Here is a 139,862-nt window from a genome sequence, read left to right as displayed (position 1 = left end):
AATATAATTGTGGACAGCACCTTTTTTATGTTTGACACTCATCTGTCTGGCAAGATGTCTTAATTTGTTTTATTTATTTTTTTGGTCCACAGGTGGAGAACATCGAGGACCAGGTGCGAGAAAAGCTGCTGCTTGTCCAGAAAGGCATCTCTTCCAACTTGGACGAGAAAGAAAAGAATGAGCTGAAAAAGCGAAAACTTCTCACTGAGGTGTAAGTTGTGGATGGAATATTTTCGTGTGCCAGTGGAAGACGAAGTCTGCATGAGGGATACAGTTGGTGCTGATTGAGTTCATGTTTCAAATGTCACATATGAAAGATTTGTAATAGGATAAATGCGTTTTTGTCCACTCAAGTGCGTATCACAACTCTAAGTTGTGAGTTGAGACGAAATAGATTTGGTTGTATCCCTGTGCTCAGGACGGTGAAGTCCTACTGGATCACGAAAGGCAACTCCTTCAGCACCACCGTCACCAAACAGGAGACGGAGCTCACACCTGAGATGATTGCCACGTAAGTCGGGATTCTGTTGTGAGCAAACCTTTCGTTTTTGTCTTGTCTGCCCTCATCCCTCCATCGGTGACGGTGTGCGGGGTTTCCGACAAAGGACGCGGAGAAATGAACGCCTCTTCCAAAGATGGCGGCTTTGTCAAAAGCCACAAAGGCTGAAATGAGCTTGATGGATTTAATAGTCTGTTCATAAATCAGCGATCTAAATTAAGCGTCATATACAACAACACTACAGTAGCACGCGCAAAAGGGTTTCTCAATTCACTATTACCCTTCGCGAAAACCAAATCATGCCTGTTTTCGCATCGCAGCGGCAGTTGGAAAGAGAAGAATTTCAAACCGTACAACTTTGATGCGATGGGTGTGGCCCCGGACTGCGGCCACCTGCATCCGCTGATGAAAGTGCGAACGCAGTTCAGACAGATCTTCTTGGAGATGGGGTGAGTTCCGCATTCTGGATTTCACTTTCACATAGGCGCCTTCGCTACCGTGTGGTTTTTGCGTGAGGCAAACAATGCGTTCCCGCACACGGAGCCTCTTTTGATGGCCACTTGTTAATTGTGTGCGGACAAAAGCCTCCTTGATACGTTCATCAATTCCTCTCCCGAGTCATGGTGGAAGATTGCCCACCCCCCCTTAAAAGCATTGACACGTCATTGGGATTGAATGAGTGAGTTAAGTGAATGTGAGAGACATCTCAAACACTGGCATGTCCAACACCTTTTGTCTTCAGTTTCACCGAGATGCCAACCAACAACTTCATCGAGAGCTCTTTCTGGAACTTTGACTCCCTTTTTCAGCCGCAGCAGCACCCGGCCCGAGACCAGCACGACACCTTCTTCCTGTCCGGTGCGACCCCGTGTTTCGGTTATTCCTCCCGCAGTCAACTTTCACACTTCTTTTTGCATCAAGGCTCCTTTGTACTCCCGAACTTTCAGACCCTGCTCTCGCCCTCGAGTTACCGCAGGACTACTTGGAGAGAGTGAAGAGGGTCCACTCGGAGGGCGGCTTTGGTTCGCAAGGGTGAGATAATCGCTACGTGACGTCCGTAAGATAAGCATTTTAGTGTTCAGTATTCCAAATAAGGGTTTGCAAGACATTCCTGAGTTACAGGAACCATCTTAAATGATTGAAAACATATGCATGCCATGTGTAAATGTTTTCTGTCAAGAAAGTGAATTAAAAAAATATATAGTTGTATCCCCGCGGAGAACTCTCGCTGTGATGCCCCCCCCTCAGGTACAAATGCGACTGGAAGATTGAGGAGGCCCAGAAGAATATCCTGCGCACGCACACTACAGCAGTCAGCGCACGCATGCTGTATAAACTTGCACAACAAGTAAGTTGCACGTGCAAGGCATCGGAAAACGCTTTGAAAGTGAGCGGCCATTTTGCCGCCGGCTATCGACTGAAAATGACATCACAGCTGCTCAAGGGCTCCGGGAATGACCGATGGCTCAGCTTCAGACGTCAGGTGAGCCAGGATTGGTCGATACCAGAGCCCCCAGCAACTGTGATGTCATTTTCAGTTGACACCAAGTAGTAAAATGGCTGCCCGCTGAGCTGGCTCATAACAGCTGGATTTTGCCGCTAAACGCAATATTGATCGCAATGCTGCGTTTAGACGAGTAGGGCTGTATAGATCATATCGTAAAGGACATTTTGGGGTTGGCTCCCCCTTTGAGAACTTTTTATAAGGGTGTCTGCGCAGTTCTGCGTGACACAAATTTAGAGACCGCCTTTGCTCCAGTGCAGCCAGACTTAACCTGCTGGCATCCCATGCCATGCGTCCGACTGACCTCGCTAAAGCTCTTGGCAGCTAAACTGGAGCAACCCTTGCGCTCCGGTTAAAACACTTCCTGGAAAGCACTGCCAAGTAGAGAGTCCATAAGTAGCACCTCAGCCATGCTCTTGGGTCACATGGCCAATGTCGCGACACGTATAGCACCCGCGCGGCCAGGACTCACTGTGCCTGTTCTTCATCAGGAGAAGTTCACCCCCGTCAAATACTTCTCCATCGACCGGGTCTTCAGGAATGAGACATTAGATGCAACCCATCTGGCTGAGTTCCACCAAATCGAGGGTGTGGTGGCCGACTACGGGCTCACCCTGGGGGACCTCATGGGTGTCCTGCATCAGTTCTTCACCAAACTAGGTTTGAATGTACAGATTCATCTGACACTGAAGGACAAACGGAGCCAAAAAATGCAGAATTTTCTCACACTCTTTCATATTTATTTATTTTTTTAGGAATTACGAAGCTACGTTTCAAGCCTGCCTACAACCCCTACACAGAGCCCAGCATGGAGGTGTTCAGTTACCATGAAGGTATTCCTCCTTCCATCTCTTGACCAACTATCACCGCTGCTCCGAAAAAATGAACACGACAGCTATATTTTGAGTTGTCATAGTTTTTTTTTTTTTTTTTAATCATTTCGCTGCAAAAGACGCATGAAAGTAGGAAGAGACGGATGAGAGATCATGTTAATCCTTGGCCTGCCTGCGTTGTCAGAGCTGAAGCGCAGCGCTCACGTTCACAGTTTTATGTTGAGTAAACCAAAAGAGAGCATTGCTGCTTATTTATGTGAAGAAATGGTACTCCGGTAGATGGTTGCCATATGATGTTTCTCCGCACGTACAGGACTAAAAAAGTGGGTGGAAGTGGGGAACTCTGGTGTCTTCAGACCAGAGATGCTGCTGCCGATGGGTCTCCCCGAGGACGTGTCCGTTATTGCTTGGGGGCTGTCTCTGGAAAGGTAAACGGATCCATGAAGCATTCATTGCTGACATGTTTGTTTCTTAACTCATTCACTCCCAAAGACGTTTTTAAACGTCTTTTCAGACTTGGTCCAGAATTGGCTAGTACTGAATGAGTTAATTGTAACCTCAAGAGGGGTTGAGAATGATTGGTCCAATTGCTGATGATCATGCATCACTTTCGAGATGAGGCAACGTGTCTGGATGTCGTTCACATGTACGGGGGAGGGGGGGGGGGGAGTCTCCTCGCAATCCATATTTGGCGACTCCCCTCTTCTTCCGTGAACTCTTGCTCACTCGGCCTTCTCGTTTGTCCCGCAGACCCACCATGATTAAATACGGCATAAACAACATCAGAGAGCTGGTGGGACACAAGGTCAATCTGCAGATGGTTTACGACAGCCCCATTTGTCGACTGGACTCCTGAGTTTGGTACTGACCTCTTTTCGATTTTGGACCCACTTTGTCACTGTTGCCATAACGAAATACAATTCTATTTTCATGGCATTTTAAAATCGGGTGACAGGCTTTTGTGTACACACGAGAATGCGAAATGTTCGTCTCGGAACCGACGGCATTCCATGTTGCCAGACTCGACTCAACTGTGCAGGTTCCTTTTGAATAATAAACATTGTCCAAACTGTCAAACCCCCGACAGTTTCGAGTGACGATACGTCGAGTGACTCGTGGTGTCTTTGCGTACATGATGTTATGCTGAAGGACGAAGCAGAAGTTTGTCAAATGGTAATGGCCGATGTCACTTAGATTGCTCTTGATATGACCCAAAACATCAGACTCCTCATGAACTCCTTTTGAAGAATTGCTGGCACGTGTCTTGGCGAAGCACTTGATTCCCCCTGTCCCTGACCTGGATCAAGTTGCGAAAATTCCCCACAGACGCGCACCAAAATCTTGTAGCAAGCCTTCCCAGTGTGGAGCACATCTCTTGTTCATAATAGTTGCTGTCCCAATTCTTTTGTCCATATCGGTTTGTGCTTCGGGGAAACCTCCGAAGTGTTTTCCGTGCGGGCTCCGGGATTAAGTCTTGTTGTGTACAAGTGGACTCCCTGGAACTCCTTAAGTCTTGGCCTTAAGGTTAAATCCCCCAGCGACTTCAAATAGCATCGTAGTCAAGCGTGTACGACGGCCAACTGATCGCTTTAAAAGTTTGAATGGCCGCCTGGCTGACGTGCGGACTGGACTGACTTCTGTGGTCGGCACGATATACGTTCAAGTCTGGCCAGTAGAGTAACAAGCCTGCGATACAAACAAAGTGCAGGGACTCATAAAATACGACACCGATAATATTAACCTCAATACACTACTCACAAAGTTACAAATGGAAAATGAAGGATGTGAATTGTGAACATTGTTGCTGTGAAAACGTAAACTGGGTACGTTGAAACGAGGTTGGACTGCACAAAGACATGAAATGGCGGACAATTTGAACCGATACTGTATGCCATTTTCAACCTCTTCTCTTGGAAACTCAGGCACACAGAAATGATCTGATGATCTTCTCTAATCCTCTTTGTCCTTGTCCTCTCCTTGACTGACTCTCTGCTCATGTCCCCCCCCCCCCCAGTCCTTGCCAAACTGCCATCTTGAGCATTGCATTATTCACAGAAACCTTTGCAGATTTAAAAGACAAGCGCACGTGCTGTTTGAGCTGCCGGTGTGCATACGAGACTTTGACACATCACATGCGAATGGAAAAATCATCTTCCATAATCCATTGTTTAATGTCAGAGTCCTTTTGATGAGCCCCCCCCCCCCCCCCCCCCCCATGTAAAGTGGCTAGGCGTCTTCCCGAGGATTGCGATCATCATCCTCAATGCGCATTCTGATCTCCCTGTTCTTGGAGCGTGGGAGAGTTCTGACTTGTCGGACTGTGGAGGTGTGGGAAGAAAGAGGGCATGTAGGGAATGGTGGCCAGCAACAGCGGGCTGGTCTCGGGACTGTCGTCCAGCGGCAGAGGGATGACCACGTCGTCCTGGTCCCACACGTGGAAGGCGTTGTGGGCAAACGGGTGTGGTGGCGGGTGAGTGGCCAGGCCTTGTGAGTTGTTGTCCTGGTCCTTGTCCTCATTGCCAGGTGGGCCCAACATGCAATCTGAACATTAGAGATCACGAGTTCATATCAGTTAGAGTACAGCAAGTGTAAGAGGGCATGGCACTCGCGCTGTACGTAAAGACAAATACAGATCATTGTTTTGAGAATATTTAGGTTCTCAAGTTTTAGTCATTCATTGTCATTTCTGTTCAGTGACAAATGTGTCTTGATTTAAAAAAAAAAAAAAGTCAATGTAAGTCATCAGCAGGTGCACAGAAACAAAACTCGCAAAGTTATTAAAACGGCGAAACATTGATGTATAATTGAATATGGAAGATGTTTTTAAAAAAAAATGTCATGGCAGCCCCACCAAACAAAAATATCACAGTCATCTAGTGCAAGATGCCCTTACATAAATAGTTGAACAAAAGATACATTGGTAGCAAATAAAAAAAGACCTATTTAGTGAAACGGAAGAATTTCCTATGGCGCACTTGATGAGTGGGAGTCCGCGATATAGATTACAGTCATAACAAAGTTTAATTGATAACATTTTGCTGGAGTCGGGCGGACTCCTCATACCTCCAAAACCATCACTTCTCAGGAGACCCCCCCCCCCCCCCCCAATTAGTAGAGATTTGCGAAATTATGGTCATAGTGGTTTGAATAGGTAACATACCTGCGATATCCATGGCCAGATCCTTAATGAGATGTCCGATAATGGCATATGCCACGCCGACCACCACCAGAGCTGCCATGAGCAGGTAGAGCACCGCCTTGGGCAGGGGGATCAGTTCCTTGGTCACAGGCTTGTACTGCTTGTACAGGGGCTCCTCCAAGGAATACGGGGAGGCGTGCGCGTCGTCCGTGGAGTTCCACGTGATGAAATTATATCTGCTCATGGTTGTGGGAAGAAGATGTTTCTAGTCTGATGGCTTTGTCACTCAAACGCCGATAAAACGAGCGATGCTCCTTCCATGTGAAGTCCCCCAGAATATTTCAAGTTGCTGTTCATGAAGCGGAATCCGCGAGGACCAAAGAGCTGTCGCGATCTGATGAGACAAAAAACAAAACGCATCCTGTTGGAACGGCAGGTCCACGCATGTCCGCTGGGGAGCTGCAGGTTGACGGTCCTCAGCCAGCGGAGACGGTGAATGATCAGCTCTGTCGTGGCGTCGTCAACTCGCCCCCTGCTCAGCACGGCCTTATGTCGCCCTTAATTCCCTCAACTTAGCCACGAGCCGCTGGCTTGGGAACTATTCAGGCTTCGTCTCATGCGCGCAAAGGTTGTTCCGAGTGCTGCTTTTTGAGCAATTCCCTCCAAGAACCACTGAGCAGCATTCCTTTTTTTGGGGGGTGGGGGTGGGGGCTAAAGTACAGCTGCTCGGCACCATTTAGAAGCTTTAATTAATATAAAAAAAAGTGGGAGGAAACCGGATTACCCGGAGAAAACTCCACAGGAGGGCCTGAACTTGTGAAAACTGATGCCACGCCTCTCTACATGTGAAAATGTATGAAATAGCTTTTGCATAAAGACCCTCAAATGAGCACGTATTGAAAACACAACTGCTTGAGGTTCTTTTGTCATGTCCTCATACAACAAAATACACACAAGGCGACATTTGACAAATATGAACCACAAAATACTTTTTTATTGAAAATCGCTGCAGCAAACTTGACCTTGAGCAAACCGTACAGTCACGATCATGTCGGGAAAAGTACCAGTAAATTGCTGCCGCATCATCAATCATGTCTGGGAGAACCATTGATCACGGTTCTACTCCAGAAGTTGCTATTTGGAGAGCTCGATTACCGCGTCTCCGATCAGTAACGTAAAGCAAGTCTGATGTCGACATGAAAGCCTCCTGGTGCGGTCATTTTGTGGAAACAAAATCAGAGGAAAACAAGCGGTCACTCAAATTTCAAAAATATCTCCGTAGTCCACACAGTCATATTACAGAAGTGATGTGTGCAGTAAGCAGACTCCATTTGGCGGCAATCGGAATTGGCCTCTTATTTGTCCACAGTGAAGGACTGCAGCCCAGTGATGGCTCGGCCCAAGATCAACGCATGGATATCATGCGTACCTGAGGGTGGGGAGATGGCAGTTCAGGTCAACGGTAGTCATTCACTTATCAGCCGCCCATTAGTATCCCGCCGCCGATTGTTTCCAAACACTCTAAAATGATTCCTAAGTACAAACCTTCATATGTGTTGACGGCTTCCAGGTTCATGACGTGGCGGATGACGTGGTACTCGTCTGCGATGCCGTTTCCTCCCAGCATGTCTCTGGCCTGTCGGGCAATGTCCAGGGCTTTGCCGCAGCTGTTCCTCTTCAGCATGGAGATCATCTCGGGGGCAGCCCTGGTCGACAGACCAGCATGCTTGGTTCAGTCGTGCTCGAAAGCAACGTCGCTTTTCTTTCAAACCGACTCCGACCAATATTAAATGAGCTCCGCCGCAGCTCTATAGCCAAGCTTTTTGGCCAATGCAACCGTAATGCAGGTGGAACGAAGTGTCGCAGTTTGATGACCGTTGCGGGGATTCACTTTGAAAACGGGTGAGAGATCCAAATGTTACGCGGTGTGTGACCATTAAATGCATCCAAAAATAATTCCCAAATTAGTCCAGGGGTTCTTGAACCGGAGCCTCACAGCTTGGCAACTCTCTGCACCGCTCAACCTGTCCCCAATTGTTCTTACTTTTTCTCATCGATGAGTCTTCCCAACTGCAGACAGGACTGCAGGCCAATGGTGATCTCCGTCAACATGTCGGCCATCTTTTTCTGCATGAGCTGATTCCGTGCGAGCGGCACGCCAAACTGGATCCTGGATGAGAGAACGAGAACATAGTGATGGCGGCGGCACCTGAATTGGCAAAGACAACCAGACATGAGAAAAGACTCCTCGGACCTGTCGAGCGTGTACTGACGAGCCGCGTGGAAACAGAACTCTGCGGCCCCCAGGGACCCCCACGCAATGCCGTAACGAGCGTTGTTCAAGCAGCCAAATGGACCCTGGAAGCATTGGCGCAAATTCACGTCAAATATTCGGGTGGGTCACGACTTTACAACAAGAGGAAAACACGGGCCCCAGGTGGCGACCGTTGAGAACTCGTGTCTTAGCGAGGCGGTACAAGAAAGGGATCCCTCGACTCACCCCGAGGCCAGACGCGTTGGGAAGCAGGTTCTCCTCCGGAACCTCCACCTCATCCATGACGATCATGCCAGTGGCGGACGCTCTCAGGGAGAACTTGCCCTCGATCTTGGGAGTGGACAAGCCTTTCATGCCTCGCTCCAGGATGAAGCCGCGAATCTTCCCGTCATCGCATTTTGCCCACACCACCGCGATGTCCGCCACCGGGGAGTTGGTGATCCTGAAGATGGGAGCAGCTTAGAATGACACTCATGCACGTTGGCTTCCATCAACATATCTTGTATCCACCCTCATTAGCCACCAGGTAAAAGAATGCTGATTTTGATTTGAAGATGAACTGCAAGTGTCCTCATTCGTGTCGCTGACATAGCTAGCTATTCAGTGCCACATTCACACCTTTTTTTTTGTGTGAGGAAGGTCCAGCAACGGAGGAAAACTCAGTCAAGCACGGTGAGAAGCATGCCATCACCGCACGGAAGAGCCTCCATCGAGATTGGAATGCAAAATCGAATTGAATGCGAGGTAAATGTACATAAACACTGAGGTGAATATGTATATTTTAGACCCATTTATGTACAGGTATTACACATGAGTCTGACAGTGAGTAGGTAACGTGTGACAAATGGATAACGTCTGTTACAGCGTCATTTCATGAAACCGTAGCAGTTTCATACACGAATTCACGTGTAAATGCTGCCACCAAGTGGATATTTGATAGCATTACACTATTCAACAATGGCGGAGGTGACTTCTCGTTGTTAATTTAAGCAGGCAAAAAGATCAGACATGATACAATGATTCATACAAATGGAATTTTATGGTCAAGATATGTACAAAGCCAGTTTGGACTTTGAACTTGGCACAACCTGTCTCAGGCCTTTCTGCTTGGAGCACTCCCCGTGATTACTCGTTTCATGATTTTCAAAAGTAAACAGTCAATTCAAGACTGTTGAGTCTTTTACAAGCCGCACGCCCTGAAATTTGAGATATTGCACTATGCCACAGGCATATTTGCTCCAAAGAATCTCTCCAGTTTGATCCCCACATTGTGGTAGTACTCACCACGTCTTGGAGCCAGTGAGGGAGTAGGTGCGGCTGGACGGGTTGTACTTCGCTCTGGTCTCCATGCTGCTCGGGTCGCTGCCATGGTTTGGCTCCGTCAGGCCAAAGCAACCTAGGATCTCTCCACGAGCTCAACATGGAAACGGGCAGCATTTTTGTCAATGTCGATTCAGCGTGTAGCAGTTTTCTAACTAGCCAGATAATACATAGATGGGCTGATTCCTCGATAGCGAGAACCAGTAATTCTTCATCTCGCAGCTAATTTGTTGCTATTACTCTACTTGGTCTTACCCAGCTTGGGCAGATACTTCTGCTTCTGCTCCTCGGTGCCATACGCATTGATGGGATGCATGACCAGCGACGACTGCACGCTCATGACCGAACGGTAGCCGCTGTCCACGCTTTCGACTTCTCGGGCGATCAGACCGTAGGCCACGTAGCTTGTCCCCGCACAGCCGTAACCTTTCCATCATGGATGGGATAGGAAACAAATCATGCTGATTTAACAGATTAAAATGGAATCAAATCAGAATCGGTTCATGTCGGGCAACGTTTTCGGATTTTGAGAATGGCTGCCCAACAAAAAAGTAAAATGCTTCACTGAGCAAGTGTGCGGGTCTCTTATGTTCACATCCGCAAAAGGAGATTGCGTATTTACTCTAACCTTTGATGGTTGGACCAAGGACGCCCATCTCCCCCATCTCGGACACTATTTCTCTGTGGAACACTGAGAGAAAAATCACACACGTGGTGTATGTTTTACACTGCAAAAGATACTGTATATATCACTGTGTGTGTGCGTGTTCACAATTCTATATTTGACCAAGTCCAAAATTCCAGTTCAACGAAATACACCAGCAGATAAACGAATTATAAAACAGAGATGTCTTGGTCAAATGAAGATAACGAGTCCATCTCATGGCAATGACTATCATAGAGTTCATCACTGAGAGATAAAACACTCAAGGACTACATAGTGCATGTGTTTTACCTTCATTTCTGTTTGCTAAAATGATGCGTGGCATCAGTTTGTCTTGGCAGTAGGTTCTAAAAGAGTCTCTGATCATGACCTCCTCCTCTGTCAGCAGGCCCTCCAGGTCCAGAGCATCGCGCCAGTTGAACTGGACTTTAGCTGTCAGCATTTAAAAGGAATTCACCAATTGTTACAACATATATTTTTATCCCATCTACAAAAAAAAAAAAAAAAAAAATTCCAAAAATGTTTCCACGTACTTGCTTTGGTCTTTTCAATCTTCTCTGCATGTGAGAAAAAAAGAAATCACCCCCAAAACGTTACTGGTATGGTGGTTGAGAAAGAATGCAGATACTGGTACACAGACACATTGTTGAAGTCAAACTTTCTCTACATAATAGAGGGGGGAAAAAAACACACTTAAAAGGTTTCTTCTTATGTATGCCAGGGCCCGAATTATTTGGACAATGACAATTTAAGATCTTTCACAACAATATGACATTTACCATTTAGGGATCGGAATTATTTCAGTTTAGAGGGGCTCCAAAATAGTTGGTCGGTTGGCATAAGTCAAGGTTTATAGCCATACTTTAATACTGGGGGGCTATCGCTACCATATCATTTTGCAGATTGAGTTTTTCGTTATCGCATGGGCCTCGACTTTTTCTCTATATTGGCAGTTATTGCGCCCATGGGTGGTACCGTTATATCAGCGACATTCACATCTGACCCACGAGATCAGGGTTCTGGTGTAGGTGCCTGTGTGTTTCTCCTCTGGCCACTGTGTTTTTCTTCTAAATTCCAGAAACATGAATGTTAGGGGAGAGTGTGTAAATATGCGTGTGAAAGTGAGGGTGCATATTTGTTTGTCGGTACAGCATGTTCCCTGGTGAACAGTGTGTGCATAGTGTTTACTATCTCGACGATGACTTACCCCTCCAAACAGGTGCTGCAGTCCCTTGAGCTCGAGCGAAAGAAAGGAGGGCACATCGCTGATGTTGAGCCAAGAGGCGACACGCGTTCCTTAGTGCCATGATATAGTGATTCAAAATCTAGGAAGTTGGAATAATTAGTCTGTGATATGAAACAAGCAAAAGAACTCCAAGGTGCAGCAGACTGAAGGTGGTGGCATATGAAATGTGTGTTTACACCCCGGTTAGCTGTGTCGATCAAGGCTAAGGGTGAATAATGAATACATTGACAATTACAAGACTGGTGCAGCCAGATGCCATTATAACCATATTATTAAATAGAACGTCCAAAAGAAACACGTTGTTACCGATTTGTTTTACTGTTTATTGTATATATTAAATTGCTCCATGTACAGCACTTTGTATGCAGCGATGGCTGTTCGAAAGTGCTCTTTAAATACAATTGAATTGAAAAAGTTCGGCTAACGTACTGTACTGTGATTGTTGCAAGTAGCTAACGACGCTAGCTCCTACCTTGGTTGTCAACAAGAGAGACGCATGTTTGTATGCTTAGTTGTCTAAAAAAGCTAAGTAAAATATGCAGTGACTTCGGTTTTGGATTAATATACCTGTCTTTAGAAGAAAAACGTTTGTCCTTAATCCACTTTTCGGTGTTGGTTTTGACAGCGCGACAAGTGACGTCATCACGCATGGACGTCACATGTTGTCGAGGCTAAACTGGTTTACAAGTCTTTTTTTTTTTTTTTTCATAAAATGAGCTCGCTGCTTTGGTGTTGGGTTTAAGAATCCTCCAATAATGTGTGACTGACAAATAATAATGAACAGAAGTGTTTTTGGTGCATCCGTTATATGAGCTTTGCCACGTCAATGCCAACAGTTTATCCGGGTTGGTCTATTAGCAGGGGCGTGATACTAACAGGAAAGGAAAGTCAGTGACAGATTTAGTTTTTTTTTTTTTTTTACTCGAAGCACAGTGACCCATGACCTGAAATTTTAGGGACGCACACTGTATGTCAACAACAGATATGATTCGAAGCATTTTGGGAAAATCTGCATATTGTTGAAGGCACTCCAGTGCCTTCAACACCATCCAGCCCAACTTGCTGGGAGGCAAACTGCAGAACGCAAGAGTTGACCACCATCTCACTGCATGGATCACAGACTACCTCACAAATCGGCCGCAGTACGTGAGTCGGACAAGCTTCTCTGCAGCACTGGAGCGCCGCAGGGGACTGTTCTGGCTCCATTCCTGTTCATCCTCTACACCTCGGACTTCAGACACGCCACTCCAAACTGCCACCTTCAGAAATTCTCCGATGACTCTGCGATTGTTGGCCTCATTACAGAGGGGGACGATCGGGAGTACAGGGGAATGACGAAGGACTTTGTGGACTGGTGCCAGCAGAATCTCCTCCAGATCAACCCTAGGAAAACTAAGGAGTTGGTTGTGGATTTCTGCAGGAAACAGTCCTCACCAGCACCGATGAACATCCAGGGTATGGACATAGAGAGGGTGACCTCCTACAAGTACCTAGGTGTTCTTCTGAACAACAAACTGGACTGGTCTACAAACACGGACACCCTGATTAGGAAAGGACAGAGCCGACTCTTCCTACTCAGGAAACTGAGGTCTTTTGGGGTTCAGGGGTCGCTCCTCAAGACTTTCTATAACTCGGTGGTGGCCTCGGCCATCCATTATGGCATTGTCTGCTGGTCAGGCAGCATCTCAGCCCGGGACAGAAAGAGACTGGAGCGACTGGTCAGGAAGGCCAGTTCTGTCCTGGGCTGCTCCCTTGACACTCTGGAGGAGGTGGGCAACAGAAGGATGCTAACTAAGCTAAAAGCTATGATGGACAGTCCCTCCCACCCTCTCCAGCCCGCCCTGACAGCACTAGGTAGCTCCTTCAGCCAGAGACTGTTACACCCGCGCTGCAGGAAGGAGAGATACCGACGCTCGTTCCTACCACCTGCTGTCAGGCTGCTGAATAAAAAATAGCAACAATAATATTAATAATAATTAAAAGATGTGGAAAACAACTGTAAATAGCACTGCGATTTATCCATTTTGTATTTATATTGCACTTAATTGAACGGTGTTTGTTTGTTTTTTCTTCTTCTTTCTGCCTACATTCTTGCTGCTGGAGGCTGTAAATTTCCCCAGTGTGGGACAAATAAAGGATATCTTATCTTATCTTATCTTATCTTATATTTGCTGGTCATACAGGCACAAAAAAATAAAATTACTTGCACTTCCTCAAATTTTAGGAGTATAATGACCCCATTTCGGGGCAGTCTGGAGCGCTGCTTTCACAACAGCTGCAGCTGTAACCAAGTGCTTTATGGAACACGTGACATTTTACGTCTCAATTTACTTTACAGGGTCTATATTATAGACTAAAACAACAGTGATCCTTCAAGTGTTACATTATAGACTCTATAATGTAACACTTGAAAGATCACTGTTGTTTTTTTGAACTGTCCATCCCTTGATTTTCCACTGCTTCTTTTCTTTCATGTCAAGGGTGAGTTGCAGCCCATCCTAGCGGCCATGGAGGAAGCAATGGGATACACCCTGGACTACTCACCAGTTAGCTGCTAATCTTTTACCAACTGCTCATAATACATTACACTCACAATTTTAAATTGTATTCATTGTGGTTGTCACAAAGCTGCTGAAATAGGACAACTGCATAGCTCTTCTCCCTCTGCAAGCTGTCGTGACTCATAGTACAGACGAGTAAACCCAGGCAATGGTAGTCCTGCGTCTACATTACAAATGAATAGTTTGTATGTATAATTAATGTTGCTTGGTGCTTTATGGGTCAATAAAATGCAAGCCTTGTCACCCCTTTGAGGGTGGGGCCATTTTTGGTGTCAGATTACAGCTGATTTCTGAGCATTAAAATAAATCTTATTTCTGGTGATGCTCAACCGCCGTCTCGCCATGCTCGATTGTGATGACATCAAATAGGAATTATTAAGAACGTGAACGAGAATAAGGGGAAAAAATGACAGCCACGGAACAGTAGCTCCATCCATTTCTGCTTCTGCCACTTAACGGTACTGTTGTGAAGAGGCAAAACAACATTAGGTCCCGATTTCTGTTACTTATTGGCCGAGCACCACGCCAATCAAGCTTGCACTGTGTTGTGATTGGTCAGCATTCTTCTTGGAGAACTACCCCTGTAAACGGTAGTAGGGCAGTCAAGATTTTGGAGCGGACTTTTACCCTGTGTTCAAATGAACAGAGGTCCGTGACGATAAACCACTCCCAAGGCTGGAAATACACTCAAGTCGTCGCCTATGAGCCGTTTTGTGTGAAGAGAAACATTCAGATACCATGGAACTGGAAGAGAAAACCAAATACGGTAACTTCATTATTTTTATGCGCTGCTTAGATGTTCCGCATTTGCCAGCAGGAAAACCACTTTACATCAGCTCCTCCAAACATAGCCACCCTTCAATTGCGTTATTCTTGAAAACAAGGTAATTAAATCTACGCGTTTAATGGAATTTCATGCCATGTGTTTGATTATTACTTCTACGAGCTAGCTGGCAACGTCGGACCACTTTCACTCGTGCCATCCTGCGTTGTATAGATAAAATGATTGGTAGTAAACAACACTTCCAGGCTTGGAACTTAGCTACTACTCTTTAACAGTACATACACATCGTTCACAATCAAATGCACGAATAGAGAGTTTTAAATTGAGCTGGTGGTGTTCCATCCGTGTTGTGGGGCGCCGGCTCGGTGTCCTAAAACAATATCCTTTTGCTTGTCCAGTTGCTGCCACATTCCTCACATTGGTATGGCAGGCAACTTAGCTGACGTCCAGCTTTGGAAAGAGTGCAGCACAGTTTATTAAAAAATAGCTTCAACAATGGGAGAAGGTCCATTTTTTTCCCCTCACCGAGCTGTTCTCTGCGCCTTTGTTCCAGTTCTTGTGTTGTTCTGCTGTAATTATACCTTCCACTCCAGTGCTGTGTGGTACCACATAGCTGCACATAGAAAAAAGGAAGAGATTCATGTTGTGTCGTGTTTTTTTTTACATAATATATGCCCACAATTGTTTAATGTGTACGTTTTATTTAATGACGAAAATAAATACTCAGGGTTGTATCAAGGATTCAGATATGCGTTATTTGTGCTCACTGACACATTGGGGAGTGACATAATTGTCAACGGTGATTTGGCTGCAAATTCCTTGGAAGAGTAATTGTTTTGAGTCATCTTCTAAAGTCACATGGTACAACACGATGCATGCCCGCTTTGATGACTGATGATTACATTGACACTGTCTTTATTCCGATCATTTTCATAGTAAGCAATAACTAGGGAAACTTGTAGTTTCCAAGTCCTCAGTTTGGATATGGATTGTGTTAACAGCATTTTGGAACAATTCACTGATACGCATCATCTGGTTTGTTTCCCTCCTAGACCCCATCCGATCTAAAAATGTGTATTTGTCTACAAATTCAAAGAACAAATGAAAAACAAGGGCACCTTCATGCTTAAAGTTCACATTCTCTGGTGCCACTCGCTTGATTGGTTTCTAAACTTGGTCGACTTCTCTCAGTTTCATTTCTCACAATGAGAACATGCAGTCAATCTGTACGTAATTCACATCATGGGGGCGAAACAAAAATGTGGTTTGGTAGCTTAGCAAGCTCATCGTTTTACGCTGCGGTTGCATCATTATGGCGGCCGATTGGGGTTAGAGTGCGTCTGAGTTAGTTTGGAACGTTACAGGATTGTTTTGGTCTGCGCTTAAAGTGAAAAGATACCATACAAACCATGTCAAGTGTATTCAGCAACGGTTGCTCGCATGGCAGTAGCTGAGCTTTGTGTTTTCAAAGGGAACAGCCACTATGAAGTTCTGAACATGGAGCACTGAGATGTAGTGAAGACATTACAAAGCGAGCTCTATAAGATGTAATCATGATGCGGTCTAATAGAGATGCAAATCTGCAACTTGCCACTGAGGAAAGCTCTTCATTGGTTCCGGACTGTGGGCTTCACATGATGGAGTAATTTCAGTTGTAAAAAACACACACACACACACACACACACCACAATGTCAGGAACTGAAGCAGCCATGCGCTGCTTCACATGAGCTGTAATTAGAAGCCATATTTAGAAGAGTGCTTTGAAACATGATTCAAATTCTTCCTGACCGTTTGCTAAAAGCTTTCACGTGCAGCAGATTTGCGCTTAATTCTTTGACTCTTTGCTGAGCTTCGGTATCACCCCCTTTTTTTTTTTTTACCCACTGATCACAAACAACCAAGGATGTCTCCAGAGGTGTAGCCACCTGTTTCCATTATAACCCGCCGGGTCCTCGTCTTAACAACCCAGACAGGATCACGTGAGTTTGCTAACTGAGTTTCTTGCCATCTGGCTAAGCATGACAAATATCCGCTGTTAAGGTCAGTAATTTACATGTTCAAGTACGAGTAGTTTGGTTTGTTTTTTTTCCTGCAGGCCATATCTCTTCTTGATATGACTTTCAAAATACAGATAGACAGATTTGACTTTTCCTGGAATTTGATTGATTCGTTTTGTTTTGTTTTTTTCAGTTTACGAGACATTGACGACGAGGTAGAAATAAGACTTGAGATGTTCAGTCCATCTATCCTACACAACACTTTAATGTCTTATTCTGGTCAATGGGGCCAGACATTTTGACCCCTGGCCAGCCAGCACTGGACCCACAGATAACTAGAGAGAACAATGTGCACCCAATTATAACTGTGACAATTGCAAAAATGAGTACAGGCTAGTCTGGCAAAGCTTAATTTTAGATAGCGGGGTGTGCTTTACATTGAGAACTATAGATAGATCATGACCCGGCCCATGCATGCAGGCACGGTTGGCCCTAAGATCTGAACCACAGGATTTGTTTCTGTTTCTCATTGGTCTTGAGTCCACTCTTTATACTTCTTTACAATATGTTTAGCTTCAAAATGTGGAAATGGATTAGCTTCCCGTGGAGCGCCTTTAGCAGATTAAAACTATTATCAGAGCAGCCACTCTGCATCCCCTTAAATGTGCCATTACACATGCCGATCGAACCCTTATTTTTTTTTTCTTTTATTGTTTTTATTTGATTCAGCGGATGACTGTTGTAAGTACTATGGCGCTGCAGCGAAGGCCATTTTTGAACCGGTCCATCCATGTGCCGGTCAATTGCTCACCAAAACAAAACGAATACAGTCATGTTCCGTGATGTCATCGTCTGTTCTAAATATGCATTTGGGCATTTAGTCACACTGTGGGCTCTTTGTTCAAATCGCAAATTCATCCGCCGTCCTGACTTGACTGCTGATTACAGATATTCGACTCCACAATATCCCACAAATAAAGGCGCATATCAAAACACTGAGATTTTAAACATAGGAGCGTGTCCAAATGTTCCAAAGCAAAGTAAATGGAGTACTTTTTAGTCCATTCTCCAAAGGACGCAAACAACCAGCGGAGTCCACATTTGCCCTGGTTTTCAGAAAACATGTGTTTCTCATCACATCGCATCGGCTCAACTTGTTCTTTTTCCGTTCCCGCTTTTCTGCACCAAAGGTTTCCACCCCTTCTTTCACACGGGCACGCCTCTCTCGTGTCCCTCCCAGACTTCGCGCAGATGAGTTGACTCGCCTCCTCTGATCTCTGGAGGCCAACAACAAGAAGCCAGTGAGAGAGAGGGCGAGAGAGAGAGAGCGAGAGAGAGAGAGAGACCTCTTTTTTTTTTTGAGGTAGGAGGAGATACACAGGTGGCACACCGATTGGGAAAAGACACTTGTTGCAGGATAAACAAGGTGGGGAAAGGGAAAGGGGGCGAGAGGAAGGTGGTGCGCTGTCGACGGGCCAGGCTAACGAGGACAGGTTAGACTGGTTTCAACCCACGCGGGGCCTTACCCCGTCCTCGCCTTTCTGAAAGGAACGACACCCGTGGAAAGAAAGCGACAGATAAGCGTCCTTGGAAGGAAAGTCACAAGTGTTGTCTGCACATTTCAACATTAGCCTCGGGAAGGAATTTCAAGATGCCAGAGGAAGGCCAATATTATGGAAAACATGGTAACTACCCTTCCGGCTCACGTTTTGCCTTCTCCTCCAAGCATATTTTTCCATCTGCATGCCTTTGAAAATGAATTGTGTCGCAGTGATTCAACGTTGGAGCAGGGCTAACGACATGTCCGCTTTGCGTACGGGCTTGCCGCTGATTATCCAGGTGTGAACAGGAGGAGGGAGCCTCACCCTTTTGTTTTGCTTTCTTTCACTTGAACACTTCCATGTTGCACCACCGACGAACTGAACGCTACCATTTCAAACCGATGTAATGCTTTCAAACTGTACAGAGACCTCCGGATTGGGTCAAACCTAGGCCGCTCTGAACTTTGAAGAGCATCGTCTGAAAGCAACACTGTGACATCCTCGCACGCGCTGACAACAAGAAGCACTCGCAATGTTTCAGGAAGTGGTTTCTCTTAGGAGCCACTCCACGTAAATGCTTCTGCAGCATTCGTCCCCTTAAAAGCATCCGCAATTGAGATGCAAAGACTGCTGTCGCTTGTCTAGACGGCGTCCTATATATCAATCAAATTTTGTTTTCTGCATTTTCTGATCTCATCGCCTTGCCACAAATGCAGTTCTCTTCATGCGCTAGTTAAAACCCCGCCTCCTCTGTTAGCAAATATGAAACTGAAACTTGTCAAAAATAGTGTTCTCCTTGAACTTGGGACTTAAACTGGGTCGTGATTTTTAAATTGGATTGGCAAATTGGTGCCGTTGTTAAATCCAGTTTCTTTCATCTCGGGCAATTGGCAAAAGTAAACGGCCTTTCCTTTGTCAAGAGCACTTAGAAACAGTCACGCGTGCCTTCGGCACATCTCGTACGGATGATTGTAACGCGCTTGACTTTGGAGTCGGTTTATCCTCCATGCAGCGTCTCCAGTTGGTCCACAACGCTGCCGCTCGCCTCTTGATTGGTACTCGTAAGAGGGAGCGCATCACTCCTACTCTGGCATCTCTTCACTGGCTCATTTGAGAGTTCTTTTGAAGATCCTGTTCTTTGTTTTCCAATCTTGAAATGGCCTGGCCCCACCTTACCTCTCTGTGCTCGTGCGCACCTGCCTGGTGCGTCGAGTCTGCAGACCAGATACTATTAGAGGTAGCGAGAACTAAACGGTCTCAGAGGGGATGGAGTCTTTTCTGTTGCCGCACCCTCTCTTTGGAATGAACGTTCGGCAAGCCCCCTCGCCGTCCATCTTAAAAACGCATTTTTATTGTTTGGCTTTTGACTTGAATCTTTGTTTGACTGTTTTTATTTTTTCTACCGTCTTATTGTTATTTATTTGTTGGTTTTAGGACTTTTCTTTTTGCTCCACGTAGAGCGCTCGTCTACCGACAAGTAGGAATCGGTAGACGACTTTGCACAATCCGACTACTACTGTCAACTCCTAAAACGCAGTAGAACAAAGGATGAAGTGATCTCTCGTTGATGTCCATCTCCCATTGACCGATTGTTTCTCTGCTTTGGCTCATGCCAGTGAGTCACCAAGGAGGAATTTTCTGGGTTGCCAGGCATGTCTGCCTTTGGGGGAAACATGGGAGGAAAGCAGGAGCATACTGCTGCGCCACCCTGAATTGGTTTCCTTTTTTTTTTGTGTGTGTGTGCGTGTGAATTTGATTCCAAGGAGTAAAGTTTTTTTGGTGACATTGTTGAATAAAGTCCCCTCTGTTAAACAGGCGAGCCCCGCAAGTATGACCCCACATTCAAGGGCCCACTCCAGAAGAGGTGAGAGGGGAACGATTACGTTTTCTCACAAGTTGGATGAATCGTTGTTTTGTTTTGATCCAAAATATGCTTTTTTGTCTCCAGGGGCTGCACGGACATTGTGTGCTGCATCCTCTTCATTATTGCCATATTATGTTATATTGGAGTGGGAATACTTGGTAAGAAAAAGGCAGCCCGGCAGATTTTTGCCCACCGTGCAGTAGAATCTATAACGTGGCAATGTGTTTTCTTGATTCAGCTTGGTCGCAGGGTGACCCCAGGAAGGTGATCTATCCAACGGACAGCCGAGGCCAGTTCTGCGGGCAGGCCGGAACCCCTCTCGAGTGAGTCCCCCCCCCCCCCCCCCCCCCCCCCGCATCCAAGTTACTCAGAAAACAGGTGAGCGGTGACTAGTCCCGACCCCCGCTCCTGAGCGACTCTGGCAAAATGGCCGCCTTTGTGAGACGGCTCAAAACGGCCGCTTCATTCAGACGAGTGGCACGCAGATCGTATCGTTGCAGTCTGACAACCGCAAGCCTTCCTTTTATAGCGTCGCGTTGTCGAAATTGTTTTTGATGTAGATCCACTTGGGGGAGCGTATGATTCTGCTCAAATCAACGCACAACAAGAGTGTTGACAAATTGTTTTCATTTAGCGGTACTTGGAAACGGCTCACGGCAGCATCCCAAATTTGCGTGCATTATTTTGTTGCGCCTTTCTCAGGAAGAAGCCGCTGTTGTTCTACTTCAACATTATGAAGTGTGCCAGCCCCATGGTGCTGCTGGAGTTCCAGTGTCCGACCACACAGGTTTGTTTCTTGATTTGTTGTGCCACTCCGGAGCTTTTGTCGCGCGTCGTAAAACACGCTTGCGTTCCTTTCACAGTATACTTTTGAGCCCCCAGTATTTTCGCCTGTGGTCGAATGACGCCGCCGCTCTTCTTTCGTCCTTTTAGATGTGTGTGGAGAAGTGCCCTGAGAAGTTCATGACCTTGATCAAAGCTTACAGTAACAGAAAAGACTTTGACTACTACAAGTCCTTCTGCAAGGAAGGCGTGACTAACTCCATGGTGGGGTTTTAAGTTGTGCTCATCAACCATCTCCGTTTCATGCGCATGTTTTTTTTTTCCACCTTCCGCACCGCCTGACCACTTTGAACATCGTTACAGGCTGTCACCGAAATCCTCAAGTCAGGTCTCTGTCCTGCCATGCTGACCCCCAGCAAGCCTTGTGAGTTCACTCTGTGTGCATCTTTTGGCACATTTTGCCTTTTTTTTTCTAAAAACATTTTCCCAGTAGCATGTATCAGAAATAATGAAAGGGGATATTTCCCCCACTTTATGTATCACTTCCTCAAACTTTGCAAGTCTGGTGGCAGTATTGCCAAATGCATTACCGTGTGAAGTTGCAGGTTCTTGCTTGACTAATTCTCATGAAAATGCGTACATGATGTCATGCGGTTTTGCATAAGTATGTGACAAACTTTACCCCCCCCCCCCCCGTTCAATTTTGTTTCAGTCACCCGTAGGTGCTTCCCAGCTTTGGGTAAAAAAGGAGGAATGATAACTGTCGGAAATAGCTCTCACTTTGACGATGGAACTGGAAAGATGAGAGATGCCAAGGATCTTGTCGACGGAGTGAAGTGAGTGCTGGAGAATCGGTCATCCGCCATCATTTGCTGAAATATATACACTCAAAATATGATCTTCCGCTTTACATTATTCCAATAATCTGCGTACCCCCCCTAGGAATGCTACTGTGGTTATTGAAGCTCGCCAGGTGGTGATGAAAATCTTTGAGGATTACACGCAGTCTTGGTACTGGATCCTGATGTAAGACGCCTTTGAAAATTGCGCAAAGCGCAGATTGTTGGCTTCTTTCCCTTCCCTGCTCAACCTCGTCACTCTCTCTCCAGAGGTTTGGTTCTTGCCACGGTCCTCAGCCTGATCTTCATCGTTCTCCTGCGCTTCCTGGCAGGGATCATGGTCTGGATCATGGTAGCCTTGGTGATAATAGTGATCGGATACGGTAAGACTTTATAGACCATTCATCCCCATCCGTTGATGAATTGACTCCATACAGACGCGCGAATGTGTTGATGCAGTAACAAAATGACAGTGGTGAGAACATCAGTCACTCATTATTTCAGACTGGCCCGGTCCGCCCGTCCGGTGATGGCCAGTCTGCTTTGAGAACGTACTTACTACGTCACACGCTCCCCCCACAAAAAAAAAGACACAGACATCAAAACAATGAAATGTATTATTATTATTAATATACAGCAATGCCTCGTTTATCGCGCTTAATGGGGACCAAAACCACCCGCGATAAACGAGAATCCGTGAAGTAGTGACCAATTAACATATATTTTAAAAAAGTGCCCCACGTGGGCCTTTGCGCTTGATCAGAGCGCACTAACACACACACACACACTCAAGCCAGCGATCCCTCAGGTGTACAATAGACGTGTTTATGATTAGTCAATTAAGGTTGTTTAGACAATTAAGGATGGAGAGACCTGCTTTTGTTCTTATCAGTCTCTCTCTCTCTCCCAGCAACACACAAACACTCACCTGCGTGCACGTGCCCCAAGGGGACCTTCCACGCTTGAGCAGTGCGCACACACTAGCACGCATAGTAAACAACACTTAGACACTGATTTTTGCGGACTTAAAAAAAATAATAAATTATGAATGTTTGAAAAAATCCTGAAAATGAAAATGTCAATCAAAAATGACCACAAAGGTGCTTGCTTTACAGTGGAAAAGCTAACGGTTCTTTGAAACGCCGTATATGTATTTTAGGCATCTTCCACTGCTACATGGAGTACGCCGCCCTCAGGGGTACGCCTGGAGCTGATGTGACCCTGCAGGATCTTGGCTTTCAGACAGATTTCACAGTCTACCTTCAGATCCGACAGACCTGGCTGGCCTTCAGTAAGTTCAACATGAAGTGTGCCATACAGGTGGGGTGTGGGGACCTCTTTCATTCATCCAAGCCCTCGTCCCATTTGGTTTAGTGTACGCTCCATAAGCTCTTGCCAGCGGGCGCCTTCTATTTACACAAGACGGCCGTCGTCACGGGCCAGGTTCTTAATTATTTGGCAGCTGACTCTGCATTGTATTATGTCACACGATTGCCTAGCCAGCCGCCGCTGGCGTTTACCGTTTCAAAGGGGACCTCGGAGAGCCGAAATCCGCTGCGCGGCGGGTGGCCTCCGATCCTGCCGTTTCTCACCTCCGCTCTTCTTCTTCCTTTCAGTGATCATTCTCGCCATAGTGGAAGTGATCATCATCCTTCTACTCATCTTCCTCAGGAAAAGGATTTTAATTGCCATCGCGCTCATCAAAGAAGCCAGCAAGTACGCGATATGCCGTTTGAACTGTAGCCAGCAGAGCTTAAGTTCATCTTCATCTTGGGCTGAGAGAGTCGAAGCGATGATCGTGTCGTGTTCGCAGGGCGATTGGACATGTGATGTGTTCTCTCCTCTACCCGCTGTTCACTTTTCTGCTGCTGGCTATCGTCATCGCCTACTGGGCCACCACCGCTGTGTATCCTTTTTATTTTTTTCCCCCCTCCTCCATTGTCCTGACGCCGCAAAGAACATCATCATCTGCAACAATTATCCTCTTCGTAATGGTTGTCTTTGACTGAACTGTTCAGTTTCCTGTCTACTTCCAACGAACCGATCTACAAAGTGTTCAACGACACCGCGTGCGAACACTCAAGGAAAACCTGCGATCCAGCTGTGAGTTGTTGATTTGATTTATTTATCGTATTTAATTTTTTCCCCCGTGTGTGTGAATTTGAGAATGAAGTTTTCAAGCATCTCTTGCTTGGTTGGCTTTTTTTTTCGTCTTATCGTCGGCTCGCTTGTAAAATGTTGGAACTTCGTGTTTTACGTGGATCAATGAATCCAAATATGTTTGATTGGACGCTTGTGTGTGTGTGTGTGTGTGCGCAGAACTACACGACCACAGCCATGAAGGCGCAGTGCCCGGACTCGGAGTGCCTTTTTGCCTTCTACGGCGGCGAGACCGTTTACCACAAATACCTGATTGGCTTGCAGTTCTACAACGTCTTTCTCTTCTTTTGGTGTGCCAACTTTGTAACGGCGCTGGGGCAGATGACTTTGGCGGGGGCCTTTGCCTCTTACTACTGGGCTTTTGTCAAGCCAGACGACATGCCTTCCTTCCCCATATTTTCTTCTCTTGGCAGATCTCTCAGGTGTGTTGTGGTTTTTTTTTTTTTTTTTTCCCTTCACCATGCATCTTTTCTTCGCTTGACTTTGACCACCTGCGGCTTGCATAACCTTTGTATTGTTTTAGGTATCACACAGGAACCCTGGCGTTTGGCTCCCTCATCCTTTCAATCATTCAGATCATTCGAGTTCTGCTGGAGTACCTGGACCATAAACTTAAAGGTCGGTCGCTCACTTTTTTTGTCGACGTTTTAGTATGACGTAAACCGGAGCAGTGTACTGGGGCGCATCACATTGATTTTTGTTCGTTTCTGAGCTGGCCCCATACACTGTGCGTCTTTCCCACCAATTGGGAGTAAAATGAATTCATTTTGAGGTTTGACTCTGCCTTGTATTGTATCCAAGTGACTGCTTTGACTCGAATCATGAAAACAAGGCGATTGCATGGCACTGTCGATATGTCCTAAAGAAGAAAGACCTTAGAGGAAATACACACGTTCCACGATGTTCTTGGCACAGCTTGAGACTGGACTCTTATTTGCCTTCCAGGAGCCCACAATAAGTGTACCAGATTCCTCATGTGCTGTCTCAAGTGCTGCTTTTGGTGCTTGGAGAAATGCATCAAGTTCTTAAACAGAAACGCCTACATTATGGTGAGTTGTCTGGATTGGTCCAAATGGCTTTCTAATAAAACGTGCTTTTCTCACTTTTGGCCACTAGGTGGCGATATACGGCAGAAACTTCTGCACGTCTGCCAGAGACGCCTTCTTCCTGCTCATGAGGAATATGATAAGGTTCATCCTTTTTTTTTTTCTTCTATTTTTAAATCGAGTTCAAAGTCGTTGGCGATTCTAAAAATACTGAACTGTACTTCTTAGGGTGGCGGTGCTAGACAAAGTGACAGATTTCCTTTTGTTTTTGGGCAAACTGCTCATCGTTGGACTCGTGGGTGAGTGTTTGTCATCTGCGTTCTTCACGCTTGATTCGAATTTTTCCTGAGGCTCTGCAAATATACACGCCGATTGCATCGCTTTTAATTTGACCCCCCCCCCCCCCCCCCCCCCCCCAAATCGGAGCTCTTTGATCTTGGTGAAAGTGCCGGACGCGAGAAAAGACAACGACACACTTACGGCGGTTGGAGTGCTAAACTTGCTTGTGTCCTGCTCCAGGGGTCTTTGCCTTTTTCTTCTTCTCTGGGAGAGTGAAGGCCTTTGAGAACACCGCCCCACATCTCCACTACTACTGGGTGCCAATCCTGGTGAGTCGTCAGTTTTAGAAAAAACAAAAACAAAACACTTGATCATTACATAATCATCACATTATGAAGCAGGAGCTTTCTCACAATGTTGTCTATTATTGCTGAGTTTTTTTTTTTCTTAATAAATGACGCTTGTGTCCTTACTAGACTGCGGTGGTTGGCTCCTATCTCATTGCCCACGGATTCTTCAGTGTGTACGCTATGTGCGTGGACACACTTTTCCTCTGCTTCTGTGAGTAGAACCTCCTCACTGGTCACTTATCATGTGCTGCACGAAACACTCGGCGTCAGAAAAAAAAAGTTTTGCAACTACTGTATCTTGAACGGAAAACCAAATGATTTTGAGACGTTCAACTTGACCAGAACTTGGTCCTCGGAGCTATTGCTTTGCTTTTGGTGTGGGACTGTCCGCATGTTAAATGGGTGTCTTAAAAACAAGGCAATTAATGAAACTACCATTTCATTCTGTGGCTTACTAAGTCTTCCCCACAACAACAACAACAAAAAAAAGTATTTTTTCCGAACAAGGGATTTGTGGTGACTTTTTGCTTGCTTGCTTGCCTGCTATTTGACTTTCTCTTTTTGTCTCTTCCCCTCCTTCCCCTCAACGCACTCCCATCCTCTTTCCTCCCTGCCAATTTTAACCCCTTTCCTCTCACCTTGACTTCATAACTCAACGTCTCACCCATTCATGAACGTGGCACACATTCACACGCAAATGAAGGTGAAGACCTGGAGCGGAACGATGGTTCCACTGTGAGGCCTTATTACATGTCCGCTACTCTGCGTGAGATTCTCTGGAAGAACAAGGCGGAAGGTCCACCGTCTTCTGCTCCGCTACCGGATGAAGAACTCAGTGGAGAGAAACACTTTAAGGAGGAGGCCGCATCGTTCATAGACAGGAATTTTGACAAGGACACTTAGCTTTTACTTTGAAACGAAGGAGATGGTTGCTTTGTTTTTTTGAGCCTTATCCTTCGCAGGCATGCTCAGAAGTGGCAAGTATCCAAAACAGGGAAGTTTAATGAGCACCCAAGTCATCTTAAGACAGCTGAATACCGGTACTGTCGACACGTCTCCAAACGACATGTGTGAAATGTCTGCCGTTTTCCCGGAGTGTTAAATGCAATGGAAAAAGTTTAGGAGGGGGGGGGGGGGTTGGCTGTAATGTATTTGTGCTGCCGGCCAGTAGCCATTTGATTGACACCACATATGTGCCTACTTTTCGAATTGACTGAATGCATCTTAGAATGTAAAAATTGAGAGTTAGAAGCTCGAAAGTAATTGATCCGCGCTAACACTGAATGACCTAGAAGCTTGATTTGCCTTGTACGGGTACCGTCGGCTTGTCCGTTTTTACCTAGTTTGGACGGCAACGCCTCCGAACTTTTGACATGTTTGCCAATGTACTTGATATAATAAAGCGGAACTCATGGAAACGAGATTCGGGATTCGAAGCTCAAATGTGGTCTTTTGAAGTAGACTTAAGTGATAAAGCCCAAATCAAACAATGCTAATCACGTCAAAGTGAACTTTTTTTTTTTTTTTGATCTTCTCTCTCTCTTTAGTGGAGGATCTTGAGAGGAACGATGGCAGTCCCGAGAGGCCATACCTCATGCCCGAGAGCCTCCGCAAAGTCCTGAACAAGAAGAACAAGAATGCGCCAGCTCAGTAGAGCGGCTCCTCCCTGCTCGCGTTCATGTGGCGTGATCGCTAGCAGATCTAATAATCACAGAGCACAAAAAAGATCCTGATGCTTCTCGGAACCCTCAGGTGATGACCACATTTGTATGTTACACGATCAGTCTCAAAGAGGATTTGCGTTTAAGGAATTCAGAGACGTACAGTACATCACATATTTATTTATTATGCGGCTTTCTGGACTTTAACGTCTAAGCTTATCTTGTATATTTGCAGTGCAGTAAACATCCATATTCGTACTTTTTGGGGGCAAATAAAGCACCAGTGCATGTATATTTACATGAAGGTAAGATTTAAAGCAATTTTTTTTTTGGAAATGTATAATCGTGCATGACTTAGTTTTTGGTTTGTTGTGTGTGTTTGTTTGTTTTTTGGGGGGGGGGGGGTTGTTTTGAACTCCAAAGCCATTGTCTGACCAACGTGAGGCTGCGTGTCACATCTGATGGGCTGAAGCATATTTTGTACTGCGTTTAATGTCACTTTTTAATGACAATTTTTGTGTATGGCTCGAATTGCAAATGTTTTTTGGAAATAAAAGTAAACGCGTTTTGTATATTTCATATCTTTAGTCGTCAGTACTGTATACAAGAAAGTTTACAAGCAGCTGCCCCCACAGCACACCGGCCGCCGCCCATTGGAGACCAACTGCATTGAACAGGAAACTGTGGATACACGGGCCGTAAATATTGACAAGCACAGAAGACGGCATGCGTTCTAACCCTTAGCGATGGTGCACAGAATGATACGTGTTTCATTGTAGTCCACTCAACAGTCCTTAGGGATTTAGTTTCGGTCCTCATATCACTGCTGATATTTGTCCGACGTTCAACAAAAGTTGCTGAAAACATTGGAACCTGCTCAAAAGCAATTTCAATGAAACGCCAAAATAACGGCGGCCGTGTTTCAGAACGTCTCCGTTCTCGGCATTATACGGCACCTGCAATCGGGCTCGCAAATTCCCAGTGATGCGGAGGTGTTGCCTTTCCAACTTTGTTTGCTTTTGCTGGTTGATGACCGAGAATGCACACGGACGTTTGTTTGCCTTCCCTTTCTACGGCAGTAAATTAAAAAATGCACAGCCCGCCATAATTATTGGCATGACTGGTTAAGATGCTAAAAAGCCTTCAAATATTTTCTTATTTGCAGAAGCATAGTCTCATACTGAACATTGTCGAGGTCATCTCAGTGCCCAGAACTCAACCGTTTACGAGCGTGATGTGTGCTGCAAGATATACAACTTCGTTTGGATCGGCACTCCTACTGATAATTCGGGAGGCGCCTCACAAAAGGTTGTTTATTCAGCAATTGTGCGTCATCGCTCTCGAGTGATTAATAAAGCCTGCCGGCCAGTCGGGTTTGGCGCGCACTCCAGTCTCCATGGAGAACACCCGAGCGGCCGCAGCGGGGCCCTTGATATGCGCGACCCGGATGATGAGAAACAGCGCGTGCGTGAGAGCCGAGTGAATATGTATCCATGCCAAATATTGAAATATCAAAGGTCAATCATGAAGGCGATGAGATCTCCACTTCAAGTGCCATAAATTTCAGGGAAACGGATGCAAGTTCAGCGGTGAGCATTGGTGGACTATTGGTCATTCTGGTCAAACCATTGACGACTGTTTCCGCGTTCGCCATCCATCTGTCGTCTCAGCAAAACATCACAGAAAAAAATTTATGGATGCTATTCTAAGGGTGAAGGATGTTTACGTTCTCCTTTCAGTAGGTCATATGATGATCGATTGAAGTGCAAAATATTTTTTTTATTTCAAGGGACTCCAAACTACAAAGTGGAATGCTCCCAGAAGTCTTAACATTTTGAACTTCCGAATCTTCAGTTATCGAATTGCTGTTATTGGTCTCAAAGGTCTCGGTATTCATTTGACATTTGAATGGCATTTTCTCCTTGAACCTCATGTTTTATGTTGCGATTGTTAAACTGCAGCAAACTTTTTAGAAAGCCTTTATGGACGCCCCCCCCCCCCCCCCCCCCCCCCCGACGATGCATGATTTGACACCGAGTCATATGATTGCAAATACTGTGTAACAAGTAGCCTATCTGCCTCTTGTGTTGATAAAGAAATGTTTGTCTGCATTCCTTGACAACAGTGTAACCTCTGTGCACATCTTTCTCTGAGGGCTTTGAATTCCAGAAATCCACAAATGCAAAACGGGCATAAAACCCAGTCACAAGTCTCAAGTAAATTTCAAGTCTCAACTTTCAAGTCGTGCACATCTCTACAGAACACAACTTGTAACTTATAATCATTAATTACGGTTGTTTGCTTATGCGTGCCCTACGATTGTCTGGCAACCAGTTGAGGGCGAACTGCCCGAAGACACCTTGGGATGGGCACCTGCACGCCCCGCGACCCTCGTGAGGAGAAACGGATTAAAAAAATGGTTGGATCGGTTTATAAAACCATATTCATACCATGTACTGCTTGTAACTTATTTTTGATTTAAACCATACCAACACCCATTTCCTGCTTATCAATAACATTGACTTGAAAACCATATTTCTGACCTATTTTTAACTCAAATGTACATTATTTATTAAGAACCAACATCTGATCTCTTTTGTGTCTTATCTTTTAACAAACAAGCAAACAAAAAAATCAAATCAACGTCTGTCAAGTCATCGCGTCTCAAATCAATTCACAGGTCATCAAAACAGTGACTCGAACGCGTCCACGTCGGGATGGCTCGTGTCTCCAACTCTGACGAAATGTCGATGGTTTAACGTAGATTCACAATGAACTCTTTAGGACCGACGAAACTAAAAATTGAGCTCCGCAGTTCAGCACGTGGTGTTCATTATCTCTGAAAGATAGCGTTCAAAAACATATTGCGATATAATAGTCATGTGTTGATTTTGTTTCCTAAAAACACAGGACACAAACATGCTCTTCATTAGAAAGTTGGGCCATGTCAAGTTAGAATGCGGTGCATTTAGTTACTTGTCAGTAGTTTCCAAGATGAAATAAAATGTGCTCTGTTTGAGTTGACGCTCAAAATGGCAGGCCTGTCTTGTCTAGCTGTCGCTCATGTAACCTCTGACTTCCAAGTTGAAGCAATGATCAGTATGCGGCATCGTAAACCTGTCTGGGTGCTTCATGTCCGCTCTGAGAGAACAACGCGGAGGAGAAACATTGACAGAACTCACACAGGCTCATCTTTGAAAATGTAATCTATAACTAACGTGTTGAAATCAGGAAGCTCGGTACTTTTTTTTTCTTAATGAAATGTTCCTTTTTGATTAAGGTAGACTGAGACTGAAGGAAATGACAGTTCATGTATTGACCATCCTGTGCTGCTTCCCAACACCATACAAAAATGGACAAAATAATAGTGTGCTGGTTTACAGCGGTGGTTGGTAGTAAATGCGCTGTTTGTCTCCGAGTTGAACCAGGGTTTTTTGCAGGGCGGAGAAAGGGGGTGTGGAACAAAACGAGTACCAAACAAAATACTTCTGGTACTCATTTGAGAACCACACCAAACCTATGTGCAAACCTGTATAAAATCCACTAAACGGCATTAAAAAGGTACAGTACTTGAGTGCTGTGATTAGGGAGTAGGTGTACCCGGAAGTGAAAAAGCGGAAACGATTGGCTAGCGAGCGGGGCGCACCCCGCCTCTCCACCATTTTGGCCCCTCCCACTGTATAAAAAAGCAGCGAGTGGCACCGGTGTTACCAATCTGTGTTCCGACATTCTTCAGGACCGTCTCTGTATCTCCCTGCCGGGCACGCCAAACGCGCCCCCACTTGGCTTTTTCTTATATTCGTCCGTATAATGTAGACAACACTTTCCACTATTCACTAACGTATTTATAAGTTTAATCAAACGCGGTAATGTAAATCCGTCCGGCAATTTGTGCAAGTTTGACCGCAACAAGCATGCAGCCCTAAAAGAGGGATCGTCTCGCCAACTGGAAGTTAATTTCAAGTCCAGAGAAGATGGAAACGCGTTCTCCGTAAGAAACGAAGCGAGATGGGAAAATGGGAGCTGACAATGGTAAGATGTGTTGTTTATTGTCATGGAGTTAGCAACTATAAAACCATTCTGAGAAATAATTGGTGCTGGAGGATGAATCTGCCAATTCAAACCATACAGACAATTCAGGAAAAAAGAACACTGGGCTCAATGCGCTTATGTTCATTTGCATCTTATGTACTTCATAAGGGCAAAGGGAAAATTATTGGGGAGAAGAGCAGTGTGGGCAGTAGACTAGTTCATGGACTGAAACTGTCAGTGTCCCCCCCCCCCCGCCCCCCCTCCATTAATTTATTTGTTTACCGATGATTCTCGAGGCATTTGATGTGTTGAGATCAGGTTTGAAGATGGCGGCCACTTGTCACATTGCCAATAGGAATCAGTGAGCTTGGTGTGTTTGCTTTTGACATATTTCAAACCCAAAGGGCAAGTTTCACCCCAAAAGTACGCCCTCAGCCCACTCCCGAGTGAAGCACACTTTCCCAGTTTTCTGTGTCACCCCTTCAAACGCTCCTGGAAGCATTCTTTCGACACCCTTTTTCAGCTTCATCTTCATGGCCGTCTTGATGTCACCCACCTCTTCAAAACGGTTCCTCCGGATGACCCTCATTGACCTTCGGGGGAAAATAAAAAATCACACGGGGGCCAGGTCAGGTGACTGCAAGTGTGGCAATGTTCTTCCCAGCCAGAAACTGTGGAACGCTCGGGACGTTGTGAGCAGCCTCGAGTTGTCCCGCCACAACCCGTCAAGTGTCGCAGGATCACTTTGGAGATGTTTTGGTTGATTGTCTGTCCCACGTCGAAGGGGAAGACACAAACGTTTGGGTTGAAAATAGGTTCACTTTGGGAACTTTTTCAACACACCCCATATGCATATGCACCTTCTTTGGCCATGCAAAAGTTGCAAACTGCTTGAAGTCTGTAAATGAGCCCTTTTGGCGAGATGATGATGGCAACGCCCGGCGTGCGAGAAAGTGGCCGCAATGATTGCTTATTCAAGTCAATGTATTGCATTTCATTTCCATTTGATGTACAGTTGTGCTCGGTGATATCTGACGGTGGGTACAAATAGCGCACAATGTTTCATGTGTTTGGCAGCCAAACAACGACAATAGTTTCTACAACACACAATGGCTGCGTCTGTGCGTGAGAAAGAAAGAGAGAGAGAGAGAGAGAGAGAGCATTTCTTCTCAACTTTTTGTCAGTTTTTGCGTGGCGATTGAGCAATCCCTCGCTTTTCGCGTTTAATTGGCACCCGAAATCCCCCGCGAAAGGTGAAAACATCAGATGATGCAACTTGCCCCTAGTATGTTTCCCTGTCATATATGTGGCATTTTCTAGTTGTGGTGTCTTGTCTCAAGGGCCTTTTTTTTGTTTATTTCGGCCACATAATGAGAAGGTAAAGACATACAAGACATGGTAGTTGTTCACATGAAATTATAACCTAAGAGTGCCATCAAGTAAATAAGCGCTTTATTTTATGAATCCAAAAGAGTGGTTCCCAATTGGCGCCTCAACGTTGGCTGTTTCCGTCGTCAATCTCTATTCGGGATGAAAAATGTCAGCGTTTTTGGTCTTGCGCTTATGGCGGAGGACGTGGATCTCGTGCCGAAGAATTGCGCTTACGACTTATTGGGATTGTTCATAAAATGCTGAAAACCTTCTCTACAATCATGTCTTCTTTTTCTGATTTATACGCTTTTCTGAAAGTGCATATTTAATTTTGGCCAAAGACATTTGCACCGTATTGTATCTCGCTGACATTTCGACATTATTATGGTGTTCTTTTTCTTTGTGTTATGAAATGCCAGAAATTTGACTAATCCAGTATTTGTCCATAAACATTTGCTTCCACCTCCAAATGATTCTTGCCAATTTCAGGTTATTCCGAACTTTGGAATCAACACTTGAGCACTTGCCTTGTCACGGAAGCTGATATGAAATCGAACTGCAACGCGCCACGAACTTTAATAATCGATTATTGTGTCGTGTATTTTGTCAAAAGATAACTGAATCAGATTATTTTTTTCAAAAACTCCATCCCTTAAATGAACAAACAGGACAGGGTTTTAAAATCATAATGCAGAAAATGCACAATCATCAATTTGTTAAGATAATAATTATTTGTTAATAGAATACCAGAAAATCTATTGTGGCTTATCGTGATATAAAATGGCCGATATCATGATCGATATCGTCCAGTTCTAAAATGTTGTGTTGTCGTAGCGTTTGTGTGTCTTTGTGATATTATTATCGCTAAGATTGCAGGAATCGGTGGCAGTCAACGATATCTCACAAAAGCCCCGATCCGCAGAACCCAGTGCAGGAGTGGGGTGAAGAATCGGAGGACGGTGCCGTTTACGGGATCACGCTGCACCGCGTCCCCGTCCCCTCCTCGCCCTCCGGCTCCAATCCAGCGGGGGCGTTTGTCCAGTACCGCACCAACAAAGTGCGGCGTCTGAAGGCCGCGCGTCTGCAAATGCTCGTCAATCACCTCCTGGATGCCGACTGTCTGGAGCCGGACTACGGCAGGATCTTCCTCTCCACGTACAGAACCTTCACCAGCACGGCTAAGCTCTTAGAGCTCATCTTCCAAAGGTACAATCACTTTTTTTTTTTTTTGCCGTCCACATATGTTATGTCTCATGATACATCGATAGCCAATGACACAGAGTTGCCAGTTTTAGGCAAAATGAAGCCAACGCGATGCCTGCAAGGTGCCCACGACGCAAAGGCTCACAAAACAACAATGATTGTGTCCCGAGAGGCTGAGAGTGCGCTTGATTAGGATTCAAGTGCAGGATTAGGAAAAATCTTGGTGAAAATATAATCGCATGCAATTTGTCTTCCCTCGTGTCCTCCCGCAGAGACGGTGCAGCAGCAGAATTGGAAAACGGGGAATGCAACCCGGGGTAGGTGGATGTGTTTTGTTTTTTTCGCATATCGTTGGCATCAGGTCGGAACCTCCTTTGCCACAATTTGGCAAACGTTCTATTTTTTCACCAATCTATTCTTTTGGTCAGTCCATATATGTGCGTGTTTTTTTTTTTTTTTTTAATTTATGGGCGGCCCGGTGATGGACTGGTTAGCAGGTCCTCCTCGCAGCGCAGAGGCGCAGGGTTAGTTGGGTTCAGGGATTCCTCCAGACGCCCGCGTTATGCACGTTAGCCTTTCAGTCTTGAACGTACGTAATGCGAAGGCGCTCGCGATTTTCCCACCGCCTCCCCAGTCCTCTGTTGGCCTTCGTCCAGACATGGTTGGATGAATACAGCGAGGACTTGAGGGATCCTCCGCTGCACTCCGGGCTGCAACTTCTTTTGGATCACCTGAGGATCAGCTCCGCCGTGCACGACCGACTCCAACGTCAGCCGAACTTCTGTTCGCTGGCCGGGCAAACTGAAAAATTGCTTCGCAGGTTCCGGAATGAAGGTGCGCCTCCATCTTAGCGAGCGTGCGCGTGATGATGTTTTCGTGACGCAGATGTGCTCTTTTCTTTTCTTTTTTTTTAATGCGCCTTCTGATTCGGCAGAATCTGCGACACGTGTGAGCCAACCGCAGGAGCGACTTTCAGGTGACGAGGATTCAGGATGTGAACACTCCCAAGATCAAGGTGACATTGGGGATTTCTCAGCAAGAGCCATCGCGGAGGAACTCACCCGCGTGGACTCTGTAAGATCTTGTCAAATACGCCGAGGTTCACCATTTGCCGATTCCGGCAAAACTCAGCTTTTCTCCGAAAAGTGTGCTTTCAAAAGACCTTTGCGAAATTTGCATCGACCTTTTGAGGACTTTCAAAGCACGCTTGCCGTTTTTATGTCGTTTTCTAAAGGCAATCGTCTTTGGTTCCCAGGCTTTATTTTCCAAAGTGGCCCCTTACCAGTGTTTGGGCTGCATCTGGTCACAGAGAGACAAGAAGGAGAACATGTCCCCCACCATCAGGGCCACCGTGGCGCAGTTTAATCGCGTGACCAACCTGGTCATCGTATCCCTGCTGCGCCGCCCCGCCTCCGCTGCGACGCCACCGCAACGAGCTCGGATGGTGGAGAAGTGGATCCGCGTGGCGCTCGTGAGTGCCGCCGATGCTTCCTGCGTGTCCCGCGCCATCTCCAAAGTACGGGCGGCAGAGAGCATTTGTATTCGTCTGCAGGACTGTCAGCGTTTGAAGAACTTTTCCTCCGTCAAGGCCATTCTGTCCGCCCTTCAGTCCAATGCGGTCTACAGACTGAGAAAGACCTGGGCTGCAGTTAGCAGGTAAAGTCCATGTTCCGTTCCCCCTGAAAGGCAACAATCCGCAGGCCTTATCTTTTATGTCACGCTCTCCATCGTAATTGTCTTTTAACGAAGGCAGTGAACCGTCATCAAGGGCAACGTCAGCAAACGCGCTTGGATGTGGGTCACATTCTTACAGCGTTGCACCGCGCTCGTAAAATGCCACGGATCATAAAAGCCAACCTTCATCGCGTTTTCTCGCTGACATAACGCCCGTGTGCTCTGAACTCGAGCTCATCATGAAATGGATGAGTTTTTTTCACCGGCATGCCCCCCCCCCCCTCCCCCTCCGTTGTTTCTGCAGGGACAGCGTGGCTACGTTTGATAACCTCTGTGAAACCTTTCCTGATGAAAACGGTCTTCTGACCAACAGGGAGCTCCTGGTGGAGGTGAGACCTCAAATGAAAAACCACAAACAATTCACCCTTTCTCCCAACGTCACTAAAAAGAGCAAAATTACATCCCGTCATCTGAATTGGCATTTGCCACCCCCACACCCCTCATATCGTTTAGGCCCTTATCAGTTAATTCAGTACCAGCCAATTCTGGACCAAGTCTGAAAAGACGTTTAAAAACGTCTTTGGGAGTGAAGGAGTTAGTTATTCCATGACAGCGCTTGTTTTTTAGAAGGGTTAAAAAAAAAAAAACTGCGGCAAGTAAATAGTACGAGTAATGAGAATTCAAGCGGATCGTAGGAGAGGGCGAGAGCCGATGAATCACGTCGCAAACACTTCATATTGGCATGAATACAAAAAACTGCACATATTGAAATGTTCTTCTCAGTACGCTCAATATTGTGACACTGTCCTGCTATTGTTCAACAGGAACAACCTTTGTGACCTGCCGACATTTTTATAAAGTTAATGTTCACCTGAGTAAATCCATTGAGTTTTGGCACCTGCATTCCTTGAAAAAAAAACCAAAAAACAAATCTTGAGTGATCTGAACGGAGGCTTTCGAAAGCACCACGTCGGAGCCGAGTGCGCAACGTGCGTTCAGTACAACGGAGCCATCCGCGGGCGGTGCCGTTTGGAAAGTGCAAATCAATGACTGGCGTCACATTGAAGTCACATTTTCAGTTTGCGTTGATCGAAATATCGACTGGGCGGGAAAAAAAATTGGAGCGTTTCGGTCGTTTGTCCCTTGTCCTGCTGTCGTCTCCTTCGGGCAATCGAAGTGGCCTCAGACGTGCGGAGAACACCGAGGTCACTGTTGCGCACTCCCACTTATGCACCGCATGAAAACGTTCAACGCGGACTTCCTCCCGAGTGGAGAAAAACAATGAAACGGCCTCTCAAGGTTAATGTGTAGCAAAAGCTATTCTCTCAAGTTCGCAGCCGAGCGCTGACGCCGTCAACTGGAATTCTCGTCGGCACGTACGTTCCGAGCATCGAGTAACGGCTCGGTTTGTCCACCTCAAATTCAAGTGAACGCGGCTCCCCGCGACCTCCTAATATTTCTCCCAAAATATCCAAACGCTTTCATATGCAGACATCGAAGCCTCGGGGAGGGAGCGAGAACTACTAGCCGATTAAGAGTTTTCGAAATGTATATTAAATAATGCACTACAGGAGATGCGGTCATGCCATCTCCGATGGCAGCATGAGCTTTCAAGATGACGCATGCACAACAACAACAACAAAAAAAAAATCGCTCCGCTACGATGCTGCTCGACAAGGGAGATGATTTGACATCTGCGTGTGGTGCCTCGACCCAAAACTATCTTTGGCCCCGCCGTGCGCTAAACAAGTTTCATGTGGCCGCAGATCCGGCAGGATGATAGGCCGGTAATCATAGCCTCCGGCGGAGTGCTTTATGAGTCATCTCCATGGGCTCCGGGGTTGAAACATGAGCCGGCTCGGAGCAATAAACCTTGAATGAAAGTAGGACACGCGCGGTCGAATTAAAGCAGCGTTTGTTTCGATGCAGAATACGTCCGGTGGAGCGGTGCCTTACCTGGGCACCTACCTGAGCGTCCTCACCATGCTCGACACGGCCCTGCCGGACACCGCGGAGGTACGGTATATCCCCGACATGGTCTATTAGATCGGCCCCGTTTCCTTTATCGGGATTTATTTTGTATTGCGTGACACGCCCGTGGGAAATGATTGACGGTTATTCTCCCCAAGAGCAATTACCGTACGTCGTCTGTAGCTAGCGCGACATAACAAAAACCAAAATAAGTGGGCGGCAAAAGTCATTCCCGCACTGCCGTTTTTAGCTGGCGAGGAAAATCCTGCGAGTGAATTTTCCACTTTCACTCCAGTCGAGGAGCAAAAGTACTTTGAATCCATTTTTATTGACGTTTCTATCGATGGACGTGATCTTTAAAGGTCAACTGTGAAGTCATTTTAGAAAATCCCCCAAATGAAATATTTGGATGGCGCAAGTCATTGAAAAGAATGAATTTCGACCAAGCGATCGTTTTCCCGACGCATGTACGATACTTTGAATCGAATATTTTCAAAAGCGATAGTGAGAATTAATTCACTGATGAGCACACGTCCCCTCTTTTGCAAATCCCCCTGAGAAAACGTCACTCTTGACCTTCAGAATGCTCTATTCTCTTAAGTCAGATCCTTCCTGAACTTTAAGAACGAAGAACCGTGTGCCGTGTTCCCAGTGCTCCAAAAATCAAACTCAAGATTGATGCATTTTCTTCAGTTTTTTTGCGCCGCCTCAAATGAAGCAAGTTGTACACGTTTGTTTTACTCGTATGACGAATGTTTCGACAGGCTGGACTCATCAACTTTGAGAAGAGGAGGAGGGTGAGTTTCTTTTCTTTTCTTGTTCGATTGTTTTATCGCTGCTGTTAAATGCGATGCAAAGTTACCAACATGTTTCAGTAAAGATACCAGAGGAGTCGTTTTTTTTTTGTTTTTTTTTTCCGAATTGCGTTTCTCGAAAAGACGTCTGTTCCTGCAGGAATTTGAGGTCCTGTCACAAATCCGTCATCTGCAAGCGTCCTGTGCTCAGTTCCACCTGCCTCGTCACCCCACAATTGCTGGCTGGATGCGGGGACAGAAACTGCTCACCGACCAAGAAAGGTACAACGGAAGACATTTTGTTTTTCCTCAGCAAATTCAGCAAATCGCATCACCGATGCCATCGCTCACACGGGGAGAAGTTTGTGCGGCTGCTCGTCATGAATCTGCACGTCGTCATTTTCTGACATGTTGTGGAAAATGTTCATGGCTCCAACTGTTGAAAACACCAGCGCCCGTTCAGAGATCTTTTTTTTCTTTTACAGTCATGAACTTTCAAGACAGTTGGAGCCTCCGGCGGATGTGTGTTCGCCAACCGCTTGGAGCCACAGAACGCTCACTAAGAAACTTTCCTCGTGAGTATCACGCAAAAGTATGAGGCCCGCCGAGCCAGCACACGGGCTCGCGCACGCATTCGCGCGCTTTACGACGGCATAAAAATCTTTCCTCAGTCTCTTGACGATGGGCGATGGATCCAAAAAGCTGCCGGCAGACCAGATCAGCGTTTCATCTTCGGGTTCCAGCGGTTCTGAGTTGGAAGATCTTTCCTCTCCAAACTCGGCCTGTTCCATCAGACTGCAGGTAAAGCACACTCTTTCTCAAGACGCATTTTGAAGTGAAATGATTTTTCCTTGACTATTATTTTGACGGCACTCCTCTTGCTGTTACTTTTGTCTTTTGTTGTGAAGAAGGTCTAGACAAGTGTCTGATAACGCGTGAAACTTTGCTCAGTCCTTCCACAGTTCTAGCAGCAATGTGTCAGAGGTCTTCTCTTCATCTTCCTCCTCCTCCTCCTCCTCTTCATCGTCCTCTCCGTGCTCCTCGACGGCCTCGTCTCCGGACTGCCAAACTCCCTCGGGCTCGTCTTCGGACTCCCTCTGCTCCTCGGCGGCTTCCCGCGTCACGACTCGGCCCTTGGCGGCCCCCCAGCACAAACGCTCCGTGTCCATGACCTCTCTGCCCGTCTACAACCGCCAAAGCGCCGATTCCTGCATCGTGAGGGTCAGCGTGGACCTGGGACACAACAATGGCAACATGTACAAAAGTGTCTTGGTGAGTTTTCGTATGCTTCACATCCCACAATTATTCACGGAGCGTTCCCCCACGAGTGAAAGTGAATATGCTTATGTCAAATCCCGAATATGTGGGATGGGGGGGGGGGGGGGTTCCTGTATTTGCTCCAAAATGTAATGCGTGGTTGACATTTCACGTCCACAAGAGGAGTCAGGACAGTCTTCCGTTGAACTCTTTGTTGTGTGTGTTTCCATAGTTGACCAGCCAGGACAAAACTGCACATGTGATTCAGCGGGTTTTAGACAAACATCACCTGGATCACTTGAACTGGCAGGATTTCACTCTGGCACAGGTCATCTCGCAGGAGAGAGGTCAGAACACCGAAATACTACTTAAGAGTCAACTGAAAAGTGTTCTTCATAGTAATGTTCTGTTCTCTGCGCCTCCGCTATCCCCAAAACGACAATCGGATTTAATGTTTCATTTGTGAAATGTGAGTTCAGCGGCAAAAGCCACCTGTTTTTTAGCTGTCTCGGGGGGGCGGCCGTTTTGCTTCATTTTGTTGACTGAAAATGACCGCACAGTTGCTACGGTAACGGCCAATTACGGCTCACCTGGTTTCTGAAGCTGAACCGCGATTGGCCGTTGCATGGAACGTATCATTGTCACCAACATTTTTGGATCGACTTCCCCTTTAAGACGCTCTAAACAATATAGTGCAATAAGTGCAGAGGTTGTGGGTTCGATCCCGGCTACAGCGTTCCTGTGTTGAGTTTCCATGTTCTCCCCGGGCCTGCGTGGGTTTTCTCCGGGTACTCCGGTTTCCTCCCACCTTCCAAAAACATGCACGGCAGGCTGTTCGAACACTCCAAATTGTCCCTAGGTGTGAGCTCGGATGGTTGTTTGTCTCCGCGTGCCCTGCGATTGGCTGGCAACCGCTTCAGGGTGTCCCCCACCTACGATGGGCTCCGGCACCCCCCCCCCCCCCCCCCCCCCCCCCGCGACCCTGTCAGGATAAAGCGGATCATCAAATGAATGGATGGATAGTCTTTACATTCGTGTCATCCGAGCCGCTTCATATTATGGAGGTGCTTCCGACAATTGGGCTATCCCAATACAATTGTCCTTTTATTGGAAGTGTTGCGACTGCGCCGTTGGTACCATATGAAGCGTCTGGTGCTTGTCATCGCCACATTTTGGTCCTTTTGATCAGTAACTCGTCACGACGTATTCTTCGTCTGTCTCCAGAGTTGCTCATCCCGGACAAAGCCAACGTCTTCTACGCCATGTCCACCACGGCAAACTTTGATTTTGTCCTGCGTCGCCTCCAAAAAGGCCACAAGAAACCACTGAGAGCCACGTCAAGTCTTGGACGCTACACAAAATAGGACCACAAAAGCGACTTGGGGGAACTCTTAATAGTTGCAAAAGAGAAACGTTTCTTGATCCTCTTTTGCTGGTAACAAAGACGAGAACATGTGAAGAAGCTCCGACGGTAGCAAAGATGGGGGGGGGGAAGCACTTTATGAATAATTCTCACTGCAGTGGGGACTCGGGTTTCAAATACCCGATGTGCTGTGTGGGGTTCAGATGTCTGAAGAAATGCGTGAAGTTTTGTGATCCTCTCGAGGCGAGTCGCGCTCATGTCACCGCACCTGAGCCAGCTGGCAAGTGGGTGGCGGTGTACTGTACTGACCCGGCAGCACCATGTTCCCTGGCCAGTTTCACTGCACCTGCTGTTGCAAAGACATTCGGCACATTCGGATGACAGCCCCCCCTGACCGGAAGGTTGGCATTCCCCAGCCTGGTAACCGTGACAGCAAGAGAGACTTTGGAGAGGAACTTTTTTTTTTCTGTGTTTAGTCTCTTTCATTGGTTGGTGTTTTAATCTCACTGTTGTTCACATCAATCCCATTCTGATTGCTTTTGTTTGTTTGTTTTGGATTCATGTTGTCCGCGTACTTTCACTGGTAGCCAATTTAAAACCCTACACCGAACACGGATGCCTAATATTAAATGTTACTGTTTTCTAATGATGTTGAGATGATTTAAAGTCTTTCACAAATTGTTTAAAAAATATTTAATGTAAGCGGTTCAGTCATGTGGGCCCTGAATGAAGCTGCTGCTCAAATATGTTGCCTAATGCCGGAAGACAACTTGTACATGTTCTCATTTCAATAACTTTGGTTGACGCTGACAGTAAACACCCAGTGAGATGGGTCGCAATGCTCACTTGCAAGTGTGACATAACAGAAGTGGTACAAAGAACACTATTTGATACAGTTTGAATTCAAAAACATTTTTCCTAATAAAAGACCATGTCAACTCTGTGAAACAAGAAAAAATGTTTTTAAAAAAAACCCTGCAATCTCTCTGCTGTGTAATTTAACCTATCTTGTAGTTAACTCTCGAACATCCACCCGAAATGTCCTTTGGTCAGTTATGAAAGTTCTTAAAACGGGTTTGATGCTTTCGTCATGTGCTCTTATCAGTTCGTTAAACTGCTAATTAAAGGATTAATCTGAATGTCAAAAAGTTGCTTCTTTCTCTTTTGCCATGAAGAACAAACACCCCCCAACTGCTACAAGTACATTTGGTTTGCACACACAAACAAATTGGATCAAACACAAATCTCCGCGGCTGCGAACAAAACCACAGTTATCATTTGTATCATTGTTAGATTGTGCAAGCGTAGCGAATGGACGAAATGGTTAGGTGTAACCTGTGGGACACTAGGACCCAGGATCCCCCACAGGGAGCAGACAGGTGCCAGCCTACTTTACCAAATCCCGCGTGATTTCCTCAAACTAACGTTTGTTCTTGCCAGGTATGCAGCCGGCTCAAGTCAAAGGAGTTCTGGTCGTCCCGATTGAAATGCGCGAGAAATGGTTGTTGTCCCAATTGCAAATTGATCATCTGTAGCCAAGAGATCAAATAATTTGAATAAAGCAGACCTCTGTAATAGCCTGTAGCAGCAGAGAACCCCCTGAACGTGTTGACTATTGATGAGGTGAGAATGTTCAATGCATTTAAAATGGTGTTTTATTTCCGAGTGGCTGTACGAGGATTTAGGCTGAACCATTCCCTTATTTTGCAGCCGCGCCATTACACAGCCACTGTTGTTTCTCTCCTACAAACTTTGTGTCAAAATAGGCATGCATAGGCTCCCTTGTAACTCTGCCAGAGTTACGGTTACTAGTGCCATCAAAAAATTCAAGTGACATCCAGTTTTGGGGCTCTCGGTTACGTTTTAAAAGCCCTTTATAGATATACCAACCTATTAAGGTTTCGTATGGATGCAAAATACTGAATAACGACAAGTGGAAAGTACTGCAATAAAAGACTCCAGGTAAATTCCTGTTGCGCTTTAAGAAAAACGGCCACTAGGTGGTGATAAAAGGTTGCATTGCGGCCACTAGGTGGTGATAAAAGGTTGCATTTGACCCACTTGCAAACTAGTGTGAAGCGGCTGTACTGCTATCGAGTCGCCGCCTGGAGGCGGAATGCATCTTGGTTGCAGTCACCGCTCCAGCTCGGGCGCCTTTGTGATGTGGAAACGCAATTCAACGTTAGCTGATGCGTCCACACGTTGAGGAAGGCATCACTTTAGCCATGCACCCAAATACGAAGTCGCTTTTGTTTGGATGGACTCTAATGTATATGGCAAGCCTTCGCTGGTTGTGCTCTCTCGTAGGACAATTTAGCACGAAACTAGGAGGACGGTCTTTTCATGTAACCATTTTCCACTGCAAGTGCCACCTACGGCCTAAAAACACGCAATGAAACCCCATTAGTTAACTACTGTGCTAAATAGGCATGTGTCATCCACTGTCGTGCAACCTACCCGTAGGACCAAATGTCTTCTAGTAGTTTTGCCTGACTGGTGATATGTTGGGTTTTTTCCCCGTCTGGTATGCCAGTTGGGCTACCGCATGTCATACAGGGGTGAAAGGTCAAAGTAGAGAAAAAGAAATACTTCAGATACAAGTGGTGTGGTAGCTGAGTCATTAGCTTGTCTGCCTTCCAGATCTCAGTTCATTTAAGTGTTCCAATCTGGGCTTCCTGTGTGGAGTTTGCTTGTGTGGGTTTTCTCTGGGCAAAAACCATGCTGCTTGGGTTATTTGTTAATTCTGAAAAACTGATTAAAAAATACTTTGAAAAACAACAGCAACAAAAAATATGACAAAAGTGAACGCAATAACCTTCCGTCCCATAGTATGTGCTGGTATTGCTTTTTTTTTTTTTTTTTTCCTTTCTACTCAGCAGCAGGACAGAGTTTTCCACATGTGGGTGTTATTTGATTGGGGTTCCCAGGTCAGCATTTCCTGCGGAGAAACAGAACACTGCACTCATGTATTATGTATGCGTGTGAGGTTCAGCCATTTGTGCAAACCGGCGGTTGCATCCGCGACGCCCTCTTTACCTTCGGTGTAGCGTGCCCCATGGACAAAACTTGACAGGTCTTACCTGGATTTGTCAAGGAAATCCCTCACGCAGGTCTCTGATGATTGATGAGACATGGCGTTTGGCTGTCGGTAAAATCAATGCTCAACTCACCTCTGCCGACCTGAAAATGTCATCAAAAGTCAGGGACCTGTGAGTTTACGTTGTGTGCATTCTCAAAACAAATTCCCACCTGGTCCTTGGTACCTTATTAACTCAATAGGATAGTCTTTGTATAAGATCGTACCCGAGTTCCGCCTTGGACTTTTGTTTGCATGTAAGTGGATGTCATGCAGGGGCAAGACGGCGCCCGAGTCGGGAGATGGCCGCCCCACAGTTCTTCGTTGCGGGCTAGCTGTTTGCTGCGTCACCCTTGTCCTCGTAACGACGCCACCTGCAACGTGTTGGGCAACGCTATTGTCACATCTCTTTCCACTCTTGTAAAACTGAAGACATGCAGCTGCCCTCCGCTTCACCTCTTCAGCTCTTTTTACCGTCGACGGCCAGATGAGTTCCCGTGTGTTTATGTTGGCGTCGTGCGTTTCTTTGCTGATTTAATGCTTTGTTTTGAATCCCGGCTATGCGTTTCCCCGGCTGCAGAATGTGCCTTGAAACCAGGTCAGCGCTCCGTTTGCATGTGCACACAATTGATAAACGCAACCTTCTTCCCCATTCCTAGAAGAGGAAGCTGAAGGTCACGCCGCTGTTCAAACACATGCACGTGTACGCCTCGCACACAATGAAAAATTAAACAGGACTTGAATTTGAAACGCGTTTCCCTCAGCAGACACGCACGCACACCTCACGCTTGTGTAGAAACATGGATGGTTGCACCCGTGCGATTAGGAACCTACAACTGGGTATTGGCATGAAGGGGTGAAAGTGAGTCCCCACCTTAATGATGAAATCGGACATTTGTGTGCACGTTCAAACTGATGCGCGTGTGCCTGCATACGTTAAAAAAAAAAATTTAAGCGTTAAGCACTGAACTTGTCAACTTATTTTAGACAAGTAGGCAGGATTGTACATATTATCTTTAAGGTTGAATTTATACTCTGTGTGTGTGTGTGTGTGGCAAGTGAAAGAGTGAGCCCCCCCCCAGCGTGAGTCATAGCGTTACGTGAACGGCCTGTGTCACTCACACGCTCGGCCTCAGCACATGGCTCTTCGACAACACACTCCCAGCCTTCACGTGCTGCGCTTCCCCCTTCCTCTGGCAAGCGCCCCCCCCCCCCCCCCCCCGTCTTTTACGCAGAACCCACCTTGGCTCTGCCTCCTGCTGCGCAAACAATGTTACTGATAATATATTCCAGTGCTTCCTCATAGCATTTCTCTCTTTTTTTTTTTTCCCTTGTTTCCAGTCAACATTCAACAATGCTATTGATTTTTATTCCACGCAGGTTCACTTTGTTCCTTTCACTCGTCACTGCGGCCGCCTCGGTTTTTTTGAACTCTTTTTTTAGATGTTAAAGTTTTGCCCGAGCTCAACCCGATTATTTTATGGTTGAGCTGAAGATTTCAAAAATTAAAAAGATGACCGATTAGTAACTGATTGAAAGCAGGAAATGGAAAGCCACAAGTTCCTTCGAGGAGAGCTTCTTCGAAAAGTTTACGGCTGAGAAACTGGAAGGAGGTCACATAAAATTTGGAGAATTACTGACAGGCTCACACGACCTCGTTAGTAGTTTTCCAATAATTAAACGGGCCCTATCCCCTCAAATGGCTCATTTTCAACACGTTTCAATGAAGAGTCAACCATTCGAGTATCTCCTTGTTCACGACTGAGGGTGAAGTTGACTTTTCTTCCTTTTTTTTTTTTTTGGTCATGAGCGAGTGGTGAGAGACTAGTTTTTCCCAGGTCAAGTCACCTCTCATCATGGGCGTGCATCCAGTGCGTGGGTGTTTATCTGCCTTAGCCTTGTTTTCGTCAGACTTTCTGGACAGAAACACGGCACGCACTCTGGGCATAAATCCAATACAGTATAGACTTAAAAACTTGGCACACTTTGTTTGTCTTTTGCTGCTTAAAGGAGAACTATGATTTTTTTTAAAAAAATAATATAAAAGTTGTCCCAATAGATATTCTCCACCATTCTTTGGCTAACATTCACAAGGGATTAAAAAAAACAATTACTGCAAATTTAACACTAACTTTGGTTGAAATCACTCCATTTTAAGATGGTGGCTCTGTCCCATGCAAATGGGCCTGACACATTGCTAAACATAAAGATCGAACCCCTCATGGTGACAACGTAATCGATACATTCTAAGGATGTGCCGGTTGTCAGAAACTTAACTGTGTTCCCTCATGCTATCCATCTTTGCTAACCCTGTACGTGTGCTTGCCTTTTGGGTTTGACGCGACGGCGCTTCCTTGTGGAAAATGGAGGATTTTTGCCAAGCCGAGACAGTCCAATCACGGTTCAGCAGAACGGCGTGCAGAAGGTATTATGACGCGTACACTGATGCATCGGTCCACGAACTGCCGTCTTAAGCACCTCGGAGAGGACTGACTTCATTGTGGAATTTCACATTTAATGGGCGAGCAATTCATGAAAAAGTCAATTTAACACAACATGGCCCCTTAAAAAGAGAATCGGAATCATCTTTATTGGCTTATTAAACGAGTACAAAAAGGCTCATTGTAAAATTCACCTTCAATGAGGTGAAATTTCCATATAGCCGTGGTGACGAACGTGCATTTGTTCATAAGGTACGCTGGTTAAGTTTCTTCCCAATAAAAAGATAACATAGGGTCAGCCCCCCCCCCCCCACACCCCCCATCTGTCCAACGACACTAAAGATCACTTTATCTCTACTCAATTCAACTGTATTTTATCGAGCACTTTTAAACAGCCATCGCTGCATACCAAGTGCTGTACATGGAGCGACTAACGTCATCAACAACAACAGTAAAGCAACAAATCGTTAACAAAGACGGTAGAAAGCACCGAACAGCAAAACCAAGAACAAATCCGAGTCATGCTGAAGAATACACGTGAGCTTTGAGGCGGGTTTTAAACTTCACGGTCTTGACCTCTTCAATTGAAAATCAGATCGAACATGGAAATGCTTGTTGTCGTGGCACCGATGATTCAGCTCGGTGATTCTGTGTCACCGCGGCAAGGCCGATTCATCACAACGCTCCAAATCCACCGGGAACTTATGATGAGCCATTAACAACGCGGGAGCTTTTAGTTACATGCTGTTAACGCGGCAAACGCGAACAACGGGCGGGATTGTAAACGCTCCATTTCCAGTGTTGCGCGGCCCCCGGCGCAGCGCGTTTGCCTGAACGCTCGTCCGCGACGCCGCGCTTTATGTAACCGTCGGTTTGGGGCCGAGGGAAGGTGTTACAGTAACACGTTGTGCTCTGACTGCATGTGAGCAACAACTCACATGGGGCCTGCAGCTCCCCCTCCTTCCTCTTCCCCCCCCCCCCCCCCCTTCAGGTGTTTGGATTAGAGGAGGAAGGACTGAGTGGCGAGCGGGAGGAGGGGCCGTGTGTGTGTGGGGGGGGGGAGGGGGGGCATTACTGAGAAATCCTTTTTCCGTCTGCTCCAGTTTCATATTTTGTGTGCCACTTAGAGGGTTGTTTTGGATGCGCGCACAAATATGCTTTCAACTCCAGTGCATCAAGGACAGCTAGCTGAAAGCTTATTGGGATGGGATCTGTTCCTGTCATGAGCACAGAAACTGCAACATGTGAGGGACCCACATGACAAATATGGGCCCAGTACAGTCATGGCCGTATTTTCCTCCATCTTGTGGCCCCAACAAAGTGCCAGGCATTGTAATAGAAGCCCCGTTGCAAAGCGTTTGCCATCACAACTTCAGTTGCCGTTGACACCGTCAGACATTTGCCATTGAAGCAGTGAGCATTCCAGACTGGGAAACGATACCAAAGCCTCACACGTCGTCGTCGTCGTCGTCGTTGTTGTGATTTATACGCGTGTAGTGCTTTATCGAGCAAAGTGGAGAGATTGCAATAGGACACCGTTTATGCGGCCATTGCTGCGGGAGGCCACTTTTATTGTCATTCGACTTGTTCTCCAACGACCTGCGGAAACAACGGCAAGTCCGCCTTTTGTATAGCGGCTGTTTGCGATACAATCTCAACATGGGTGTGGTCTTACTGGCCCACTATAGACGCACCTCGTCACGTCCACGTGCATGGCGGATTCCCCGCGAGGGGGCCGTGACATATCACCAAGAGGCAAATCATCTCTCGTCACTTCATTCGTCCAAAATTTCTCATTGATAACTTACAAAGAAATCTTTGTTGATCTGTCTATGAGAGCGAGGCACAGTGACGGGCAAAACAATGAAATGCTCTTCCAGTAGACAGCAGAAGGGACAATAAACCGGAGTATCCACCCGTTGCCATTCATAAAACGCAATATACTACCTCGGCTTTTGTGTTCACTTTAACAGCCCCGCGCGTGCATCTATTTGTGAGCAAATAGAAGGTCTGGCTCGCGGAGTGCTTTGTGAATGACAATTTACGGGCCTAAACGGACCAGAACCAAAGTCCGTAGGCTGCTCCGCTTACAGTCACTTGAACCGGGCCTGTTCGAAACAGATGGATGGGCCTGTTGACACTAATCCATAGTATGAGGTAATGGAGTTAGCCTGTGTTTGTGCACTGCTTTGCTGCCACTCCTGACTTACTGACTGACCTACTTAACCAGCGACTCACGTGGCACAAAAGCACGCGCGCGCGCGCACGCACACGCGCGGTCCGTGTTTCTTTCCCAGAAGCTTCGGGGATCATAACAGTGTGTGTGTGTGTGTGCGCGCGTGGTGCTATGCTGACTTAACCACCTTCTCGGAACAGGATGCAAATGAGATTTAACTGCTATGTGTTGATTTAAAATTGGCGCAGGGTTAAACAAGTGTTGGTTTGTGAAACCTGACCAAAAAAAAAAAAAAAAAATTATAATAATAAAAATGAAAAATCAACCGACATTCTTACCAATTATGGCTCAGCTGTTTTCTGAAGCTGAGCGATGATTGGTCGTCACGCGAGCCTGTGAGCAACTACGATGTCATTTTCAGTCGACGGCAGGTGGCAAAATGGCCGCCCGCTGAGACGGACAAAAACGGTTGGATTTAACTTCTTCACTTAAAAATCCTAATGCTGGGTTTCGACGCGTGGGCTGCGTGGAACTTCTTTTTGTGTTGACTTCCCCCTTTCATCATTTCAATAGACAAGGAAGCTGGTGACTCAAGCATCCTATTTTTGTCCAAATAAAATAAAAGAACAAGTACTCTTGAATATCAGGGTCATTTGTATCCGGTTAGGTCCAAAAGTAGTGAGTTGGAGTTTTGTGACTTTGCCTCGACACACTGGCAACAAATCAGCCTTTGCCAGAAATGTTCTCAACAGTTTATTGGCTCCCGAACTTGCGTGGCGGGTTTATTTTATCGAGAAAAGAAAAGAATGTCTTCACATCTTTGGACACTGACTGTTGGTGAGAATTCCCCTGGTGCTGTGATGATCGGCGCAACCTTTTGTTTTACGGTCTGCGTCTTTCTTATCCTTTCACGGGTTCAATCAAAAGGTGCCGGTGCAACAGATCACGCAAGTTTGATGACGTCAACTGCCGTGTAGGCCCAAAACTGCTTATAAATAGAAACGGCATCTCACGTTCGCCATCAAAACTCCACACCCCCAAAACTAAAAAAACAACAACAGCAACAACTCAGTATTGACTAAAATACCTCTCAAACGAAAAGCTTTCACTCAAACAAGAATCCCTCACATCCAAAAACCTTACCTGAAAAACCTTTCACATACACCAAAAAAAAAAAGTCACAAAATAACCTTCACACATGACAACTATTCAGTCATGCATTCATCTGCGGTGAAAAAAATAAAAAAATCGCAAAAACCACAACATCGCCGAAATCACTGGTTAGAAAGTGCGTTTGGGCCAACATGTGACACAGGCCCAAGTGCCCTCCCTCCACGATGGAAGGCTATATACACTGTAGTCATCCACCCGCCCACAGTCGCGCACTCAGCTGCTGCCAGCGGCCCCCCCCCCACACCCCCAATCCCCCAACCCCCTTCCTATCAGCCTTTACATTCCAGTCTGGGGAGAAAATAAAACTCACGCCATCATTGATTCCTCCCTGTGTTTCTGCTCATTTCATGTCTCTTAGATTGCAGACCACGCCCAAATCCCCCCCTTTTTTGTTAACGCCTCCTTAAAAGGCCCCCTTGTTTCTGTAACGACGCTACGCTAACACCGGTGAAAACACAACCTGTTGATTGAAAACGGCTGCGGCGGCGAGGCCTCGCTGCAGCGACATGACATTCCTGCTGTCGGCTGTTGGAATCAAAGCCGCGCGGGACACGTGACCGCAGTCGAGTCTGCTCTTTTGTCATCCAGCTGGCTCTGTATATGGTCAGGATTCTTGGAGCTCACAGCAGATTTCCTCTCAAGTACATCAGCGTGGAGAAAAAAAGAAAATGGAAGGGGAGGGAGGTATTCCAGGGGACGTAGCCCCGTTAGGGGGGGGGGCCATATTTGAACATTTGGCCTCCATGGCTACAGCCTTGTTTGGCCTCAATGAGGAACGCCCATCACCACCACCCCCCCCCCCCCTCCCTGTCACCCCACAAACAGCTGTTTGATCGAGGGTGGGTTCACTCCGGGCTGTGGTGGGGGGGGGGGGGGGGGTTAAAAGTGACTGTGGACAACTGAAATCAAAAATCTGGGGCCTTGCTGAAGAAATTGGGAGGAGCTGACCTACATTTTGCCCGCTACTTCCAGCGCGCTTGATTTGGTGCCACGTGACAGCTCACAGACTATCGCAATGTGAAATGTTCCGACCGGCGTCGATTGTCCCGACGAGTCACCCCCGTTAATTTGCAGGCCTGACAACTAAACGACTGTCACAGCCTGAAATGTCAGGCATCCTGACCGTTCAGCTGTAAAGAAAATTTGTCACCAAGTGCCTGACAAACTCCAAAATCGCTCTTCGGATATCCCGGAGCAACAAATCAATCGGAGAAATCCACCCAAAAAAAAAAAAAAGAAATGTCGCCAACCAAACATGTTTCAAACGGTGACTGTGGCGAGGGACAGATTTGCGAAAAAAAATATCCTCCTCGACAAAACCAGTTGCGCTTCGCTCCAAGTAACTTTGTGCCCAACTCTTCAGTCTTTGGGTGCGTTACAAGGAGCCGGATGGCAAAATTCACATGAAATACTTCGAAGGCTCCCTCGACTTATTGTTAACCTCGTTCATAGAATTCCACGGTGACGCGCAAATGACTGTGAATGCCGCTCCTAAATACATTGGCATTCGCTCCGCGCCGGTGGGTATCGCCGCATTCCTCGCACGGTGATTTTCAAACCGACACGTGTCAGACGTGCAGATGGGCGCTCGCTCATCGCGACACAAGCGTTGCTCTTTGATACGTTTGGCATTCTTAACACCTTATTGACAGCCCGCCCACACACTGTATGCACCAATAACACGTATGACTGCCACTTTCCGCAAGGTCGCTGCGGCTGGAGCGCTTCCAAAGTCAACAGTAAGAGCCACGTGAGCAAATGGCATTTCCCCAGAGCTCGGGGGAAATCAAGTCCTTTTCCACGGAATGGCGCGTCTTTCCCTCGAAAAGGTGACGAGGCTCGAGCGATTGAGGCCTTTTTTTCCATCGCGCCGTGAGCCAAATGAACGACCGCTTTCAAAACATCTTTGCGAGATGTCTTTTGCGACACGTGACCGCTGACCTCATTTTCAGCCGCGGATGAGGAATTGAAAACAAAAAACACTGGCAAGTGAGGCTAATTGGCCGTGAGTTCGCCCCCCCCCCCCCCTCCTCCCATGTGCGTGTGCGCGATCGCAGACACACTCATACATGCGCGAACGCACGCACGCGCACGTTACACTTTCCGAGGCCCCGATTGGAATCAAAACAAACATTCCGCCCTCACCCAGCCCTGATCTCAGGCTAACACAAGCAGCGATGTTACTCAACTTCAACTTCAGGGCAGCGCAGCGGCCATGCGATTGTGTAATGTCTTCAACATGCTGTCCAACCTACACAACGAGTCTTTCCCCTCTCCACTGGAAGTATTCACTCCAGTAGATGTTGCCAAGTTGAACAAATCACACCGTTAAAAAAAAAAGCAACATTTAGCACGAACACTGTGTTGTGTTGTATGGCATGACCCCCGCCCCCTGCCCAAAAAAACCCCTTAAAATGACATTTGACATGTGCCATGAAGTTAGTTTAAAAAAAAGGTGAATGTGGGCAGAGTGAGATGGAAGGGTGGACTGTCGAACTTTTCTCTATATTGGAAGATACAAATAAACCATTTCTGATGAAAAGAATAACACCGATTATCTTCAAAACACTGTCGTGAATAGAGAGAATTCAGTTTTAAAATCATTTCTTCCACTGATTTATGAAGACGTCTCATTCATGATCCTCAAGCAAGTGAAAAATGGTCACCTGACGACAGTTTGTTCTTTTTCTTTGATTGTGAAAGATTGGGCTGCTGCCGGGTGCAGAGCCGGTTCTACTCCGTGAGCTAGAGGGCTGTTGGCCACCCCAGAAACTTCACCTATTTGCCTCATGACGTGAAGGAGACAAAACAAACACGGTCTGATTGCTTTCTTGACTGGCTTTAGCGCATTTCAAAAAGTCGACGAATTGTAAAGTGCGGGGCATTTTTCTGCAGGCGGCCCTCAAACGAAAAACATCTGGACACCCCCGATTTACAGTATGGGTCCTGTGATTGGAGACTGGAAAAACCCCAAACATTGATTTCTTACTATGATTATTGCCGTTCTTATTGACAACCGACCAGGCCAGCGTGTTGATCGGCTTTTGCCTGAAACGAGCTCGGATGGACTCCATTAACGGACTCCATCACCGAGGAGGATAAAGTGAGAGAATACAGTTGAATATGGATGCATAGGTGGATGATTTATTGACGTTATCTGCTCGTTCTTGACTCCGAGTGAAGCCCTCCCAAAATACCAGAGAGACAATGCATGCATTGTGGCCTTCCCAGGACTCCTTCCCTAGCTTGTGTCCTGACATGTCCTCCTTAGAAGTGTGTCACATGGTGGTGCCATCCATTCTGTGGTGAGATTACGGAAGCCTTTGACTGTCCCAGTTGGAGCGGCGCTCCGGAGGCAATTGAAACACCACAAGATTAGTGGCATTTTTTTTTTTGTCAAGCTGTACCGCTCACCCCGTCTTTCGTCGCTTTGCAAACGCAACCTGTGAGTTGCGCCATTGTTGGGGAACGGGAGGGCGGGGGGTGCAGGTGTTTGTGCGAGTCAGTGTTGGGACGGAGCTGCACGCTTAGCAAATTGATGTGGTTTTCTTTTTTCTTTTTTTCCTCCCCTGAAGGCTGCAGTTAGCCAATGGTCTTGTGGCCTAAGAGGAAGGAAGCCCACGGGGGTTGAAAGACACAGTCGTCTCTTTGTTTGCACTCCATGTTTCCCACTGGCTCTTTGTGCCCTCTGGGCCTCCGCCATTAGTCATTCAAATACTCTTGACTGTCTGCTACTGCTGATTCATGCATGTCTTTGGCTGCTTCTTCTCATCTTTCGAGGGGAAAAAAAAACATTGTGTGTGTGTGTGTGTGTGTGTGTCCCCTGTTTTAATTGTGGAGGGCAGAGTAGAGTGTGTCTTGCCGACTATCGGAAACGAACACCGATCCACTTGTTAGCTGATGCTAATCTGTGATAACAATGCAACTGTGCTTACCTTCCTCACAAACACGTTTTCTCAAATATAATTTCAGATACCGAAGACCACACTATTAACTCATTCACTCCCAAAGACGTTTTTAAACGTCTTTTCAGACTTGGTCCAGAATTGTCTGGTACTGAATGAGTTAATTACGACACGAGCAATTAGAAGGTCTTTTTTTTTTTCCTAATATGTTAGCACACTTTTGTTGTGGGTGGGTGAGTGGGGGGGGTAGGATTTCATAAGACACGCAGGCTCCTCTTACATCACTTTCAAAAGAAGCTCGAGGCTGCAGGTCAACGAGGGCTCCTGCGCTCTCACGTGTCCATGTGAGAGCGTGTGCATGCCTGACCCGAGAGAGGCCGAGTGAGTGGGTGTGAAGTTGGTAGCAACACGGGGCGTGTTACGGTGGGGGGGGGGGGGGGGGGGGGCAATGGTTATATGTGGGCCACAGCGCTCCCTGTTCCGGTGCTCTTCACGCTGCTGGCTGCCTCAGACCAGTTTGCGTGTGACTGAACCTCCCGCAGCACGAGTCCATGTGCCGCCCTCCTCCCTGTGCGCCGAGGCTTACAAAAGTGTTCACATTTCCAAACGGCTCATTCGACAAACTGTAAAGACCTGCGTGTTGTCTAAAGTTAAATTCAAACCTAAATCGCTCTCTTGTCATATCGTGGAAAGCTCTGAAGCATTTTCTCTCGGCCGCAGAGAGGTGGGTGGGTGGGGGGGGGGGGGGGGTAGTGGGGGGCAGGTAACGTGAGATTCACGTTTTCTGCTCCGTTGACCAGGAGCATCTCTGCCGCAGGACGTCAACGAGAATGACGAGGGGAATGGGGCCCAACCTGCGTCCTCGAGCATTTGTCCAGCGCGCTCTCTCACGAACTCGTCCTCACCTCTGTTCTCCCTTTGCGCACACACTGACCTACTTTCCTCCTGACCTGTTTGTGTAAGCTCCTGTGCGGTTCATCTCGAGTCGGGAAAGCGGAGGATGCGGCAAAATCTCGCTCCACGCCGAAAATGTCACCGGGATCAGATCAGTTTTTTTTTTTTTTTTACATGGCCGTGCATACGTTTGCGTGCGCGCCTGCGCTTTGTCGAATGTGACCGGAAGCACCGTGAAGGGCACTCATGCGTCAGCCTCCAAAAGGTGCTTTGTTTGCAGGCTTACATGGAGGTAGTGGGCACCCCCCCCCCACCTTTCTGGATTCTGCTCTCTCTTCCTTCTTCCCTCAGCAGCCCCTCCCTTTGCCCTTTTTTTTGTTGCCATCATCCTGACTTTGTTTTGGCGCATGAAAAAGTGAGAAAATTTTGAGGGGGGGGTGTGAAAAAAACTCCAGCTACTTGGGTTTTTCTTCTTTCATTCTATTCATGTCAACGATGGATGAACGCATCTACTCTTGAATATAAATAATCTCCTATTCTTCAAGATGATACATTCAATCTTGTATGTGAGTGATCATAAGAAGAAATATCTTTATTTTTAAGTTGGGGCGGGGGTGTTTCTGCATTTGGACGTTGGCAGCCCGGAGCCAAGAGGTTCACTCGGGCGCTGCCCATCTTTGTGCACATCCCACCGGCATGACTCGCCCTCTTCAGTTGTTTTGCTTGTCACCTGCTCCGCTCCAAGTGACGACTGCTCAAAATGTTTGGGGAAGACCTGTTCAAGTCATTCGGGGGCAGCGCTGATTGGAAAGAGGAAAAGGGGTGATCATGATAACAGAAAACGCAAAGTGCCGCTCAGTACCAACACAAGCCTTTTTATTTCTCTGCACAACGGTCACCACGATTATATTTGTCATTCATCATCTGGTGAAGGATGGCTTTACAGCTGTCGTTTTGGAGATTTTCCAGAGATGATAGAAATGTTTGCGAATGGAACAAAATAAAAATAACGTTAAGACATTCGATTGGTTTAACCTTCTTCTTCTTCTTATTTTTTTTTTAATATTTCTTTTTCCATCTTGAAATGCTCCCATCTCCATTCGTGTTGTTCCGTCCATGTTTCATGTCAAAAGGAAGAGACGGTAATGACCAGCAACTGCCACCTATCTCAAAATACCACCACGTGTGCCCGTTTCCTTTTGTCTACTCGTCTTTTTCATCAAACCGTCAGCAAAACCACAAACGTTACCGATTAATACACACTGAAAAAGAGGGCGGGCGGGGAATTGGTATGAGTCGAAAACATGTCATCGGGGTCGAGAGGGAAAAACGCCACAGTACGGGGAACAGAACAACACCGTGACGGGGGGGAGGGAGAAAAAAAAAAGATACAAAACCGATGAAATAAACATGGCAGCGTTGTTCAAGGGTGAGGGAACTTTACATTTATACACAAGTGTCAAAAAGCCAAACATGGTACATATACTTCCGTTTAACTTGGAACCCAGCGCAGGCTACACGCATACTCACTTGAGCGCTAGCGCTACATTGAGAACTGGATATTGGAGGCGGATGGCTCACGGAAATTGTGTTCATCGAAATTTTGATGAGGCAAACCGTTCTTTGGCCAAGTTGGAACCCCGATGTTCATCGTTGCTCATTACAGCTGCTTTCGTGACAATGAGAGCGCAGTTAGCGCGTTTGTACAACTCGGCACATCGTCGACTCGAACCCCGCGCATCAAATGCCGACATCGCAGTCCAAAGTCGTGACCGCGGTGGGTCTCGGTTCCTCCCTATCTGTACAACTTATGTCTATGTTCACGTGGGCTTTTTTATACAGTGTCGGGCAAGCGGAGAGGAGGGAAATAAATACATTGGGCCAGTGACGACAGATACGGTTGCTAACGCTCTAATCCATTAGCCTGCAGTTAGTGAGATCCACCACATGTAGGAAAAATAATACAATTCCAAGCGTCTTCATGACGCACTCGCCCCATTAAACAAAACGTTCTCCATTCAGTGCTGCTGGTTCTCCAAACCGGACAGCCCTTTTTTTTTTCTTTTTTTCGGTGTAAACGGGTCATTACAATGTGATTATGCGAAAGCTTAACAATCAAGAGAGAGGCGTTTATCATTGTACGGTCGTTTCATTCGGATTCCTTGAAGGACGCTCATTTCAAAATCCTTTGTCATGGCAGGCATGCCGCATTTTGTATTCAATTTATGGTAAAATAGAGATTTAGAATAGATACATATATTCATATATCACAGTCATATACAAAATAAGTGCTGAGAAAATAAAGGTGATGCTGATCTTTTGTGAACTCGGGGAGAGAATAGAGATCATCGAGGTAGGGTCCGGGAAGAGGCATGGAACTCAAATTTTGTATCCGAGGGGCTGACGGTTTCTTTGGTCAAGGGAACGTCCCCGAGAGGATGCTCGTCTTGCGTTTGAATGAAGGCAGAAAAACAGCCCGACGCGCTCGTCTGCAGTCGGCTATGCGGCCAATTTATGGAGACCGATTGTTTTACATTCTCTTCTTTTTTTTTTGCATTCAAATGTGCCGTTTGTGAAATGAATGTGCAGCTGAAGAGAAAAACGCAGAGTTCCATTCCCCCTCTCATCTCATTTTTGTTTAAAAAAAAAAAAAAAAGTGCTTCTGTTGGTATGGAGAGAATGTACGAAATGACACATCTGTACAACATATACAAGTATGATACAGTCCTACATGTCACAAAGTCACAAAGTCCTTTTTTGGTGACTTTGAGGTTAGGGGGTGTAAAATAGGCGCCGAGGGGAATCGGAAGGGGTGATCGGAGGCGAAGAAGGCATTATGGCAGGAGAGTGACAGAGGAGAAAGAAAATGATGGATGCTTTGCCGTGACCAAACGCAAAGTCAACTAATCTCGTCTCTTATTCCGTCGTCCGCCCGTCTCCTTTTTGCCCTGATGTTTCCTCGCGCCGTCCCCTCCTTCCAATGCCGATTTCACGGCCTCGGACGGGTTCTCTCTCTGAATGCTCTGTTGCGGTGAGAGGGATAAGTACGGGTGCTGGGGGAGCGGGGGCGGCGTGGCCGAGGGGGGTGTTGTCGGGGACTCTTGGCCCGAGCAACGGCCTCCGGAGCTAATGGCCCGATGTTTGAGCCGGAGTTTGTGGGGCAACGCCGTGGCCTTCACCTCCCCGCGGGGGTCCCGGCTCTGCCATGAGGGTTGAGGCGAGGCGGGCTCGTGGACGCCGTTGAGAAGTCGGCCGCGATAGTTGTCGGAGCAGGACGAGGACGGGGACTCGTCCTCGTCCGTGGACGCCTCCTTGTCGGAGCTTCGCGGATCTCCGTCGCTGGATGACGTGTCTTTGCCGGAGGAGCTTGATCGGCCTTGGTAATAAGCGTCGTTGGGGAACTCGCCCTCAAAGCTCAGAACGGGCGGCTCCTCGTCTTGGCCGCTGAGGTACGAAGGAGGAGGCTGGTGGCCGTACAGCTGGCATTGGATGACTTCCTCCGCGTGTTCGTGGATAAACTCTCTGGGCAAACGAGACCCCTGCCGGGGAGACGGGCAAGTCGCGTACCCTCGTCCTTGTCCGTCTTCGTCGCGGCTGCCCGAGAGCTCGTACAGGGGGGAGTCTGGCGTTTTCCTCCCGGGCTGTTTCGCCACCCCAGCGAGAGGCTCGGCGCAGGTCTCCGCGAAGGGCCGCGGCTGTCGGCCGGCGCACGGCCGGCTGCCGCTTTGGCTTTGCTTGTGCCCGTCGCTATCTTGGCTCCGTGTCAAGCTGTCGACGGGACAAAAGAGAATGACGCTCCTCTGGGCGGCCGGTGGCTGAGGGGCAACCTGGCCGCCGACGGTGGAAACGGGCTCCTGGCGGGGTGATTGCCGGTGACGATGCTGCCGCTGATAGGCCGCCTCCGTCTCCTGCGAATTCTGCTGGAGCTGATGGTGAGCGGGGACAGAGGCCAGACCTCGATGGATGTTAAACATCATCCGGGTGGCGGTGGTGCCGTCGGCGATGTCCATCTCCAGCCCGTCGCCTTCTTGCTTGATCTCAAAGGGAACGGGCTCCGGGCTGTCTCTGGACGAGCCGTCCGACATGTCGGACAGGGAACCCCGGGGCGAGTACTTGGCCATCTGCCTGTGGCCCTCGCCGAGGCCGCACTGCTCGGTTTCGGAGGAATCGGAGTTCATCATCACCTGCGAGCCGCTGGAGTAGCCGCTGGAGTAGTACTGAGAGGATGACGACGAAGAGGAGCCTCCGTTTCCTGCGCCGTTGCTTCCCTCAATCTGTTGGCTCTTTTCGATGTAAGAGGCGGTGCTTATCAGGCCAAAGCGCAGCTTCAACTGGAGCAGCTCCGTCTTGAGCCTCACATTTTCGTCGTTCAGTGCGATGACCCGGTTCTCCAAAACCATGTCATTCAGACGCCGCTTCTCACGCGAGCGCTTGGCCGCCTCGTTGTTCTTGCGCCGTTTCTCCCAATAGGAGGCGTCTTTCTTCTCATCGGAAATGAATTCGCGTTTTCGCCTGCAGCTCATGTTGGGTTTGGGTTTGAGGATCCGGCCTATGCGAGGCGGCGTCCCTTGGAGAGACGGCATGGACTCCTCATAGCCGGCGAAGGTCTCCAGGCGGGTGATGCTACCTCCTGAGTTTTTGAGGACTGAAGTCAGATTTTCCATTCTTGTCTGGTAGGAGCCAGTTTGAACGGGAGACTGAACAAAAACAACGGGTCGCAGATAAAGATGATGTCGCTCGCCCCTTTCAAAGCTCCTCGAAGATCTCGATCGGTCTAGTTACAGGAAGTGCAGCTCAGACCGGAGGCAGATCAAATGTCCAAATGAGCCAAAAAGAGCAGCTCACAGCCTCATTGATCGACTTGTTGCCGCAGGTACTCGAGCTCCAATTCCTGACTGAGACGCTGAAGCTGGAATTGAATCAAAGAAAATATGTTATTTAGTTCCAAGTGGATCGTTTTTTCTTTTGTTTTCCACAATATGGCACATTGAGTCAATCAGGAAACGTTGTACCTACCCGCAGATCTGCACGCAAACGGCAGCAAGTCCGTCAGCCAGTCGACTTCGGCGTGCCGCTCTCTTGGCGACTCTCGCTCGTTTTCCCGCCTTCTCTGTTCTCTCCCTCTCTCGTCGCCGTCAAGATTAAAAGCTGAAGAGATCAAAACAAACCGCAACAAAAGACATGATCATTTTGCGCAACTCCCGACAGATTTGCATCCAAGAGCGAAAATGACATCGTCTTCAATCCCTCGTCCCGTTTTTCTGTCGCGTGCGTGCAGTGACAAAAGGCATGTTAGCTTTTGCATGTCGGGTCCCATGGCAACCAACGAGAGGAGGTCTGACGATACCGTCTGACCTCTGTGCTCCGCTATTGATCTGCAATGTCTGCAAGCCAATGACCCTTAACCCTTAGCCGATGATGTAATGTGGTCACTGGGTTCACCGCAAGGCTTAGGGTCCCGTTTTTATCTCGTCACCCACGTGAGCTTTTTGGGATCTGCACAAGTCGAGCCGGCGGCAAACCACTGCATCAGAGGCTGGAAGTTCAAATTAAAGGTATAAGTGGGTCAAAAGTCGTTCGGGGGTCTTTGTGGATGAGGCAGGAGCAGCCCCGCTAGCCTTTTCCAGTGAGAATTCCCCCATGTGTAAACACTTTTGAAAACAGCCCCCCCCCCCCCCCCCCCATACCACCCCCTGTGCATTCAGCCTCAGAGGAATGTGGCAGCATTCTTCACCAAAACAACTCCATGCCAAATCAGTGATGCAGGGAGAGCAGATAAGGCAGACAAAGGCAACCGGCCAGTGCAGGTCAAGGAAAAAAGAGGCCGAGACCGGGGCATGAGATTTTGAGGCCTAAGTGTGTGTGTGTGTGTGTGTGTGTGTTTGGGGGGAAGTGAGCTCGGAATTATTGATACATATAGGCCAAGGATCCCTTTGAAAGAAAGAATGAGGGTCAGAGGCAGGACTGACAAAGCTTGATCACGTTTGCTACAACATGAAGGCGCTCTGTGTTTTCATGACGTCTGCATCAGAGATGAAACACAAAAGACCAAGCTGCCAGTCTGTGGAGGGGAAATCAGTTCGCTTCGTTCATGACCACTTCCAGTCCCAACGATTAACTTTTGCACATGTTGACTTAAGTCGACGGGAAGGAGTATTCGTGTAACACCTGATCAAGTTTAAGGGCCGCCGTAGGTATTAATCCACATCTGCTCTTCTCTGTGACATTGTATTCGTATTAGACCGTCTTAAAAGCAATTGCATGATACGAACTAAATGTATCTCTTACATTGTGATTTTCCCCAAATAAACCGACCCCATGATGTAACGCTACAAGTATACAACGCACTGAAATGTTAACCTCATCCGCTGTGCATATTTTCCGCCGTTTCAAAGAATCATTGTTCAACTTCAAAGCCAGACGAGGACAAAACCGGTTATGTGCTCGCACGGCTTGCTGGCAGCGGTGAGACCGATTGGGAAAAGACGCACGTTTCGCAGTGTGCCCCACTGACCCAGAAAGTCCATTTGCCTCCACTGTACAGAATCTAGGTCACCAGAACTGCAGCGAGATGTAACCCCTGAGAGAGCAGCCAGAGATCAGAAGAAAGACAAAACGGGATGGGAGACTTGAGAAAAAAATAAAAATAGAGAGAGAGAGAATGTGTAAAATTGCAGCACGGTGGAGAGGAGGAAGCAAGTGTGTGCAGACAAAGAAATGAATCAAAGCAAGACAAGTGCAACAAAGGATGAGATGGCCGCTTGATAGCAGGAGTGACTGCAACAACGTAGATATTGCATTGACGCAAGGAACGTGTCACCCTTGACAAAAAGTGGGGGTGGGGGGGGGGGAGTGGTGTCACATCCGATGTCAAAGCCCCCAACAATCAACATCGGGTGACGTGATCAAAAGCAGATGATTCGTCAGCATTGCCCCTCCCCCCCCATCTCCCTTCTTAGGTGAGCCAAGTTGGTGAGCGTCTTTTACTCGTCTGAGTTGCAGCTCACCCTCCTCCTTTGCTTTTCTCTCACTCGCCCTTTTTTTTTTTTTTTTTTTGAACAGACAAATGAATGCAGCTATTTAACTTGCATGAGTAACTGGGATTTATGACTCAACTGTACAAAGAGAGATTAGGTTCCAGCAGGCAAACCTGATCTGCTGATCTAAGTACTGTACGATGGCCGTGACCTAGATCACTCCTTCCAATTTCTCATACACGTCACGTGTCGTGCCGGCTCTCTCTGGCACTTGTGGAATGATAAAAGCATCCAAGTTGCGCTCGTTCAACGCAAACCACCGAGCCCCAAACTGCAAGACTCTAAATGTGGCACCGCTCGCTGGAAACAGTGGATTGAGTTCAACCCCCGGCACGTGTTGCCGCGGAGCATTTCAGGAAATAGGAGCCGGCCAAAAATAAGAGGCACATGGCTCAAAAGAAGGGGAATGATGAAACGGTCCCCCCTCGTCCTGGGGGGGGGGGGGGGTGGGGGGTTCGCTATATGGCACGTGACGTGAAGTTGTGGGGGTGATGCCACGGGTGGGGTCGGTGTGAATTCCAAATCTGGGTGCAGACTTTGTCCACTTCAAAAAAAAAAAAAAAAAAACATGGAGGGATTGAGGGCGGGGGCTCAAGAAAGCCTGCCAGCAAGGTGGAGTCCTATCGAAACTGGATCCTTGTTCCAAGAACACGCAGCCGTATCAGCCCTCTCTCACTGGAAAAGGGAAAAAAAAGCTGAGTGACTCAGTCCATGTGTTTGGCCAGTCACATGTGCTCCCTTGGCCTACTAAACGCTGTAATTCGCCTGCGCTTGCAGCAACAACCGCAACGCAATAACAAAGCACCACACTCATCATGTGCCCGCAAACCCAGACAATCAACTTGCCTCATACTTTTTGAAGTGGCCTCTACTGATAATGTGGATAACTAAACAACGTTCCAACTGGGCTTCAGTGTCGTTACGGTCGACTTTTAGTCAAAGTTTGGACTTTAATTTTTTTCATGTGCTCATGAGGCTTTTTTATGAGCAAATGTCCATTTCTGTTGTTATGACTGGTGAGTATTGTATGCTGTGGTTCTGACAGCGGTGCGCTACCAGGCCTTTGGTTTTGTGCCTCACCTCACCGCCGCCACCTCCCACAGGAGTGATGTGACCTACATTTATAGCCGCTGTACGCCGCCCGACCGGCGGTGTCCTCGTCACACAATACGGACGCACACGGCACAGACCGACGGTTTCCCCCCGATTGCGTAATAACCCCATTTCTAGAAATTGGTTTGGATCGATTACTTCACTTGCATTTCTGTACTTCGATGTGCGGATTTCGATGTGCCGACATTGCTTCCACCCTGAAATAAAATTTACATTCACCGCACATTATATTACACACGATGTATGACGGCTCTACGTTGGAAGATGATTTCAGCATGCCGTTACGAAAAAGCCGCAAGGGCAAGTGGGGTAACCACAAGCACGTGCTATGCAGTTTCCTCCAAAACAAAAAAAAAGCTTGTAATAGCTTTGCCCACTGTTTTCAATCCGTTTGACTCCATCTTGAATCTTAAAACGGAATGAAACGGTTTAGTTTTTGTTTGCCCATCATTAGTGGTCGTGGTTGTACTTCGACCGGCGTGCCTTCTTTGTTGTACTGTCTTCAAATCACATTCATGCATATTTAGCTGGATCCCGAGTTCGGCTACAATGCATCCAAAATAAACAATCGCTACGCATATAAACGCTGCAATGTGATCACTGACCCTCGTCTGACCCACATTTGATCCAGATGTTCTCCACCTCACCTTGCAGCAGTTGCAGTCACCCAAGCCGGTTAACACCACCAGTCTTCTATCTGTCTATTTCATGAAGGGGGCGAAGGGGGGGGGGGGCTCCCATTTTAATGAGGAATATCACGATCCTGACGTCAACGCGAGGCACTCGCGCCTCGATCGCGTCTGACTTCGCCTCTTCTCGGTTTGTGTTTGCGGCTTCTTGGGCGGGGACTGAAGGGTTAAGCCGGAGGACCGCACAGCCGCGTTAACCTTTCCAAAGAAGCGGCTACACGTGACACGCAGAAGTGTGTCCGCCGAGCCCAGCGCTCCGCTCGTCTGCACGGACTAGCCTACTAACCCACAACTAGTCCAAATAGGTCACCGCTCAAATTTCGGCAACATCGAACACATCTTGAAGGAGAGGAAGAGTGAAGAGGGGAATGATAATCACGATCATGCTAATAATAATCGCGGCCATTGTAATAATTGCGATAATAACAGCGACAATAATAATAATAATAATAATGTATTCATGTTATCCCCAGAATAGTCGTGTAATTATATGCACGCTACCGAACCACGTGTGTTGTGGATGCGAGTGTAGAGACGAAACAGAGCTGATCAAGGATCCAAATGATGAATGACACACTCATTGTAAAATAATGCCCCAAATAGAAGCGGTGCCCCCCCGCCCCAAAAAAAACAAAAGTCGAGGTCTTTTCTCTCACGCGCAGACCCTCACATCGTTGACAACGAGAATTGCTCCCAAGGTCCCTTTTAATGTGACGAACCAGTCGTTGAGATGGAGAAATGACCGAAAATCACCAACAAACTCACTCAGTGGCTTGCGTGAGAGAATCCACAGCGGGCACCGATCGGCGTGGTGTCTGATGTCGTCTCATCCTCCAAAACACTCCGCCAATTTAGCCAAACTCCAGCAGCTTCTCCGTTCAGTGCGCGTTCTCAAGGAGGCGCGCGAGCACAGTGGATCTCGATCTCAGTGGCTTGCTCGTGTCATGTTTGCTCCAATTCCTCCCTCTCCCAATTTCCCCTTCTCTCTCGGCGTCCAAATGTATGTTAGTAGGTCAGTTGTTGCATAACAGGACGCTTTGGGTGCCTAGTCACGTTTTTTGTTGCTCTCCGAATTCTGCCCCCTCCCCTCTACCCCGCCCCTTCGAATCCCATTGCAGGAGGGAACCGGAGGGGCGGGGCCGGGATGATGAAGGGGGCGTGGCTCCAGACGTCAAACGCTGTCGGTCCAGACTGACTGAGGATGTAAAATTGGGCCGCGAATCAGAAAAGGCGGAGTGATTGCGGCAACGGAGGGCAACGCGCGCGCATACACAGCCGCAAAAGTGTTTGTTTTGAACAACCGTTCCAAACATGACTTCAGGTGACTCCACAAGAACCAGCTGCGAAAAACCCCTCCGTCATTATTTGCCTTTTTGTTTTCTTTTGTCCAATCACAGTTCAGCCGGTCTGAATCGATATTGGCGGCTGATGTAACTTAAAGCATATTGGCAATGGGACTGGATCTTGACCCAATCAGCTCCCTGGCCCTCGGTATTTTCTCTGTCCTCTAAAGGGGCTGAGAGGTCAGCGCAAAACCTGCCGCAGCCGACTCTGACAACAGGCCAAATACAATTTCAGCAATCTGCACAGATTCGGGGACTTGATTTACATTTAATTATCATGACAGAAATATGGATTCAACAACTCCACATTGGCATGCTTTTATGTCGTGTTTTTGTCTCATCCGGTTGCGTTTGGCAGAGGTGAATAGAACGTTGACATCTCAAAGCCTAGACCGACCGTTCCAGGGTTCATCAGAGCAGGCCTACGTTTCGCGTTTTTCTCCGGTGTTCATCTTGCCCCGCGTAGCGTCGAAAAACCCAGCTGCTATTGAAGCTCGTGTCGTGATTCAGCTTGATTGCAAGCGGCAATGCGCATGCTGGCAGACTCGGCGTGTGGAAACGATGAGAGTGAAACTGCTTCGCCGTGGTGCAACAAGTCGACTTTGTGTCACTGAGGAGCCGGAACTGTCGGGCGGCCCAAATAGTTGAGCGGCTATCAAACGTGACCGGCGCAGCATATTGGGTTGAGAACAAAGTGCTTTGTTAACGCAGACCATATTTGAATTGCACAATGCGAAGGCTGCAGTTTGCATGCCGGTGTGTGCGCGCGTCTTCCCGCCAGGTGTGAATGCTGTGATGAGAGTGGAGGTTATACAGTACTGTCACCCACGCCCCAAAAGACCTTCCTTTTAAGGAGATCAGGATGTTGTCGCAGGTGACGAGTTTTTCTCAAAGTAGCGTTACAGCCGTCATAACTTCAGTGGTATTTTTTTTTTAAATTTTTTTTTTTGCAGCCTGGGATGGTTTGTTGTCTTCCACCGCGGAAGGCAACAGTTCTTCTGACGAAACAATGGCAGGAAACTGTCAGTTAAGACTCCACACATTTTATACCCTTCTCGCCCATTGCACTCCCCATGATTGCCGCCCAAAACGTTCATCCAATAGCTACTTGCCGATGGCGCGGTCATTTAAAAAGAAAAAACATCCGCCCACCGACAGCGTCTTTTTTTTTTTTCAATGGAGCTTCGTCTTCCTCACCGTGCTGATTTTTTTTTTCTTCATGTTTTCCTTTTTGCGAGGCATTGGACCATTTCACATATTATGCATAAAAACATCCTTCTTTAGTCATTTTCACGGAATGGGGCTCACCTGGGCAGCCTCATCTAGTTTTGAAAATTGGCAAATTCAAATCTCGACTGTGGTCTTCCTTTAGTGGAGTTTCATCTGCTCGCATGGGCTTTCTACCGGCACCCTTTGCTTCCTCTCGTATTCCCAACCCAACTCGAGTATTGATCTCTACTTCAATTCTAGCTGCATCATACTTCGGCTCTACCTTTCGTTTAATCCGATGACCGTAAAAACTAGCTTGAGGTATTGTTTGTCCACGCAAGATATTCTATGCGCGAGTTTTGCAAATTAGAAACGGGTACGCATGCGCAAGGGTGAGCCTCACTAAATGTGACATTCAACCAGTATCATCCGCACGTTTGATTTAGAGACTTAAGCGTATTTAAATTTGGATTTCAAAAAGGGACGATCTGGAATGTCACTCTTTGTTTTCCCTCCGCGGATGAAGGAGACAAATAGCACCGAAGGAGCCCAAGCATTGGCCGCGTGTGCACATGGATGCCCCTCCCCCATAAAAACACACATTCTCTGTCTCAACATCCTTCCTTTCTTTTTTTTTTTTCCACCCCATCCTTATCCCCACCCGAGCAGCTCCCCCCCCCCTCCCCAGTTCTGTCTGCAAGCGTTCCCATGGCAACTGTCGCATTGCCTGCCTAGCAACAGGCTTTATCCTTTGACTGAAAAAAAAAAAGGGTGGTGGTGGTGGTGGGGGCAACAGATTGGGGGAAAGAGGGGGTTGTGAGAATTACGTAGATGGGAGTAGTAACATAATGCAGCGGCTTCATTAAATCGCATTCCTTTCTCCTTCCTGCTCCACACCTGCAGCATCTGTCGCGTATCGGCGGCCTCCTTACCTTTCCGTTCCACCGCAAGATTATGCATTTTATTTTAAAAATAGAACTCTCAAACGTGTGAGAAAATCGTTGTTACACCCATGTTGAGCAGGTCATGTTCTTTGAGGGCGTACCACACTTCACCCCCAAAGTCAGCTAGGGACGGCCTTCAGCTCCAGGTCAGCAACCGACCCTGAGGGAGGATAAACTCGACATAACGTGGATGAATTTACCTGGTTTGGCTTACACAAATATTGGGGTGGATTAAGTGGAACAAGAACAAAAGGATCGTGCCTTATTTGCATGATGAAAACGAATTTGACTCGACAGTGACCCTCAATGCTGCTGTCTTTGCCGCCCCCTGGCGGACAACAAAACGAAAATGTAAGGAACCCAACCAATTGACTCTGTGAGTGAGACGAGAAACGGGTGTTTTCAGAGTCGCAAACGAATATTAATATTCATACTAGATCCCAGAGATGGTCAGTTTTGTGTTGGACTTTGTGATTTGCATTTCATATTTTCGCACTGGGTGATATTTGGATGGACTCGATTGACTGAGACGTGAACATGAACCGTCATACGATCGTCGTGACTTTATCAAATGTTTATTTGAGTTGAAATAAAAATATACAGACAACATTTCAACTTGAATAGAGAAGTTGACAAACAACAGACGGTAACAGTGTTCGACTGCTTTGCTTGAGAATAAACACGTAGTGCGTCGATAAACGTCAGTTAACACACCGAAGGAAACTCGAGTCTCGTGTTTGTCTGAGTTTACCTCGATCTTGCGTGTACCTGCTATCTGCTATCGGTTTCCAGTGATTGAGCTGACTTGTCTCAACAGCGCAAAGCTTTTGCAATCTTATGAGGTCGCGACGACAAACTCTTGCTTGCCGAAAATGTTGAGACGGTGCCGTGTTATCTGCAGTCTTGAGTTGTCACAGTGCATCGGAGAATCCAAATGAAAGTACAGTGAACTTCCGCACATCTCGTGGGTCAGCATTTGTGAATTTTTTTTTTTTTTTGGGTAGGGGGTTTGGGGGCACTGCCCTCTGTTATTTTCTTCAAAAAAAAAAAACCGTACCTATTCAAGTCATTAAAGTATTACTTTGCAGCCTTCTTGTGGCAATTTTTTGCTATTCCCCAAATGACCGCGAATAGCGGGAGAGCATTCATTGTCCATCTGACGCAGAAAAAGAAGCTCCATGTCCGGGGTGTGCAACCTAAACAGCAGACTACAGGAGGGATAGAGCTCGGCAGTTATGACAAACTAATGCAGTCTTTGAACAACAAAAAAAAAAAAACCCAAAAATTGTTCGAGGTTTCAGTTCAAAGAGTCAACGGTGATCTTTCAGAAAGATTTCCTGAAGGAGGAGGGCTTCCTAGTTGACGTTGGCCATGAGCTGCTCGGTGAAAAGTTTCTTCAGCTGAGCCACTTCCTCGCTCAAAGAGCTGAGCTGAGACTTCAGGTAGTTGTTCTCGCGCTGAGACTTGACCTCTGCGTGTCCTTGAGCAGGAGGCTGCAGGCTGAAGTTTGGGGGCGAGGGGACATACTGGGGCGACTGTCTTCCCCTCCTGCCTCCGTCGCCCTGCAGAGGAAGCCAGGGGCCCGGGTGCCCCTCTCCTATTTGGCCCCTCATCAGTTCCGGGCCATCGGGGCTCTCTCGCGGGACCTCTGCCGCGGGAGGTGCCGGGCTGCGTCGAGTGCTGTTGGGATCGCCCGTCGCATCGCTGGCCTCACTGTTCCCGGGTGTTTTGAAACGCAGTTTATGGGGGAGGTTCTTCATAGCCTCGGCGTGGTCCACCCTATGGTGGGGGGCATCGGCAGAGGACGGGTAGGGGTCCGAGGTCGTCTCCTCCGCTCTGCGCGGGGAGGATTTCTCATGGTCACTGAGCCGGTCTTCGAAGTCGACCGGGCTTCCGACACCGGACCCTCCTGGAGTGGAAAACCCGGAATCTTCGGACAGGTTGCCACCGTCTCCGCAGCCCCGCCCGCTCGGCCGGATGTCGCCGTGCGCCGATGAGGAGTTGAGGAGATAATAGTGGGGAGTCGCACTCGGAGGGGTGTGCGGAGGAGCCGCGGAGAGGGGCAGGATGGGCGCGTCGGAAGGGTCTTTGACCAAACCGAATCGGAACTTGAGAGCCAACAGCTCGGCCCTGAGGCGAGCGTTCTCCTCCAGCAGGGCCAGCACGCGACTCTCCAAGACCATGTCGTTCACGCGGCGCTTTTCCCGCGAGCGCTTGGCCGCCTCGTTGTTCTTTTTCCTCTTGTCCCAGTAGCCTTCGTCCTTCTTCTCCAGCGGGATGAACTCCCGCTTGCGCCGGATGCTGGACGAGGGACTTTCTTTGCGCTTGACGGTGGCGGTGCGCCCCAGCAGGGAGCGAGCCAACAGGTTGCCGGAGGTCAGGACGGACATGCGATCGTCTGGGTAGGACCGAATGACTCCTTCTCCTTCTCCCGAGGATTTCAGTGGCTGGAGGTTCGCTCCATCCCGCTGCATCCTCATCTCCCGGGATACCTCCTCAAACATTGCGTTGATGTCAAAGAGCAGCAACAGTGCAACCTAGTGGCGATAGAGACACAACGGAGGGATTTGAACGCTTACGCAACAGCCATTACAACACGATATTATGTAACTCTATTACACTACTCCCACGGAAAGTGGAGCAAGGCGTACCGTAATATGTGATCGATATGTGCTCATGCCTGATGTTACCCGACACTAAGCCGGCGTTGTGGCGTAACAGTTCTTTTTTTTTTTTTTTTTTTTAATGTTAAATTAGCCTGCATGACTTTGACCTACATTTTCATTTCGCTTAACCCGTCAACAGAAAGCGCTCGCTCTCCTCCGTCCTTAAAAATAGACTGAAATTCCGGTCATCCGCCAAAAGGACGACCGACCCACTTGTGACGGGAACACGCCGATCGCCCGCCGGGGTCAGTCCAGACGCGAACAGACCGCAGCCGTTCAGCTCACGCCAAAGCAGACCCCCCCCCCTCCCGTCACATCCTTCTCACCTAAAGTCAGACCACGCCAGCGCATTTGGCACTTCTCTGACTCGGATACATTTGGAAACTATTAGTGCGTCCACAAAATCGAAGAATCGATTAAAAACTAAAATAACAACATGCATTGCTGACTTAAACAACACCAATAATAATAATAATAATCATGGAAATAGTTGTACCTGCGATGGGAATTCGGTGCTCTCCGGCCCCTACGCGCTCGATGCAGATGCTGTCGGCTCGGTTATGTGACTTAATATGATCGGCCGTACGGGTCGTTCTTGACTCTGCCCCACTTGGAAGAGCGCTGCGGCTTATTTGTAGCACGGACTTCAGCTCGGGACGGTCTCTCCTCGCATGAACCAACCGGGCCCCGTTGAGGTACAAATTGGACGCTCTGGGACCGCCTTCCAACCAAACGACCTCTCTCGTAAGCCCCCCCCCCCCCGCGTCCACCGCCTGTGCTCCCGACTGTCGCCGCAAATAGCAGATGCCGCCGTCATCTGACCTCATCGACTCCTCCCACCGCCGGATAAACGCGTCATCGTGAAGCAATGTTACGCCACTGCAACGCTCGGTCGAGAATCTGAAATGTCTCTCTCGAAAGCATGAATGAGCTGTGCACAATTATCGGTAGCGGGAAAGAGTTGCTCTAGCAGAATTGAAAAAAAAAAAAGAGATATTTTTTCATGTCTTAAAGAAAAATATCCATCCCATGACACCCCAGCATGATCTGATCTGATCAATGACCGTGGGCATGCTGGAGCCTATACGTGTGTGTGGGGGCGTGGGGGTTTTGACGAGGGGGTAACCTGAACTGGTTGCCAGCCAAGCACGGAGCGCACGTAGGCAAACAAGCATCCCTGCTCTGTGCATGTTTTTGGTTTTGCGGGAGGAAAGCCGAGTACCAGATGGCGGCGGCACTGGCGCTTGCCTATGGCAGGTAGCCTTTGCTGACTGTATGTTGTCAGAGATGGAGTCGGAGCACTGCAGGTGTTTGTTTCATGTCTTCGAAAATGATTTTTTTTTTCTTCATAATGTACATACACGTTTTTTGCAGTTGACATGTTTCAGACTGTATGACGTTCTGTGTGTTAAGCGTCGCAGTTGTCCCTCCAGGTATGTTGTAACGAGGCTCGACTGTAACGCTCTTCAAATGAAACGTTATTTTGCCCATGCTGACGCTTAGTGTAGACACCCCCCGCCCCCACACACACACAACACGTATGGTAAAGGTGGGCAGGTAAACGACGCTACTCAAGCAACTCGAAACACTTCTCAGGATGCACTTCTGCATCACTGCAAATTACAATCACGATTTAAAAAAAAAAAGAAGAAAAAAACACCACAAAATAAAACGTTGTGTGTTAAGTTGAAACCTCTACGGCAGCGTCATTTTTCATCATGACTGCCAATTTTGATTTGAAACGCCAACTTGACTCGTTGCTGGCCGCTAGGCAGCAAGCGACAATTAGTAAGCGAAGTATTGTGACTCGGTGTCAAACGGCTCAACGGACCTGTTTTGTTGCGAAAGGATGATGTATGCGCTTTGAACGACAAGGCACTCCCCTGACGGTCTCATGTCACATAAGTCAACCGCCTGAGCAAGCAAACATGTTTACGTTTGTCGTGAGGCAAACTTTGGGCCCCATTCCCGTCATTGTTTGGCCAGCTTGATATCTTCATATCGGCTTTTCAGTCACACGACAGGACCTAAGGATTTGTTAATCCGAAAAAAGAAAAAAAAATCTGTTTGCCATCTCTTTTGTATGTCCTATTAGTGGGATATTTTGAAATAATAACATGCAGTTCCAGAACAACCATTGCAGGGCTCAGTAGCAATTTCTACATTGAAAGAACACAGCAGGGCTTTCTGAAGAACCGAAATCTTCAGGGTCACAGTGACTGTTGGCTTTACACAACAGGAAGTCGATTACATCACAGGTCTGCTTGCCTTACGAAAGAAATGTAACACTCGGAGTTCTACTTTTGAAGGCGGCCTTGCATCAGGCTTTTTTTTTTTTTAAATGGTTGCGAGTCTTTCGCATGCCATTCTCTTAGGTGTGTCAACATTGTGGACACAAGACCAGAAAAAAAAAGTACATTCTGTAGTTATGGACTAATTCAACAAGACTTCATCACATTTACATAATGCTTCATCGACATGAGCCTGCAATGTTTTTCTAATGCGTAACGAGGCAAGTCTGTCGTGAACTCAAGCCAATGAACCCGCTAAGAGAAGAAACTGAAGTCAGTCAAGAAGTTCGGCGAGTTTCAGTTGAAATTCTTGACATTCAAGTTCCCGAATGGAACGGCCGACTTGTTTCTTCGACCCGAAATAAACCCGCAGAATCCGAGAAACACGTCAGCCAAAGAATTTACAAGAGGGCTGCGAGGTGACTTGCTTCGAGCTGTAAACTAAACTCGCGCTTTAAACAAACAAAAGCAAAAGAGGAAGCAGCGAGGCTTACATCAGCTGATGAACGGGCTGGCAAATAGCGAAGGGGCGAGCTTCATCTTGCTGCGACACAAAGGACCAATGATGGGATATATTTTCACCAGAGATGAATTTCACAACTCGCTTAAAGCAGCAATAGGCGAACCGTGCAGTGATGCAGTCTCACCTTGAGACTTTTAAAACGTTTAAGTCTGACAAAATGCACAAAGTACAGCGACGTCCCCATTTTGATTAAAAAAACAAACAAAAAAACGACCATGTATAGTAAAGCGTTTCTAGACAAAAAAAGCGAACATGTATAGTAAGGCGTTTTTACATGGGAAAAAAACTACGGTAATTGAAATCAGGATTACTGCGGTGTTACTGTCACACCGATTGTACTGAGCGGCTTCGGCGAAAATGAGCTTCTCTTGTTGCCATGTCACCACCGCGTCACAGTGAATACCAAGTGTGGTTCGAGGGTTAGCATCGTATTTGTCATGTTTACGTCATGCTTAGTACGCATTTACTTGGGTGTTTGATTTCACGCTTGATGTTCTCCAATATACATGACGCGGGGTATTTTCTCGTCTATACAGAGCGTATCTTTATTCAGAGGAGTCTCACCTCAGCAGCACTGGGCAACAAAGGGGTGTTACACAAGCCATAAGCAAGACGGGGAGATGGCAAGCGCCCGCAAATTCTCGTTACGAAAACAACCCGCCGGGTGCCAACAGATTTCCAGTTTGGAGATGCTTGCGAAAGTTGACCGAGAAGGCCAGGTTACATCGCGTCCCCCCCGTAGGAGCCGATTTCCACCCCGAAATAGACCGGGAGCAAAGTCGTTGCAAAAGGGCAACAGGGTGGCTGACATAGTTAGCCCATCGCAGAAAGGAGGGCAGAATCTACGCTAGCATTTGTTCATTTGTGCACCTTTTCTCATTTTGCCCTCACACCCGGACGACCCGTGCTCACGTCTTCATGGTGAAGCTTGTAAAATCTGCCGCAGGGGCACAACGCGCTGCGACAACAGAGCAGCGGCAAAGTAGACCGAGGCTTGGCCTACTTTTTGCGGCCCGAATAAGGTTACCTAATGTGATAATACCCAGTGGCATTCACGAGCTGAAGGCCAATTGTCTGTTATGTCAGGCTCTGACAAAACAGAGTGACAAAAGCAAACTCGAGAAACAGTGCGCAAGTTCACATCTAACTGTGACACCAGCATACCTCGCTCATTCGTCACCATCTCTCTCTCTATCTCTGTACATATCGATACATCTGGATCCACACATAAAATTTATTGATTTTTTTGCTGCTATCTTCTTTATCAATGACCGTCGATTGTGTTTCTTTTTTTCTTGCTGAAAGATGTGGAAGACAACTGCTTCCTGAATTCTTCTCCTGCCGGTGGGACATGCTGGGAACCCCTCACCAGGGAGACGTCCAGGAAGCACCCGAACCAGATGTAAGGCGTTTTTGGTCGAAAAAACCCCGACCATGTATAGTAAGGCGTTTTTCGCCGAAAAAAAAATCTACGCTAGCATGTGTTCATTTGTGCACCTTTTCTCATTTTGCCCTCACACCCGGACGACCCGTGCTCACGTCTTCATGGTGAAGCTTGTAAAATCTGCCGCAGGGGCACAATGTGCTGCGACAACAGAGCAACAGCAAAGTAGACCGAGGCTTGGCCTACTTTTTGCGGCCCGAATAAGGTTACCTAATGTGATAATACCCAGTGGCATTCACGAGCTGCAGCCAATTGTCTGTTATGTCAGGCTCTGAAGAGTGACAAAAGCAAACTCGAGAAACAGTGCGCAAGTTCACATCTAACTGTGACACCAGCATACCTCGCTCATTCGCCACCATCTCTCTCTCTATCTCTGTACATATCGATACATCTGGATCCACACATAAAATGTATTGATTTTTTTGCTGCTATCTTCTTTATCAATGACCGTCGATTGTGTTTCTTTTTTTCTTGCTGAAAGATGTGGAAGACAACTGCTTCCTGAATTCTTCTCGTGCCGGTGGGACATGCTGGGAACCCCTCACCAGGGAGACGTCCAGGAAGCACCCGAACCAGATGCCCAAGCCACCTCATCTGGCTCTTCTCGGCGTGGAGGAGCAGCGGCTCGACTCCGAGTTCCTCCCGGATGAACGAGCTTCCCAACCGATCCTCAAAGCCTCCCGGCGGTCGGTGTCCATGAACGAGCTTTTGCTTCGACGTCCACCCAAGCTGCGTTCTTGCTCACCCGTCAGCTGCCTCCGGAGTCACCCAGACCAAGATGGCTCGGCCAGGATGCGACTCCTTCATCATCTTGACGGCACATATGCAGATTTAGAAAGCTTTATTTGAAGACGATTAAGGGAAAATCTATAAATAGAAAGAACCATATTTTGCGGTCACGATATTGTTTGTTTGTTTGTTTGTTTGTTTATTGAACATAAAACATATATACAGTAATAATTTGACAGAAAATAAGGTAGATTAAAAAAAGTAAAAAGAAAGAAATCAATCTTCATTCAACACAGTTATTATGTTCAAGGGAGTAGGAAGAAGTAAAAAACTTATCTAGTCCTACCCCGTTATGTGATTGTATCTAATAAATCATTTTTATATCAATCAGAAAAGTAAGAAGAAAGAAGTCTCCATTAAGGCTCATACTTTACCCTTAACCGTGATATTTTTACAACTTTTGGTTTGTATCGGGATTATATACTTCCACACCCTGACACTCTTGTGTCAATTTTCTCTTAAATTCATAATGGATATTTATATACCTTTCTCTATTTATCAACTTAGTTCTGATTTATCATTATATTTAATGTTTTGAATTTATCATTTTAACTCTGATTGATGTAGGTTGTTTGTACTATTTTTTTGAATTTGTTTTTTAACTCAGCAAGCGATTTACTCATTTTCAGGTCCGTTTCGAGATTATTCCACAGATTAACACCTTTGATAGATACACTTCTTTGCTTGATGTTTGTTCTTGTTTTGAGTTTTTTGAATAAGTTGGTACCTCTTAAATCATAGCTGCTTTCTCGAATTTCGAAAAACTTCTGAATGTTTTGGCAGAGCAGGTTATTGTGTGCTTTGTACATTAATTGGGCGATTTTAAAGTCAACCAGGTCATAAAATTTCATCGTATTTAATTTGATAAATAGTGGATTTGTGGGTTCCGTATATTTTGATCTATTAATAATTCGAATTGCTTTTTTTTGTAGGTTGAGAATAGGGAGTGTGTTTGTTTTGCAGGCATTTCCCCATATTTCCACACAGTAGGTCATATATGGTAATAATAATGAAGTGTACAATGTGTACAATGATCTCTTATTTAGCACTTCCTTGGTTTTGTAGAGGATCCCTACGGTTTTGGCTATTTTTCTTTTTACGTTATCGATATGTGGCTTCCAACATAGTTTTGAGTCTATTACTAATCCGAGAAACTTGGTTTCATACGCTCTTTCTATCTCAATTGAGTTTACCATAATTTTAGCTTGGTGTTTGATTGGTCTTGTGCCAAAAACAATTAACTTCGATTTTTTCAGGTTAAGTGACAATTTATTTCTGTCGAACCAGTTTTTTAATTTGTTTAATTCGTTTTCTACGGTTGTCAGGAGCTGTTTCAGATTTATTCCAGAACAGTAGAAAGTTGTATCATCAGCAAATAGGACACATTTAAATTGTTTTGAGACCTTGCAGATATCATTTATATATAAGATGAATAGTTTTGGACCAAGCACTGACCCCTGAGGAACTCCGTGAGTGATTTTTAGTTGATTAGTTTTTTTATTGTTGAGTTGCACGTACTGATATCTGTTTTCTAAATAACTTTTTATCCATTTATAAGCTACACCTCTAATGCCATATCTTTCTAGTTTTTTCAATAATATACTGTGATCTATTGTGTCAAAAGCTTTTTTTAGATCTAGGAAAACCCCAACAGTAAATTCTTTGTTGTCTATATTAGTGGCTATTGCTTCCACAAACTCCATAACTGCCATTGAGGTGGTCCGTTTTTCCCTGAAGCCATATTGATTCTCACTTAACAGCGCATGCTTTTGTATAAAGCTATCAAGTCTGCGAGAAAATAGTTTTTCTAATATTTTTGAAAATTGTGGTAGTAGTGATATTGGTCTATAATTTGTAAACCGATGTCTTTCTCCACTTTTATAGATTGGAATAACTTTAGCAATTTTCATTTTTGATGGAAAGATACCAGCTTTGAATGACAGGTTGCATATGTGCGTGAAAGGTCGCACTACATATTCTATAATCTGCTTTATTATTGTCATGTCAATATTAAAGCAATCAGTTGACTTTTTATTTTTAAAAGTTTTTATAATATTTGATACTTCTTCTTGTTTTACAGCAGTAAGGAACATCGTGGAGGAGTTTTTTTCTACATATCTATCTATTTCAAACAAGTTTGTTGGATCAGGAATTTGTTTTGCTAGGTTACTGCCGATGTTGACAAAATACTCATTAAATTCAGTTGCTATTTCTGCAGTTTTTTCCAAAATAGTATTGGTCTTGTGCCAAAAACAATTAACTTCGATTTTTTCAGGTTAAGTGACAATTTATTTCTGTCGAACCAGTTTTTTAATTTGTTTAATTCGTTTTCTACGGTTGTCAGGAGCTGTTTCAGATTTATTCCAGAACAGTAGAAAGTTGTATCATCAGCAAATAGGACACATTTAAATTGTTTTGAGACCTTGCAGATATCATTTATATATAAGATGAATAGTTTTGGACCAAGCACTGACCCCTGAGGAACTCCGTGAGTGATTTTTAGTTGATTAGTTTTTTTATTGTTGAGTTGCACGTACTGATATCTGTTTTCTAAATAACTTTTTATCCATTTATAAGCTACACCTCTAATGCCATATCTTTCTAGTTTTTTCAATAATATACTGTGATCTATTGTGTCAAAAGCTTTTTTTAGATCTAGGAAAACCCCAACAGTAAATTCTTTGTTGTCTATATTAGTGGCTATTGCTTCCACAAACTCCATAACTGCCATTGAGGTGGTCCGTTTTTCCCTGAAGCCATATTGATTCTCACTTAACAGCGCATGCTTTTGTATAAAGCTATCAAGTCTGCGAGAAAATAGTTTTTCTAATATTTTTGAAAATTGTGGTAGTAGTGATATTGGTCTATAATTTGTAAACCGATGTCTTTCTCCACTTTTATAGATTGGAATAACTTTAGCAATTTTCATTTTTGATGGAAAGATACCAGCTTTGAATGACAGGTTGCATATGTGCGTGAAAGGTCGCACTACATATTCTATAATCTGCTTTATTATTGTCATGTCAATATTAAAGCAATCAGTTGACTTTTTATTTTTAAAAGTTTTTATAATATTTGATACTTCTTCTTGTTTTACAGCAGTAAGGAACATCGTGGAGGAGTTTTTTTCTACATATCTATCTATTTCAAACAAGTTTGTTGGATCAGGAATTTGTTTTGCTAGGTTACTGCCGATGTTGACAAAATACTCATTAAATTCAGTTGCTATTTCTGCAGTTTTTTCCAAAATAGTATTGGTCTTGTGCCAAAAACAATTAACTTCGATTTTTTCAGGTTAAGTGACAATTTATTTCTGTCGAACCAGTTTTTTAATTTGTTTAATTCGTTTTCTACGGTTGTCAGGAGCTGTTTCAGATTTATTCCAGAACAGTAGAAAGTTGTATCATCAGCAAATAGGACACATTTAAATTGTTTTGAGACCTTGCAGATATCATTTATATATAAGATGAATAGTTTTGGACCAAGCACTGACCCCTGAGGAACTCCGTGAGTGATTTTTAGTTGATTAGTTTTTTTATTGTTGAGTTGCACGTACTGATATCTGTTTTCTAAATAACTTTTTATCCATTTATAAGCTACACCTCTAATGCCATATCTTTCTAGTTTTTTCAATAATATACTGTGATCTATTGTGTCAAAAGCTTTTTTTAGATCTAGGAAAACCCCAACAGTAAATTCTTTGTTGTCTATATTAGTGGCTATTGCTTCCACAAACTCCATAACTGCCATTGAGGTGGTCCGTTTTTCCCTGAAGCCATATTGATTCTCACTTAACAGCGCATGCTTTTGTATAAAGCTATCAAGTCTGCGAGAAAATAGTTTTTCTAATATTTTTGAAAATTGTGGTAGTAGTGATATTGGTCTATAATTTGTAAACCGATGTCTTTCTCCACTTTTATAGATTGGAATAACTTTAGCAATTTTCATTTTTGATGGAAAGATACCAGCTTTGAATGACAGGTTGCATATGTGCGTGAAAGGTCGCACTACATATTCTATAATCTGCTTTATTATTGTCATGTCAATATTAAAGCAATCAGTTGACTTTTTATTTTGACTTTTTATACGATATGTTTTGAAGTGAAAGAAAAAATAAATACGAATGCTTTTACACCAAAACGCATTTATATAACGGCATGGAGTCAAGCCCCCATCATGCACTGGACTGATGTTTTGGTGGAGCTATAAATAAGCCATGAGTCATTTTGCTCGACTTGGGGTTCGGTTTCATAACAAGGGGAGTGTGAGTGCTGCATGCGCTTTTTTCCCCCCCGCAAATTTCTGGTGGTTTGTCAGGTCAACTACAAACGTGCTTCCTCTGTCCAGCCTGCTTATCACATCACACTTTCTGTCTTAGTGCACCGAAAATCAGAGGTAGACCGTTTGGAAAGGAAGAAAGCACATCCAAGACAGATGGCGAGAGCCTCCGAACCTGCTTTCCTCCCAACGATTCTATTCTTAGCCTTTGAAATACGTCACACCGTTGCCAACGCAACCCCGTTTGATGGTTTGGGGAGGGGAGATGGGTTGGGTCATGAAATGCACACAGGACTCAAATAAAAGAAAAGAAAGTGAATGCAGGACAAACGAGAGATTTTTTTTCTCGAACCACTTAAAGAATCACCATCAGTATTCTTAGAACTGTCAAAGTAAACCATCCATCGGCCCAGGATGCAGCTGGCCTCTCGCCCCAAATCAGCCGGCATAGGCTCCAGCAGGCCAGCGCCCCCGGTGAGAGCGAAGTGCTTCGGATGATGGATTGATCGACGGATGAAAATGTGCAAGCTGCTGCTGTGACAGAACACTGTAAATGGTTGGCTCAAAAGACGTCTTTAATTTGGGGACAAAGGGCTCATTCAGACGAGCGCAAAACCATCCCCGGTTATGTAAAATGTTTTGCAGTTGCATAAGCTGTTCCGAATCACATATCGTGCACCGTGTACTTTTGTTTTCAGTCCAGCATACCGCTGGCAGTTTTCTGCGCACTCACCCGAATTCTTTTTTGTTCCATTTTGTTTGATTCAATTTGGGTGGCCCGGTGGTCCAGTGGTTAACGTGTCGACCTCACAGTGCAGAGGTTGTGGGTTTGATCCCGGCTCTGGCCTCCCTCTGTGGAGTTTGCATGTTCTCCCTGCGTGGGTTCTCTCCGGGAATAAAACGTGTGAAAATCTGTCTTGGGCTCTTTTTTTAAAATTTTTTTTAATATCCTAAAAACGAAGGTTTGGAATATACTTTATATATCCACTGTAGCCCAATTAAACAATAAAAACATGAAAATAATTCTCAAATGTCAAGAAAAGAGACAACAATGTCCAAAACCCATGTCAGTGAGCGTCACCCATTGGTTTATGTATTGCGCTGACTTGTCAGAGCATCAATGTTGCACTCTTGCAATCTGATCTCACGGAGTGAGACAACAGCAGGAACAATCCAGAGGGGAGAGAGAATCGGAGGGTTTGTTTAGTACAAAGAACAATCGACAGGGCCATTTGAGGTCTGTGCACCGTGTCTGTGTTCCAACGACCCACTGTTCACTTATTCATTACTTTTCAGTGACTTAAGATAGTTGGCATTGAGAACATGCCGTATCATTCGGTGAAGTAAGGACTTTTTACATTCTTCACAAGGACTTTTTTCACCAAGTGCAATGACCATTCACGTTGTCCTCATTTGATGGAACTTGGACTTTCCAATATTTTGTCCATAGCCGTGTGTCCCGTACAAACTTAGGAGAGTGCGATTATTAAATGTGTAAAGAATAAAGTATTCACATGTCCTTGATAGTGTCTGCTGTGTTGGGTCTGTCTGAGTGAAAATGACCATGGATGGTAAGCCGTTTTTAGCCCAAAAAAAACGACAATGTATAGTAAGCCGTTTTTTGCCGAAAATAATGACCATGTATAGTAAGGCGTTTTTCCTGAAAAAAAAAAAAAACGACCATGTATAGTAAGCTGTTTCTTGCCGAAAAAACCCGACCATTTATAGTAAGCCGTTTTTTGCCGAAAAAAACGACCATGTATCGTAAGGCGTTTTTATCCGAAAAAAACGACCATGTATAGCAAGGCGTTTTTAGACGAAAAAAACGACAATGTATAGTAAACCGTTTTTGGCCCAAAAAACCCGACCATGTATAGTAAGGCGTTTTTAGCCGAAAAAAAAGACCATGTATTGTAAGCCGTTTTTTGCCGAAAAAAAAACGACCATGTATAGTAAGGCGTTTTTTGCCCCAGAAAAACGACCATGTATAGTAAGGCGTTTTTCCTGAAAAAACAACAACCATGTATAGTAAGCCGTTTTTTGCCGAAGAAAAACCAACATGTAAAAAAGGCGTTTTTAAGCCGAAAAAAACGACATAGTATAGTAAGGCGTTTTTAGCCCGAAAAAAACGACATAGTATGGTAAGGCGTTTTTAAGCCGAAAAAAAAAACGACATAGTATAGTAAGGCGTTTTTAAGCCGAAAAAAAAAGACATAGTATAGTAGGCCGTTTTTAGGCCAAAAAAACCCACATAGTATAGTAAGGCGTTTTTAAGCCGAAAAAAACGACATAGTATAGTAAGGCGTTTTTAAGCTGAAAAAAACGACATAGTATAGTAAGGCGTTTTTAAGCCGAAAAAAACGACATAGTATAGTAAGGCGTTTTTAGCCCGAAAAAAACGACATAGTATAGTAAGGCGTTTTTAGCCCGAAAAAAACGACATAGTATAGTAAGGCGTTTTTAGCCCGAAAAAAACCACATAGTATAGTAAGGCGTTTTTAAGCCGAAAAAAACGACAGTATAGTAAGGCGTTTTTAAGCCGAAAAAAACCTACATAGTATAGTAAGGCGTTTTTAGGCCGAAAAAACCCCACATAGTATAGTAAGGCGTTTTTAAGCCGAAAAAAATGACATAGTATAGTAAGGCGTTTTTAGACCAAAAAAAAACGACATAGTATAGTAAGGCGTTTTTAAGCCGAAAAAAACGACATAGTATAGTAAGGTGTTTTTAAGCCGAAAAAAACGACATAGTATAGTAAGGCGTTTTTAGCCCGAAAAAAACGACATAGTATAGTAAGGCGTTTTTAAGCCGAAAAAAACGACATAGTATAGTAAGGCGTTTTTAGCCCGAAGAAAACGACATAGTATAGTAAGGCGTTTTTAAGCCGAAAAAAACGACATAGTATAGTAAGGCGTTTTTAAGCCGAAAAAAACGACATAGTATAGTAAGGCGTTTTTAAGCCGAAAAAAATGACATAGTATAGTAAGGCGTTTTTAGCCCGAAAAAAACGAAATTGTTTAGTAAGGCGTTTTTAAGCCGAAAAAAACGACATAGTATAGTAAGGCGTTTTTAGGCCGAAAAAAACGACAGTATAGTAAGGCGTTTTTAGCCCGAAAAAAACGACATAGTATAGTAAGGCGTTTTTAAGCCCGAAAAAAACGACATAGTATAGTAAGGCGTTTTTAGCCCGAAAAAAACGACATAGTATAGTAAGGCGTTTTTAAGCCGAAAAAAACGACATAGTATAGTAAGGCGTTTTTAAGCCGAAAAAAACGACATAGTATAGGCGTTTTTAGGCCGAAAACCCCCCGACATAGTATAGTAAGGCGTTTTTAAGCCGAAAAAAACGACATAGTATAGTAAGGCGTTTTTAAGCCGAAAAAAATGACATAGTATAGTAAGGCGTTTTTAGCCCGAAAAAAACGAAATTGTTTAGTAAGGCGTTTTTAAGCCGAAAAAAACGACATAGTATAGTAAGGCGTTTTTAGGCCGAAAAAAACGACAGTATAGTAAGGCGTTTTTAGCCCGAAAAAAACGACATAGTATAGTAAGGCGTTTTTAAGCCGAAAAAAACGACATAGTATAGTAAGGCCTTTTTAGGCCGAAAAAAACGACATAGTATAGTAAGGCGTTTTTAAGCCGAAAAAAACGACATAGTATAGTAAGGCGTTTTTAAGCCGAAAAAAACGACATAGTATAGTAAGGCGTTTTTAGCCCGAAAAAAACGACATAGTATAGTAAGGCGTTTTTAGCCCGAAAAAAACGACATAGTATAGTAAGGCGTTTTTAGCCCGAGAAAAACGACATAGTATAGTAAGGTGTTTTTAGCCCGAAAAAAACGACATAGTATAGTAAGGCGTTTTTAGGCGTTTTCCATGGTCGTTTTTTTTTGGCAAAAAACAGTTTACGATACATTGCCGTTTTTTTCGTCTTAAAACACCTTACTATACATGGTGGGGGTTTTTTCGGCTAAAAACGCTTTACTATACATGGTCGTTTTTTTGGGGGGAAAAAACGCCTTACTATACATGGTTGTTTTTTTTCGGCAAAAAACGGCTTACTATACATGGACGTTTTTTCGGCAAAAAAACGCCTTACTATACATGGTCGTTTTTTTTGGAAAAAAACACCTTACTATACATGGTCGTTTTTTTTCGGCTAAAAACGCCTTATTATACATGGTTGTTTTTTTCAGCTAAAAATGCCTTACTATATTACATGGTCGTTTTTTTTCGGCTAAAAACGCCTTACTATACATGGTCGTTTTTTTTCAGCTAAAAACGCCTTACTATACATGGTCGTTTTATTCGGCAAAAAACGCCTTACTACACATGGTCGTTTTTTTTTCGGCAAAAAACGGCTTACTATACATGGTCCTTTTTTTCGGCTAAAAACGCCTTACTATATATACATGGTCCTTTTTTTTGGGCTAAAAACGCCTTACTATACATGGTCGTTTTTTTCGGCAAAAACGACTTACTATACATTGTCGTTTTTTTCATCTAAAAACGCCTTACTATACATGGTCGTTTTTTTCGGCTCAAAACGGCTTACAATACATGGTCGTTTTTTTCGGCTAAAAACGCCTTACTATATATGGTCGTTTTTTTTGGGCAAAAAACGCCTTACTATACATGGTCGTTTTTTTCGACTAAAAACGCCTTACTATACATGGTCGTTTTTTCTGCTCGTTTTTTCGGCTAAAAACGCCTTACTATACATGGTCGTTTTTTTCGGCTAAAAACACCTTACTATACAGGGTCGTTTTTTTTTGGGCTAAAAACGCCTTACTATACATGGTCGTTTTTTTCGGCAAAAAACGGCTTACTATACATTGTCGTTTTTTTCATCTAAAACTGCCTTACTATCTATGGTCGTTTTTTTCGGCCCAAAATGCCTTACTATACATGGTCGTTTTTTTCGGCTAAAAACTCCTTACTATACATGGTCGGTTTTTTCGGCTAAAAACATCTTACTATACATGGTCGTTTTTTTCGGCAAAAAACGCCTTACTATACATGGTCGTTTTTTTCGGAAAAAAATGGCTTACTATAAATGTTCGGGGGGTTTTCGGCAAAAAACGGCTTACTATACGGTTCCGGCCCGCGGGCCGTATGTTTGACACCACCGGATTAGGGGATTAGGGTTGGGGTTCAGGGGTTAGGGTTTAGCTGTTAACTTTAGGGTTTAGGGATTAAGGTTAGGAGTTAAGGTAGGGTTAGAGGTTAGGGTGGGGTTAGTGGTTTGGGTTAATGGGTTCGGTGCCAGGGTTTGAGGGTTAGGGTTTAGGGTTGAGGTAGGGGTTCGGGTGTTGGAGTAGGGGTTAGGGTTATGGGGTTAGAGGGTTAGAGTTGAGGTTAGGGTTGGGTTAAGGGTTTAGAGTTTAGGGTTGGGGTCTGGGTTAGAGGGTTAGGGTGTTGGGGTCGGGGTTCGGGTTATGGGGATAAGGTTAGGGTTGGGTTAGGTTTGGGGTTAGGGGTTAGAGTTATGGTTTCGGGTTAAATGTTAGGGTTTGTGCTAGGGGTTAGATTTTGGGTAGAATTTCAGGTTAGGGTTTAGGTTTTGGATTAGGTGTTAGGTTAGGGTTTAAATTAGGGTTAGGGGTTATGGTTAAGGGTTAGGCTTCGGTTCAGGTTTCGGGTTACCAGTTAGGTTATGGTTAGGGTTTACGGGTTCGGATTTAGGGTTAGGTTCCGGGGTAGTTGTTTGTTTAGGTTTAGGGTTAAGTGTTAGGGGTTAGGAGTTAGGGTTCGGTTCAGGTGTTTGCATTTGGGTTTAGGTTTAGGGTTACGTTGCAAATATGTGCACGTTTTCCCATGCCTGCGTCGGTTTTCTCCTGGTACGATCAGCTCATCAGCAAGCTCTGTCGAATTCTGAAATGATCATGATCCATTGAACCCGGTGTGTTGGAGTAGGCAGAGCTCAAACAGGTGATTTAGAAGAAGAGGATATTCAAAAAAGAAGGCGTCAAGCCACACTGACACAGAGAACCACAGACCACAAAGAGCCTGAACAAAAAAACATCCATGTCGATTTTCTCATGCTCTTGTTTTGTTCCTTTTTCCTTCAAGAACACTTGATGAATCATCAGAATCCGGCTTGGCTCAGTGTGGCAACTTTTGAGGAAGGTACCACCCACACTCTTGCACAGACTGTTCCAGATGTTCTTTCAAGCAGTGCGCATGATGACCTGTTCTTATTTCATGATGTAAGTGACTCATCATTAGATCATTTACAAAGGTTACATAACAGTACTGTATGTTCCCGCCTCTGCTTCCGGTATGTGACTGCACATTGCGTAAGTTATCTTCATCATCAGTATGCGGTAACAATAAAATATTTGGGTGCCTGGATGTGCCTGCGTCAGTCAGTGGTTCCTCTGAACTCCCATTCTGCCCACCCCCGACACACACGCTCCCAATTACAACTTTAACATTTTCATGGACATCCACTAAGATATCCAGATGTCTATGTGTTGTCGGTTGACTTCCACAGCTCTCGACCGCAGTCTTCATAATCACGTCCAACACTTTGGCTTCTGCGAGGAATCGAGGTCATACTGCCCCCTCTTGGTGAATAATTGAAATGCCTCAAATCCATCCGTACACAGTATTGTAGTTTGCAAAATTATTTCCAGTGGAGACGTGCACAGGACTCAGCTTTTATTTCTGGTGCAAAGCAGCCGTAGGCTATAGTAGTTATGATTGTTTTAACTCCAAACTACCAAACACAAAAGCATAACTCATATCAAATTGTGAGTTCAAACAGAAGAGTAAAATAATTCAATTTTGTCAATAGCACGCTGGGTGGGTTTGCTTCATTGAGCAGGTGTAGAACAGTAATCTACTAATAGTACTGCTAATTATTATTTCAGCTTTTGAGTCATGTTGCTCTTTGATCTGTTTGGACTGTAGGAGCGGTCGGTCCTTTTGTGCCGCCGGCTGCCCGCCGCGCATCTGACCCAACTCCCAGCGTGGCCACAGAGGAGACGGCCGACTTCCTGCTCAGTGCACGCTGGGCCCCTGTGGCGATGAGTCAAGTGGCGGAGACTACTTTCCTGTTTTGTCACAACCCAAAACTGAAAAGCGACATCAGAGTCACTCGCATTCCAGGCGGCATTGCGGAAACAAATTGTCTGAGCTAATCCTTCAAATCTGCCGTGAGTGCCGACCCCCGCGGGACAACAAACTAATCCAGAGCGTCACGTTAACGCTAACTTTGCATTAGCGTCCGTTTTATCTGCTAGGTGCAAACACAAAACAACGTTCGTGACCTTTGGCCCCGTAGCCAATTTCATTATGTGCAGTGACAAAAGCTTTCATTGTTTTTCTATTCTCTCAGGTTTGCCTGTCCGACAAATTGTCCGTAGAGGATGGGGAAGACGTTTCCAATATTGGCCTTCTGATCACAAGTATCCTGCCGTGCGGGGATGGCCGGCGGGAGCGGCTTCGTGAGAAAGGAACAAGCTGCCGACCTTTCTGGATGGTGCGAGGCGGGCGACCAATACTCAGACTCGCGCTTTGACCGATCGCAATCGCAAAATGGATGCGGAGTTGGAGTCGTGTTTATCTGTAAACTTTACAAGTGGGTACAATCAAGGAACCTGAAATAAAAAATAGGTGCCGTTACAGACATATTTTCAGTCCACACTAATGTTGTTTGTCTTTGTTTTTGCCGCTCTTCCTTCCACCTCTTTCCTTTGGTGACAGAGCTGAGTGAGGCGTTTGCAGCCGTGCGGCGCATGGTGACTTGGCTGCCTTTCTCCTCTAGGGGGAGGAAGTGCCCTTGGCTTTTTTTTTTTTTTTTGTAAGTGTGCCGAATGAAGCTGCCCGCACACATTGACTGTAGGCTAGCAACGTTATGACGCTAGGAGTCAAATGCAGGGAACAGATGGGCAGAAGAGTCCAATGCGTGTCCGTCGAGTTCATGGGGCCTCAATGATGCGTTCCACTTGGTAGGTAAGAAAATACATCGAAATATGTAGGATGAAATGAGATCACGTCTTACATGACAGAGCAACAATGACAGGTCTTGCGCTTGGAAGGGCCTTTTCGCTCTTCAACAGCGGGGCAGGATGCTTCCCGATTAGCATGATCTTCCTGGACTTGAGGTGTTTGATCTTTTCCCTTCTGGGGAACGCCCTGATCCATTTCACTTTCACTCTCTTCTCGATTTGCGACGCGGGGTTCTTCTCCGTCATCCGCCATCATCACTCTTTCCGCAATGAGCATGTCTGGGTTTTCTTGGGCGGTCGTAGAATCAGCGTAGCCCAGGAACACAAGTGTGATTGGGCTTTGCTCCAAAACGCGATCCTCCATGGTGACCTCTTTTCCCGCCGTGTCTCGAACCACCGTGGCGTTTGCATGCTCCTCTCCTCGCACACTCAAACGACTGACCTCTCTTGTCATTTTATCTTCCGAGTTGGGCCTTCCGGGGTTTTCTAACCGCATCCGGTTCTCTATGGCCGCAGACCGATTGACAGGTGCCTGGATTTGTTTGAACGCATGGGCCGTCTTGGGATCTGCTTCGTTTAGCGTGACCGTGACCTCATCGAGCATCACTTGCATCCCGACGCCATCCACGGCACTCAAGATCTGTCCGAGCTCTTCAGTTGAGGGATCGCCGCCCGACCCGCCCACCGCATGGATGCTTTTCCCGCCGTCGTCAAAGACGGCGGAGGCCGGGGGACGACCGTCCGGCGTGGACGTGGGCGCTACGGACTTAACAACCGAGGCTCCTGTCTTTGGGTCCCTCTCCACTTGCACTGTGAGCATTCCCAAAACTGTCAAGTAAAAGAGGAGGACAATAGAAAGTCACTGAAGATGTGAAAATGAAAAAAAAAAAAAACAAGTTGCCTCGCTGCCACCAAGAAGTCCCCCAGTGAAGTTTCTCGCCGAAATGCAAAAACACTCGCTTCAGTGCAACAATGCAAGTGGTGATATTCAGCGGTGACGGTCGTTAATGTTGTCCGTTTTACTTTTTAAATGACCAGTATTCAATTGATATTTTTGTATGCTCTTCCAATGAAATGTGATTTCAGTTGGGAAGTTTCAGAGTGAATCACAACGGGAAAAAGACATTTTCCAAAAGTAAGCAAGTCGCGTGTAGGTTTCCCGCCAGAGATAACAGCCCACCCCCGAGTCTCACCTGAGCGCCCATCCTTCCCACTTTCTTGAACTTGTCTTTGTGCCATTGCCAGCCTCTTTCTTCACTGAAACCAAGAAGACATTCTTGATCATGACGTAGTCGCGTTACAAGTGTCAATAAATCACAAACAGACATTAAGAGTGTTGCCCTACTTTATTGCGGTTCATCCTTCACGCGTCATGCTACCTTACATGTCGAGAGAGAGAGAGTTTTAAAAATCAACAAACCCATACATCTTCCGCCACCATCTCAGCTATGCGCACATCCGTTGGATTCGCGCAACATGCCGGCAAGTAAATATAACTTGCCAATGGGACTGAACAGGGGTCTTCAATGGGGTTTCAAAAGCTCCGCCCAGGACACTTGAGTCAGGCGTTGACTAACAGGCAGGCGGGCTTGGTGAGAGTCTTTCAGAAATGACGCGTGGAGGCATGTGGGTGGTGGGGAAGCTCCAAGTTTTCAAGTTTAACTGGAGCCAAGTGGAGATGAGGAAGAAAAAATCAAATAAAATCCAGGGAAACTATGGCGCGCTGACAATTCAGCGGGAAATGATCCGACAGCAGCCGCATTCTCGTCAGCGACGTGAACCACAACGATCGCACTGCAAATGGCCATTATCATAACACCGTATCAATATGGACAGTCATGTGATCGTCCGCTTTAAGACGCTTTTTGCATTCCAGCTCTATCACAGATATTCAAGACGCAGATTTGTTATGGATTATAATAGTATACAAACAATAAATCAAATCAATTGCCCTTTGTTGCCATCCTGTTACACATCACGTATCCGCAAAACATCTGTGGAACGCGCTGAGTCACCCGGAGAGATCTGTTTGTTACAATTCCAACGGTCACAAGTTAGTTTTGAGATACCCAGCACATGTCAAAGTCATGAAATGACATTTTTTTGTTGAAAAAAAAACATCAGCCGGCAAATACAAGTTCTCGCACCAATACTTTAACACCTTAGTTCAATCTATGACATACGCTAAGATTTAGTTGACGTTTGAACAAAGTATTTCAAGCAACTGTCGGGACTGTCGTGCCAAGCCATTAGTACTTACCGCTCAGCATACAAATCCTGTCAGTGGCCGCTTCAGAAAACTGCATTAAAAAATGTTTAAAAAAATTCGAGAGCTCACATCTCGACTGTCGTAGTGACGGCGCTAGCTTTACACCCAGCGTCAAGTCTTACTACGGGAACACCCCTTGACACCCGACAAGAGACGGCGTCTTTTGCATGTGAAAGCAGAAGAGGCTCGGGGGATATTTTTACAAGGCGTTAAAGTGAGCCGATACGGCCGGCACAGCGCAGGGATGCCGACGGAAATAGTTGAATGACACGGCGCGTGGTACGCATGCCGACGCCATCTGCACCGATGTAAGCTGTAAACATTCTGCGGCCTTCGCGTTTTTCGTCCCGAGTGCGTCAGAAGCGTTTGGACTTTTATCACGGAGAGTTTTGACAGAAAGAAGTCAAGAAGAGCCCAAGCACACCCCGGAAACCTTTCGCAGAGCGCCGATTATTGAGCGGAATACCAACTTGGTCTTGGCACATTCACCTCAGGCAGCGCAGATCAGACGAGTCCAGTCGATGCAAGTGACATCCCCAAATGTTTGTACGCTCCGCCCGAGTTGAAATTTGAACACACTGAAGGCAACTGTCAAAGGGCTGAAAAGAAGGCAAGAGAGCTGGAAGGTGAAGCCAAGGTTTACTTGAGCGTTGGTGCTCTTGAGCCAACAAACGTTGCACAGTATTTATAAAATCTATCGATTAAAACCCAACTGCCTCTCGAGTCAAAATGGCCCGCGCACATGCAATCGACAGACGTACACGCAGGTTTTATACCTTTGGGATATTAGCTGGTGCACTTTTGTGAGGATAGAGCTTTTGACATGGATAAAAAATTTTTTTTGATGTGTTTTCATTATTTTTAACTAAGTACCAAAGTGATAGTGAATGAATTTCTTCTCTTCCAAGTTGGAAGTTTTTTTGTTTTTTTTGCTGCAGCAAGGAGGAGGAGTAAGAAATATTCCGTTTTCCAAAGAAATTGGTCACGTCATACCCACTCTGACTCCCTAATCAGGGATTTAAGCGGTTGCCAAAACACTCGATGCCGTCTCTCGGCAAATGCGCAGGCCGGTGATCCATACGCAGCGCATTGCTCACATTGCATAACTCGCACCCTTGAACCTTCTTCGTGCTGGCATCCAGGCAATAAAATGTCAGCCCACTTTAGCGGCACCTGTTTTCACGGGAGTGGCCCGGCCGGCCTTTGTCAGATGTTTTCAGGCCAATAGCTTGTGTATTGCCACTTATGAACGCGAAACTGTCAAGGTGACTTCTACATAATTACAACGTAAAAAAATAAATGCAGGAACAAATTGCACAAACTTCAAAACAAAATGTTGTCGTTGTAGATAGAAATGTCTCTTGAACTTCCCCGAGTATTCCTTGGACCGAGGTGAGCGACGTCAGCCGTGCCAGACAACAAGTATCACATCTGTCCAAAATCTTAAAAAGTTTTTAAAAAGCCTGCCGACAGCCGTACGTCCCTGAGACAAAAAAACAAAAACAAAAAAAAAATCACGTCTCTTCTTTTCCATTTGTAGAAGAATGAACAGCATTAATGGCAATAAAAAATGGACATGTAGGATGACGGCAAAAGTCCTTGTGATCAAGACACAGCGCTGGGATTTTTTCTTTTTTCCCCTGTTTGAATATGATGAATATAGACTTATTAAGAAGGTCACTGACAACCCAGGAGGGAACTGCTATCTTGTCATGGCAGCCACTGCGCCCGCCACACACACACACACACACACACACACAAATCCGTGCACATACTTCTATGCTACCCCGGAGTGAATGCGATTATGATACTGTATGCCGCCCGGAGCTTAATGAGATGAGAAATGGTGTTTTCTTGATGTTTGGTTGGCACTGATGTCGCAGTTTCACAGAGGCACAAGCTCATTCCCATAACGCGCGAGGCCTGTAGAAGCGGGCTCAAGTGAAGGATGTTAGAAAGACGATCATCGACGTGCGACTCAGAGACACGTTTCTTCTAGCTAAATGGTCTGATGTCGAAAAGAGCGCCGCGTTACAAACTAGGCAAGAAGAAGACTTCAAGAGTAAGGTTTGAATGAAAGAATCCAAATGGAATGAAATGAATGAATTGAATTGAACCACATTGCATTTTGGCGACACACCTCCATTCCGAGAAGATCTTAAGCAATTGAGCTCAGCGCACCCGTCTTATCACGTTTACGTAGCTACGAGGAATGTGAACGCTAGAGTTTGGATTCCTTTCAGGCCCCTTCTACATGTCAGTCCGTTTTATTGCAGTGCAGTTGCCATCCTGCAGCACACAGATTGCGAGGCGCAGCGCGTGCGCTCCCGTGTCTGTGTCGAGGCCTGAATGTGGGCCCATGTCAGTGCAACTTCGTCATTGAGTCAAATCAGCATCAAAGCTTCGGCACACAAAGCTGCTGCAGATGGCTGCGACGCGCTTCCTCGCCTCGTTTGTCACAGCAGCTCTGTCAAACACTCGTTAATTAGAAGGAAGCGTTTGCGACGACTCGCAAACGGTTTTTAACTCTTTCCATCTCCTCTTAACCCGAAGTCGCACACTGGGGCGTGCAACATGGACACCGGACTTTCCCTCTCGAATGCTCTTCGAAAGAGATGGGCTTCAAACCAGTCTCAAAATAGAATGCATTCTCTTATTGATGGCCGTCATCTTTTGACAATTTCAGCATTTCTGTCAGATGGTATGACTCCTCGCTCACATATGGCCACAGTTCAGTTCCCGGAAACTTTTCGCAGGGTGGGCAACCGATTGCATATTCAACGTTTGAACGAGCGGACAATTGCTCCCATACTGTAGCCATACGGTGGGGATCGGAACAATATTTGCCAAGAGGCTTTTCTGCTGAAGTGGTATTCGAGTTTTTACTGCTACTTGTATCGGCAAAAAAAAAAAAACCCACTTCAGATTCATTTGTGGATAAGAACCCATGAAAGATTCAATGTGAATCCCCGTCTCCCGCTTTCCCCTTTTCATCATTCGCCCCCACTTCCGGATGGCCCACCTAATGAGGCGCCCCCGCTTCAGCATGTGGGTGCATTACAGTCAATCTCAGCAGCCCATGGCACCAAAAGCGCAACGCTTGGATCATTGTGTGCTCCATTTTTGAAGGCTGTCTGTTTGTCTGCATCGGGTGCGCAGCCTCTCAAAAAGCAAAAGGGATCAGATCGATCTGCTAAATATGAAGCCACAATCGGCCTGAAGTAAGATAGCAATATCGTAAAATGATTAGCATCATTTACCGGCTGCATTTAATTTGTATGTATCGGTACTTGCCGTCGTAACAAAAGTTCCATTGACATTTATTATTATTACCAAGGTTCCGACCCGTCACGGATGTAAAAAAAAAAAACGGTCCACAGCTCATCTAGGCAGCAGCGTGCGATTCAACTTAAATCGGAGATGGTCTCTTCGACTGCTTTGTCAGTGACAGAGGGGAAGGTATCCGCAAGACTGCAACTACGTTGTGAAATCTGTTCAATGTTTACTTCCCCCGTGAGTGGTGAGCAAGGCCGAATAATCCGAGAGCCAGAGGTCTGCGCGGCAGTCCATAAGTAGTCCGCCGTTGACAACGCATGGCGGGTGCCGCGCTGGAGGGAACGCCCTCCACTCCAGCCGGAACTGAAACAAAAGCCTAAAAGAACCATGACAAGAGCCGTTACTGCACTGGGAAAAATTGCCCTCCCATGTTCCACGCCAAAATTGAACACATTCAGCTTCTCTTTGTAAATCTCGTCACCCTAAAGCGTGTACTTGCGCCATTTCCGTTCCGCCCTCCGGCCCGCACTTTTCTATGCCTCGATTGACTCATCATTATTCCTTGGCATATTCTGCCTATTTTTAACCATTTTAATTTGTCCACAACGTTTTGAACACACAGAAGATGAGTTCCGCAGAAATGCGGGAGGGGGGGGGGGGGGTCACAAACAAAATGCTTGATGATCGATGAGAATTGCTGCTCTGCACTCATGTCGCCTGCTTCAGGGCCCCATCTGGTGCGTTCACAATAACATGCATCATTTCCCTCCGCCAGAAGGCTTTTTTATGCGGGCCGAAGCGAGCGAGGAGCATCTTCGCTGGATCCCGTGCAAATGGGGAGGTGAGATTAGCAAACTGTGGCTCAGGAAAGGAAAGGAAAAAAAAAAAACATGAGATGGAATTCATTTTCCAATGACTGTAAAAGGGAGGCGCACCTGCTAACGCCGCCGAAGCTTCTTTCCCAGTTTTGACGATCTCGCCCACATCGCCCACATCGTCTTGGGGCCGTTTCCTCATTGCGTGCAGACATAAAAGCTGCGCGTAAGACGGTGTCCATCGAGATGTCTTTTCAGTTTCAACCTGCAAAACTGTCATCGGGCACCTATTTGCGTTGCAGGCGCGAGTCTGGCGCAAGCTTGCTTCACAACAAGGCGCCTTGTTGCGTTCCCTTCCTCAGCTTTACGTGCATGTCGGTGCGATGCGAGTGCGTGTTTCACATTGCAGACGTGCGCTGATGTGGCCTCTTGGGATTGGTCATGCATGACATGTTGCGATGCCTGCGCCGCACTCTCACCTAAAGAAATGTTTTGTTTTGTTTGTTTGTTTGTTTTTTTTTACCCGTCGATATGTTTTGGGAGCTCATGCTCCCGCGTTTAAATCATTTAGCCGTCCAAAACGGTGACGGCCCGAGTGTACGTTTGGCATTGCCACGGTTGTCGCAACTGCAGCTTTATCACGGTGAGCCAAATCTTGCATGAGTGCCCATCTAATGTTGCACCGACACCAAATCGATGATGTGAATAATTTAAATGAGACGTGTTCAGTGGCAGCGCGCGGCAACCGTAAAGGAAGGCAGCCATCTGAATCAAGTTTGCGGGGAATGCTTTGATTTGTGCACTAAAGTGACCGTTCGTGGATGCGTGGTTGTGCACGGATGAGCACATTTCTTCATATATGCATTGAATATAAGTTAGGCTTTGTGTGTGTGTGTGTACTGTATACCGCTGTATTCAAAACCTCAATCATATATCCAAGATACATATTCCCGTTCACATCACAGCCACTGCCGTGCCATAAGAGTGAGGCTAGGATGTCTTAAATCTATACAATTAATCTGGTTTACATTGTTTATTTGATGAAGTTCATTTAGGCACGCCATTGTGCTAAATGGCGGCCCTGCCACAAATTAGCATCTCAACGTTTGGGATGGTCAACATGTTGCCATCTAAATGCCAAGTGCCCTTCACGTTCTTCATCCCGTCGGTGTTCGGTGCGCTTTCCTACTTCACTGCGTTTCATCAAATATAATCTCGCTTGGCGAGTGGCTACGACAGTCTCTGAGGTCATTTAATATTGATGACAGTAAGGCAGGAGCTACCGGCAGAGAAGAGAGCAGACGCACTTGAGGCGAACCTCCCGATTCGTTTAGCGCACCCGAGGGTGTCGCAGAGGAGACGTCGGGCCGGACTGCAGCTCACGCGGCCGCGAACGACTGCGGAAAGACCATCTCGGAAAGCTTTGATCGGAAAGACCACCTCTTTCCGATCAAAGCTTCCCCACAAACCGAATGCGACCCGCCTCGCTTGGGATGGGCCCCAACTTTCACGAAGGGTGCAGGTGATAGATGGATGTCGCAGTTGCGTCCGCACATACGGTGTAGGAATGTCATCGTAATCTTGTGCTACGCGTTATTGATTCGAACCATTCTTGCCGGATTCGGCCATCGACACAAAAGGTCAAACATTTTGTACCTCAAGACATTGAAATGATCAAATGCAAAGAAAAACGAACACAATGAATATCCATCCGTGCAATTTCCAATCCGCTTTTTCCTCAGGAGGGTGGCGGGCGGGCGCGCCGGAGCCTATCCCGGCTGTCTTCGGGCAGTCGACGGGGGACAACCCGAACCGGTCGCCAGCCAATCGCAGGGCACACAGAGACAAACAACCATTCGCGCTCACCCTCACACCTAGTTGGACGTGCGAACCAGTCGCCCACCGCGCAACACAGCCACGTAAAAACAAAAGACTCTTTTTTTTTTTTTTTTTGGGAAGCTCCCCACCTCCTCCCTCGTCTGCTGCATCCCTGCTACTTGGCATTCATGTTTGGGGGGGGGGGGGCAGGTTGGCGTCCTCTTGGTTTCTCACGACATCCGCTAAAGGCGGGGGAAAGAAAGTCAGCGCGATGGGAGGAGGACAGAAAAGGCAAGAGTGAGGAAGCCTGCAGGGTGGAGGGCTGGACAGCGGAAGACGAGGGGGAGTCGAGAGGCAACGCAAGCCCTGAATGCAAATGAGCTGACACATACAACGCATTCCCTCCCTCTCGCTCGCTGTTTCGCGCACATGATTCTGCACTCTTTCTCCCGCACAGACATGCGTTCCATCTCTCTCCGTCTCCATGTGCCCCGTCGCTGCGTCAGACCGAGTAGCGCACGGGGGGGTCATTTCAACCCCTTAAGTCATTAGCCATCGCCGGTGGTTGGGAGGACAAGCTTCCTGAAAAAAAAAAAAAAAAGGGGATGGCGAGCGGACGGACTGCGTGAGTCTTGCCGGCGCGCGGTTTCGGAGGCTTGCGTGCGCCTCCTCCTCTTCGTCTCGCTGTCTGAGGAGCGGCGGCTGAGGCAGACCGCTCGGCCGGAGATTCGTCACAGCGCTTTGACATCATCGACATCCGATCAGACGTGGTCGGCGCATAAGAACCTGGCAACCGTCAGCCGAGCAACCGGCTACCCGAGGTGAGTAGGGAAAGAGGCGGGAGGAAGGGGGTGGGTGGGGGGGGGGGGGCGGCGAGGAGGGGATGGATGGCAGGATTCCCTCGTTCGTGAGAGGGAGATCTTAAGAGCCGCGATGGCTCCGGCGCCGGAGAGGCCGAATCCGCACGTGCTTTTGCAAAGCCCGATTTTGCATCTCCGACACTTCAAGTGAGCGAGTGGAGGGTTTGTTTGTGGCGGGGGCTCACCGTGGGTGCGTACGGTGTGATTGGGAGGAGCGTCTGGGTGCTCTCCAGCATTTTGCGCTGGTCCTCCCCAAACAATGTCCACTTGCACAGCGCAGCGGTTCTCCTCTTCGGGTCCGACACGTTTTTCTTTGAGGAGGATCAAGGTCACGTTCGAGGATTTGCTCATGTGCGCGCGCGCGTGTACGTCCGCGGACGGGCAACGACATTTGGAGCGCTCGCGCGGTCCGAGATCCAGTAGAATTTGCGGGATCGCGTATCGTTCGACTCAACGGGGAACCGAAATATTCGAAACGTCACGCGATGCAGTTCCAAACCGCGAAAAAGGACATGCACAGTAACGATAACCAACACCAAGCAAAAGCTTTTGCAGCTGAGCCCTCTGTGGCAAACTGCACTGAATCAGAAGAATGACCGACCGAGTGACCCTTCCCGCCGCATCACCGCGCCCCCTTTTGATGCTCACAATGACACGTGAAATGCACGGCGAGGTCGAAGTGGCGTGAAAAGCCGCGACGCCGTGCCAACTGCACGCATGCGTCAGGGCAGCAGACCGAGCCGCGCGCCGCACCGGGCCGAAGAGAGAAGCCGTATGGTTGGCCAGGGTCGTAGGATTTCCTCCGAATGTCCTTCGAATGTATATCAATACAGATCGATCGTATCAAAGGCAAGAATGAACAAGACATTCACGGCCATGATGAGTGAAGGTAAAACCACAATCGACCGTACAGGACGGTGGAGTTTAGGATACATTTGTGCAAATATGCAGCACATTCTTTTGGACCACACACATTTGGTAAAAGATCCAAGTAGGGTAACTTTACAGGCAAAACAAACTTGAGAATGGTTGAAAAGAAAATCCGAGCACACGATGTGTAGGACAGCCCAGTCGTCCACCAGCTGGGAATATCCAAAGCTATAATTATTCCAATTAGATCATTCCCCGGCCTCCTTTTTTTTTTTTTTTTCGATGATCAAAGCTTCTCCTACTCATCTCTGGCCGCCAAAGCAGTTTTTCCCAAAACACAATTGCTGCCACCAACACATGCATGCATTGTGGCCCAAATTGCACAAAAGTGTCGCCTCCCACGGCAAGAAGAGGAAGAGACATGTAACTTTCCATTCAGCAACACAAAAGAGTTGAATAAAAAATATAATAATACCAAAAAAAGTTTTAAAAAATTGCTCTTCCATTCCGATTCTCTTGTTTCTCTCTTGGAGATGAACTTGTCATTGCAAGCGAGTGAAGTGGATGGAAGTGATTCCTCCCCCCGAACGTATTTTGTTGAGCTTCTGGGTGCTCACCCGATATGTACGCACGTACGCACCGATTCCAAATGATCTCTCTCAAAGCAGTCTTGCTTTGCACGTGGCATTGTTCTGAGGACCGCTAAAAGCTTGACGTCATGCCTTATTCATCCCTCAGGCCTTTTTATTTCCCCACTCGTGGAGGGATAGCGTTCAAAAGAAGAATGTTCTCATGCACGTCACCACTCGCCTCTGCTTGAGATTTACTTGACGTCGACACATATATTTAAGAGCCAGCTACATATTTTTTTTTTTAAAAGACATTACAGCGAGACAGCATTAAAGACATTAGTGTACTTCATTGTCCCGAATTTGTCCTGATTCTATTTTGGTGTGTCTCCAGCAGGTGGCAGAGGAGGGCCTTCCCTCCAGCTTGCACACCCGCTGCCAATCATGACCGTATTTTCATGACCATACGGTGCGCCGTATTAAAAGGCGTAGTGTCAGTTACGGGTGCTATTTCTGTATTTAGCACGTACACGAGACACATTGTATTATCGGACGCTGCGGATGTTGTGCCAGCATTGCTTTGTTGTATTTTGTGAACCCGTGCACGCAGAGAGGCGATCTCCCGCATTTCTTTCCGCTTAAATCTCACACGTCGTAGCCCGGCTTTTTGTTGCCGGACTAACTTTGCGTTCTTTCCTTGCAGAGCAGGAGCTCGAGAGCCGAGACGAGGCAGGCCGAAACAAAGACGCGGGCGGCATGGCGGTGGAGAAGAAGCCGGGTGTGAAGAGCAGCAGCTCCATTGTCCCCTGTTTCCTCTTTGTCGAGGTAAATAAGTCATGAACGTACGCGGCGGGATGCCTTGATTTATTCAAAACACGGAATTGCCGGCGTTCATTTTGATCACATCTCGATGCAATTTTCTCTGAGCTTGCCTGTTACCCGGAGGCCCCTCTGAAATTGCACGTGCCGTCACTTGAGAAAAAGACTTTTCTTTTTTTCTCGATCTCCAACCTCAGCGTTACGTCCATCTCTGAAGATGGACTTTGATGAGCGAACGTGCTCTCTGACAATTCCACTCGTGTCTCACGTCAGCCTCGTCGCAGCGCCAGAATTTGTTGAAGTGTTCTTAAGCGGCTGCAGTTGTATTTATTTCACTCCGGGTCAGCCGTGACAAGAGAGGTACTTGCCGTTCAGTGACGCACGAGCATCGACAGAGGAAGCACCCGGTGGCCGATTCCATTTCCGACAAGACGGGCGGTTGTCCCGGGAAGCTATTTGTCAAACTAGCTGCTAACAGGAGCGTCAACATTGACGCTGCTTGGTATTTATTTTTTTTTAAATGGTAGCATCCCAATAGAACTTCAGTTAAAGTGTCTGTTAAAAAATATATATACTGTATATACAAACAAGACAGAAACATGACACTCCCAACATGGGTCTAGCAAGGGGCTAAATATAGCAGCAGTCACTCCAGCACTCGACACGTATTCAATGGCGTTGGGACATCGATTTTTTTCGGGAGAGAATAGCTGCATGGTAACGTCAATGAATAATGCTCACTTGTTACCCAGAAAATGACATGCCGCACTTTGCGCCGTCGCATGAGGTTGAGCGGAGGGATTTCAACTTGCCTCGACCCGATTAATGCATTTGCGAGCACGTTCGAAGGTATTTTCAATACCTTTGAACTTATCTGGCAGTCTAAAATGTTTTCACTCTGCATTAGCAGTGCCATGCTCCCCCCCCCCCCCACACCTAATCAGCAGTTACCATGGAAACAGATCAGATGGACTCATTCCCTATCTGTGTTCCTTCTCTTTGGGAATCCTTTCATTCGCTGTGCCCTAATCACAAGTCACAACCTTTCCCATCAGCGCTACCCACTCAGCCATCTTGTTCTGCTCGTCGCCTCCATTTTGCTTGTGTCCTCTTCCATTTTTCTCCCTGATGCTTTGCTTATCTTCAGCGTGTCATCCGGGGAGATTTGGAAGACTCGGGAAAACGGACAGCGGGGGGTAAAGTAAACATGAATGCGTCCGAGGGCTAAATCACCAATTCTTTCGTATCCTAAAATAAAACATTTTCATTTTTTTTTTTTGAATGGACATATCTCTTGGGCAATAGTGATTGGGAGAGTCCAAAGGGAGGGGCCCAAAGAAACAAATGAAGCAAGGGCCAAACCAGGCTTTTGCCCAAATAAATACAAGAAGAACGTAGGCATGCCGACATTGATATTTATTTACACCGAGACTGTGGCGACAGCGGGTCGTTGAGAGGAGGGAGACGCCTACAACAGGCCGGGCAGGGGATCACGAGGACCGGGTTTGGGCCCCGCTGGCCTATACTCATACAGCATGTTCAAATCTATCCGTTCGGTTCATTTCGGAATGAAAATGGTGACTCTCCAATTAAGCTGCCATGCATGTTTTTGAGACTATGGGAGGAAAGGGAAGTATCTGGAGAAAACACACCTGAGCAAAGGGAGACCTCACGTGGGAGGACCTGAGCCTCGCGACTGTGATTCAGACGTGCTATCGCCTACACCACGCCGCGCTGCTAATTGAATTATCACACAAAATATCGGAACAAAGGTTGAAAAAACTCATTCAAACTATCGAGTGTCGGGGGGAAACAACAACAACAATTAGCCCCTGCCCCAAAAAACTAAATAAATCAAATAAGCCTGCCTGTCTAACAAGACGGATATTGAGGCGTATTTTGTTTTTGTTTTTTCTACATTTTTTTGTGTGTGAAAAGATGTGAGTGCAGCTCCACCACTAGATGACACTGCTGCCACACACAATAAACGGACACGGGGATCTCTTAACTTCCTGTTGATCTGGATGATGTCGCTATTTATTTTTCAATGGAAATACATTGAACACTAATGAAAGAAGAAAAAAACATGATAGTCACTTGACATTTTGATTTATTGACGAACTGGTGTGTACTATATTCATCTTATGGGGCTCTGTTAATCAACACGATGTTATCCACCCAACCAACTGTTGTTTATCCTCAGTCGGGTCGCGAGCGTAGCCCGCTTCAATTTCTTTCATTTTACTCTTTACGGGCCCCTTTCGTACGCCGGTCCTGACACGCAAGCTTTCGAGGTTACAACCGGTGCCCAATCAACTCTCGTGGCATAAGAATACGCCGTCACAAGACGGGTGCCTCAGTTGGCGTCGGTTTTTCTGCTCTGGGATGTTAGCGACAGATGAGAGCATATTCCGACTTGCGTACAAAATCCGACAAAAGACTGGAAATCTGCCGCAAAGCACTCCCGGCCTGTTCCCGAGCTTGAGGCTTAGAAACGCAGAAATGTCTGATATGGATGGCACTCCTTAACATCGTGTCGGAAACCCGTGCGATTTTGCCCGCGGAATGGAGTCATCACTCCGTTTGGCCGGTCCGCTGTCAGCGGGGAGCCTTTCATATACTTGAAGTGACAAATCAGCCTTAAGTGCGGGCCAATGAGCTGGTCCGGCGCCTGCAGAGAAGCTCTCATTAGTGCTGACCGCCTGTCAAGATTTTATTCACGCGATGTCACCCACTTCTCTGCGATAGGAATCTTCCTTTCGGAAGATTTGTTGTGACATCACTCTGGTTTTCATGGAGGAGTGCCAATGGTTTGGGAATATCAAAGTGGGGGCATGATGTGTGGGTCGCTTTGGTGGATGTACTGGCAATATTCTGGTGAGTGGGGGCGGGGGGGTTTTCTTCTTCTTTTTTTTTTTTTTTTTTTGTCAGAGTGTGGAATACAGACATGGGCTCACCGGCACGATGAAATAATCAAATCTGTCTGTGGGATGTAGCGCAGCCGAAAGCTAGAATACGATTCTGACACACTTTCGATTCGTTCCGAAAATTTTCTGAAATTATTTTTCGCCTGCGTGCTTGCTGCGATTGTTCAGTTCTGGACCATTTTTAAGGAAGCCAATTGAACATACAGTAAACCAAAAGTGGTGATGCGTGAATGGTCATTGGTCCGCAAGTGCCCTCTGATGAACCTGGACAGGACAAAAATGAAAGCAACATACAGTTGAGCTCCATTTCACAGATTTAAAGAAGAAGTGGACTGGATGACGTTGTTGGATTTCGTCTTGTTCCATCAGGCGTCACCTCGGTCATCGCATTTGTTTGGCACGGGTTTTATGCGTGTCGGACGAGCAGCGTCTGGGTACCGGCGCACCGGCGTTGTTGTATCTACCAAAGAACGGTTTTGCGAGGCGCAGTCCTGGGAAATGGCCGTCTCGTCAACCCATTTGGCAGATTCCTGACGAATTTGACGTTTTCTAGTGCCCTGGCCACTAGTGGTAGGATGACGCAATAGTACGAGGCAGCATGTGCGACCCAGAGAGGTTCGTGGTGCAGTTCGTACGAGCCCTGAGCCCAATCACTCTGTTGCATCTGCTCTCTCACTCTTCGGTTCCTTGTTGAGGCAGCCTCTTTGCTTTGATTTGCCTCCGATTTTTCTACCCTAAAGAGCGGGGGAGGGTGAGGGGGCGGTGGGGGGGGGCGCCCGTCTAGCATGGCATCTCCTATCACTTTCATGGTTCTATCTTTTTTGATGCGTGCGCACTCTCTGGCTCTCTTTCTTCTCAGCCTCTGATCTGGATCCAAACATTTCACATTTCACTTTGGCTGGGATATTTTGCAAACGGGAGCCTGGACTGGCCTTTTTCAGCTTCCTCTCCTCCTCCCGCTCTCCTCTTGTCCTCTCCTTTCCTAACAGAGTGATCATGTTCTATTTCCAGCTGGTGATCATGGCCGGGACGGTGCTCCTGGCTTACTACTTTGAGTTCACAGACACCTTCCCCGTGCACATCCAAGGGTTCTTCTGCAATGACAAAACCTTCTCCAAGCCCTACCCTGGACCGGACCACACCAGCAAGATTCCCCCGGTCCTCATCTACTCGCTTGTCACTGCCATTCCCACCTTCACGGTAAGAGGATGAGGAGTGTGTGAGAAAAGCAATATTGGCAAATGTGTGTGTGCTTCTGTTAAGAAAAGATGAGAGTGAAGAAAAGCGCATTGATGGACAGCGAGGCTGTCAAAGTTACTGCCGTGCATTGTACAGGGAGACGTTTTGGGGGGGGGGGGGTTCTCTCTATTTGGAGTTGAGGCTGTATTGTGTTGATGAATTATTTCTGGTTTTGGCTGCACTATCGATATCGTAGAGTGAGCAGATTGGTGAACTGCATGGAGGTGACACCCTCCCCCTCAACCCTGACAAGCAGGTGTGTGTGTGTGTGTGTGTGTGTGCGCGCTCGTGTGCACGCATGCGCACACATCAATGGGAAGTGGCTGGCATGTTGTTGGAGAAAGGAGGCTGACTCAGGAACACACCACAAGAGAATTAAAAAAAAAAAAGAGAGAGCTGAAGTCATTACATAGTTATCATGGCTTGCAGCAAGAAGCAAAAAACAACAACAACAAAAAAACAAAAACTCTCCTGCTGGGCACCGAAAAAGAAGGCAATCCACACAAAGCAAAGCAATTTTGTGGGACCGCGTGTGCGCTGTGTTTCGAGGAGAGTAAGTGCTTGCAAAGTGCTCGGTGAGCATGGATTTTCAAATGTGCATCAGAGAGAACCGAAAAATATTCAAAGCTTATCCGGCAAGGAAACACTTCTGGAACGCTGTTCAAACTGGACGGTGCAGCCTTACATCAGCCAGTACAACCTTCCGATTTGCAGCCAATCCAAGAGCAAAAAAGTGATTCTTTGTTTCTACGATTCGTCTGAATGATCAAAGTTTATTTATTTATTTATTTATTTTTGGGGTGAAATGGGTTACAGTTTCCAAATGAATGACACCGTAATCGTAGTGCCCTAATATAATTCCAATGAAATATTCCTGTTTCTTTTCAAAATGGACCAATTGGTTGGCACGTCGGCCTCACAGTGCAGAGGTGCAGGGTTCGGTTCCCGCTCCGGCCTTCCTGTGTGGAGTTTGCATTCCCCCCCCCCCCCCCCCCAGTGGCTGTTCTCCGGTTCGATCCCACATTCCAGTTCTCAGCCGTATAAAAAATGGACGAACGGACGGAGCTTCAAATGTCCATATGTTCCACCACCCGAAAAAAAAAACACAGAGCGCCCTGATGGTGGAGCCGTGGCGCACCATCATCCCAGATCAAAGACACAGATGGCAGGGTGGGCTGCGCTGTGGGACAAGCCAGCACCAATTGTTGCGACTGCCTCAGGTCGAGGTTTTCTCTGCTCCGCCTCGGCGGCGACGCTGCTCACTCCGTGAATGCAAAGTCAACGTGGAGTAGGTTCAAAAAGGGGACGGGGACGGGTACAAAACGAAGGGCTTTTTGTTTTTACTACACGGGGTGTCTTTTGAAAGTCAGTCGGCCAACATGAGGAAAAGAAACGAAAGGCATGAGTCGCACTACATGTTTCGTATCAGGCCCGCCACCCACGACTTTATAGCGACGCCCGAGGCAACGCACTTCAGAGGGTTTGTCCAAAAGTGAGAGCAGAGTACCTTGATTAGCATCGATATTCCGGCGCGCACGGTGCCGCACGAACCGAGCGTCCCCGTGGACGCTGTGCCGTCTTGAAATGCTTCCTTCAGCGCGTGACGTTGCCCTTAATAGCTCCGACTGGATGAGCATTTTCCTCCGGCTCCGGACCGCAGTGTTTCAGTCTTGGCGATCAACGTTCTTACACTGACGATTGGAAACGTTCAAAGAAATAGCCGACGTCTTCATGCCCAAGCGGTGCATGTGAGCAAGATGAGAATTCAATGCAAGGAAGAGTAAATTTTTGTCGGATGGGAATTTACGGAATGGCCGTCTCGACAATATTGGAACATTTATTGATCATTTATTCGGCATTGTGAATATCACGTCAAGAAAATCATGCACTTTCTTGTTTTGTTTTCACTCGCGTCAAAAAGTAGTGACACGCAACAATTTCCAACCAGATTATAATCGTTTTGTGTTTTGTTTTTTTGTGTCTCCAGATTCTTGTCGGAGAACTGTGCGCTTTCTTCACCAAGGCAGAAGGAAGCCGGGAGAGGACCATTGTCACTGCGGACTGCTGCTATTTCAACCCCCTCCTGAGACGCATCATCCGCTTCTTAGGTGGGCGCTCTTTTGTATTCCGCTTGCCTCGCCGCATTTCCCGAATTCAGAATGCCGTCGTGTCAAAACAAATGAGCGCGGACGGACCAAACAGACGCGAAAGGCGTTGGCCGTTGATATTTTCAAAGGTTGCCGGCGATGTCGACCGAACAAGTACAAGTTGTTGAAGTTCTAAGCCGCACGCAGAAATGAGCAGTTCACGCTTTACCTTCAGAGGCGAAAGCTTCATTTACAAATTCACACCCAAGCTGATAATCCTGGCTGCTATTTTGAGAGGTACGATTTATCACCTGTTTTATCGAAGAGCTCTCGCTTGATTTGTTTTGCCCTCTCGTCTGCTCGCTATATTTTTGTTGGTGAACAGAGTCAACGGCAACAACAAACAAATTTGAGTTATTCAAGCGGGGTTACGCCGTGTAGCTTTTCATTTCAATTCAAGTATCCACAACTCCTCAAAACGAGAGCCAAGTCTGAGAGTTACGCAAACCTTTTGACTGCACGTTTGGTTGTTTCAGTTTTCGGTCATGGAAGCAAACTGGCAAACTGCGTCTACGGGTCACAAAGTGATATGTCGACAGAAAAGATCCGATTCAGACGGACGACGGGCGGGCGGTGCGAAACCAGCATTCAACAGCTCCCGTGCTTATTTCTGCCATCCATCCCAATTCATCTGAACCCAGGGGTCTATGCCTTCGGTCTACTGACGACAAGCATCTTCGCCAATGCCGGGCAGGTGGTGACAGGAAACCAGACTCCTCACTTCCTCTCGGCCTGCAGACCAAACTACACGGCGCTCGGCTGCCAATCCAACACGCAATACATCACCGAGCGCCGGGCCTGCACGGGCAGCCGTCTCGTCGTCCTGTCCGCACGGAAATCCTTCCCCTGCAAGGACGCGGCGCTCAGCGTCTACTCCGCAGTGTACACCGTGGTAGGTTGACGCGTGCTCACGGTGGCCTTTGGATAACGAGCTGTAAGAGCCAGGCCTTCAATCTCACCTCCACGTGACCCTTTTGGTCCGATGCCGTGAAGCAACTTCGGATTTCACTTCAACCTTTCGCTAAAGGGGTGGGGGGGTGAATGGGGGGGGGGGGGTGAATCCGGCCCGATTTTCTCATGTGCCTTTCTTTAGATGTATGTGACGCTGGTGTTCAAGACCAAAGGGACGCGCCTGACAAAGCCCACTGTCAGCTTCACCTTGCTGTGCCTGGCCATGATTGTCGGCGTGATCAGGGTGGCTGAATATCGCAACCACTGGGCCGATGTCCTGGCGGGATTCTTCACTGGCGGAGCCATCGCTGTCTTTCTGGTAAGATAAGAAAACCTCGATTTGTCTCGCAATGGAGAAATTCGCAATTGAGAAGAAGAAGAAAAAAAAAATCAAGTCCAGTACAGCTTGGTGATAAGATGATCATCTGAATCAGGTGCGTTGGAAACATGCAGGAAAGTGGCCCTCAAGGCCCACAGTCTGACAGCTGTGGTGCAACACCTCAAACGGTTTGGGAAAACAGCTCAGAAATCCCCAAGAGGGTTAATATTTGAGATGTGAGACCAACTCATTCAGTGTCAGCCCAATTCTGGACCAAGTCTGAAAAGACGTTTAAAAACGTCTTTGGGAGTGAATGAGTTCATGCTGCCTGATGATTGACATGAGACCGTACAGGTCTCAAACCCTCCATGGACTTTCATAGTGTTGTTCAAGTGTCTCTCTCTCTCTCTCTCTCTCTCTCACTCTTCCTGCAGGTGACTTGTGTGATTAACAACTTCCAGCAGATGCAGCTCGGGCCTTCTGCACAAGTGGCCCAGTGTCCCGAGTCCACGTCGGCTATGCCCATGGTGACGCTGCCCTGTGTGGAGAGTCCACTAGAAAAGTTAAGTGGCCTTCAGGTAAGAGCCCGGGCAACGTAGACCGAAGACCGTCTGTGAGACCCCCCCCCCCCCCCCGCCACTTCCAAACAACCCAATACACATGCATGCGTGAAGTCCCCAACTGCACTCAACAACAACAACAACAAAAACCCAAGAGGCAAATCCTTGAACTCTGCGCATGTGCACGTTGTGCAGTCGGCCGATGAGAAAGAGAACAGCTGGGATTTGTTCTACTGGCGTGAAATGTGCTGCGGTTCCATTTCAGCAAGAGAATGGAACAAATTCCCTTGTGTGTTTTATATTTCCTCTCACTCTCGAATGGTCGAGATGCAGACAGGAAGAAAGTCACGGAGGAGTTTGCTGCCATTCAGCAGTTTGCCCGACAGCCCCGGTGGTGTAATTCAGCACTGTGCCCAAATGAAAAGTGCTCGGTTGCGCAAGCCTGCTTTCCAATGCTGCGATTTGCAAAGCGGGTTCACCCCCCGGCTATATTTACATGGGAATACTATATCTTCTGAAGGCATTTGCAATTGCGGAATTTCACTTCTTCACACATTGGCCAACGTCGGAGAGAGTCAGAGGTGACAAGAATCAGCCCCTTGCAAGCTCCCCGTCGGTCGGACGCTCTCCCGAAGACATTTAAACAACATTTTCTGTGTTCCGGCACGGGACATGGCCCATGGCCTTCAGAAGGACTTCCCAGCGACGTCAATATAGCCGGCGTGCTCGGGAAATGCTCGGCGTCCTTTGCGGTCTGTCACCTGTACCTGATTGCCGATTTTCCTCTGTCTCCCACCTTGCCTCTTTCCTCTCAATCTGCTCCCTTCACTTCCGTCCCTCCCCTCCCCACCAGCATCCGGCACTTTGCTCTTCCCCCCCACTCTACAACACCTACGTTCAACCATTCTAAGCAACGTGGACGTCCCTTTGGACCTTTGTCTCACTCTCCCCTTCTTCTGTTGCCATCTTTCCGTTTTGTAGCCACACGCCAAAATGACCACGAGCCACCCAGTCATCCCCCCCCCCCCCGCATCCATGAGCATCTCTCTTGATGATCCTTCTCTCGGCTTTTCCTCTCTCCTCCGTCCGCCCCGCCCCGCCCTCTCCTCTTTCTCACTCCTCTCTTTCCCCTGCAGACTCCGCGGGGATCTCCGTTCACCGAGATCACATGACCATCAGCCCTATCGGTTCCCCGCCAAAGCCGATGTCCTCACACCGTCTCGCTTCATTTCCAGCCAAGTCTAGACCGGGCCGACCGGCGCTCTCCTCGCTGCGCCGCGCATTCAGCCGGGCGGTGCGCCGCGCTGCACCGCTCCTATTCCACGCAGGTCTAGACCGCTGGCGCAGACTTCGCAAGTCGGCACGCACGCTTCCCGTCGCTCCCCATCCACCCAAATTCCCCCGGGAACCGATAGGCAAGACTTTTTCAAAGACGTGAACTTGGCTGGAACCCCCCAGCGAAGGACCGGAACATTCACTTTTCTTTTTCAATAATCTTTTTCGCCGCGTTTCTACTTTTTGATATAAAGTCACGCAAAGCTCGCAAAGTCACGCGATGAAAGTCGCAATGTTGTTCCCAGACTTCCACTTCTATTTGTTGTCTTTGTGTTTTGCAGCAGTTTTGATGGCGGGTGGCCGCTTGCTGCCTCTTGCAGGTCAGTCTCAGACGTCACTTTCGGGAAAGGAGACTTCTGGTTGTCTGTGTGGCGTTTGCAAGTCATCTTGAGAACACACGTGGCAGTTTCTTTCTCATGTCAAGGATGTGTCATGAGTTTTGATGACATCCAAAGAATATATCGATTCAACCGAAATGACGCCCCCCCCCCAAAAAAAAATAGTCTGCCCAGTCCGCAAGTACAATTTATAATTCATCTCCATCAGGAGTCTTATTGCTTGATATTATTTCCTTTCCTCAGTGTACGAGATGTGAAATAACTTCATGTGCCTTGTGAACTCGCTGTCTGTCAGCCAAGCCAGGTAGCGGAGGAGGTGACATAACGGATTGGAAATTCCTTGCCAGCGCTCGACTCCTCGTTTAGATGATTTACCTCTGATCAAACAAAGCACGATTTTGCATTGGAGATCAAATATAAGATGGCAGAGGTCAAGTTCAAGTTCCAAATGATGCTTGTAACCTCACCATTTTTAACTCGGCTCTTCAAACATTCAGGATTTTTTTTTTTTTTAGTAGTAGTCTAAGGCAAACACCATATATTGGAAAACGATCAGCTCTTGTCACGCCACGTTCTACTTCCAGAGGTTATTTACATACTGTATATCATCCGACTGTACATTTACGTTCATTTAATGTTTCGTGCATTTATCTTGGGCGCACACTCACGGTTTGTACTGATGATTAATGAATTGATTTTATGAGCACGAGTCTGGCAAATGGTGGTGGTTGTTTTCGCCGCGACGTGCGCTCGTGATGAGAACTTTGCTGACTTTGATTGGCAGGCTTCCTTCCTCCCATCCGCGTTTTCGTTCACTCTCCGCTTTGCTTCTTTCCCTCCAAATCCTTTCACAATCCATCCGCAGCCCTCCTCGATTCTTGTTTCACGATCATTTTACTTGTCTAATGTTTCCCTCTGCTGGAGAATACGCACATGAACCCGCGCGCACGCGCTTAAATCTGGACGTTGGTTTCCTCGTGCTGTTTATAACGCCCGCCAATTTAATCCACTTTTTACACTGAAAGCTGTATAATATTGTACATAGTTTCTTTCTTTCTTTTTTTTTTTTTGTATTGAGAGTCATATATTTAGTCAAAGCTCACTTCCTCTCTTGACTGGGGAAAATCTTATATTGATTGGGTTCATTGTGACGTGTGTGACCATGGGAGTGTCTCGCTACTTCTTGCCTGGAAAAGTGTGATGACATTTCGCTCTCGAATGAACTGTTCACTGGACCAAAGTAAGACAAGGGTTGAGAACAAACAAACAAAAAAAAAAACAATTGAAATACACCCTCAAAAAGCCAAATATGATCATTGGATAGGAATTTAAAAGGGAGCCCACAGGTCAGAAAGCTTCGACTGATACAAAACGTGATCGGGAGTATTGATTGAGGCTAAAGCTAAAGCCTTGGAAGTAGAAACCTTGTGTACCGTGCTCGAAATGGTTTGCTGTACACGTCAACTGCAATTGAAAAGTTTTTCTTGAGAGTTAACGACTTTGATGGCACCAGCTATTGCAATACGTCATCCCAATGAAGATGTGAATTACACCCCCTCCCCACCCAAAAAATAGTTGCCGCACAGGAGTAATATCTTATTTCAAATACAAATGGCCCCTGATGATTATTCTTTTAGCATTTTCAGCGCACGATTAAAATTTGTGCATTGTGGGTCAACTTTCGCCGTCTCTGAGCGTGGCTTTCCAAATGTGTCGACGCAAAAAGAAAGGCCCAAGAGGAAAAAATAATAAAAATAACACCTGTAGGCTCCATATTTTCCCCGGGTTCAACCATCAGCATGGCAGTTGACTTTCCAGTCAAGTCTTTCATCTGTTTTAGCGAAGAATAAACACACTGCAGTTGACTGAATGAAAGCGACTAAGAAGCACCCAGTGGCCCTCTCAGATCTGCAACGCTGAGGGGAAACATTTTTTTTTTTCGTTTTTCAAGTCTTGCTGCAGCCAATTGTCCGTTTTGTAAGAATTGTGCGATGAGAACAATAAATGGATCTTGCAGTGAGAGAAACTGCATCGGCTCTTTTGTATGCGTCTCAAAGGACGGGTTTTGAATTCAAGGGGCCGACAGTTCACACGGAGTCAGTCGATTTGGCAGAAAATGGAAACCCATCAACATGATGCGAGGTGGGCTGTGAACATTTCTTCTGCAAATGGATGTCTTCGTCTTTGAGAGAGAATATGTCACAACGACTTCACATGTACAGTCCATTCAAATGACAAAAAAAAAAAAAGAAATTCGATGCTAGAAATTCAACAGCGCTATATGATGACAATCCAACAAACTGCATTTGCAGGTTGCATCCAAAAGATGGCACTGTACGTCATCGGTATTGCTGGTTGCTGCTTGGCCCTTGACGCCGGTGAGCATTTTTTTTGTTTTATGAATAGACAAGAAATATTTTTGCACTTGTTGGGTGTGCTTTATGCGGCCCATCTTCTAAACGACAGTTTTTAGAAGCAACGACTCGTGCATCACATCTGTATATCTGCCTATCATTCAGTCCACAGAGTCAAGAATGCACAGCGTGAGCTCGTTTCTCGATAAATTGAAGCAATACAGTGAAAACGGAATTGGGAGAGAAAAGCTCGTAAGAGGTGCTGCTGGCTTTAATTGCAGCCTGCTCAGTTTTCCACACTTGGCAGAGATGCACCTGCAACTCCTGAAAACCTCATGCTTCCCTGAGTTTAGAAGACCAGCAAGTGCCCCATCCAGAGGGATTCAAAGGATGATGCCGTTTTCTTGGAACGGAGTATGCCACCTGCGGCGTCTTTGTGTTTAGATGTGTGTGTGTGTGTGTGCGCGCGCGTGCGATTTAAACGATTTATTTTTTTTCCTACCTCATTAGTGTGGGCAGCCTCTGTTACTTTGCAAGGAATGTTAATTGTGTGAAGGTCTCTGCTGCATTGCAATTACAAGTCTCCACTGGTAAACGGAGACCATTTTCTTTTCTACTTTAGTTGCAGGTAAATATGATCCGCCCCAAGTGATGCTTCAATTCCGCCGCAATGTGGAGTGATTTGCAGACAGCTTGAGTGCACATATCTGCCTGATATGCGAGCGTAACTGCAGATTTCCCAAAATATTTTGCATCACTTTAGTATTTATTTCCATCCATCCATTTTGTGATCCGCTTGACCTCGCGAGGGTCGCGGGGCGTGCTGGAGCCTCTCCCAGCTGTCTTCGGGCATGGTGGCAGAGCATAAAAGGCAGTGTAACGTAACTGTGTGGCAATAAAGCGGAACTAATTATTTGCCCTCCAGAATCACATTCATCAAAGTCTTCCCCGAGATGTGGCGGCGGCCATTGAAGAGCGGCCGGATGGTGGCCGCGCCATCATGTAGCACGCCGTCTCGCCTGCCTTTTGCCCAAAGTAAGCCGAGGATAGTTGTAGAAGCAAGTCACCCTAATCAGGATACGTTTTCAAGATAATAGATGTATTTTTTTTTTATATACTGTACATACATACTACAGAGCCCCTAAAGTGACATGGAGAAAAATAAATAATCAAATAAATTAATTAATTAATGTGTTTCTCGTTCAAATGAGACCCGTCATTCCCCGCTAGCGCTAGCCTTATTCACCTGTGTGAGCTAGCTTCCCGTCTATTTTCAATCTGCATCCAGTGCAGTGAGACAATGGCAGCAGAAGAGGACTTAAACTCTTTCCTCAAAAACAAGGACTATAGTACAGTCGGTATAATCTATACCAAATAGTGTCATCGACCAACGAAAAGAAAATAAGATGAGGATAGTAGCTTCTTGTCCTAGCGAGAACGTTTCTCGTCCTAACTACCGAACGTTCACAGGAAGCTAGCTCGTGCAGGTAAATAAGCTAGCGCGAGCAGCGAAAGACATTTCTCGTTGAGATGAGAACGTTTCTCAACCTAACGATAAACATATTTCCTTTTATTGAAATTTTCACCTTAGGGGTTCTGTAGCATACAGTGACTGAGAAAAGCATAGAAATGACAATTGTTTTCAAATATCAGTAAGTAATAATGACCGTTTTTGTTCCAAGGCTGCTATTACAGGTGGGAACTATATGAAAGAGTTTGCATTCTTAAATCATATTTTAAATTAAGAATTACGTGGGTATTTTTGTGTGGAAGAACTGCATACAGCACTATAGTTAGTGCTATAACACAAACTGAAAAGTGCCCTGGCTGGCCCACCGCTATAATGGCGATCTGCAGTTGCCATGGCAATTGAAAATGAAGCTTTTCGTTCGGTACAGTCACTGACTACTGTTGTCCTTCCCTCATTCTAGGGCATTGATTCTCGATATTTTAAATCTTCTATTTTACAATCACATACAAGGCATCTAAACCTTTGGCTGTTTTCAAGAGTACACCGAGACGTCAAAAGTTAATTAAAAACAACAACAACAACTGAAGGACACAAGCAGCTGCCAATATCACAAGATGTCATCGTGCTTTGTCATAAACATTGCGCAGGCTAAAACAGTCTGTACTTTTTCACAGGTAGGCTACACTGCCTTTCTTTTACTACTGCGGGATTTATACACAGACCGCAAAATGAAAACTTGGAAGCCCGTAGCGCACCATTTGGAGGAAATATGTCCTTTAACCACAGCAAAACGGCACACGCGGAACATGGCCTCGAGCTTGATGGGTCTAGATTCAGATATGAAACAGGGCTGCAGCCAGAGAAAAAAAATGTTAGCATTTCCCCAAACAAGCCCACAAGTCAAATTCAAATTGATTAGTTAAATGCAGTTGTTGTGCTCTGGATAATAGCTTCGTATAAAGGCAGTTGGTCTCTGGGTAACACGTGGGAGCTTCTTTTTTTTTTTAATCTCGATTAAGACTGCACTCTAGTAATCCAAATCTATGCATGACACAATAGAATTATTTTCTTTGGATAACCATCAGTCAGGAGCATATTTTAAATTGCCAGCGCCTAGTGCAAGTTGAGGATTTGCGCCCAAGTACCAGAGGACCCGTCGCAATCCTTGTGTTTCCACCAGTCTGTTATTCAAGCACTTTTGAGTCACTCTACTTTCTTGAAATCCGAGTCAAGATATGAAAATATTCACACAGCGACTGCTTCCCGCTGCATGGCAACCGCGTGGGACGCTTAACGTCACAAAAGCGCCGTGGATCTTCACCTATGATGTCAACTTGAATCTTGATCTACTTCTGTCAACTTGAACCGCTGCAAACATCGATCGAACGATCCGTCGCCCCAATATTTGGAATTTTAGGATCGTTTAAAAAAAAGAAATCGGCTCATCGCAACGGTTGTGGACACGCAATAGATGTCAAGTGAGTGGAGGACTCCCGCTCACAAACTTAAAATCCCCCTGCTCTTGTTGTCTTCGTTCTGAGAGATGCAGGGGCCTCTGTTTTCAAAGCAGGTGCTGCTGGTTTGGGCCATCAGTTTCCCCCTGACAGTTTGGAGGCGAGGAGCAGTCGGCTGAGGCGTTCTGCTGAGGAAGTAGCACATGTCATCATTGTGCTTAAGTGGCGGAGAGACATGCTGGATGAGTCACGATGGGACAGACAGAGACGTAGAAGGCAGAGAGGCGTGTTGGAGTGCGCGCGCGCGCGCGTGCGTGTATTCTCACTTTCTCCACACAGCTTTACCTTCTTTTGTCCATTCCTTCGGCGAACAAACAAACGAATGCAGGCTCGTTTACGTGGATGCAGATCGCATGCACACAGATTGCAGCGCAATGCTCATTTAGTTAGATTATAATTGTCCGGGCAGAACTAAGGACTGACACAAAGAAATTACACGTAACCGCGAGTTATTGATTTTGTGTTGGGCGCAGAGGGTGTGAAATAAATTGAAAGTATTACTGCAGCATAGAGCCAAGTGTGCTGTGTCGACAAGAACATAATGTGGACCGCTTAAATGGTCCCTCTAACATGGCTGGCAATTACACTTGCCCATTCGAAAGCAGGGAGATTCAATCAGGCAAAGTTGAGGCTCATAGCATTGTTGGTGGGGGGCTGGGGGCTGGGGGGGGGGGGGGGGTTAATTAGTATATTCGGCTGTAACCAACCGCAAAAGAAGTTGAAGGGGTGAGGGATAACGTTTGTTTGGATATTTTGGCCCAGTGACGTGTCCAGCGATAACGTTGTCATTAACTATTGATCACACAGGCGGGCATGGCCCTCATTCAAGCCCCCGCGCCGTCTCCTCCGGCATACGTGCTGCAACCACTCCACCTTTCTTTGCTCGACTCAAGCACCCAGGAAAAATCTGTCACCCTCCCCTCTTCGTAGCGTCGCGCCAGCCTTCCCCCCCCCCCCCCCCCCCCACACCCCCATCCCCCATCAAGTATCTTCACGCCTGCGTTCTACTCTTTCGGCCCCTGCTCCCTCCTCTCAGCATCCCCATTCACGTGTCCCTCATCTCTGTCTCCATCCTCTCACTTGAATACAAGCGCAAGGTACTGAGCATCCAGCCATCCCCGTCTCCAACAACAGCAGCAGCAGCAAGCCTCTCTGACATACGCAGCCCTTCACTCCTTGCATTATCTTTCCCGGAAATTGCATTTCCAGCACAGCCTGGGCCCCATTATGAAGAGGGAGCGACATGCTGTAACCTTTTTAAAAAGCCATTAGTGATGCACCTGCCCCACCCCTTCCCTCCTTCTCAGCACCCATCCCCGAGACAACCGCTCAACCAAACCTCAGCCTTTCTACGTAAATCCCCAAGCCCCCTTGTTTTACCCTTCCTGACCCCTCCCCATCCTCGTGGCAGCTGTAACGTTATTAGGCCGATACTACAGCCATTATTCAGCCGGCTCGCCTCTCCCCAGCTGAACACGGAGCGGACGCTGAGGGAGCAGCACAGGGCAACGGCTAAAGCGATAAGTGTACAAAGGGTCAGGTGTAACGCTTACGAGGATGGATTGGATGGAAGGGTGCGTGGGTAGATACGTAGATAGGTACGTCCCGGGTGGACAAGATTTATTTATGTGAGGCGGATGGATGGATGGATGGAGGGATGGATGGATACGTAGATAGGTAGGTCTCTGGTGGACAAGATTTGATGTGAGGCTGATGGTTGGATGGCTGCTTGGCTGGCTGCATGGCTGGATGGAGGCTTGTGGCTGGCTGGATCAATTAACTATTGAAACAATGGGTTGGGTGATTCGATTGCTGAGCAAGCTGCATGAATGGATTACAGGGACGATTGGATCGGTGGCTTGTGTTTGGGCAGGCTCATGTCCAGAGTACGCGTGTGCATGCGACTGTGCGGCGAAGGATGGTTGGATGGACGGCTCGGCCTCCGCTATTGAACCCGCATATACATACCAACAGAAAAATTGTGACCCCTTGGCTTCTTACCAGCAAACGTAATGATGTCGGCAATCGATTCATGGTTTAGAGACCTTGTTTGATTTACAATTGCCCAAATCCGTGCAATTTCAGCCGTACCGAACCAAGAAATGAATCATGATTCATTTCGGTTCAGGCATTTTCTACAGAGTCAATTTGAAACCATGTCCTGTTCGTGTCAGGGGAAGGATTTAAAATCTTTAAAAAAAAATCAAATCAGTCGATTAATCGACAAAAGAACTGACCGATTAATCGATTATTAAAGTAATCATGAGTTGCAGCGCTGGTGTGTTTGTCAGAGGTCTGTACAGCAGCCGCAAACTGCAGTGTTACTTTCGAATATTGTGACTCAAATAAAAGTAAAGTCAATAAAACTACTCTGTTTTTTTTTTTCTAGAGCATGAACCTCTGCAACAAAAATGACCACCCCCACCGCCTCAAGAGAAACTGTAACTACAATGTGGCCCGTGATAAAAATGAGTTTGACAGGCCTCAAAAGGACATGCTCGCTTCCAGATTTTTGGTGAAAGAAAATCAGGGGATGGAACCACGAGTGAAGGTGTGGGAGTGCAATTGATAAAAGGTAAACAATGGAGCAGCACAATAGCTCCATTCCCCATGCCTGTTGCCTCTCCCGGCCGTCCTCGAGGAACACAAACGACGGCTGAAACATCAGGGCCGCTCGCGGTCGATACTCAGCATACCGAGCGGCAGAAACTCAATACACACTTGGCCAGTCAAAGAAGCACGCTCGTGCCGTGTTGTCGTTTTAGACCACACCGGCTGCATTATCGTCCAATTAAAATGCGGAAGAGGGGGAGGCCAGCAAAGAGAGAGAAAGCGCAGTGTCGGCGAGCACAGGGAGAAAGAAAATGAATGGGTCGGGACGAGCCACGAACAGAGCGCGCACACGGACACAAAATCCAAATGCATGGGCAGGTTCCAGGAAGTGGCTAGTGAGAGATATAAAAACAGAGGACGAGGCGGGGAAGGAAAAAAAAAAAAAGTTCACCTCTTTTACTTCCCCAGTAAAGTACACGGCAAAGCCCGCGAGTCCGAATTCAGCAGCTGCAGCTTAACTGTAGCGAACAAGCCTCCTCTCCTACGGTACAGCGCATGCGTGGCTCAGCCCCGCTGACTGACTGTCGACGTGAAGGAAGTGCTGCAATTTGCAGAGTCATCGCACGAAAACCCAGAGGACACCAATCCATAAAAAAAACCCGCTACACTCCCTCGTCATTCATTATTTGAACACATACTGTGTGTGTGTGTGTGTGTATATATATATATATATATCCACATATATATACACACACACACCCGCCTTGGTCAAGGCATGTCATCTCCACCCTCTTTGTTTTGCTTGCTTTGTCTCCAGACACTGAAACTTAATCCCCCAACAGACACCCTGCCAATCGATAGCATGACATCATCAGGAAAAGACCTCATCAGCGGGTCGAGGGTAGAGTGCTAACCTGAAGAAAAAAATTTAAATAAATCGCAGAGTTGTAAGTATCCACCGACAGCCATCTACACAGACGCGGGAAGGCAAAGGTGCTGGCGGGCATTTGCAAATTGAAAGTACATTTGCGAGGGCCTTTGTCAGTCCGGCCCTTTTCTCGCCTTTGGACGCCCCCCGCAAGAATGACGAGAGAACCGGACCCGGGCATCCCTTCTCACGTGACGCGTCGCTTATCAAACCGCCGCCTACCTGCTGCTGCTGCTGCTACCCTTGTAAATCTGATTGATGACAAGCTCGGGACCTCTTCTACTCGAGCGTGAACATATGGACACACACTGAGCTAATAGACGGTGAGAACATTCCGCTTGAGTGAGCTGGCCGGCATGATAGATTTAAGTACAATGAGTTGCATCCGTCACAATTTAACCTAGCTCTCAGAACACATGAAAAACAAGTCGATCACTTTCATAATTGCGTGTGATCAAGCATATCAAGGGAACAATGTAAAAGCATGAATGTCACTCTCTGCCCATGAATGTGACAACCTTTTCTAATCCCGCTTGGTTGACTGACACGACGAGCGATGGCCTGGCGGCGCTGGCGTCAGTCTGATTCAACCTGGAGCACAATGTACAGTACACGCGCTTTCAGGTTGGTGTCGCTTGACCGACGCGGTCGCTTACAATCGCAACTTGGACAGCAGACATTTCCACCGAGCAGTACAGTTTGTTTGACTTCTTTATTTGAGTTGTCTTTTTTTTTTTTTTTTTTTTTACTGTCAATTGCCAAAAGCTATGAAGCGCACAAGTATAGATCTGCCAATCCATCCATTTCCCCAGCTGTCTGCAGGCAGTTGGCTGGGGACACCCTGAACCGCTTGCCAGCCGATCGCAGGGCACCCAAAGACGAACAACCATCCGCTCTCACACTCACACCGAGGGACAATTTGGAGTGTTCAACCTCACTATACAGTATTCAGTCATTTTTCTGACCCCATTTGTGGCTTTTTTTTCTTTATTAAACACGGCTGGAAAACAACTGCAGCGACTTTTTGGGTGGTATTATTGGATACTTTGGGATACTGTGTGATGATATTCTTCGTCCCTCTTTGTCCAGATTGCAAATGAATCCTTTTGTGCAAAGCCACCACTGGGTAATTCAACCATATGTCCCAATTAAGACGTCGGGCCTTATTTACAAAGGTTGTGTGAAAACAGATGCAAACTTGATTACTCGCGCAAACAAATGAGCTAGCCGATGGACAAACGGGCCTCGCCCAGGATTACATCTTCCAAATCTGCCGCACATCTTATTTTGCGCATTCTGCGAGGAGTAGACCGGTTTTAGTATGCGCAATGTGAGTCGGCTAACCTGACATGAATTGCGATGGATGATTTTGTGTCATTATGTACGTGGCTGAACATTCCGCACTTTGCGTAGCCACGATGGTGGCTATTCTGGCATGGAGAGACGGCGAAAAATGGAGAGGGTATTTTCCACTCGTGCGAACGCGCAAAACCCTCTAAATATGGCGGCCTCCAACACTTTGACAGCCGTAAGAGTGAGTGAGCACACGTGATGCCAGTAACACGTTATGTCCATTTTTTTTTCTTGTAACACGTTACGGTTGTTAGGGTCCAAATCACTCTGGGGCTGGGCTTTTGTAAATTTATGAAGATATTTTCTAAAACAATAGTGATTATAAACATATCCCTGCGACCAATAATCAGCTCCTCCTCATCAATTTGGGTGAAGGCTACATACGTACACTGCTATTTCATCTCAAATAAAATCGAAGTTTGTTCTTTCCAAAATCAAAAAAGTAGGTCACAAGGTTACTTCCGACACACGTCATCAGAAAGGTCATTTTTCGAAGGGAATGTGGCAACACTGGTGAGCGAACCGTTCGAGCGTCCTCTTTTTGAATTCTTCGTCCAACAAAACGCCATTGCTTTAGATCACGCGCAGGATGCCCACCGACAGCACGCTTTAAAAGATGCAACGGAGTCGATGCAAGAGTGTGAAAAGGAAATCCACTGCCTACCTTTAGTCGAGACGGGGCACGCACTTTGGCAGCGTGTTCCTGTCGTACGTCCGTGTACGGTTTAAAATGCATTTCCTGGCGCTCCGGATTCCCATTCCTTGCCGGTGCCATCAGTGAATTGAATATGAAACAACATTTTGAATGACAATAATAATAATAACAGAAAAAGATCGCAACGGCTCTGATCGCAAACTGCAACTGCAGACTGATGAGCTAACAACTTCCGGTGACGCAATCACGCGTCATCGTCGGTTAAAAGTGATTTTTTGTTGTTGTTTTTTTTTTTTGGTGTGAATGTTAAACCGGTAGGATTCCTCGGGTGCAATGTGCACTAACACAAAAAACTATCATCTTACTAAAATCATTGGCCAATTCCCACGACAGCCCTCGCAATCGACTTGCGACCAGTCGCGGGCTACCTGTCGATGGCGATCGATGTCTTGGGCACCCCTGGTTTAAGGGAACTGAAATTGTGTATTTCTAAGGCCTTACCCCTCTCTCTATTTGTTCATTATCTCGCAATAATTGGATGAGAACGAAAAATCCTGGGCTGGAACATCAAATTATACTTCATGACTGAATTCAATCATCATCCTTCATCCCAACGTCTCGCAAATATACATTTGTCAACGTATGTTGCCTTCATTGGATGCGATGGTAAACAAGGTCCCCGGAAAGGCCCGCAATGAGCCGCCGGCATCAATCACGCTCCTTTGAGGGGACGAGGCCATCCAACTCTGCACACATGGGCCCTCGGCTCTCGGGAGTGAGCTCCCTCGTCATCTGAAGGGAGGCAGCAGCTGTGGTGCGGACTTCTGCAATTTTCTCAAGTGTTTGCCGAGGATCAATTGTGTCGAAGGCGCCCATAAGGAATGCCTGTTTGTTGTGCCCCCTCTGAAGTGGTTGGCTGCTGGTGGTCCATTCTTTCAATCTCCTCCTTTGTGCACCGGACAAGAGGAAGTCACGATAGCAGCAGGACACGTGAAGTGGCATATGAACAGCAAGTTCACTTCCGGACTTGATTTTTGGCCAATTGTTCTTTCTTTTTTTTTTTTGTTTTTGTTTTTTCTCCCTACACGGTTTGTTTCATTGCAGCCGTAAGCCGATGTGAGTTTAGTTCGCTTACTCTGATGTCAAAGAACACCGCAAGTTCAAAAATGTCAATATGACACAAATGATATGAAATCCAAATGATATCTTCGTGTGAAATCGTTCAACAACGGAGATTTGAAATGGCATGTTTCCCTATTCAAGACAAAAGCCATTTGCCTTCACAATTGAGGCGGCGAGCCTTTTAAAACCGAAGCTCGTTTGCGGGAATAATTGCTCAATCTTCGTCTGACTTTTAGCCGCCAAAATGACAGACGCGTCAATCCGCAGACCGCTTCAACATCACGCTGAGAGGAAAACGCATCGGGGTGCCACTCAGACGCCGTCGGCACCACGGCCCATCTCAGGCATTCATCCGTTCATACACCCTCTCCCCCCCCCCCCCCGATTTAAAGCACTTTGAAACTATAAATTAAACAATTATGCACGCATCCAAGGTATTGAAGGGCATGCAAAATATCGACTGCGGCGCGCAATTTTGTTCTAATGTGGTTCTGTCACCCAGGAAATGTGTTCATCGCTTCGGCCTGTTATTCAAAGCCCATTTTCACTTGTTGGAAACTGACATGCCACTCAAATGTATCCTAGTCAACAACGTTCGAGACATCCCTTAAAAGCGCACACCCGCACGCACGCACTTCTGCTCTCAAATCGGGTTGATATCGTTTGATTTTCAACTCTAATCTGAGGTCTCATTTGGAGGAGTTTGCGGGTAGAATCTACACGCAGGGCAAATTGTTTCATTGCTCCTGCTTTTCCTTCTGCACTTCAATTGTCTCTCGAATCAAACGTTTTCTGGTGGTTTCGCTCCGTCTCGACGGCAACAGCGGATGTGCGATTCTTCTTGGTTCGAAACAAACAAACGGCCACGTGCTGCGCTTTTAGTCGGGCCTCACTTTCAATGAGCTGTCGGCGGAATGCAAAAGGAAGTGCTAAAAAAAAAAACGAATCAATCGTCAATCAAATCAAAAGGAATAGTTAATTTGTGCCGTGCAAGTCAGTATTTTGCGGCTGAATGCAAACTGAAAGATAATCAACCTGAAGCATTTCCCCCCCCCCCCCACACACCCCCCAATAAACTACAATCACACTCTCGATGAGTGATTGGCCGCGATACATGCATCGCGTGGGGGTTTGCGCTTGTGTTATTTATTAGCTTTGGGAGGGAGGAAAAAAACACCTCACGCAGGCCAAGAGCAATATTTAAAATGCAATTAAGAATGCATTTGCTTCTGTCCTGTTCTGTTCCGTTTCACTGGGCCTCCTTTGGACAGCGATGCGTTAGCATTCATGTGCTGTAAGCATATTGTATCACTTCCACTTGCCCTTGTCTCGGCGTTCCCGATATCACACGAAAAAACGTCAAGCAGAACAAGCCGGCGGAAAAAAAATAAATAAAGGGAAAAAAGCCAACTGCTGAGCAGCGCATTAATCTTATTGCCCAACATCCCATTTCAAATGACCTCAAATAGAATTGTTAGCGGCGCTTACGACAACAAGCGTAGCCTCAAATTACTTTCTCTTCAGAGCATATCGACTGTATATTTATAATGGCTTCATCACGACGAGACAACTTCATAATTCATTCAAGACGCCGCCGACAGTCGCAAGGTGAACCCGGCTTGAAACCAGTCAAAAATTGACAGCGAAACAGGAAAGAATTCTCCGTCTGACTTCAAGCGGCTATTTGGCATACAAATGCTTCACGTATGCTTGCATTCGACGTGTAAATAATTTCAATCGGCCTAAGCGCAGACAGAAGCAACTCTTTTTGGACTTTTTCGTGTCTATGTGGGATTTGCATTCGCACGTCACAGCGCGCACATCGCATTTGTGAAACAGGGAAGGACTCATCAGCATTCCGGCATCTACTGAAGGGAAAAGGTGCACCTCCGGAAGAATACGCAATATTGCCGTATGTATGTACAGTAAGTGGGAACTGCTTCTTCAATCCCATATGCTCGTCCCTTTTATCCGGCACCAGTTGGAGCATCTGCCCATTTCTTCTTTATTTTTGGGACGGAGGATGAGATGTTTTTTGTTTTTGTTTTTTTTTCAAAAAAAGGATGGATTAAGCACAGACAGAAGTGGGTTTTCGCCCATCCCTCGAATCGTCCCGAACCGAATTAAGTATGTTGTGTTGGGAGGCAAACTAACAAAGCCAGAGTGTCGCCAAACACTTTCTTTTCTTAACAGGCTATTTCATCTCAACGGTATTTTGACAGCAACACAGCCACCCAGTGTCCAGTCAGAGAACATAACAAAGTGCCTACGGACACCCATTTGACTCACGATCAATCCAGCCCGTTAAGAAAGCTGGCTGCCTCGGACGTCTCTCTCGGGAGCCGTCCGCCATGCTGATGGCGAGGATTTCTAAAAGTCACGTTTTTATTCTTATGATTTTATTCTGTTTTTGCGTTGTGAAATACTCATGTTGAGTTGCTTATCATCATCGACATAAATTTTGGTGACCATCAATCGCAGTTTTGGCAACGTTTTGATTTCTACGGGTTTGGACTGTCACGTTGCGCCACTGTACGGTACGTGTGAAAGGCCATCGGACGGAAGCGCTTTTAAAGGTTGCCGGGCTGCGCAAGCAATTATTAAATGCACTGTGCAACGTTAGATATGTCATAATCTGAGCCCCCGGTCAGGATAACGTCGTCTCTCGATTTGAGCCTCTTACACACACACACACACAACCCGCTGCAAGACCAGATGAGACCGAGTCGTCGAAGTGATGGGCAAACAGCAGGTTGCATCACACTGCGTCTCCAGCTCAAGGCCACAGACTCACAATGGCTCCTTCTGCATGAAAGTCCGCCATTCAGAGGGGGGCGATCCAAGGCGACGGCCCTCTCTTTCGTTCCAACTCACGCAAACTTTGCACCGCGAGTGCAACACGCCCACGCGCATAAATGTGTTTCTTTGGCTTGATTTGAAGTTCCGATGGCCACGCCTCTCCAGCCCCCGATCCTCTCCTCGCCCACCCTCCGCCTCCATAGCAGGTGGCACCACTGGCAGTGGGGCAGAGAGAGGGCTTTGATTCCAAAGCCTGAGGGCTCAGTGCATATTCAAGCGGCGGGGGGGTGGGGGTGGGGGGGTGTCTTTTTTGTTTGTGTTACTGCAAGCCCAGAGTCAGACTGGCATGCAAAGAATACAAATCAGACCTTTGACAGGAGCGGTTAACCTGCCGCTAAATATAGTCCGGGTCTGAAAAAGATGGAGGAGGGGCGCAACATGGAGGGAGAACATACAAGAGGAAGCAACGTGGGGAGTGAACAAAGAGACCAGGGAGGGCAGGAAAAGAGCGGGAATGAAACATGTAAATGAAATGAGACTCCATTTTATCTGCCTCACTATTACACATCTCTCTTTTTTTTTTCACACTAAAGGGTGGGCATATATAGCTGTGAGGTAAATACAAATGCCTAATACAGTGAAGTATGCTAAGGCGTTGTGATGTATGGGATGGGGGTGGAGGGTGGGGAGGGCCAAACAGAACCCGAGAGTGGGGAGAACGGTGAGGAAAAATGAACGATAGGGAGCGTCTGTTTAATAAAGCAGTAGAGAGAGAGAGAGAGAGAGAGAAGGAATGAGAAATACGCTCCGGCGACTGAGATCTGAGCAGACTGCCAAAGAGGGTGAACCAAACGTCCAGCCTGATATTTTTTATTTTTTATTAATTTTTTTTTTTTTTTTTAACCCCCGTCTTGGATCCGCCACCAATACTATTAAAACATCCATGTGTGTTTTATGCTGGAGCATGGAGAGCGTTACAGAGCCTTCCCAACCTAATCACTTCATCGTTCCCTTGGGCACACCGGTAGATTTGGACATTTCATCTAAGGCGCACACTCCATAAATCCGCATCCGGCCTGAGTTTTCACAACAAGGGGGTGTCGGCGGGACAGCAGGTCAACTAGCGACATCAATAGTGTGATCCCGGCAGCGTGACGCAGCTTGACGCTGCCGATGAATTCACCAAGATGAGGAATGGGACACGTCACGTTGACTGTAAACATCAAACGGCTTCCAATCCTCATTTGATTTGGAATTGTCAATCTTTCTACAACAGTGCATTTGTTCATTTTATTATTGCACATCATCAAATCAAAGCTCTTAAAAATTCCCTGCTGATCAGTCATATCAGTCACCGGAGCGCAGCTACACTCAAACCTCACTTGCAGGTGGAATTACCAAGATTGCAAAAAAAAAGAGAGCGCTATTCCCCGTTGTCTGATGTGCTACGCTGTACCGTTCCGAACTTCCCTTAGACTAGCCGCAACAGATACAGAACGTTTCACCGAGCCAAACAAAAGCCCTTGAATGGTTTCTTTTCAAATCCACTTGTTCCTCATCTCGCTGGCTAAAAAGACGCACCCACAATTTGTGCGGCGGCTTCCATCGAGGCAGGCTTCGCGGGGCTCAATCACCTTCGGCCATTTCAAAAATGGTTACCCGTCAGCCGTGTCCACGGCCGAGTGGCCTAATGACACCGTGCCCCTGATCGGAGAGTCGGTGATGTCAGACTTGTAGACGGGCAAGAAATTTCAACAAAGAGAGCAGCACTATGAAGGTGATGGGAGACGTTTACTTGCAGACATTACTGTGAATGATGAATATTCCGTAAACACTGCACATAAAACCAGTGTGGCGTTAATGTATTGAAAATATGGCTCGTGTGTGTGTGCGTGTGTATATGTGTGTGTGAGTGTTTTTGATTTGGAGTAAATCCAGGCACCTTGACGGCCCAGTAAAATCCTGTATCCAGAATTCCGTTTGACATATAATAAAAGCATGATGAATGGCGGCGCAGCCTGACCGTATGCCCACTTTGCTATATGGAACGATTACGCAAGAAGGAGCAAGCCCACTTGCACTTCCCCATCCAATGGAGTAGAGAATCTGTAGTTCCGCCGGGGAGGCTGAGCTGCGTAATCTATGGTGGATAAGCCACGGTTTGGAGAGATTTGGGGAGCGGCGATCCGACTGGAACTGCCAGTCCTCTGCTGAAATTCAACGCCTGGAAATCCTGGGGGATTGAATTAGGTGGAAACGGAGCCAGCCAGTCAGCGAGAAGGAGCTGGCCGGCCCAAACAATCCTCACGCGAGACCACAGATGTGCTCTTGAACGGGCTGGCTCCGAGATGTCTTCTACCTGGGAATCACACACGGTCTGTCCATCAGCTCCTTACAGTATGCGCTGCGCCTAATTAAGCAGGGTTTCATTTCCAAGCAAAAAAAGGCCTGCGCGCAATCGCTCTTGCGGGGAGGGGGAGGCCGGAATTAATAACGGGGAAATGTCGATCAGTCATTACGGCCAGAATTGAAATGCGCGACCATCTGTAATTCTGAAAAGTTAATTAGCCCAATGTGCAACGCGGTCATGTTCAGGGCAAATGGCTCCAAAGTAGAGCTCTCCAGGCAGCCTGCCACGGCCTAATGAGCGTCTCCCGGTGTGCACTTTTAGCGTTTGAACACTTTGGTGAAGGTTACATTTGAATAATTTCCATGCCTTGGTTAGACTGTATTGTTTGATGTGCTTATTTTGCCATCATAGAATTAAGACATTAGGACAACAGCGGGGTGGATTTTGGCTCCACTATATCGACTAACTTAAACCCTCAAAAAAAAAAAAACAAAAAAAAAAAGTCCCCCTGCTACCAAGGTACAAGGAAAAAAAAAAGATCACTTCCCCTCACGAGGGTCGCCTATCCCAGCCGACCAACAAACATTCGCGCTCACAATCGCACGTAGGAACAATATGGAGTGGCGAATCAAGCTGCCGTACACGTTTTTGGAAATGTGGGAGGAAACCGGAGTATGCGGACAAAACCCAAGTAGGCACGAGAAGAACATGCAAACTCCACACAGGAAGGCCGAAGCCGGAATCGAACCCCGGACCTCTGCACTGTGAGGCCGACGCGCTCGACGCTCGACAACCATGCCGCCTCATTCATAATGCTTTGCTTGAATTGATTAACTGCGCTTTCAGTTTAGTCAATGAGCCTCCATTGAGTCATATTTACCCTCAATGAACTCATGCGTACGCTAAATTTAGTCATCCGTACCCTCATTTTGTAAATGATACTTTCGGTTTAGTTACTTTCAGTTGAGTAGTCTGTACTTTCACTTTGGTCATCGGCGTCTCTTCCGTTTCCAAATCTGTTCCTGCAGTTGAGTAATTTCGCCCGTTTATAGTCATACTCTAAATTTACTCTTGTACCCGCCGCTTACTTTGAGAACCACGGGCGGCGTATATGGTGGAGATAAAGCGCCATATAAGTGCACTCCATTCAATCTGCCCCCCTCACTTTAGTCATCTGTACCTTCACTTGTCACGTTTGCGAGGTGGTGGTGGACCCCAAAGAGCAGGCAGGAGGGAGGAGCAGGTTGTACTTGATGAATTGTATTAAAACAGAAAAATAAATCCAAAATGAATCCAAAGTAACAAACAAAACCATGGCAGAAGCTAAAAATTCAATAACAGAAACACGAGCGAAACAAACCTGACAAACATGACAGTAGCCAAGAGCAAACAGCAACAATGACCCGACACTGAGTGTTCGGGCAGGAGTCCTTTTATACAACTAATAATTACATAATGACCAACAGGTGTGCAACTACAGTGCCACCTGTTGGTCCCAAACCAAATCACGACGTCACTTTAGTCATCTTTCCCCTGAGTTTCCTAACTGCACCCTCAGTTTGTTTCCAAATCTGTTCCCTCATTTTAGGAATTCGTCGCGCCTTTCGTTCAGTAATCTGTACCCTCAGTTGAGCACATAGCCTGATTTCATGTTCAACCAAAACCAAAATAAAAAGCCCACACTGACAGAGAAGCATGGCGGTGGTAGCATCACGCACAGGTGCCCCCAGCATGTTTGGGGGCTCCCACGACGTCGACCCCGGACTACCTCCCCTGTCCCTCCTTGTGCTCAGGACACACATGTTCCACCACCCTTCGGCTGAGATTCACTCATCTACCTCGAAACGGCTGATTAGCCACCGTTTTTCATGGTGTACAATGGATGCGGCATTTCGCGTGATTGGCACAACAGGCCCCAAAGACGTACGAGAAGCACGGCCAACCAACATATTCATTCGGTTTTGTATGTGTCGCTTGCACCCTGAGGGGCTAAATGTGTCCATCTGACAATGTCTAAGTTATACAGAGACAATTATAGAGACACGTAAATACGCGGCATACATCACACATTATTAGCCCGTGTAGTTATTAGACGTACACCCAATAAATCCCCCCCCCACCCCACCCCCACATGTCACCACATGCGAGCATACATCATGGTGATTTGTGAGCCTGAATCTCTTCCTACACTCCTGATTCCAATGGGGGGAGAGAGAGAGAGAGAGAGGTAGAGAGAGAGAGAGAGAGAGAGAGAGAGAGAGAGAGAGAGAGAGAGAGAGACATCTTCCAGTATCTCCACGGTGGACAAACGGCGCCTCTCGGATTTCCCCCCCCCCCTTCCTTTTTACCTTCATTTTCCTCCTGCAGGGGTGAGCGTGTGTGCGTGTGTGTGCGCGCGCGCGCGCGCGCGTGCGCGAGTGTTTGGATGAATGGGTGATGGAGAGAGGAGAGAAAAAGAGCGACTTCGAGAGGGGGCGTCTCCCCTTCGGTGTGATTTCCACATCTTGCTAAAATCCACTATGTGGTCGACTTCAGGAAAAGCGGACAGTCTTCCAACAATGGAGTGAGTATATGGAGCGCCTTCACTTGCATCCAACATGCCGTCCTTTTTTGTGGGCGCGACTTCAACGCTGCGCGATAGAAGGAATGCAGAAGCGCAAGTCACGCATAAATGCGCGCGGCCAATGCGTTCATCGAGCACCGCATCGACTGCTGTCAAGCCACCGCAGGTGCCTCACTTCACATTATTTGCCCACCAGAAATTGTGGCCCGTCGCTTGTTTCGTTCGTGTGTGGGTGTGCGTGTGCGCGCGTGTGTGTGTGCGCGCGTGTGTGCGCGCGTGTGTGGGTGTGTGTGTGTGTGTCTTTCTCATCGTTAGTGAGGGAAAATGAGAGTTGGGCTCTTGTTGCTCATATTTGCAGGGAACACTTGTTTCTCTTGTCAGACTTCAGTTCGGTAGCTCTCCGTGGTCTTTTCGAATGTTCTTTCAAATACATAGGTGATTGTAAATATATATAAATAAGCAATTCAACTAAATTGATTTTAAACTCTCAAGTTCGTCAGCTTTGTTTGTCGCTCCTCTTGATGTCTTGATGAAGACTAATACACGAATGATGGCAGGTTGATATAGTGCTGGCTCACAAGGTATTCATCGCTCAACCACTTTTATGTTGCACAGCAATCTTGCTTAGGCTTTTTTTTTTCTTCGTGTATTTGTGGCCGAAGCACACGAGCACGTGAACTTCTCAAGGCAAGAGCCGCTCTGACACAAGCTGAGACGTCCTCCTCAATTGATTGCTTTCAACTCACTTGAATGAAATATTTCAGCTTTCGGCCATCGACGACAAAAACAACAGCAGCCCTGCCAGTGCGGTCTAATTCACCATTCATGATCATTTCTGCATCAAACAATCCTTCTTATGTGATCAATTTGGATTGAAGCTCTTTTTAGGAGCGTTCTTTACAACATGTGCTTGTCGGGCCATTTGGCACTGTGCTCGCGTATGAGTGTGTGCGCCAAGAGAAAGAACATCGATTTCAGTGTGTGTGTGTGTGTGTGTGTGAGGTGTGTGTGTGTGTGAGGTGTGTCCCTCCGCCCGCCCGCCTCAGTGTACGCTCGTGCTCAGCCCCCAGGCACAGTGGCAAGCATGAACTCTCTGAACTCAATCCTTGTCGATTAAATTCCTATTGATCAAGCAGCAAAGAGAGACATGAAGTTCCATCTCCTGGCTTTCAAGCGCGCTTTGAGTGAGCGTCGTCTTTCAGCCTTCCCCCCCCCCCCCCCCCCACCTTTTGAGCCGGAGAAATAGAAGAAGAAATGAAGAGGAGTGAAGCTTGGTTGGCAATGCATTAATGGAGAAGATGGAAAAGTAGTTGTGTGTCAACAGTTGGTGACCGTGCACGTTGCGGTTTGTTGCACGTGTGCGAGTGTCGACCTGCGCACGTGTTTACCGGAACATATTCATTGTATGTTTTTGCGCTTGAATGAAATCGATTGTTAGCGACTCCTGCGTGTGTGCGTGTGCGCCTTGGCCCGGATGAGTGAGGGGGATTTTCATTTCGGAAGGTAGTGAAGCAAGCGCATAGCTCTCCATTGGGAGCTGTCCTTGGTTCTGATCTGGTCCTCCTCCTCCTGACCCCTCCAGCAGACACAAGACCCGCCCTGTTGATTGACATTCACATGTTCTCATTTAGGCTCACGAGTGCCTCGGTGTGCACATGTAGACGAGGCCTTGAGTGTATACACTTGGTGGAGGGTGAGCTTTTTTTTTGTTGTATTTATTGTAGTGCTGATGGTGTGTCGGGGGAATCCTCAGAGGGGCTTGAGCAGAGGGGATGCTAGCTAAGAAAGCAAGGAGTGAAAGGAGGAAAAACAAAACAGCTGTGCGGTAATTGGGCTCCCCTTAGTATTGCAAGGCATACATTGACATCTGTTTGATAATTGGCTACCCTGGCTCCTCAGCGTGTGTCATGCTAAATGCCGGTTTGGTGGAAAACAGGGGGAAAAGGAATAAATGGGGAGGGGGGGGGTGCAGTTGAAGGGACAAGTGGGAATACATGCGTGCGAGTTAGCGTGCAAATGCACGTTTGTGGTGTCCGACTGGGGGAAGGGAAGCGGTGATTTGTTGGTATTGTGAAAGCGCCACAGGTCTCCCGTGCACACATTTACTGCCATTGTCTCTTTCATGAAAGAAGACCCGACTGATGCATTGCCCCCGAGCGGAGGTGCGTTCAGTTCACAGCCTGCATTTAGCTCGACAGATGAAAAAATATATATATAAGTGCTAAGTGTCAAGTGATTGTTTACAGCCTCTCCTGCTCTCCCCCCCCCTCCACCCCACCCCCTCCCTGGGGTTTTCTAGCGTGGTGATTTGAGCCACAGAGGCAGAAGTGATATTAGCCGCTTCCGCAATTTGTTCGGAGCTTTAGAGGGGAGAGGCCGTCAGATTGCATAGATAAATATGTTGAATAATTGATGCGACGCATAGCGGGGGGGGGGGGGGGGGGGCGTTTGGGAGCGCACAGACGATTGCCGGCGATGCCGATGCAGCCTTGCAGTCGCGCTGTCGGCAAGTCTTTGAATGCGTTCCACTCTCGCGGGGGTCGCCACGTGAGAACTTCGGTGCTCCCCAACGCTTCACGGTGCGGGTTTATCAAGCAACGGGTTTAAAAGGGGGTGGGGGGGGGGCTTTGGGGACCTGAATTTTTACATCATCCCTCAAGCGAGCGCAGGCGAGGAACAACTTGTATGAATTATGGTTTTGAAACTCTTGCCGACGTGCAGGTTTTAAGCCGCTGCTTAAAGAGACTAAGGCCTCGTAATACCCACCTGGTCTGTAATCCTAAAGCAGATCTGCATAAGAGTGTCAAATCTTAGTGTGATGGATTCATTCAGGGATTGCTCTTAGGTGACGGAGACCAGCTGCGGACACGAGCAGCGGGACGTTTAAGAGCAGGGATGTGCGACGAGGCAGGGGGTGCTTGCCTGTCCTCACCCCATCTCATGCGAGAGCTTAACGGCAACGGCGGTAGAAGCAGAAGGATTGCCGAGACACAGGGGGGTTGGGGGGGCGGGGTGGTCTCAGGCCGGATCCACAAGGTGGCTCTCCGGCTCCCTTCTGAAGAAGAAGGCCAACATTTTCAAACCCTTGCCCGCTGTCGTTTACGACCTTTTTCATCACTTTCACCACTTTCGCCGCTTGGAGAAAGGCTGCCGTTTGACACGAAGAGGTGTTTAGAATAATAGTCGGAATGACTCCTTTCATGTAGTCTCTTTCAGTGCGGGGGAATGTGCCGCAGTGTTCTCCAGCGTTTGATTCCGGGGCCTTGAAGATGCGAGGGCAGAAGGATGTGAAGACTGCTTATCTCTCCCTGACACAGCCAATCATGTGGTAGAACGGCAGTCTGAACCCAGCTGATACAGAGCCGCTTCCTCTTTTTCTCCCTGCCTCTCCCAGACACAGAACCACATACAACTCCATCTTGTTCCATCAATTTCTTCCCTTTCATCTCTTTTGAAATTGCGCACCCTTTTTTTTTTCTTTTCATTTTCATTTGGCTCGGTGACATTTCTGACTTTTCTCATTGCTTTTTGCATCCCTACTCTGCGCGGATGCTTGCTGCCATGCTGCTTTCTCTTGTGGGTATTTTTTTTCCCTTTCTCACACGCGGATATGAAATCACACATGCACGCTCCACAAAACTTGCAGTCGTCTTTCCTCTCTTTTATTTCATCTTTTTTTTTTTTTGCTCTGTTGCTTTCTGACTTGCTCTCATATGTTCAGCATGGGGGGCCCCCGAGCTCAGAGCACTGCGGGGGCAGCCCCCCCAACTGCCTCAGATGTATGCGTGCAACTGTGGTGCTTACTGATAAACTCAGAAACAGGGATGGAGATGCTCACATCCCTCATTTTTTTTACAGGCGCTCAGTCAGGGTTCTATGGCCTACAAAAAAATAAAACACACACGCTTGTGCACGACGGCAAAATGACGACTCGTGTTGGCAGTCAATAATTTCATTTTTTATCTACTTTGTCGTCTGGCTTGCGTAGAGCTGAGAGAAAAAAAGTAGAGGAAGTATTACCAAAACGAAACACAAGCTGTGCCTCCAATGTTTGTTTGTACTTTGCAAGATCAAGACTTGCAATAAGTATTGACTTCCCGTCGAAGCATGCGACAAGGAGAGGGGAATCATTATTTTCACTTGGGGTTAGCCAAATATATTTTTTAAATTCTAATGAATGAATGTAAACTCATTCAGTATCGGCCCATTCTGGACCAAGTCTGAAAAGACGTTTAAAAACGTCTCTGGGAGTGAATGAGTTTTAATGACAAAAAGACTTCTCAATACAACAGGCAATTCTTCCACAAATAGAATGTGTTGCTGCTTATCTTTTATGGTGTTATATTTTGTGTGTGTGTGTGTGTGTATGTAATATATATATATATACACATATATACATATATATATATATATATATACATATATATATATATATTTATTTATTTATTCTTTACCAAAGACCTTTTTTTTTGTGTGTCTCGCCCTTTCCTGCAGGACCTGGTCAGTTTTCGCAGCTTATGAGATCCCCACCCTTCCCTCCAGCTCTCTCCTGCTTTATGGCGTCAGACTCAGAAGTGAGGGGGGGGGGGGGCAGTGGGAGAGGGCGCAAAAGGGCGGAGAAAAGGTGGAGGGGAGAGAGGTGGTTGGACCATTTGCTCCCGTCTCGACCACGGGTATTCTTGGGTTGATAATACAGATGTCGATGTTATTGCTTGAGAATACGCGTAGCTGAGCGGAAGCCATTGTCATCGGCCCCAAGTATTCCTTCGACGGTCCCCTCCAGTGGTCTTGATGCGAGAGACATCAGTCTGGCACTTCTAAAGTCCTGCTAGTGGTCCCCCAGGCTGGCCTCGCTCCTCCACCCGGCATCCTCCCGGCCTCCGCAGGAAGTAAGAACCTTCCGAGCGTGCATCACACACCTTTTCAGCTTGGCTTGTTCATCCGCTTGACAGGTGCCCTTATCAGAGTGCATGGTGAAGAGGGGAATCCAATAAGTGCACATGGTGGGGGGGGGCATGCGAGGCGGCATTGAGGAATTGGTGCAGGGCGGCGATGGCAGGGAGTCCGGGCCCCTGATGGCAGCGAGACACGACCACGCTCGACAGGACAGCAGGTCCAACAGTTGCACTTGCTGCTGTGTTTAAGGTCACGGTCAAAGAGCAAATGCAATATCCAGACAGGCCGGCCGGCGGGCAGGTGGGGGCACAAGCAGAACACATTTCCAAAGTCGGCCATAAATCTTCGTCTGCTTGAAGATGCTCGGCAAGGAGGAGCGCGACAAGGGGATGAGACTAATCGGACAAACTGACAAATGAGACCAAAGCCTGCTGGGATCACATCATAGTTGCCTGCCAAATCCATTTTGCAGATGCGCACATGAAACTCTAATATTACCTACTATTTGTCATGACTGACTGACTCAACTTGGCTGCTATCTGCTCGACTACCTTGACTTGTCGGGCGCCGGCTCATATTAGTGTTATTGTAATGGGGTGTAATAGGATTATTCCAATCCCTCGATTTCACAGTGGGCCAATGTGATAGTGGGGGCACATCCATGTCAAAAGGCCCTTTGACAGCAGCTGCGTCTGAGTGCTAAACCCTGAAAAATCCCAGCCAAGAGGATTCTCCACACCGATCCCCAGAGACCCCGCTCACACCCGTGCCGCTGTCTCCAGCAGCGCGTGTGGCGCGCGCGTGTGGCGCGCGCGTTAGCGCGCCCGTGTGCCTGCAATATGACTACCTCCCCCGTGCAACTGCGCAGCAATTAAAGATCTAATTGATTTCCCCGCATACACTGATCACATGCCTCACCGGTTTGATTTTTTTTTTTTTGTTTGGCAAATTGGATGCTGACCATTGTACTGCGTATATCGTTTGCATGTCTCCGCTGATTGTTTCATTACAGTTGCCGCACGGTTTTGACACGGTTTCTCATGAAGAATCAAGTGAAGCGCCTGCACTATTTCCGCAGTCGTGCACCGCAGAATCCCGCCGGCTGCCAACAGGCAGGCCAACTCTTCATCATCCACCTCCCGTTCATCACTGTTTGCTTGGCATGGGGTGGACAAATGAGCATTGCGAATATTATTCCTTACGCTTCCAGAGCAAACGAGAACGTAAACAAAACCTGGCCGCAAATTGCGCAGGCCTTCTATGCGAGAAGAGGCTGAAAGCGACCTGCAGTCAGAGCGGTCCTCACCCACTCTAATGGCCCTTGCGCTAAAGCAAATGGAGACAATAGAGTATGAATAAATAAGTTGGTCTCGGTGTTAGCAATAATTTCCACCACGATGGGTCACTCCATTACAATTACCTTGAAATGTTTATCCAAGCAAACAAAAGACTGGGAGTGCCAGGATTTGATGGAAGGGTGGCAGGAAAGAGAAAAGAAACCGCTGGTAGAGGTTGACAGAAATCGGTGAGAGGGGTGTGGGGAGCTGGGGGGGGGGGGGGGGGGGCACAGTGCAATAAGTGCCCTCTCATTAGGGCTTGTCTTTATCACTGTGCAGCTCCTCTGAGACGAGGCAGATGAGAGGAGGGAACAGAAGGCCAGAAGAGGAGAGCCGACTCCAGATTAGGATCCTTATTGCTATGATAATGACTGTTTGTCATCCGGCGCTCACGTTTCACACCTGTGGTACATGCAGATGAGGTGCTTCGTTCACGTCGGCGCTGCGTTTGTGTGGTCCGTCCGTATGCAGATGTGAGCGTGGCTCCAAAAGGAAGAAAAAGATCAAGTTCATGGACATGTGCAAAAAGAGAAGCTTGAGAAGAAGGGAGAGAAGAGAGGAGCCGTGTGTGTGTGTGTGTGTGTGTGTGCCTGTGCCTGGCATTCACCCTTGGAGTGCATACGCATTTAGAATGAACAAATAGATAAAGATAGAATTAAATAAATATGTAACAATCACATGCATTGCTCTCGGTGCCTGGCAACCAGATCCCTCCGTTGCCTTGGAAACAGTTGCTACAGAATGTGAGGTGATTGGCAACCGTGACAACGAGGAGGGAATAACATTTGACCCCTCTTGCTGAATGGGGGGTGGGGGGGTGGGGGGACGAGTCGGTGAGGGTGGCTGTGGGGGGGGGGGCGTGGAAGAGGAGGTGGTGCATGAAGTGCGGGGTGGAAGGCGGTGGGGGGGAGGAAGATGGTATCACAAGAAGCATGTTTCGAAATTCATCCTCTGAAGCTGCTTCGCTCTCACTTCCTTAACACGCTGCCCCCCCCCACCCCGTGCCCCTGGCTGCCCAGCATACACACACACACACACACACTCACGCATGCACATTGATTTTACACTCATTATACTCTGATACACACAAGCGCATATTGATGCTCTAACATAGCAGCACTAATCCCATCATAACACACACACACACACACACACACACACAAACGCACTGTCTTCAACACTTTTTAGAGTAAATCACATCGCTCACATACAGTATGTGACGTGTTTTGTATCCTCTCATTTCTCGAGATGACCGTGGCTATCTCGGCTTTTCCTGTGCCAACGTCAACATTTTGGTTGGAGCGAGTGTCATCCACTCGCCACTTTTGTGAGCGAGACGCTGTTTTCACTCCTGAAAAGGAAGCCTGAAGTGACGGGGTCAAGAGGAGAGTCACTGTCTTCCCTTGCAATCATTCCCGCGCTTATTATTTCCCATCCGATTGCACTTTAACATCCTCTCCGCGCCTCTCTTCACTCTTCTCCTCTCCCTGCCCAGCTAAGATAATAAGGGTGTGATTAATGGTCTGCTAATTGCTGTAATCTCTGTTAATTAGAAGTGAGATTCTTCAGTGGTGGAGTGCTTAGGGGAAAGATGCATGTTGCACCGATCTGAAGGTCCACAACTGCACTGAAAGAGGCCCGCACTACAGAAGGGGTGGAGGAGGCGGAGGCAGCCAGCTACGCAGACATTCTTGGGGGCAACTGCTCCAACGAAAGCACCCCCATCGACAAAATTATTCATGTAATTAAGAAAAGATAATGGTGTGTGTGTGTGTGTGTGTGAGAGAGAGAGAGAGAGAGAGAAAACCGAATAACAAATGCACATTGCCTATCGTGAGGTATTTGATCAAATATATTTTATGAATAATTTATGACTTATTTTAAATTCTCCTCTTCACATTGAGTTGCCACATTTTGGGAGGGCAATCCATTTTCTCAGATTGTTCATATTTGACCCATAAACACTGGCTGGCTCTGAATTTGGTGTGCATTTATCGATGTGCGTTAATCTGAGAGGTGTGAAGAGCAAAGCCCCAGCCCTGAGGAGAAGCATGTACCCAAAGTCTAACACACACACACACACACACAATCTTTGCAGATGTGGCTTTGTGGACGCCCAAGTCACAGAGTTCTCACCTCGGCCCGTGAGGTGGACTGTAGGTAAACTGGAGTGACAGCTTGGTGTCTGCACAAGGCTGTCGAGACGCGCGAAGGGCGCGGCGGCTGCATCGCTGTCCAGATGCGGCGAGGGTCGTCAAAGGCCCACTGACACAGGCTCCGGATGCGGCAGAAGGAGTCATAACACAGAAGGCGCAGAGCCGCTCAGATGTCCAGGAAAAGGTGGAGGACCGCCAACTCTTCTGTCTCTTGGTGAAACTATATGTGGGAATCTGCTCGTAGGTGCCCTTTGTCTGCATCGTTTGGCCATGAGTTGCTTTTCTCTGTAGTTTGTAGTTTGTCAGTAGTTGCTTGTGTGGGTGAAGAATTAGATGCGCATGGCACAGCACAAATTTAAGGCACCCTGCTCCCCCCCCCCCCATTCCCTCTCTTTCTGACAACTCCCCGCCCCACTCTCTTACACACAAACACACACTGGCAGAAACTGCTGCCTTCTTCACACTACTTGAGATTCAACCCTACATTACGTTATAACAAATTACATTCCGATCTGGCGCTGCTGAAATAGCTTCTGTCCACTGAGACTTTTAAGTTTTAACATTGTTTGCTCACTTTCCTCTCCTTATTCCGGTCAACGCTGCAATGCTTTTCCTCAATGTACAAATAAGATATCCTTTATTTGTCCCACACTGGGGAAATTTACAATAGAATAGAAGAGCCATTTGTGGAAAGAGAAATCAAAGCGACTCCTCCTCAAGTTGTCACGTAGCAAGGTGGTGGTGGACCCCAAAAAGCAGGCAGGAGGGAGGAGCAGGGTGCATTTGAAGAATTGTATTGATAAAACACAGAGAAAACTAAATCCGAAAACAAACAGTCCAAAGTAGCAAACAAAAATAACAAGTGAAGCTAAAACAGAACCGTGACCGAAACAAACCCGACGGCAGTAAAGGAACAGCAAACAAACGAACATGACAGTAGCAAACAGCAACAATGACCCGACGCCGAGTGTTCGGGCAGGAGTGGTTTGATACAACTAATCATTACCTAATGACCAACAGGTGTGCAGCTGCAGGGGGAGCCCTACAGGGCCACCTGTTGGTCCCAAACCAAATCATGACACAAGCCAAATGGAAGTCATGTTACTAGTAGGGAATGTCAAGTCTGCCATCTTGTGTCCATTAGCAGACGACAAAACTATCAAAGCTTTTAAACGACTTCCACTTTTTGGAACGTTCAAACTCAATTGACTTTGTTTTATGCATTGTCTTCTCAGATGTGTAAAATAATTGATTCATCAATGAATTGAAGGCAAAATAATTCTCTTGATAGCGTGAAATTGTCTGCCGAATTATGGTAGTGATTGAGACGAAATGAGAGTGCACTCTTCGGCCAGCGGAGGCGATGTAGTCCATGTTAAAAGGTTAAAAGTAGTTTATGTACTGTATACTGTAATTGCTTCAAATGTTTTCGATTTGATTTTGTATTCTTTATAATCCCCTTTTTGGAAATAAATTAACGTTGAAATGAATCAACTCAAGATAAAACCGATGACTTAATCAATTTCCAATCTTTAAATCAGCGGTGTCAAACTCAGTTCCTGGAGTGATCAGATCATCAGCAAGCTCTGCGCAAGCCTGACATTGAACCAGTTCATTTGAATCAGGTGTGTTGCAACAGGGAGACTTGGAAAACATACAAGACAGCGATGACCACACCCACTGCCTCTATATATTTTGAAAATATAACATATATTGACTTGGAGAGGCCAAGTTAAAGTGATGCTTTGTTTTGATTCGTCCTATATTTTGGTGGGGTCCGCAACCTGCTTTCATTCAGACATGCGTGCATGGGTGAAGCCTTGAAGTCATTCAATCTCATCGAATGCAAGTAATGTACATTGTACAGTAATGGAGCGCCCCCTTGTGGGAGTATATGACACCTTCCGATGGGTACACACGACCAAAATGGCCCATTTGAGCACTTTCTATTTGTTTTTAATCCATCCATCTGTCCATCCATTTTCTAATCTGGAGCCTAGCGGTGCAAATCTTCGCAATGTGGGTGGAAACCGGAGTACCCGGAGAAAACCCACACAGGCACTGAGAGGACATGTAAACTCCACACAGGAAGGCCAGGAGCCGGAATCGAAAACCGCACCTCCGCGCTGTCAGGCCGGCACGGTAAGCAGTCGCCCACCGTGCCGTCCTCTTTGTTTTGAAGGCATCGTTCATGTTTCCATTAATAATGAAATATAATTACAGCCAGAAGTAATTGTTTCATGATTGTTTCCTCACAATCATTCGCTCACGAGGTCGTTGACTTTTGGGCCTTCTTATGCACAAGGATGGCGTCGATGAAGCCGCGAGCTGCCCTCTCTGTGCCCTCTTCACGTTTGCAGTTGCTGCTCCGCTTTACAACTCGATGCGCCAGAAGACAAAAACTACTCGCATCCTTGCTCCTGTCATACTAATTGCTGTTTGTTTTTCCCAGAGTCTCCTTATTTAACTCTGCCATTCCCTGACTGACATCCGAGCTACGCTAATTAGCAACGGGTGTTTTGTAAAGCGGTGAGGATTGTCATTGTTAGAACAGCGATCGCATTCATTCCGTCCCACACACTCATGCACTGATTCAGATTCTGATTTAATAATCGATGCAATCTGTTAGTTGCAGTGTGGATTGAACTAAACCCATTCAAAGACAGTAGCTTATAAACGACAGATGAGGGTGTTAAAACGCCACATACGAGTGACATCCACAAAACAAAGGAGCCGTGAAACGCCGATTCGACTGAGAAAATCCACCTCTTCGAAGCAGTACAACCAGATGAACAAGTCTTAAGCTGTTGCGACAAAATGACTTTGACCTCAACAAAGGCGATCCTACTCACACAGTACTTTCAATTCTGTGGGCTTCATTGAAGAGTAAGATTTAAAAAGTCACACACTTCAGATTGGACTTGGTAGGATTTGTGATTTTTTGTTTGTTTTTGAAATCCAGGTTGTCGTATCAGAGTCATCGGACAGAATAAAGTACGATGGAGAAAAGAGAAAACGGCTGAGCAGCCAAAATGCATGATGACATCACGCATGAAACACGGTGGAGGCGGTGCTCGTCTCACGAACGAGCTCACGTACGATCGCGACCCAATAGAGCATGCTTGTCAGGTACCGAAGGCAGCTTGTGTATGTGAAAGCATCTCCAGAGGAGAACATTTCATGCTGTCTACAAACGTCAACACTCACAGAATACAAAGGATTTCAAATGATGTCTATCGTTTCCATTTTTCATCCAGCCATCCGTTTCCACTAATCCTGTTCTCCCAACTGACTGCAAAAGGCAAACTCCACGCTGGACGGGCTACCAGAAACAACCGACCTTCACACACACGTTCACACGGTCACTAGAGAGGTTTTTACAATTACAACTTATGACGTTAGTATAGTTTCTGCGCTTCCCATGCCTCCGCGTCAGGTCTCGACGAAGGTAGGCAACGGTTTCCTTCTCACAAACTCACAAACTCTTGTATTTCCTTTCATTTTCAGTTTTGTACATTTTAGGGGCCGTTATGGCTGTCGCTCATCGAGGCATGCGTGTGTGTGTGTGTGTGTGTGCACGTGCGGTAACGGTCCTCTGTGAGTCTTGTGATATGATCACAATGCTTACATTTCTGCCGTCTTTATCGACAGCCGTTTGCATGACTCAATAAAAAAATGATGCTGCGGTTAGAAGGAGACAGGGAGTTATTCTGCGTCACATTTTACAGTGACACAAATATTTC

At 46.7% G+C, this 139,862-nt stretch overlaps 9 protein-coding genes and 1 long non-coding RNA gene across 21 annotated transcripts in view; 5 read left to right on the top strand and 5 right to left on the bottom strand.

Annotated features, from left to right (window-relative positions):
• The window catches only part of farsa (phenylalanyl-tRNA synthetase subunit alpha), a 5,670-nt gene extending 1,732 nt beyond the window's left edge, over window positions 1-3,938 (top strand). Inside the window, exons 4-13 of the mRNA XM_086132067.1 lie at window positions 93-211; window positions 419-511; window positions 820-948; window positions 1,242-1,357; window positions 1,447-1,531; window positions 1,748-1,847; window positions 2,495-2,663; window positions 2,759-2,836; window positions 3,150-3,264; window positions 3,587-3,938. Coding sequence (XP_085988193.1) covers window positions 93-211; window positions 419-511; window positions 820-948; window positions 1,242-1,357; window positions 1,447-1,531; window positions 1,748-1,847; window positions 2,495-2,663; window positions 2,759-2,836; window positions 3,150-3,264; window positions 3,587-3,692 — 1,110 coding nt within the window. The 3' untranslated portion in view covers window positions 3,693-3,938. The remainder of the gene's footprint in view (window positions 1-92; window positions 212-418; window positions 512-819; window positions 949-1,241; window positions 1,358-1,446; window positions 1,532-1,747; window positions 1,848-2,494; window positions 2,664-2,758; window positions 2,837-3,149; window positions 3,265-3,586) is intronic.
• A 1,101-nt stretch (window positions 3,939-5,039) lies between these two features.
• On the bottom strand, window positions 5,040-6,494 carry LOC147192330 (uncharacterized). Its single transcript, XM_086132070.1, has 2 exons — window positions 5,997-6,494; window positions 5,040-5,377 (listed from the first exon to the last, which is right to left on the bottom strand). The coding sequence occupies exons 1-2, from the start codon at window positions 6,217-6,219 to the stop codon at window positions 5,097-5,099; spliced, it is 504 nt and encodes a 167-aa protein (XP_085988196.1). The 5' UTR covers window positions 6,220-6,494; the 3' UTR covers window positions 5,040-5,096.
• A 444-nt stretch (window positions 6,495-6,938) lies between these two features.
• LOC147192329 (glutaryl-CoA dehydrogenase, mitochondrial-like) lies at window positions 6,939-12,193 on the bottom strand. Of its 2 annotated transcripts, none has more exons than XM_086132068.1 (12): window positions 12,048-12,193; window positions 11,442-11,559; window positions 10,768-10,791; window positions 10,526-10,666; window positions 10,199-10,261; window positions 9,826-9,996; window positions 9,535-9,664; window positions 8,476-8,692; window positions 8,230-8,333; window positions 8,020-8,145; window positions 7,521-7,681; window positions 6,939-7,404 (listed from the first exon to the last, which is right to left on the bottom strand). In XM_086132068.1, the coding sequence occupies exons 2-12, from the start codon at window positions 11,539-11,541 to the stop codon at window positions 7,331-7,333; spliced, it is 1,311 nt and encodes a 436-aa protein (XP_085988194.1). In that variant the 5' UTR covers window positions 11,542-11,559; window positions 12,048-12,193; the 3' UTR covers window positions 6,939-7,330. The 2 variants fall into 2 exon arrangements, with proteins under 2 accessions (XP_085988194.1, XP_085988195.1); XM_086132069.1 differs by having other exon boundaries at window positions 11,953-12,098.
• A 2,440-nt stretch (window positions 12,194-14,633) lies between these two features.
• On the top strand, window positions 14,634-27,925 carry LOC147192328 (choline transporter-like protein 2). Of its 4 annotated transcripts, none has more exons than XM_086132064.1 (22): window positions 14,634-14,807; window positions 20,180-20,228; window positions 20,313-20,386; window positions 20,467-20,551; window positions 20,931-21,015; window positions 21,162-21,275; window positions 21,375-21,435; window positions 21,724-21,847; window positions 21,954-22,037; window positions 22,121-22,233; window positions 23,010-23,141; window positions 23,467-23,566; window positions 23,664-23,756; window positions 23,869-23,953; window positions 24,170-24,432; window positions 24,534-24,628; window positions 24,956-25,059; window positions 25,127-25,200; window positions 25,285-25,355; window positions 25,576-25,664; window positions 25,812-25,896; window positions 26,389-27,108. In XM_086132064.1, the coding sequence occupies exons 1-22, from the start codon at window positions 14,780-14,782 to the stop codon at window positions 26,586-26,588; spliced, it is 2,208 nt and encodes a 735-aa protein (XP_085988190.1). In that variant the 5' UTR covers window positions 14,634-14,779; the 3' UTR covers window positions 26,589-27,108. The 4 variants fall into 4 exon arrangements, with proteins under 4 accessions (XP_085988190.1, XP_085988192.1, XP_085988189.1 ...); XM_086132066.1 differs by lacking the exon at window positions 26,389-27,108 and adding an exon at window positions 27,233-27,925 and having other exon boundaries at window positions 14,635-14,807; XM_086132063.1 differs by lacking the exon at window positions 14,634-14,807 and adding an exon at window positions 18,081-18,508.
• A 3,150-nt stretch (window positions 27,926-31,075) lies between these two features.
• rgl3b (ral guanine nucleotide dissociation stimulator-like 3b) lies at window positions 31,076-42,150 on the top strand. 2 transcript variants are annotated; one of them, XM_086133592.1, is made up of 16 exons: window positions 31,076-31,378; window positions 33,672-33,955; window positions 34,225-34,269; window positions 34,587-34,786; window positions 34,887-35,026; window positions 35,208-35,423; window positions 35,505-35,608; window positions 35,931-36,015; window positions 37,556-37,642; window positions 38,362-38,394; window positions 38,552-38,673; window positions 38,877-38,966; window positions 39,063-39,192; window positions 39,343-39,663; window positions 39,881-39,995; window positions 40,873-42,150. In XM_086133592.1, the coding sequence occupies exons 1-16, from the start codon at window positions 31,355-31,357 to the stop codon at window positions 41,010-41,012; spliced, it is 2,136 nt and encodes a 711-aa protein (XP_085989718.1). In that variant the 5' UTR covers window positions 31,076-31,354; the 3' UTR covers window positions 41,013-42,150. The 2 variants fall into 2 exon arrangements, with proteins under 2 accessions (XP_085989718.1, XP_085989717.1); XM_086133591.1 differs by having other exon boundaries at window positions 33,619-33,955.
• A 13,385-nt stretch (window positions 42,151-55,535) lies between these two features.
• Window positions 55,536-64,529, bottom strand: LOC147192326 (uncharacterized). Its single transcript, XM_086133437.1, has 3 exons — window positions 64,281-64,529; window positions 59,693-59,824; window positions 55,536-59,585 (listed from the first exon to the last, which is right to left on the bottom strand). The coding sequence occupies exon 3, from the start codon at window positions 59,338-59,340 to the stop codon at window positions 57,580-57,582; it is 1,761 nt and encodes a 586-aa protein (XP_085989563.1). The 5' UTR covers window positions 59,341-59,585; window positions 59,693-59,824; window positions 64,281-64,529; the 3' UTR covers window positions 55,536-57,579.
• A 3,041-nt stretch (window positions 64,530-67,570) lies between these two features.
• nfil3-6 (nuclear factor, interleukin 3 regulated, member 6) lies at window positions 67,571-70,468 on the bottom strand. Of its 3 annotated transcripts, none has more exons than XM_086133733.1 (2): window positions 70,174-70,468; window positions 67,571-69,548 (listed from the first exon to the last, which is right to left on the bottom strand). In XM_086133733.1, the coding sequence occupies exon 2, from the start codon at window positions 69,513-69,515 to the stop codon at window positions 68,367-68,369; it is 1,149 nt and encodes a 382-aa protein (XP_085989859.1). In that variant the 5' UTR covers window positions 69,516-69,548; window positions 70,174-70,468; the 3' UTR covers window positions 67,571-68,366. The 3 variants fall into 3 exon arrangements, with proteins under 3 accessions (XP_085989859.1, XP_085989860.1, XP_085989861.1); XM_086133734.1 differs by lacking the exon at window positions 70,174-70,468 and adding an exon at window positions 69,789-70,167; XM_086133735.1 differs by lacking the exon at window positions 70,174-70,468 and adding an exon at window positions 69,891-70,167.
• Window positions 70,469-85,165: 14,697 nt separating this feature from the next.
• On the top strand, window positions 85,166-86,634 carry LOC147192324 (uncharacterized). The gene is made up of 3 exons (XR_015103222.1): window positions 85,166-85,210; window positions 85,917-86,161; window positions 86,344-86,634. It is a non-coding gene; the product is annotated as an uncharacterized LOC147192324 (long non-coding RNA).
• A 304-nt stretch (window positions 86,635-86,938) lies between these two features.
• Window positions 86,939-119,003, bottom strand: LOC147192322 (uncharacterized). Of its 2 annotated transcripts, XM_086133188.1 has the most exons (3): window positions 118,906-119,003; window positions 88,150-88,213; window positions 86,939-87,784 (listed from the first exon to the last, which is right to left on the bottom strand). In XM_086133188.1, the coding sequence occupies exons 2-3, from the start codon at window positions 88,193-88,195 to the stop codon at window positions 87,006-87,008; spliced, it is 825 nt and encodes a 274-aa protein (XP_085989314.1). In that variant the 5' UTR covers window positions 88,196-88,213; window positions 118,906-119,003; the 3' UTR covers window positions 86,939-87,005. The 2 variants fall into 2 exon arrangements, with proteins under 2 accessions (XP_085989314.1, XP_085989315.1); XM_086133189.1 differs by lacking the exon at window positions 118,906-119,003 and having other exon boundaries at window positions 88,150-88,403.
• Window positions 95,418-108,777, top strand: plppr2a (phospholipid phosphatase related 2a). Of its 4 annotated transcripts, none has more exons than XM_086133748.1 (8): window positions 95,418-95,955; window positions 98,142-98,258; window positions 102,191-102,379; window positions 104,406-104,526; window positions 105,207-105,457; window positions 105,659-105,835; window positions 106,270-106,397; window positions 107,532-108,777. In XM_086133748.1, exons 2-8 carry the CDS (start codon window positions 98,190-98,192, stop codon window positions 107,638-107,640), a joined length of 1,044 nt encoding a protein of 347 aa, XP_085989874.1. In that variant the 5' UTR covers window positions 95,418-95,955; window positions 98,142-98,189; the 3' UTR covers window positions 107,641-108,777. The 4 variants fall into 4 exon arrangements, with proteins under 4 accessions (XP_085989874.1, XP_085989872.1, XP_085989876.1 ...); XM_086133746.1 differs by having other exon boundaries at window positions 95,419-95,955; window positions 98,137-98,258; XM_086133750.1 differs by having other exon boundaries at window positions 95,421-95,955; window positions 98,137-98,258; window positions 106,270-106,413.
• Window positions 119,004-139,862: the final 20,859 nt, after the last annotated feature.

Source organism: Hippocampus guttulatus, chromosome 16 (genome assembly GCF_054856545.1).
Source record: "Hippocampus guttulatus isolate MCC_2025c chromosome 16, RoL_Hgut_1.0, whole genome shotgun sequence".
Taxonomy (NCBI): Eukaryota; Metazoa; Chordata; class Actinopteri; order Syngnathiformes; family Syngnathidae; genus Hippocampus; species Hippocampus guttulatus.
Note: the sequence above shows the minus strand (reverse complement) of the source record. Positions and strands in the feature narration are given on the sequence as shown.

Excerpts from the sequence above, each read along its gene's own strand:
- LOC147192330 (XM_086132070.1), bottom strand. The coding sequence starts at position 6,219 with ATGAGCAGATATAATTTCATCACGTGGAACTCCACGGACGACGCGCAC. Across the intron at positions 5,378-5,996 it reads TCTGGCCATGGATATCGCAG|ATTGCATGTTGGGCCCACCT; the intron begins GTATGTTACCTA and ends TCTAATGTTCAG.
- LOC147192329 (XM_086132068.1), bottom strand. The coding sequence starts at position 11,541 with ATGGCACTAAGGAACGCGTGTCGCCTCTTGGCTCAACATCAGCGATGT. Across the intron at positions 10,262-10,525 it reads TTTAGCAAACAGAAATGAAG|TGTTCCACAGAGAAATAGTG; the intron begins GTAAAACACATG and ends TTTTTCTCTCAG. Across the intron at positions 7,405-7,520 it reads AGCCGTCAACACATATGAAG|GTACGCATGATATCCATGCG; the intron begins GTTTGTACTTAG and ends CCCCACCCTCAG.
- LOC147192328 (XM_086132063.1), top strand. The coding sequence starts at position 18,475 with ATGCCAGAGGAAGGCCAATATTATGGAAAACATG. Across the intron at positions 20,387-20,466 it reads TATTGGAGTGGGAATACTTG|CTTGGTCGCAGGGTGACCCC; the intron begins GTAAGAAAAAGG and ends TTCTTGATTCAG. Across the intron at positions 23,567-23,663 it reads CTCATCAAAGAAGCCAGCAA|GGCGATTGGACATGTGATGT; the intron begins GTACGCGATATG and ends TCGTGTTCGCAG.
- rgl3b (XM_086133591.1), top strand. Across the intron at positions 33,956-34,224 it reads TTAGAGCTCATCTTCCAAAG|AGACGGTGCAGCAGCAGAAT; the intron begins GTACAATCACTT and ends GTCCTCCCGCAG. Across the intron at positions 39,664-39,880 it reads ACATGTACAAAAGTGTCTTG|TTGACCAGCCAGGACAAAAC; the intron begins GTGAGTTTTCGT and ends GTGTTTCCATAG.
- LOC147192326 (XM_086133437.1), bottom strand. The coding sequence starts at position 59,340 with ATGGAAAATCTGACTTCAGTCCTCAAAAACTCAGGAGGTAGCATCACC.
- nfil3-6 (XM_086133733.1), bottom strand. The coding sequence starts at position 69,515 with ATGTTTGAGGAGGTATCCCGGGAGATGAGGATGCAGCGGGATGGAGCG.
- LOC147192322 (XM_086133188.1), bottom strand. The coding sequence starts at position 88,195 with ATGGCACAAAGACAAGTTCAAGAAAGTGGGAAGGATGGGCGCTCAG. Across the intron at positions 87,785-88,149 it reads TGGGAAGGATGGGCGCTCAG|TTTTGGGAATGCTCACAGTG; the intron begins GTGAGACTCGGG and ends TTTACTTGACAG.
- plppr2a (XM_086133748.1), top strand. The coding sequence starts at position 98,190 with ATGGCGGTGGAGAAGAAGCCGGGTGTGAAGAGCAGCAGCTCCATTGTC. Across the intron at positions 105,458-105,658 it reads ACTCCGCAGTGTACACCGTG|ATGTATGTGACGCTGGTGTT; the intron begins GTAGGTTGACGC and ends GCCTTTCTTTAG. Across the intron at positions 106,398-107,531 it reads GTGGAGAGTCCACTAGAAAA|ACTCCGCGGGGATCTCCGTT; the intron begins GTTAAGTGGCCT and ends TTTCCCCTGCAG.